This window comes from Drosophila arizonae, chromosome 3 (assembly GCF_054131065.1).
Source record: "Drosophila arizonae isolate 15081-1271.41 chromosome 3, UAZ_ARI_1.0, whole genome shotgun sequence".
NCBI lineage: Eukaryota > Metazoa > Arthropoda > Insecta > Diptera > Drosophilidae > Drosophila > Drosophila arizonae.
The window spans coordinates 13,357,048-13,500,671 of NC_142923.1; the positions used below are offsets into that span (position 1 = coordinate 13,357,048).

Genomic DNA, 143,624 nt, shown 5'->3' on the forward strand with positions numbered 1-143,624 from the left:
CTGTTATGAAAGCAGCTTTACATAAAATCTGGGCCGTTACCAGCTTTAACTTGTTGCGAATTGAATGGCAAAATTTAAAAGGAATTTTATTCTTGAGATTTCTATTATTGATAGACTTGTAGAGAGTAGAGAAAAATAATTGAAATTTCAATGAGATTAATAATTGAAAATATGAAATATTAATTCATGTAATATGAAATGAAATGTGTATCGATAAGTTTCTGTAGAAATCTTGATTGATAATGAATTTGTTTTCATTTATTCTATATTCATTATTAATCAAGATTTCTACAGTAGCGTATCGATAAATATTTATAGAAAAATCGATCTTTATCGATAAATTGAGGTTGCATATCAACTGCTCTTGCATAGTAGATTTATTTTAATTTTCATAATAAATATTCAGCTTAGAAATTTGCTGAAGATGAATAACTGCAACTTGTTCGCTGTATGCTGCTATTTGAGTTACTTTCCCGATTATCGATCTTTTTTCTTAATAGCATAAATTGAAATATTGAGATCTTTTCTTACTCACCTCTCACTGAATGAATTTTCATATTCAAACAATTGTTGTAAAATATATGATTTTGCTTTTAATTAAAAACTTTTCTTACAATCGATAACATTCACAATTAGTTAGTTTTATAAGAATATCTATCTAAATGTTTCCCTTATACCTTCCTGATTGGTGATGTAGTGAAGTTTTATTGATCGAATACTTTGAGCCGCTGCTACGTGTTCGCATCGATGTTGACATTCATTTTGGCCAGATTAGCGCGACTTGTGGCATGCCCCGGCTGCAGTTGCAACGCCCGCCGATAACAATCGACCGCCTGTTGCCGCTGGCCGCGCATTTGCAGAATGGCGCCCAGATTGGCGTGGGCGTGCGCCGCCTGCGGCTGCAGTGCAACGGCTCGGCGATACCACAGCTCCGCCTCGGCGAAGCGATTGAGCAGACGAAGTGCATCGGCCACGGCCGACTGCAGGGCATAGTTATGGGGCGCCAGAGCAGCAGCGCGCAGCCGATAACCCAGCGCCTCCTGCTTGCGCTGCTGCTGCTCCAGGAAGTCAGCTGTATGGACAGGCTGTTAGTTAGCAGAGATCAAATATAGGCACGACTTCTTCGTCCACTTACCGTAATGATGATGTGTGCTCGGCTCTAGGGGTGACAGCTCCACGGCACGTTTAAACCACAGCTCGGCTTCTGCATAGCGACTGCACTGTAGGTAGACGGATAGAGACAGAGAGAGAGAGAGAGAGAGGGAGAGTTGTTAAAACTCGTTGCATGTCAACAAGAGTTCGCACTTACATTTCTGGCCAATGCTTGGCCGTAAGACACATATGCAACGCCCTCGCCTGGCTGTAGTTGCAGCACCAGTTGCTGCTGCCTCTCCGCCTCCTGCCACTGCTCCAGTTCCACGTGCAACGCCGCCAGCCGTTGATGCAGCGTGGCGCGCTGCTGTCGTCGCTCCAAGGGCAACATGGCCAGTGCCTCGTTGAGCACCTCCACGGCCAGTTGGCTGTGGCCCTGCGAGCGATGCAGCGCACTTAATTGGAGGTACGCACTGTGCCGTGCCGCCTCATGGGCGCTGCGATCGCGCACGCCATGCCCCGGCAATCGAGCGCCCGCCAGCAACACAGCTGCTGCCTCTTCCTGCCGCCCTTGGTTCCAGGCCAGCAACGTGGTGGCCAGATTCACGTAAGCCGGCGCCAACTGTGGACGCAGCTGTATGGCCCGGCGATAGCAGGGCAAAGCGGCGCTATAGTTCTGCTGCTGCTGATGCACAATGCCCCTGAAAGTATGCAACAAAATTGCTTTAGCGGTCTCTCATGCTAAGTGGAGTATGTAGTTGGTCTTGGGCTTATTTACATCTTTATTATGTTATTTCAAATTTTTATTTGAATATTAGACACATTTTATTTAAATAATTTAATTTTATTTCGAATTTAAAGTATTATAATTTGCACAGATTTAAAACGTATATTTTGAATTAAGTAGCGTATTTTCTTATATACATATATGACATTTCAAACGAATATAGATACAAACGAATATATTTTATATTCATACATATATATGATTTCAGCTGTGCAGTGCTGGGCAATGCTTAAATATATATAAAATATATTTATAATAAAGAACAAACAAGTGAAAATACGCATGAGAACAGCCCAGAGTTATTTTTTCAGCTTCTGCTTCTTGCTGAAGTTGTGTTATTTTCTTTGTCTTTTTCATTCGTTTTTCTTTCTTGTTTTACATAAGGAAACCATAACGCAAAACTTGTTAGAAATGCTAAAGTGAAAAAAAGCCGGGAAAAATAATGAAGACGGGGCTAGTAGTTATTCAAGAGCCGAGATTGGATGCTAGCCGAGGTCTAATAGTGTGCCGGGCTAAATTAACTTTCGCTGTGTTTTGCTGCGGTTTCTCTGGTGCTTCGCCGGCTCTAATTGCAGCGCTCCGTCAAATACTTCAGAATGTTGACCTTCAAGTATTTTTCACTGGGCGTATACTTAGTTTTCTGGCTAACCATGCAGACGTTGGCTTCATTTAATTAACAGAGCTGAGCTTCCGCAGAATGCGAGAGTCAGTCTCTCGTGCGCATTGGGTACACAAATATGTATGAAATCGTGGGTGTGGTTATGCATAGACAACTCGTCTGGGTTTTTAATATAAACAAAGAGTACGTATATGCATGAATAAGTGCTTTTAAATAAAGGATGCATTTTATTTGCAGCCCGAACGTAACAAAACCGTACAAAATAAACTCATGCACAGATTGCACAATAGCATCACCCGAAAATAACAGCAGCAACGACACTGCAACAACAACATGAATAGCAACAAACAACAACAACAACAACAACAGTAAGTTATTCAAACAAACGACGAGTTCTAAAATTTGTGTTGAGTTGCGACAAGAAGTTCATAAAATCAACAAGCGGGCAAATGTAGAAATATTAAATATTTTATTAATTTATTCATGTTTTTTTTTTTATTTATTTATTTTTTTTTTTTGAAATGAAAATTTAATAAATTATTTAAAAGAAAAAATTAAAACAATTTTTCAATACTATTTCAAACAATAAACATTTTTTAAATATTAAAATTTTTTTTTTAATATTTAATAGCAAAAATGTATATTTTTTTCAGTTTCAATCGTTTTAATGAACCGTTAATTTCTAATTACCTATATTTTGTAAATATGATATTTTTGTAACTTCATAGTTAGCATAAGCTTTTTCTATCTAATTCGCTTTCATAATCTTTTAGTTAAACTTTTCGATCTGCCCTCGCCCTACACTAGCTACAATTGCATTTTTTTCCATTTGCTTAAATTTTGTTTATCGTAGAGCAACAACCCATTGAGATTCCATGTAAAGTCTCCCGTTGCCCACAAATTTCAGATGCGCGTCCCGCACGCCCCACCGCCCCTCCGCTCAACTGCAGTCCGGAATGCCAATGGGCAGACAAGTGGGAAGCAATGCGAAACGAGCCAAGTGAATGCATGCGAATTGCAGGCGAACAACGGATGGATTTGCTCAACTGAATATTGAGTGCGAGTATTCTATTCTATACTATTCCACAATATAGAAAACCCAAAATGTTGTTTTATACCATTTGCACGCTCTCTTTCTCCTTCTCGCTCGCTTGCCTGATTGCTCTCCCTCTCCTGCACTCTGGCAGGTAAGCAAACAACAGCTACTGGTAGAGGTAAGGATTGTGGGCGGGGAGGGGATGGGTAAAAAAAAACGAGTGAAAAACAGAAATCGAATTATACAGCTCAGTGATTTTTCGGTTTTGGTGTTTGGTTGCCTGTTACTTGTAGTGTGCCTCCCCCTGCCCATCTCAGCGCCCTGTTTGAGTCTCTGGGCCGCCGTCTAGCTTTGATGTGGCATGCTACAGCTAAAAATCACAGCAGCATCCAGCACAATAAATCCATGACAGTTGACTGGCATTCGGGCGGGCAGAAGGGGTGATGCCCGGGGCTGAAGACCCGCAGACGCGACGTGCGCCTCATGGACACGTGGCAAAAGGCAACAGCAGCAGTTGCGGCGGCAGCAACAGCAGCAGCAGCAGCAGCAGCAGCAACAGCAGCAACAGCAATGGCAACAGAAATTTTCGCAGCAGCCGCAGGTTGCACGTTGAAGGGGAGGTTTGTGCTACTATTGATGTCTTTACGAGTAAATAATGTACAAACAGCTGCTTATCCGCGTTGCAGGTGGGGATTAGTGGAGGCCAGAGGAGCGGCGGCAGCTGGCTGAAGGTTTGCTATTGACATTGATTTTCGATTAGATGCCGGAAATTTGACATTCCGAGGCGCTTGCTTTTTATTACTTGGCAGCTTTAAGCAGCGACGTTCAAATAAAGTGTTTATGGAAATGTGACCCAACTTGACTTTGAGATTAGCGGCAGCAGCAGCAGCAACACCCACCCAACAGCCCACAGCCGCCTGCATAATGCAAGTGGGCGCCGGGTTTTAAAAATTCAATCAGCCAACTTTTCGATAAGCTGCAAAAGCCAACGGCCAACATTGAGCAAAAGGCGCAGACGAGCAAAATGCCAGAGAAAAGCGTCTTAAACTTTCACCATCGCTAAAATGAATTCAGCGCCTTGGTTATAGTTGGACTGCTGGCGACTGTTGGCTAGTGGTGCTGTGACAGCCGGGCAAACTGGAGAAATAGCAATGGATCGGGTATCGCTTTGAGCCAAGTTAATAACTTGAAGCCTTAGCAGTTATGAAGTTCGCGTTTTGCCTTCATGTCGTTGACTTTACATTTACATTCTTGTTATTTTTTTTTTTTTTTTGCTTTTGTCGTCTGTCAGCTGATTGAAAAGTATATTTTCCATTGTGGTTGCTTTAATGTGTGCATTAATATTATTTTGTATATTATTTATTTGTGGAATGTAGAGAATTTTATTTGATACTTCTCAGGTTGTAGCTTCATGTTTTAGTGCTCGTAGTCTACTGATGCTATTTCAAGACAAATTTATTTATAGGCTAGGTCAAATTAAAATCCTTTAAGTTTTTTCTAAATTTTGTCCTTTGCAGTTTCTTTGCTAAAAAGGGAAGTGAAAGGGTTTGGCTTATGGGTTAAGAATTCCGGGTCACCTTATTCTATAATGTTGTTGCTTTTATCTTTGAGTGGAACATAGGAGTGGATAAGATAATCGACAATCCTTAACATAGAATATGATAGAGGTATGACATATGTATGTGTGCTCAAAGTACATATGAACCAAGCCAATAGGAAGAAGTAATTTTTAAATCAATTTTTAAATTTTGCAAACAAACGATCAACTGTTATTTGTTAGACACTCGTGGCTGTGTTACCCTTCAATTCTTAAAGACAGTTTTTCGCTCAGTGTAATTACGCATTGTCGACGAATCAGAGTTAAGTTTTCAGTTTCTTATTTGACTCGACGCTGCCTCTGTCTCTGTCTTTGTCTCTGTCTCTGTTTCTGCGCTCTGCCTTGCAGCTTTTACGCTCGTGTCCTAAATGATGGCAATTTAGCAACAGGCGGGCAGTGGGGCATTATGTACTAGACTCGCATGATTACAGACCGGCGCGCATAGTAGAAGGCAAGGTAGTTAGCTGGTCCCAGCAGTTGGGAGCAGCTGCTGCGGTTCCGAGACCGGGGCTCCCAACCGGGAGTCGTGTGCAATTATTTGTATTGGGCGCACAGCTGTCGCCAGCTCAGTTTGCATTTGTGCGCGGGAGCCTTTGGGATAGGGGATGGATGGGGGGAAGGGGCAAAGTTGGATAAAAGTTGGCAAGCGAGCGAAAAGGGATTTTCCTACAATTTGCCAAAGAAGCAAAGCGAAAGGTTTTCTGGCCTTCCTGCGCTGCTTCTTTTAGTCTCCTTTCATTTTAGTTTTTTCTTTCCTCTGCTTTTTTTGGAGCGTAAAGCCTATTATGTCAAACACAATAATCAACAATAAGAGGGGCAACAACAACAACAACAACAACAATAGCAACGACAACAAGAATCATGACAATGACAACGGGGCGTATGAGCATTGGTTGCCTGGCTCTGGCCGGGGTGAAAAACGGAAAATGACGTGGCTGCATATTCAAAAGGACACTCGCACTCATATGCCAAAGGGAAGTGGGGGGGGGGGGGCTTGGTTAATGTGCTGGCATGTTGGCGCATGTTTGCCCTGCCACCGTTCCCAATGGGAGCTGAAAGGCAGCTCAGCTTGGCGGGCGGTCGCTGCAGCCAGAGTCGAGAGTACATTTCACACTGCTGACTGCTGCCATGTGCCCGTACTGAAGTCCAGGGGGGTCCCGGTCCGGGTCAGCGGAGCGGTTGGGTAAGTGCAAGTGTCATTGGCCTCAAAAGCCAAAGCAACACTAGCTGCAGCAGCAGCAGCAACCGCTGAGTGTCCAGCGACTGGCGACGCAATGCATCAGCAGTTTAACTTGCAGCTTCTCTCTGCAGTTTCTGGCTGCATTATTGCATCTCAACTGCAACACACTACAGAGTAAATGCCAATCGAGCTGTCATGTGTCCAGTTATTTGCCAGTATTGCGCTAAGCCGCATTCCAACTGCCATCTACTTCGCCGACAAGTGGCATGTGGCGCAAACAGTTTCAAGTTTATTGAAAATAAACTATTTTTACGTGATCGAAATGACTGCATTTTTGGACTGCTCTCACATATCCACGAATATAATTCTATAAATATTTTTTAAAATAAGAAAACATAAAGCAGTGCTATATTATTCAGAGTATATATTCTTAATATACAATATAACTTATTATCAATTTTTATTTTTTAAGGTCTTTAATGATATAAGTTTTATGTTATTTCTTAATCCTTTGATTGTATTTTGAATTTTGAATTAAAATAAAATAAATAATTAAAAAAAAATAAAATTAAATAATATACAAAAAAAATAATAATAATCAAAAATAAAAAATAAATAGCAGTCTTATCTAAAAAATAAATATGATTATTTTTAAATTTAATTTTGAATTTATTTTTATTTTTTGATTGATTTTCTTTGCTTTATAAAATTATTTTTTAATATAAAAAAAAAGTATTTTAATATTTTGTTCAATATAAAATGAGATTTGTGAGCAAATTCCTTGGTTTGTAAGAAAATCTTTAGACTTTTAATCTTGGCTTTGACTTGTAGTATATGAATATTTAATATCCTGTTTGGTTTATAACGTAAATTTCAATATTTACAGTGCTGGCAAATAGTTGCAGTTTTAACTTAACAACTTTTATAAATCTACACAATTTGCAAATTCGTCAGCATACCAGGTATTTCTCATCACTCTCATCTTCCATCATTCCTGCATTGGTCACATTATCTATGTTATCAGCCCCGACTTCTGCCACATTTTCAAAGCCGTGACATCTATTTTTGTCTTTTTTTTTTTCTTTAAATAGCTATTCCCCGAGCTTTAATGTTTTAGCAGTTGTTAGGCAACTGAGATTAGATATCATAGGATGCACATTCCCCGCGGCTGCAGTGCATTCAGTATGACCTAATTAATGGCACACACTCGTTTCTGCAGGGGATTACAGCGCAATACTCGTTCAAAGCCTGTACTGCCAACACTTAGGGGTCGGCCATGTGGAGTGTGGAGTGTGAATGTGAGTGGATGGTTAAGCAAAAGGGAAGCTGCGCAAAAAAAAAGAGAAATCAAAACATAGAGGTACAAGTGCCCAGCAGGCAGCTGTTTGCTGTTGATGGTTGTCGAGTGCATGCAAATTGCCATCCAGAAGATGCTGAACATGTGCCCGTGTCCGTCCAGCAACCATGGCGTTTTCTGTGCTCCTCCTCCCCTTCAGCGCTCTTCACTCTCCACTCCTCACTACCTACTCTATCTCTCCCTCACCTATCCTTCGGCTCCAGTTGATTTGTATGCGCGCAGCGGTCGGGGCCAGCGTTCAGTTTTTTTTTTTTTTTTTTTTTTTTTGTTGGTCCCAACTTCTCAGATGTTGTCCAAACGTTTTTGGCAAGTGGCAAACAGGACAGAAGCAGCTGCCATTTGGCATTAAAGGCGTGCCACCGACCACAGCGCTGCCGAGCCATTTGCTTTTTACCCCACAGCAGCCTCCCATTGCCCCTTAACTGCGCCAAGGTCGCGCCAGCCATTCACTTTGAGCTTTTGAATTCTCAAAAAGGCTGCGAGCAACAACTGACATCCATTTTGAGCATTCAGGCTGCATGTTTCGGCAGCCGCAGAAAAACGCTCAACTGGCAAAATTGCAATGCAGGCGCGAATTTTGCTTCAATTTGCATCGGGCTGATGACTTGGACGTGCTAAGCTTCGTTTACTTACAGATTAAAGTGCGCATCGGCCATAGTTGGTCGGTGTGCCAGGGCCGATTGCAGCGCCAGCTTGGCCTCCTCATAGCGTCCCTGGCTGCTCAAGACGCTGCCCAGATTTCCCAGAGCTGCAAAGAATGTCGAAAGTAGTTCAAGTCAATGCAAACTAGAGAGTCGAAAGTGGAATACATTTCATAGGGAAATTATGTATAAAATATAGGTCAATGAATATGAGAGGTTTAAATTTGAGTAGCTTTAAGAAACTTTATAAATTGTAAAAGCTTAGTTAAGTAACTTGAAAGGTGCCGTATCTTCGTTTAGCTAATTAAGTAAATATAAAAATAATTTTTAATATAACGTTAAATATATAGTTTTATGTGGCCTTTGGTTTGACTTTTAAATCAGATTCTAAGCTCTTCATTTAATTAATATAAAAAAGCCTTTTTCAGCTTAACTTAACTTACTTAAGTTAAGATTTAGTTAGTTTAGTTGCTTGAATCAAACGACTGATTTTAGATCAATTTCACGGACCAAATAAAGCTATATATCATATAATTTCAATATAATAAATTCTTTCTAGCTCTTCTCGCTTCTTTTACACCTACCTTTCGGTGGATTGATGGCAATAGCGCTACGGAACAGCTGCTCCTCGTTCTGCCAGTCGAGATTGCGTTGAATCGTGCGCAGACTAAAGGTGCCCAGCAGCAGGCCAAGACAGCAGAGCAGCAGCAGCCTGTGGACAGAGCTGTGCAAACGCTGCCAGAGGCGGCCAAAGCCTAGGCCCAGCATGAGACAATAGCCAACACTGGGCAGATAGAGTAGACGCTCGGCCAGCACGAAGCCCACGTGGAAGAACAAATTGCAGGCGGGCAGAAAGGGCAGCACCATGAAGGCTATACAGGTAACAAAGACAGACGCTGATGCGGATGTCGCTGCAGCTGAGGTGGCGGAGGAGGCGGAGCAGGCAGACCGGTCAACTGAAGCCTTGTGCTGCAGCGACGATCGTTGTTGCTGTTGCGGTTCGAGCTGATGATGGCAGGCGCAGACGAGTCCGTGCCACGCCTGGCAGCTGCTGCCGCCCAGACGCTGCAGCAGCGGCAGCGAAATGCTCGTGGCCACAGCTGCATAGTCCACGGAGCTGCTGGCAGTGGAGCGCCAGCGAATGCCCTGGCAGGTCACGGCCAGCAAGATGCCGTAGAATGACAGGCTCAGCACATTACGGGCATCCCATAGCGTTCTGATTCGTGGTATGGCCTCCATGCCCCAATCGAAGCTCAGGTGCTGCGGCCAGAGTAGCAGCTGAAAGTTTGCCACAGGCAGGTACAGGTAGCTGAGTGTGCGTGTCCACCAGCTGGGCTCATGGGCCGTCGGATTATCGGCGGCGGCGAATGCAGTCGAGGGGCGTGGCACAATGCTGAGGCGACAGTAGAGAGCGCAGAGCAGAGCGGCGCTCAGAATGGTGAGCGAGCGCAGGCGATGCTGGAATCGCAAGAGATGGGGGAATATGTTACACATGTGTAAGGGATGAAGATTAGCATATATAATTTATATGTGTGTAAAGATATTACTCAAGTGCGTCAGTTCACACAGATGTTTAGTATTAAGGAGCTGCTGTGACACTCACCTTGTCGTCTCCGGCATGCTTGACGCTTTGGCCGAGGCCCAGGAGGTCGCACAGTCCGCATAGCAGCAGCAGCGTAATGGCCGTCTCCTTGCAGAGCAGCGCCGCTACAGCCAGCAGCAGTGTGAGCGCCAGCGAGCGCCAATCCCTGTGCAGCATGTGCCGGCGATAGACCAGGTAGGCGAGCAGCCAGCAAACTGTGGCACTTAAGTCGGCACGGCCCACCACACCGGCCACAGCCTCCGTGTGCACGGGATGGGCGGCGAAGAGGCAGCCGGCGGCATAGACGGCCGCACGTGTGGGCAGCAGGCTGCGTGCCACGTGCACCACCAAGACGGTGGCCAGGCCGTGCAGCAGCAGGTTGACCAGGTGGAAGGGCCAGGCAGCGCCGCCGCCCAGCACGAAATTGAGACGAAAGCCCAGCACGCACAGCGGACGCCAGGAGCCATGGGAGCCGCTGTCCGTCAGCGGTGTGCCCCAGTAATCATTCTGCAGCAGCTGAGCCAGCGGCCCGTTTCCAGTTACATCCGCATTGCCCAAGATGGCGCGCCTGCAAGCAAAGATAGAGGTGGTGAGATGGTGCGATAGAGTGGCAGTGGGAGTGGGAGTGAGATAGCAGAGTGTAGCATGCTCGCATTACCTGAACCGACAACAACCTGTGGCACACCTGTCCTATTAATTAAAATGATTAATTGCCCAGTCAGCCCCAAAGCACAAAGCCCTGCGGCAAAACTTAACTCGCTCTCCCTCTCTCTCTCTCTCTCTCTGTCTGCTTCTATCTCTCTCTGTCCCTATACTCCCACTCGACGCGACTCGAATCGAGCCGGTGTGGACTAGAGTTAGCTCGGATCGGATCGGGTTTCCTGCCACATGCAACTTGAGCTAGCCAGGCTAGCGAACGCTGTGCCTCTGCTTATTTTTATTGTCCTTTTGTTTTTGTGCCCGGCATAAATATTGTTAAAGTGCCGAGCGACAGGACAACACTCGCTGCCTTCTCCTGCCTCCTTTTCGTGCCTTGATTAATTGCCGATTTGTTGGCGCACTTGGTGTCGTGCTCAGTGTTATTGTTGTTGTTGTTATTCTACTCTATATATACACACACACACACACAGAGACACACACACACTCTCGTCGGCACACTCTATTGTCACTGGGCAAAGTCAACGGCTCTTTGGTAATTGCCTCACCGTTGTAGCTTTGCTTGTTGTTCTAATCGATTTCCAGTCTGTCCCCCCCCCCTGGCCCAGTGCCACTACCGTCGCGTCGCTCCAGCCAAGGCCTAGGACCTCTGCTGTCGTTGTTGTTGTTCTCGATGTTGTTTTGTTGTTATTGTTGCACAGTTTGAAATTTATAGTAGGTTTGCAATAATACCTTAGCTATTTTATGCATAATTAGTTTTCAACGTTATCCAGCAAACGCTATTAATTAACCTTCCCTTACAGAGGCAACGCTTCACTGCGCTCAAATGACACAGGCCAAACAAATATATTCGATAATGGTGAATAAGTGTAACAGGTATTTGAGAAAAGTTGAATAACATGAAAATTTCTATTGGACTTTTCCATGTGATTACCGATGAAGTGAAATAAGGCTTTCATAAAATACATAGCTTTATTTATAGGCATGATGAAGCCCTGTTTAAAGCCTATTACTGAATGTTATATAGAGTAATTATTCTCATAATATAATATATAATACATAATATATAAAAAAAATTCTATAGCAGACTGTGTCAAGGAACTTTCACATTAACATAAAAGCGTTTTAAAATGATTAAGGTAACAAAACTTGTCAGAACATTAAGAGACTGAGTAAAATAATTAAAGCATACAATAAATATATGTTTCATATCCATAAAATATCAAGGAATTATGCTAAAACTATGGGAGGTAAATTTTACAAAGTATTTAATTAAATTTAAATCCAAAATTTGAAGGCAATAAGTAATTTACATATATGGGATATATTGTATAAAAATCATATATAGGTTATAGATCATACAACTATATAGCTATAATATATAGCATATAGTAAGTTCTTATACCGAGCTCAAACCAATTGATTGTCTTAAAAAGTAATTGAAATCCTTCTCGAATATGCCTTTCATTATTATTTGAAAATTTAGACTTTCTGCTAAGGCTTATAGATACGTTTGTTCATTTCCCACAAATTCAATAAACTTTTATTTAGGCAACTAACATAAGCTTTAAAGTATAGAAATAGTTTATAATTATGGAAATTCCCTTTTTCGCCTCATGCGCCCCAAAGTTTAGTTTTAAAGCTTTAAACTCGGCTATTCATTCATAGATAACTGACATGCACAGACATCCACGCTCGCCCGAAAGTAATTTGTGTTTACTTTGGTCTTAACTGGCCCGCGGGCCGTAGTTTTAGGTTTCTGGCATTCAAACTCAAAAGTTAACACAAGCATTTTATTCCCTTTTTTGGTTTTTCGGCTTTCGTTTTTTGTTGTTTTGCTTAGCTGGCGGCTATAGAAGGGATGCGTTTGTTTTCAAGCCATATAAGAAACATCAATAAATAATGGATAGGTAAAAATAATAAAAGCACTTCATATGCAAAAACCCAAATATTTTTGTAATTTCTAAAGCAATTCAAGAGGGAAGCCAAAAAAAATATGAAATTGCATTTTTCAATTTTAATACGAATATTTTATTTAGCAGCTGCCCGGAAATACTATATAAAAATATTGTGAATGGTTCTCAATGCTTTATTGTCCATGTGTGTGTGTTTGTGGGTGTGTGTGTGTTGCATGCAACACTTCATATGCATGAATGGTGGCATAAAAGCGCACGCTCAAGTGTGGAGCGGGTGTATGGCATATGCCACAAATTGGGTGCGCAAATTCGGTGGTGAGACGTGGATAAATTACTGGTGGGGCAGCAGCAGCACCACCGCTACCAGCAACAGCAGTAGTCATTGCTTTGGTACTTCCATCTATACTTCAATTTCAATTGGCATTTTCTTCTGCGCAAAGCAGCCACAAAAATGTTGAGAGGGGGAAAAAGAGAGCGAGAGAGAGAGAGAGATAGAGAGAGGGAGAGAGATACAGCAAACAAATTCTTATCGGAAACACACAGAGCTCAAGAAAAACTGAGCTAGGGTATGAAGCCCCTCTCTCTCTCTCTCACACACTTTTCCTGTGTGCTTCGGCTGCAGTTTCAATTTTTGCATTTCTGTTGCTTTGCACTATGGCAACGCACAACAAAAATTTAGCTACGCCTCATTTGCAAGGATCTCAAGCAGCAGGAGCCAAACGATGGCAAATATTGAAAAGCATTTCGGGCTGCATACCTTTGAACAGCAACAAGGGCATTGTATGCCAAGCTCCTCTGTGTTGCCTTTCGGCTTAATTTTTGCCCAGTCAAAGTGTGGGTGGCGCGGGAGGAGGGTGGAGTGAGCTGCTGGTGACTGTGTTACTGTGCCTCGGCGACGCCGAAACTTGTCGCCCAACGTCAGCGTCAACATTATCGTCTCATCAGCAGAATATCCGCAGTGCCTTTTTTGTGCTTTATCATCGTAACTAGTGAATGAATAGCAATACTCTCGCTGAGCAGGTGGCAGCAGAGGCAGTAGAGGGGCACAACAACGAAAACATCAACACCAACAGCCGTGCAGGCAGCATTGGTGGTGGGGCACTTTGTCAGCAACAGCAGCCGCAGCAGCAGAGGCAAAGGCAGAGGCAGCAGCAAAAATGCCAAGATTCAAGCAGCTTACAAGTGTGGCATGTAGTAGCTGCCGTTATCGTTCGCTCTTCACTCGCACTCGAGGGCCAGGCAGGCGACGAGCACTGTAGCCAGGAGACAGGAGCTGCTTTGCCATGGCACGAGCCATGGCCAGAGGCACTAGGCATTAAGCCTGATACAGTGGAAGCGAGTGGAGAGGGCAAATGAGAATGTGATGAGTGCATGGAATAGATAAGCTCGTTATTAATATAATTTTCAGATATACATATAAACAGAGCTTGGAATTCAAATTAATTATGTAAGGAAAATATTTTTAGTCTGTTCTTTATTTTGTTTTCTTTTTGTTCATTCACTTTCCTCATAATACAATATATTAATAAATTGTTTGAATTGCTCATATATATTTATAAAATTTAAAACTAAATATTTTTAAATAAAAAATAAAAATGTATGTATTTAAAATTTAAAAAATAATTTAGATAAACTCAAAAAAATATATATCCTTGAGTATATTTTTGCATTATATAAAATTTGAATGTTTATGTTTACATGTCTTAACTTTGTTTAAAATCTATTAATTTTAATTATTAAACATTTATTTGTATTTAAAAATTGTATTTAAAAATTGTATTTAAAAATAATTAAATGTATTATTTAACAACCGGAGCGCTCTAATTAAAGAAAAATAATATTTATAATTTATACTTGCATAGCTAATATAATATCTTCTTACATAGAATTACAAGAATCGCTCCACTGTTCTCTGGCAAAAGATTCACCTACACATACTCACACTCACACTCGCACTCACACACGCATGCACGCACAGGACTGTGGTTGGCTTTTGTCGAAGACAATATATCATAGCATCAGCAGCGAGCACACCCAATGTGGAGCGTAACACACTGAGGCACAGCCTCTCCGTCCGCATGCCAGCCAAGCAACTCCTCTCTGCCTCTCTCTCTCTCTCTCTCTCTCTCTCTCTCGCTCTGGGCCCGCGCTCTATCTCTACCTTTGTTGTCGCCCCTCACCTGATACACTGGCGTTATGGCTACCCGCAAACACTTGTATGTTTTGTGGAGCTGCTGCTGCTGCTTATGCAAAGTGAAAATTTTCGATTTTCTATAAAAAATAGAAGAAAGAAAGCATGGAAAACGAGCACAAAATGCCGTTGCTTCCAGCCGTGCCCACTCTATCGCTGTCGAAGTGCGCTTGGAGCCTAACGGGCGTATGGCCATCAAAAAATTACGTATACGTTTCATACTCTTTTGTGGTTGTTGCTGTTCTTGTTGCTGTTGTTGTTGTCTGTTGTCACTGTCCTTTTAATACGGCACATAAATTATTGTAAGACTGCAGATTGGCTCTTTGGCAACATTTTGTAGCTGCGTCGTTGTTGTTGTTGTAGGTATTTTTCAGTCTTTTTTCAGTGTTCAGAGGCAAATATATCAAGTTGTGAGGTGTGAAACGTTTGACCATAGGCAAAGCCTTACAAAAACTGCCACAGCAAGCTCTTTAAAATCGAGTGACAAAGTCTGTGGCCAAATGATAAATGATAAACCTGTTGGACCACCTAATATTATAAGCATAAGAGCATAACTCGCAATGGGAACAGCATTAAGCCGGCTTGGGATGTTTTTCGTTTTGGTAAAAGAAATATAGATAATTGAAATGAAAATAATAATTAGGTTGCGTGCACAATAAATGCATAAGTACTTCAAGATTTTATCGGGTATATGTGAAATTAACTATTGATTTATATAAAGGGCCATTTTTAATTTATTTGTTAATTATTTATGAATTTTAGTCACGTTATTCCAACGATAAATTTTAGAGCTTCCTAATATTATAGAACATTTTCATTAAATTTATTATTTTAGGCTTAAAGTACTTAAATAAATAAACAAAACTAAAGCAGAATTTTCGATGACTATAAAGGAACAAAATATTCTTTAAAATACTTATGATTGTCATAGTAATACAAATTACAAACTATTTGCTTGCCTTGCCCTCATATATATGTTTACATATATCTACACCTGCACCTAACTTATCTCATTAGTATTACATAAAGATCGTTACCTCAATTGCAGCACAAAAAACACTTAATTTATGCATTTATTATCAGGCAATGTGTGTGTGTGTGTGTATGTTTGTGTTGGTCTTAACTTCGAACATAATTCGTTTTATTTTGTGATTTGTATCCGAAATATATCATGCGAAACTTTTTAAAAACTCATATCTCTGCAACTATTGTACAACAGGAATACATATTACACTCACACCCACACCCCACCCACACCTATGTATGTCTCGATGGCCTCTGTGTGTGTGTGTATGGCAAAACGATGAACGAAACAAAACATGAAACAATTCACAGCACACGTGAAAAATGTTTATGGATCGCTATGCCACACCCTCGAAACGCCCACCAAGCAGCCACCCCCACACACTCTATGGCAGTGTGTAAGCATTGGCCATTGCTCTTTTTCCAGTTGATAGGAAACAAATTGAAGGGAATGCTGCCATTTAATAAATCATGTTTTGTTTGGCTTGGCTTGACAATAATAACTTGTGCTCATGTGGCAACTGTGGCCATGTTGTGTGTGTGTGTGTGTGTGTGTGTGTGTGTATTTGTGTGTGACCACAACAGCAACAACAACAATAGCTGAAGCTGCATAGGTAGGCTACGCCAGTGCTGGAGCTGGTGTTGGCAGCTGCGTGAAGCTGACCACAGTAGCATCCGCTGCTCCGACCAAAAAAACATCAGCTCGCCAAGAACTTTTCGTCCCCAAAAGGGAAGCCTTGTTCAACTAGGCTAGCAGACGGTGGCAGGACGTGGCGGACTAAGGTGGCACTGAGTTACATAAGTTGCGTTTATTATTTGAGTGTGTCTGTAAGTTTTGTGCTTGTTTTCAGCAAAAAAAAAAAAAAAAAAAAAAAAAAAAAAAAAAAAAAAAAAAAAAACAATAGAGGAGGACGGTAAGTTGGATATAAACTAGAAGATATTGTGTAATGAAATTTTTTATATACAGATTTATAATAATTTAAAATTTTTATATATTTTATAAGAATATATAAATAATTTTAAATATTAATTTATTTTAAATATTTTAAAATTTATATTTTTTATAATGCTAAGTAAAATTCTCGATAATCGATCTGTGAATATAAATACATATATTATATTCATTGCCTTTGCAAACACTCACAATTAAGAAAATAAAACTTTCTTTATCAAAGATGTACCCATAGCTGTTATGTAAGCCATCTATAGCTAAGCTCACCTCACTTGGCTGCCCGCTTATAGGGTATATGAGCAGGAGCAACTGCACAAAATAACGAGCTACAGCTGAAGCTTTTGGCTGAGCACTTTGTGCATAACTTCCCATTTATGTTGCTTTGCTGCTGAGCCACGCCTCCCACCAGAGCGCAGAGCCTACCCCAAACCCAAAAACTGAATGTACACCAAGTCCAATTGTTTGCTCGTTTTTGTAGTGGTGGCGTCACTTGGCGTCCAGAAACGCAGCGGTTGACTTCGTCTATGGAAATGGGAGGGGGAAGGGAAATGGGAATGGAGCTCGGAATGGGAATAGCAATGGCAATGGCAATGGGATACGGAATGGGCATGGGGCAAGGTATAGGTAGTGGAGAGAGCTCTTCCTGTCCGGCTGTCCGAGCTGTGGCTGCCGCCTGACTGTTGCTGCTGTTGCTCCAAGTGCTGCTCCTCGGGGGAAATTCCTGTCCATTGTACATGACTTTTGATATTTATGGGTAATTTCGTTTGCGTTCAGGTTCAGTTTTGGGGTAGTGGGGGGCAGCAGCAACAAGAGCAACAACAACAGCAGCAGCAGCATTTCAATGCTAGGTGAGCTACGAATGAGCCTAAGAAGAAAAAGTTCAGACCAATTTTGTACAGTGGCTGCCCGGCAAAAGGACAACATAAATCAACAGTTTTTGTTTTTTAATTTGCTAGCCAGCAGCCAGCAGCCAGTCTGATTTTGACAATAAACCAAATAATATATACTCTATATACATATTTATGTATATGTATATGCATATATACAGCGATAAGCTGGCAGCTCGTTGCCAGTTTTACAATTAGGCAACCCGTAAAATTTATTATAGTGATTTTTATCAAAACGCAATGCGCGGCACTTGGCGGCCCAATTAATCATAAAAAGTTCTCGACACCATCGAACCACCTCAACCACCCATCCGCCACCCAGTCACCCACCCACTTAGCCACACAGTCATTCAGGCGGGTAGCCGTCGACAAAGTGTCGCCCCGAGCTCCGTCGAGCAGGAGGAGACCCAGAGACACGGCTTCTCGCAGCTCTTGAGTCCCATTTACCTTCGTCAACTTGCTGACATATGGAATTTTTAATTCGGTTAAATTTCTCTCACCTGTCATCGTAGACAAATCCGGCGTTTAATGTGTTTAAGTATAGAACAAAAGCGAGCGTCGCACAGCCAACGATTCCGGCATAGTCCAGGGCCAGCATTCTGCAAGGAGAACAAAACAAAGCAGAGCTGAACAGACAGTCAGACAAATGAAGAAAATGTCCACAAATATTAAAGTTGAGTGTCATAAAATATATGCTCAAATTAATTCTCAAAGGCTCCACAACAAAGCATATAATCCCCACAAAAGGCAAAGGCAATGGAAACGGCAAAGCTTTTTACGCTCATCTGTATTTTTATACCCTGAACCCATTTTCAATGGGAAATCAGGGTATAATGGTTTTGTTGAAATGTATGTAACAGGCAGAAGGAGGCGTGGCAGACCCCACAAAGTATATATATTCTTGATCAGGGTGACGAGCTGAGTTGATTTGGCCCTGTCCGTCTGTCTGTCCGTCTGTCCGTCTGTCCGTCTGTCCGTCCGTCCGTCTGTCCGTCTGTCCGTCTGTCCGTCTGTCCGTATGTATGAACGCGTCGATTTCAGAAGATATAAGAGCTAGAGACTTCAAATTTTTTTTTAAATGTCCGTAATTACAGCGCGCATATCAAGTTTATCATTAAAAATCGATAACTCATCCCGATCTTTTTTTATCGATAAAAAACCTTATCGAAAACCAGTTATAAAATTATATCTTCTACACCTTTATTGCTAGAGTCTCCAAATTTTTAATGTATGCTTACATGCAATTTATACAATTTCGGTTTTTGTTAAAATTTACCCCCCACCCTTAAATTCACCCCCTCACCATCACTTTTGTAAAAACCGTATTTCAAATACTAGAGACTTGTGCTTTGGCAATTACATGCATATTCATGTTATAATCATAATCTGAAAGTTTCATGAAGATCGTACGTCCATAAAAAAAGTTATTAAACAATTAAGTTCTCATAGTAAGCGCACACTGCAGCCCATGCGTGTTTATGCGTGGGTGCTTGTGTGTGTATGTGTTTGTGTATGTGTGTGTATGTGTTTGTGTATGTGTGTGTGTATGTGTGTGTGTGTATGCGTTTGTGTGTGTATGCGTGTGTGTGTGTGTGTGTGTGTCTGTATGCGTGTGTGTGTATGTGTGCCTGTGAAATATCTATTGCTCCAAGGGTTCAGGGGATCTCGTAGTCGAGCAGTCTCGACTAGAGCTTTCTTACTTGTTGTTTTTATTTTTTTACTTTAAGATCTTTTCATTTTGGTTTCAGGTTTCAGGTTTCGTTTTTCTGGTTTATTTTCTAAAATATTTGTTAAAGGCACAAAACGTGTAACGATGCTGACGATTGAATATAGTCATAACAGAAACTATCTCTGAAGTTTAAATATTAAACAGATCTATAAATACATATATTAAATGTGAAAAGAGTCATTTAGTATTTATTATTTATTATTATTCAATTTTGTATAGTTGAATTGATTCTTAAGTATTTTCTGAAATTTATTTTATTTTAGTATTTTTGTTTGAATAGTATTTTTGCTTTTGTAGACAATTTTTGTTTGTATAGTAATATTTTAATTTTTTATTTTTATATTTATCTCTCAAAGTCTCCACTTGGTAACATCAAGAAATATTTCATTTCCTGCATTTAGCAGCTTAATCGTAAGGAAATATCATCCTCTCCTGTGTTCAAAGGACTATAAAAAAGTCAAATCTACGAAAATTTGATGCAGATTCTATGTTCGACTTTTGGAATATGCAACAATGGAAAATGACTCAAAACATGTCCAAGAAAAACATTTATCAAAAATGAGCTCAACACTGAACAGATTCGGCATAAGTGAGGCAGTAGACCACTATCACATAGTCAAATCGAAAGTCCAGCATATTTATCAATATATACGACATATTTGCTGGGTACTGTACCACAGGCCTGATCTATAGACCTTAAAAAAGCTGCATTCAGTAATTGTAGCAAAAAAAAAAAAAAAAAAAAAAAGATTTATACATTCTTAAAAAAAAAAAAAATAATAATAATTTAAAATAATTGAAGGTACTCAAAAAATTGTTAAAAATAAATCCTATACATACACTGCCCCTTCGAATCAACCGTTTGAATACAGTTTGTTTTTTGAATTCAATATTTCCAACAGATTTAATTCAGAAGCTTCAGCAGTCAACCGTATTCCCGTTTGCTTTCTATTAACCTTAATCACATTTGGCCATTCATCCGTATATCATGGTTAGCAGCAATATTTTGCTCTTCACTCGTTCGACGTGTCGCCATTGTGGCTACAAATCGGCAAACAAAACTCGGTGAATGCAAACAAATCCGTGATGCACGTTGATAACGATTATGGCTTGAATGTAATGTAATTGATGCGAATGCGAATATGCGGATAGGGCTGGCACCCCGACGGCCACACTCGGACAGAGCTTACAGGAACTGCTGAGTTGGTGAACTACTGAACTGTTGTCCTCGTCCTCGTCATCGTCATCGTCATCGTCATGCTCATTGCACATAATGCGATGTTCTCTCTCGTACCTCATGGCATTCTTAGTTTAATATTAGCCGCAGACATGTTGTATGTAGCGGCCTCTCCCTCTCGCGTTCTCTCTCACTTTGCAGCCCTTTCTCGGTCTCTCTTTGGGACGGAAATTAAACGTTACGAGTACATTTGGCATTGTCTGGCCCGGGCTTTTGGATTTTGTATACAACTGTGTGTGTGCAGCATCGAGAAATGCCACTTGAAATGCAATCCGCTGCCCGGTTCCGCATCAGTTGCTGAACACCATTGTTGCTGTTGTTGCTGCTGGTGTTGTTGTTGTTGTTGTTGTTGTAGCTGTCATCATCACCATCAAGCGCCATTACAAGTAATGAGTGCGGTAGGCACTCTCTCTCTCCGTGTGTGTGTGTGTGTGTGTGTGTCTGTTGTAGTTAGCTGGTCAGGGCGCAGCGTTCGCCTCGGTCATTGCATGAAAATTGTTATCTCGCACAATGCAGACGATTTCCGGCAGGCATTTTCTCTTGTACATTTTCTCATGTGCCCCAAACGACACGAGCCAGCAGAAATTAAGTCGCACCGTTTGCAAATGACAATGCGCGCTGTCCGAATGCGAATTTTACTTTCATTCTGATTGTCCTTCTGGGTGATTCTGGAGGTAATAACCTCAGCACATCTGAATTTTCAGAGAATTCATCTTTTTATTAATTATTCCAGTCCAGTCAGAATTCCCTTTTATAGCCTATAATCTTAAATAATAATCATATATGTACGTAATACTCCCTGTGATTTGTTTCCACTATTCAACCAACATAATAACGGATTTCAGGGCAAATTAGCTCACATTCAATACTCATGCCATAGCTCGTCCACTCTCTGTCTTTCGGTCTGTGCTGTTGCCATATTATGTTAGCACTTCAGGCGCTACACACACGCACACACTTACACACCCTTAGACTCGCACACATTCATACCATGCCAACAGTCAAGCCCCGCCTATTCAAATAGATTGTATATCGTTTCGCTTTCACTCACTGCCCCTCGTCGAATATCTCTGGCTGAAATGATGCTGCTAATGAGTTCTAATAATGATAATATTGCGCTACCATATACTAAGTATAAATATAGGCTATGTGCATATAAATATGTGTATGCGTGTGTGTCTGTGTGTGCATGTGTCTCGGGAGACATAAATAGAAGTTATTTCGGGTGCAGCCTGATTTGCAATATCAGTTAATAGTTTCTGCTGTGCGTGCGCCTTGAATGCTAAGAGACTTGGCATTATATTGAGTATATTAAAGTAGCAAGTGCTTCTAGGTGTTCTTTTTAATAGAAATCAGTATTAAAATCATCTTTGTCTGAGATTATCATCAAATAATATAGTACAGTTAAAAGACATTGTAATTAGGTTTAATATGTCAGATGCATATGTGGAAATGTAGGACGATATTTCTATACAACTTTAAAATTATATTCTGAAATTAGGTTTAATAGAATTTTCAATGAATTGGCAAAGTTCTTTTGATAATTATCAATAAGACTAACCATATATATTTGAACCATATATATATTAAAAGTGGTATGAATTTTGCTGAGTACTCTCTTATAATATTAGAAATTAATACAATATATAAAATATTCTAACCGAACTTTCTTCATAACTTTTTTATACTTTTATTCTAAAAGCATTATTTAAAAAAAATAAAACACTCAAAAATATCCAATCTAATGAACTTTTAATTTTCACGAAAATTTATATATATGTAGTTAAACAAAAATTGTAAATTAGTTTAAATAAAAACAATATACATAATAATAACAGAAACAGTCAGTTTATTTGTATATTCATATTTTTTATATTTTTATTTTTCCAATACAAAATAATATGTTGATTATATTAAATTATTTTATTATTTATTTATATTATATTATATTTTAAAAGTATCCACAGTTTAGCATAAATTGTAAATTTAAGAAATTTCCTTAAAGAATTCAAGTTTCATTTTCGAAAGCCATTAGGTATAAAATATTAATCCACTAAGTTTTAACAGCTCATGCATATATAAATTTCTCCGAATTTTAATCGCAAACATAAGTCGGAAAGTATTGAAAATGGTAGAAACCCCTTCCATAAATAATCGAATTGGACTCCATTTATGCAAATCGCATAAATTGTGTTTAGCCCTTCAGCGGGCTGAAATATGCGCATTTCAAGTGGATTCAGCTCGGTGGAATTGCCGACTTTAAAGGCACACTTTAAGCTCAAGTTGAGCATTTCTTATCGATTTTTATTTATTACCAGGGAGTGCGACAGATGGCAGCGCAAATTACCTGCTGCTGCTGCTTGGCTGGAAGTCTTACAGAATTCGAGCAATTAAATTGCACGAGACGAGATAATAATAAAGCAGATATATATATATATATATAATGTTCAGCGAATGGCGTCGCAGAAGCAGCTTGATTGACGCGTCTGAGACCTTGAGACTTGACAGAGCGCTGTGAATTACTTGGCTAATTTTGTCAGAGCCAGACATAAAAGGATACTGACACAGATAGACGCTGACATGAGCAGGCTGTGTGTATGTATGTGGCTGTGTGTGTGTACTGCTTATAGACTGTCGATACTCGTGGGGGTTTGCATACGGTTCAAAAGTCAAAGTGCAATTAGCGCAAAGCTTCGTGTTTGGCTTCGCAAATATATTTATTTTGATTTCATTTCATTTTTTGTATCACTGCAAATATTTACTTTCAATTTCGTATGCAAATGTCGCCTCGGCCTCGGCGCCATTAATCACAGCCACCCAGCAGTGGAGCGGGAGCTTTGTCTTACCCTTAGCGAAACGAAGGCGGATGACAGAAAAAATAATTACGTTGTCATGTTTACGGCGTACTGAAATTAGCTGAAAATATCTGAATGTGCCCATCTTTGATGTTGATAGCGCAGCACTCGAGCCATTACAGTTTACACCGTAAAAAATATAAATATATATGTAGTATATATATGAGATGCTTGAAAATGGGCTGAGAGGCTCTCGACTTCCATCTGGCATTGGGTGACTGGCGTGTGACTTTTGTTTTATGAAATCAGCTAAAGAGCATGTTGACCTTATTTCGTGGGGCCCAGCGGAAATTGTCGCATACAGCCGGCTGGCAGTGCGCTCGCACAGCACACCTTAAACCGGAAGCGGAAACATTATTCCCAAAATGTCAAAAAACATAACAAAAACCCATTAGACACAATTCTGTTTTCTGGGTCAGCACAAAAAGCAGCAGCAGCAGCAGCAGTCAGCAGGCAGCAGGCAGCTTCAACTCCCAAAAGTGAAAACACATACAAAAACACGCCAAACAGAAGCGAAACGAACAGAGGAACGGAACAGCGGCAGCGGAAGAGCGGAGCGGCATAAAGAGCGAGGCGAACGTAAAGCTAAAACAAAACGACGTGGGTGGCCCTTGTTGGGGACACCAAAACAGCGAATAGACTCCAAACTCGACTGAACTAAGCTGAACCTGGGCCTCCACAACCAGCAGCACAGCAAACTGCACTGCTGACCAGTCACGGTTGCCGTAATGCGAGCAGTCGGACTAGGGGAGGAGAAGGCGTGGAAGGGCGTGTGAGGGTAGTTGGAACGATTGCGGAAATCAAGTTGTGTCAACAGCTTAAAAGCCAAAATGTAATAAGCCAGGGAAATGTAATGTAATAAAATATCAAATATAAAATGGAGCTGGCTGGGAGAGCATTTGTTGCCATTAAAGTTTTTGTTGCTTTGAAATTGGAAGCAGAGGGCAGACAACGGCACAAACAACTAAGCGGAAAAATGGTAAGGGTTGAGCAAAGGATACCCTCTAGATAAGTTTGAATATGAATCCCTAATGAGGACCCATTGGTGTTGAGCTTGAAAGTGGAATGTAATCGATTTTTATGGTAGTGATCGATATATGTTAATATCGATTATGGATGAATCCATTGAATTCTTGAATTAATAACCTTAGACTTTGATATTAGTTGAAATTGAAATTGAAATGAATAAGTATATCTAGGAGTATATAAATAAAGATATACTGTTTGTTTCTAAATGAAGTATAAAAACGATAATAATCAGAAATCAGTTCTATGCAGCGGGATTTTTATTTGGCTTAAGAAAAACATTTAACTCCAAGATTGTGCAGCAACTATCAAGAGTTGGGTGCCTTTAAATTAAAATTGGCAATTTTTACAGTAAAGCTGATTTAATTGTTTTAAGAAAAATCGTATCCATATGTCTCATTCAACTGCTTTTAAGCTTTTCAAATTGGCATACTTAGCAGCTCAAGTCAAGATTAGCTGTATTTTACCAAATCTTTTGTTGTCTTATATATATATATATTGTATTTTTGCAGCAGAAAATGCAGCAGATTAGCTTGCGGCTGGTGAAACAACAGAATCGAGCTCGGGGGCTTGGCCATAAAAAGCGTTGCTATAATACTGTGCAGCCGCAAAATATGCGATATTTTATTATTGTTGCGCCAAACAGTATGCAACACTTTATTTCAGCGCTATGTGCTTCCGCCGCTTCCTGTGCCTCGCAGCTCCCAAAAAGCATTTCACGTTTTATATTGCTATTTTTTGTGCTGCCCCTGCTGCTGTTGCTGCTGCTCCTATTACTGCTGCTGTTGTTGTTGGAGCTCGTCCAAGTGCTGACTCCTCGGGCTGTGCCAAAAACTATGCTACATACTTTTTACATGCGATTTGAATGAGCACAAACGGATATCATGTCCTGCCCAGGGTGTTTGCGGCTGTCTGCGTGTGTGTGTGTGTGTGTGAGATGTTGCCCAAAGTAAGTAGCATATAAGTGCAATGGGAATCATTTTGAAACACTCGAAAGCAATTCAGATTTGCTTTTTTTCTTCTTCTCCTCATGTACCGAGCAGATTATTAGAACAGACGTTTCTCTTGGCGCCAGCGTCTGGCATTTTGTCAGCAGCTATCATAAGGCAACCAGAAATTATTATGAGCTGACTGCTTAAATATGGCTAATTGTCGACACGAGCTTAGATCTATGGCAACTGTGGAAAGATTTGGATATGAGTGAAATATTAATATTGCAGTTGCAACCGAAATAAATGGCCAGCAAATAATATTAACAGCTTTTCAAATGAAATATACTACAAATATATACATATATGCCATGCTTGACTAATGTCCAAACATCATACTTTATCACTGTGCTTTACACAAACAACATTTCAAAGTACTCTATGTAATTGCTAAACTATGCAATTAATATTCTGTGTAATTTACGTAAAGTACTTAAATTAGCTTTCATATTAATTTTATATTCTATGAAAAGCATAACTAATATAAGACCACTTTATAGACTTTATCGAAGTATTTTAATCATTATTGAATATTGAACTATACAAAATTCTGCCTGCGATTTCATTTGGGAATTCTGCTAATATTTTTTGAAGGTGAAACGAATAATTTTTTTTAAATATCCCTTCTGATTATTGCAGCCTAAAATCAATCGCATTTTTAAATCGATTTCTGCGCCGATTTTACATACATTTTTTACCCTTTGTTAATTGTTTTCAATTACTATAGTCGAATGCCTAGAACTTTTTAACGAGCCATTCTAGGCACATTGAACCATGCAGCAAACAAACAAATAAATACCTGAAAAAAATAAAATAAAAATGGTTTCAAATCAAATATTCGTGAACTTTTCTCACGAAGCTTTTGTTATGTCATGTCCGAGCTGAGTTCAGAGCCAAAACCCTTTGAAAGTTCAATAACAAAATGCAAATAAAAAAGCGAAAAAGAGAAATGTATTTTAACTCTGAATAAAGTTGGGAATAATTGTGAAGGGCCTTGTGGCGCGAAGGGTCGAGGAGGCGACGAGACGAGACGCGCACAGTCGAGACTTTTTAATGGGCCGGCTACAAACTGCATTCGTTATAGGTTCGAGACTTGGGCATTGCTAGGGTTTTTGACCGATGTTCCGCCAAAATTTATCGACGAACAGGGCACAGGGTATGGCGGGGAACGAGGGGTGCATGACACATTCGTGTTGAACGTTAATTTGATGTCCTTTGCTGCACTGTGTTGCACGCAATGTAAATGCTAATTAAGAGCGTTACATGCCGCTGTATGGGCGTGCCAGCACTAAGTGTGTGTGTTTGTGTGTGCTTGTGTGTGTGGAGGGGCGTTTTGAATTGTGTTTGCTTCTTAATTGCGTAAACCAAGCATTTGATTAGTATTTGCACAGCAATTGACATTAAACAGTTCAATCAATAAAAAATTCAAACGGAAACGGACTCAAGTGTGAGACAGCCGCAAATATTGAATGTCTTAAGGGCTGTCAGGGATGGCGCCGCACTCTTCTTCTTCACCGCTTATAACTACAATATTCCTATTAGCACAATCAAAGCTGGGTTGGTCGGCGGTCGGTGGGTTCGTTGGCCACAGCCAGTCAGAAACCTCAATTAGGCTGTCAATCAGCGCGTCGAATCGCGTCACTCGCTTCCCCAATAATAGAGCTATTGATTTTCTGCATGGTAATATCCACATATACATACATCCATCTACACATACACACATAGGTACTTCGTTGCCTACACCGCCCTAATGAGCTTCAGGGCGTGCAATGACATGGGCACGGCCCTGGAACGTCTAATTAGCTGACGGTTTAACATTGTTCGACGATTTGAATACAAATTTAATGCAAGCATCAAAAATATATAGAAATCTAAAAGAAATAAACAATTGTAATGGAAGATTGATATTCTATTGTTCATTTTAACATGTATACTTTTGCCTTCTAAAAATTCCTGACGTTGTGCTCAAAAGGCACTGTTAATGTATGCTTAGATTACGGCTGCTCAGCTTAGACAATTGTAAAATGATTCATGGCAGTTCTCAACTTGAGAATCTCAAGTTGACCAACAGCTTATGTAATAAAGTTCCCATAATCGAAAACTACTGAATATACAGAAATAAATCTATATCTAATCTGACAGTTTCTTCTATTTGTAGACAAAAATATCTAGATAGCAAGTCATCAATTGTTTTGGGTAATCAACTAATTGCTTTGAGCCCTATGGAAAACATTAATTCAGTCATTTACTTCTATCCAAAGTTAAGTTTCTAAATATAGGGCATTATTAATTCGACTTGACCTAATCTCCTGCAATTCTCCACGGATCCAGATCTCCACAACTGACTGTAGGTAATGCGTTTCTGAGTGGCTCTCATTTGAAGTGCTCAGCTTGTGCTCGTAAGGCTGGGGCAACGGCAAATAAGCTTGCAGTTTCTTAAATAAATAAACAAGAGAGAAAAAACAAAAACTGAAAAAAATAAAATAAAACAACATAAACATATCAGGCATATGTGCTCAGAAATCACTTGTGTTTGAGGAAATAAGCGTGGTGAGCGAGTACAGAAATTGATTTATACGTATTTATAGTAAGGTACATATTATTGAAATTTAATATAATATATTTGTAATTTTTGAAATATTATTAATACACCGAGCACATGGAAAATTCTGATTCAGGGCATGTTATGAATAATATATGTATAATAGAATAATAATAATAGAGGGCGTGGCGGATCCCAGGAAGTATTTATATTCTTGATCTGGACGATGCGCTGACTCTATAGAACTATGCACGTCCGTTCACTCGTCTGACTCTCAGTGAAAACAGAAGAAACTCTCAGGCCCAACATTTATATGAATTTTTATTTTTAAGCGTAATATAAGAAATGGTGGAAACTTCAATTTTGTTAGCTTTCCCCTTACAAAAAAAGAAGTATTTTAAATAGTAAAGATTTTTTCTTTTGATTTTACATGACTATGTTAAATATTAGTTTGATTCAGAAAGTTCAACTAAAACAAAAGTAAATTCATTGAAAATAAATAGTAAATAAAAGCATTAAATCTATTCTTAAAGTAAATATATTCTTAAAGAGTAAGTGTAAATAAATAGAATATATAAAAAATATGCATTGTCCAAAGTCAATAATTCATAATAAATTGTCATAAAGTTGAAAAACAAAGGCTCATGAAATGCAAGACTCTTAAGGCATATCAGACTGTTGCAGACGCACGCACACATGCACATTTAATTGTCACTCTTACAAGCTCACACACACACACACACTTACACAAAGAGTGAGAGAGTAAGCTTTGCTTTGGCAGCTGTAAGAAAAGCCCAATAATGGGAATGAAGTTGTACGTGTAGCAAGCAACATTTGCAGCATCCTTACATGTGTGTGTGTGTGTGTGTGTGTGAGTGGGTGTTCTGGCAGCAGTCGCCCTTTATCGATTAGCGCATGTAACTGTTTCTACCTACGAGTGTGTGCACTTGGCCCTTTAAGTTATATAAGCTAATGGATTGTTGGACATTCAAAGAGAGTGGGAAAGGGGGATCGGGATATATAGAGCGGAAAGGAGAGAGCGGGGCTCCTTTTTGACGGCTGCTGTAAATGAAAACAGGAAACGTTCTCGCATTCACTCATTCATTTAACACACAAAAGCCATTAAAGCGCTTTGTGTGAGCTTCGTTTTGTTTGTCAACAGCAACATTAGAGATGAAAGGGGTGCGGGCGGCGGGCGGCGGGCTGCCCAACTGGCCGCAGCTTAAAGTCAATTCGATCAATTTTTTTAAAGCCCCAAATATTTGCCTAGCATAATTTATGCGATTGCATCGAACTAACTGTGAACTTTCACTCAATATTTCTCGCTTGTTGCTGTGCTACCTCAATATTTTTATTATTGAAAGACTTTTGCCTCAGCTTTTACAACCCTTTTCTTGTCTCGCCCTCCCGGGAAGTCCTTGCGCCACTCTCCTTGCGACTGTCTCGACGTCCAGCGCTTGGCAAAAAAGCGAGTCTTGCGGAAAAATCAACATTGCACAAAAGTTTTCCAGCACGCCTGCTGCCAGGCAGCCACACACTCAGCCACCCATCAACCACCTACAAACCGCCCACTCCGACCGCCCAGCTCTCTTCTATATCTTCTTTTATTTTTTGTTTTGGCTTAGCGTTGATGATGTATGCACTTTCAAAAGAGTTGAGCAAAGTGGTTTTTCGGGTTTGATGAGCTAACGTCAGCCATCTGCACCACCCACTCGAAATATGAGTGCTGCCTCTCTCTATCACTCTCTCTCTCGCTCTGTTTGCATTTCGTTGGCTGTATAATAAAGTTATTAATGGACTTCAATGGCGTTTCAATTATGCAATTTCTGCGATTTGAATTTAAATGATATTTTGATTGTTTACTTTGCCGGCATGGGTTATGGGTTTTCCAAAAACTTTTTTTCTGCTGACTGGCCGATTTGTTTGCCGATATTATAGAATATCTAAGTTTCACTTCCATTGCCACTCAAATAAAAGTTTAGATAGATTGCATGACAAATGAGAACGAACTGCAAGCAAAAGATGAGAGGATATTCATATGTATGTATGTATGTATGTATATAAATACATAAGTAGACAGCTTAGGTTTTAATAGGTATTAAATACATACAACATGAATATTCTTTGTGGGAGTAGCTATTTAAATTTCTGATTTATTTATTGTAATATTAAATATTACTTTAAAAAATATACCGATGATTCTTTCTATAGATCTATGTATGTATGTAGTATATAAAAGTGGCAGAAGAAATTGCAAGCTCAGTCAAGATGGAAACTTTTTTATATTTGTTTGTAGGCTGAGCTAATTGGAAGACAATTTGATCGATTGAATCGACAACTTTAGAGCTGAGCGATTTGAAGCAGAAAAATATATCGATGTGGCTAAAGGTGTTGATGAATATATAGACCTTTTTTAACTAAATATATATACATATAAAAGGTCTGCAATTCAAGCAAAATATATAAATTATATATTAATAAATTTTTAAATTATTTTTATTGCAGAATATAAAATGTATCCATTGGCTAAGCGATATATATCGTTAGCATAGCTTTTTGATAACTTATAAATATACCAAGTTTCAGTATGGCAAGCACTAACTCCACAAAGCTGGTCACACTGTAGTCAGGAGGAAAGCGGATTCTTCTAGAACGTTTAGCTGCGAATTGATAAAATTGTCAACCTAATATGCGTGGACGCTTTATAGCCAAGTTAAGATTGCCAGTGAAAATATCTAACATGAAACACCAAGATCATAAAATAGTAAAAAAAGCTAAATGCGAAGAAGAAGATGGAGATGGTTCACAAGAAGAAAATAAAGCTGATGAATCAAATGAGAGTGAGAGTGAGAATAAGAATGAGAATGAGAATGAAAATGAGAATAAGAATGAAAATGAGAATGAAAATGAGAATAATAATCAGAATGAGAATGGGAATAAAATGAAGGAATCAGAGCTAAATGAGATCACTAACCGTAGTATTAGTGATGAGATGGAGTGTAAAAAAGTCGATATGAAACCGCCGGTTTCGGATTTCGATATAATCAGCATCTATGCGGAGATATCAAAGTTGAGCACCATAGAGCGTTATCTGAATATGCTATATCGGTAAGTCCGCTGTGATAAATACATATTTTAAGACATCTATACAATATATCCCTTGCAGTCCCTCCACTTGCTTTGTGGCCACGAACTGCCACTTTAAGCTCTCTGATCTGGACTACTTTCTGTCGGAGACACGCTATGAGCCGGAAAAGCACTCGGCTCTGTTCATACGGCTCTCGAATCCGACGTGCAGCTTACGGCTTTACGATAATGGCAACATCTGCTCCAAGGCCTATTCCTACAAAAGCGCCGCTCTAGGCATACGTCGTCTCATTGGCACCATAGAGCATTTAGGGTATTCGCTCGTGTTTCAAAATCCCTGCTTCAATGTGGTCAATGCGACGTTCTGTTTGCCATTCTGGATCGATTTGGCACTGCTAAGCTTGGAGTACTGTGAGGAGTGCGACTACAAGCCCCAAACAGAGCCATATCTAATCTTCAAGATTCGCAACTCAACCACTAAGCTGGCCATCTTTAACAACGGCTTTATCTTTGTGATGCTCTCGTCGATGCCGCGCCACACCCAGCAGGCAATCACCTTTATAATGCCCATTCTCTTCCGGCATAGAGATGCTGAAAGATCTGTGGATACAGAGCTGAGCATCGGCGACATTAATTTCAAATTGCTCTGGGAAAATGAGTTCCAGCTGCTATACCAAAGCTCCATCAACTATTCCAAATGAGCAACAATGTTGATGTTAGCTCTTTTCCTACTTCTTATTGTTTCTCTTCTTGTTGGTCAACTTTTATTTTTGATACATGAAAGTAAAACTTTCTATATCCAGTTTATGCTCATAAATGTCGAAATGCACCGCCCGGAGTAGAGGAAACTTTTTTGGCTTAGTTATTTCAATGAGAAGAGCCGTTGCGCCAACACACTCGCGCAACCACATACACGAACACACACACACACACAAATTATTTAAATATGTACATGGCTAATTCCAAGAGAAAACAAAGAAAAATATTAAAAGCTTAAATTCAAACTAAATAAAAAATATGTTTGTGTGTATGAACATTATGCATATACATATATTCTTATTTTGTTTTGCGCGTATATTTATTAAAAATGGAAAAGCATATATGTATGTACATATATTTTAGATTAATACAAATGTATAAGACAAGACACTGACAGAGTGACTACCCATATGAGAGATATTCGTAGATTTTGATATAAAAAGGTCGATGCCATACCCATATGCAGATGTGTATATAGCAGCATATTCGATAAAGAGAAGAGAGGTCGTGGTCCATGAGTACCGAAAGTATTGTCAACTGAACAAATAGTCTAAGGCATTGCCTGGTTTCGGACTACCCACTAAAGCACATCAGAGTTTTTTACTTTTATCTGCAATGTCAGTTGTTTTTCACAAGTCATTAGCTCCATTTGCATACACACACACATACCTATGTATTTATAGAAAGGCCACAGACACTAAAAATCACTCACAAATTTACAAATTTACAATGTAAATGCGAGCTGCAGCTCATCGAAGTCCGTGTTTGCATTTGCCAGACATAAAAATGAATGTGACGGGAGCAAGTTGGGATTGGGGTTAGCGAAAAGCCATCAGAAGGTCGAATCGCAACGTAAATGTGCGAAATGAAATTTGAAACTGTCGTTCGTTTCAGCTGCTGTCCATTTCAAACCTATTGCATTTGAATAGTTTTTTGTCTGCGTGCAAAAACAATTCAGTGTCATATTTGCGTGTTTGCCGCTCTTTCTCTCTCTTCGAAACACACACATACATACTCATACATCGCGTACTCTCATGGCGATATTTCTGCAGCGGTTGCCATATAAGCGGATAATTTTCAACATTTTTGTTTGCAGTTGTTGGTCGCATCCAACGGGACTTTTCCTGCTTTTGTTTGTGTGAAAACATTTTTGGGCCGTTGACGGGTTTTCGCGTGTTTTTCGCTCTGTTAGAGTAGCTTGTGGGCTGTTGGGATTACTCATTAGAGCCGTTTGACTGTGCATATGGAAAGTACGAATTATTGAATTGGAAGAGCATGACTAAGAATTACCCTAAATTCAAAATATTTTTTTTTTTTTTTATTTAAAGATTTACAAAGAAAGAAAGAAATTCCCTTTCAGCCAATTGCCAAGGGTAAAGGGCTTTTTTTGTATCGATAGTAACATATCGATCGGGCAATCGTGCTGGGAAGTGTGATCCCCATTACAAATATCTAGCATCGCATTAGCTGACATAGAATTTTCTTTAATTTTAGCTTTATATTTACTTCACAAGCACTTGAAGTAGCTAAGAAAAATTCTTGTTTTTAATGAATTCGTTACATTTTTTTTTATGGAAATATTTGCGCTCAAAGCAAATTAACTATGAAATCTGCTCATTTAAATTGCAAGCACTGGAATGTAGAGCTTCAAATGCAAAATATAATTAATATTACTTTGGAGTGTGGGTGCGCTGAAGTGACCATGCCTTATTCTTCTTTTTGTTGCATTTGTTGTTGTTGTTGTTGTTGCTGTTGGTTGGCTGAGGATTCCTGCAGCTGCTTTCTTGGTATTGGAAAGGGGCACACATTTGCGTGTGTGTGTGTGTGCATTTTCATAATTTCTGCACAACAAAAAGCGAAGCCCACGACAATAGCGCAAAAGGGACGAAACGAACGCAGCAAATTCCAAAGCTCTGGAATTTATGCAGCAAATATTAACTTACCACACAGACGCATACACACACACACACACATAAATTGTGCTCAAAATTTCTCATGCAATTCATGTAAAAGGCAGCACAGAGAACGAGAGCGAGATAGAAAGAGAGAGAGAGGCACAAGAAGTGCGGAACAGAGTGGCCACGGTGAGAGAGGAGGGGAGGGGGAAGGTCGCAACAGCCGCTGCCCAATTTGTGCCTGGGCCAGCAAGAACTGACAACAAAACTCATTAGCAGAAGCGGCGACCGTGACCGAGACGGCAAGTATGCCGTTAGAATTGTGGGCATGGGCGTGCAGCTGTCTGCTGGGAATTGAAGGGGGTGGGTGGGCGACAGGGCGGTAGAGTGCTGCTGCTGGTCAACCGAAGCCAAAACGCAGCATGCACTTCCGTTTCAGAAAGTTTTCGCTATTTTATTCATATTTTTACTGGGCCGCTGCTGCACTTCATCTCTCCGCGGCGGTCTTAGTTGGCGAAATTGTGTGCAACCACGAAAATCTAATAAGCGCGCAAATTTGTTGACATTGCGCAAATGTTTTTTACGAGCAGCGCTCGCCGGTCCAGCAGCCTAAGACGAAAAAACTTAGTAGCCCGCTCTCGCTCCCCCTCCTGCTGCCAATGTACCCCCCTCGTTTCATGATGTTCCTCTCGGTCACTGGCTACCGCAAATGTCCATTAAAGAAGTCGAAAGTCGCACTTAAAGCTCAACGGATGAAGCGAAGTGCAATGACAAAGAGCAAACGAGGCCGAGGATGGCGACAAAGTGCAAATGTGCGCGAGAGCAGGACAGAGCTAGTGAGCGAACTTGACGTTTTTGACTCTGCTAAGTCGCGCGCGATGTTGCGTTAACTTTTTTCTTTTCTTTTGCACTCTGCAGACACAAAGAAGGCGAAAGAAGTGAACGAAAGCTCCCATCACAGTCTGTCAGGTAGCACAACAAAGACGGCGTCGGAGCGGTGCTGCCAGACCGTCAGCTGATATGTCAGCGGGTAGCCACTGTCGAGACAAGACAATTTCATTAACCGCGGCGGCCAGCAAGCACGTTAAGTCGAACGAGCAGACTTGGCTTTGAGTCTTTATCAGCCGAATGCCTGCATGCATGCATACGCATATACATACAAACATACACATACACACATGCATGCATACATATGTATAAATGCATATTGGATGCTGCATAATGGACGCGTAAAGTTTTTTAATTATTTTTGTGGTCTTAAATTGCATTCCTCATGAATCTGTGCAGCGAAAGGACGAAGGACACGATGTCCGTGTGAGAAGTACGACCACAAAAGCGCCGACTTTATCAGCGCCAGGCAATTGTCATCTGAGCTGGGTGGCTCGACAGAGAGAGACAGAGAGAGAGAGAGAGAGAGAAAGAAAGAGAGAGAGAGAGCAGAGCAATGCAGCGCATTCATATAAGCAAAAGTGCAATAACATGTTATTTTATTTAAAGTTTTCTCTTATTTTTACCTACTCCACTTTTCGCTTTTGCCCTTTCATGTTACCCGTTAACAGCAATCGGCTTTAAAGCATTCCAGCCTTATTACGCAATTACAAGTGGATTGACACACAGAGCAATTCGCTTTGCCATTGCATTCTCTCTTCCTGATTTGATTGAGGCAAATATACGAATAATTGAAATTACATACGACCACTCGTTCCACTAGGCAAAAAATCATGGGTAATTGGTATGTATACCATTTGGAAAATATAAATGTACTTCGATTGCAATTGAGGCTTACGCATATGAATATTGATAAATGTCAAGGGGAAATCCATTAAAGTTCGTTTTTAACTTTAACTCTTAAGTATAATATATATACATATATAAGTATATAAGTAACTTTAACTCTTAAGTATAAAGATAAATTTTGGTGGGAGTGGGAGACTGCGAGATACTCTGAGAAATTTATGGAATTCGCAGATTTTGTGGTGAGTTGGCAGAGCTTTAGCTGTGGTGAAATATACATATATGATTGATTCGACATTCATTTCCGTTTGGCTATCTACCTCGTATGTATGTATATATGCATATAGAATATATATACATTACTTGCTGCACGAGCTGATGAAGTACTTAACTTATTGCCAACTTTTTCCACTGAATCAAAAACCAATTGCAACTCTTTTAATTAAATATTTATTATGTAATTAGCCTCGCACAGAGTATAAAGTTTTGCAGGCGTTCCACTTGCAAATCAATTAGCTGATATGTTTGCCTACAGCAGAAAAAATAAGAGTGGAAAATGTATAAAGAAAAGCTAGTGGAAAATTTTTGCCGCCGCCTGTCAAAAGTCGTTGCAAGCCCCAAAAAACTTTGCCCGTTCATGCATTTTATTTAACACTCGACCAAAGGCAAACGGCAAACGCCCTCCAAACATGGCAAGTGAAGTTGTTACGAAAGCTCACATCAATTTCAGCCAAAAAAGTGGGTTAGGGATGCCAAGCATGCACATATGTATACAAATATATATATGTATATATATATCTATGTATTATATATATATATATAAACTACCAACACGATTTCAATTTGCCTCGTTGATAAACGGCTAAGGAATTAATTCAGCCGGCTCATACAAAATGCCTCACATATTTTTTTATTATACTCATTCACGAAAGTGAATCAGTATATTGGTTTTGTGCAATGTCCGTCTTGCTGTCCGTCCGTCTGTCCGTCTGTCCGTCTGTCCGTCCGTCCGTCTGTCCGTCTGTCCGTCTGTCCGTATGAACGCAATCTATTTCGGCGCTATTGAAGCTAGAGACTTGAAATTTGGAACACATACTCGTGTATATCTCCGATTTATAAAGTGTTAAAATTTTCCCGATCCGCCCACTAGGGGCGTGGCAAATCGGAAAATGCATTTTCCGATATACCAGAAATCATGTTTGTTGAAGAGCTAGAAAGCTGAAACTTGGTATGTAGGTCCGCGTTGACCACCCAAGATCACGAGCTATGGCGGATATATCTACGCCCATTGGGGGCGTGGCAAATCGGATAAAACTGTATCTCCTAAAGTTGTAAACCTAGAATGCTGAAATTTTGCACGTCAGCTAATGGTATGATTCTATAAAGTCTGAAGATAAATTATAAGTCTACGCCCGTTGGGGGCGTGGCAAATCGGACCTGAAGATATAGTGATTTTTTAAATTCTCCTATATTTTGGACACTATTGATGGCAGAGACCTCAAATTTTGTATATATACTCGGACTGATCACCCAAGACCAAAAAGTTTTGTCAGATATATGTCCGCCCACAGGGGGCGTGGCAAACCGCAAAAGTTTATATCTCCTAAAGTATAATAGCTAGAAGCTTCAAATTTGGATAGTTGAGTTACTGGTAGCCTCCTCTATCGATTCCCCAAAAATAATTTTTACGCCTCTTTAGGGGCGTGGCATATCGAAAAATACCCTTTAATTTTCACATTTTTTTAGGGTAAGCATTCAAACTTTGCAGTTAGGGTAACGTTATCTCTTTCTAAAAACTGACCAAAAATGAGGTCTCTACGCCCAGTTGGGGCGTGGCAAATCGGAAAAACCTGTATATTCTACAGTATTAGAACGAAACTTAACTACTAAATTGTTGATGGGATGTGAATGAGTATTCCGCAGTCGGTAACGCCCGACTGCAACGTTCTTACTTGTTTTTATCTGTATTTGAGGTAAAAATATTTTCACTTTTTAGCTCTGATTTCACACACACACTCATATGCTCACATACATGCCCACATACGTGTATATTTATGTATGCAAAAACAAAGTTGACTTTCTTTTGACTGTGCCTGGCACCGTCGTCTTCGTCCTCGTCTTCGTCGTCTGCGCTGGCCACGCCCCCGCCTCAGTCATGTGACTTAACTGCACTAAATAGTTTCTCACGTGACTCTTGCACATAAAAAATGGCTTTATTGCTGCACACGTATTCATTAATGGCAGCAATGAACTCACATGTGAATCGAGTGGGTCGAGCTGGGCCAGCTTCAAGAATGCCAGCGCGGGTTGCAGCGTGAGCTAAAGGGTTCTCCTAGGCACCCACAAATACACACACACACACACACATACATACACATAAACTGTATTGTTTGTTGCAACTATATTGTTGCTTGGCTGCACACAGAAAATGGTTGCAAGTCGTCTGCACAGGAAGTGCATATTAATTGTGAAAATTTGTACAGCTATTTCTTCGAAATTTGTTGTTGTTGTTGTTGTTGTGTCAGGTAGCGACTGGCTTACCTGGTGTAAATCCATGGCTCGACTTGGCTGCAGTGCCAAAAAGTGGAGCATGATTGCAGCACTTGAGCAGCTAGTCAGAGTTTAATTTTTGGACTTAGCCAGGATATACATGTATACCAAGAAGTTTCCTTCCAGCAGCAGCAACAGCAAGTTTAAGGGGTATTAAATAATCGCAGTACCATTAAGTCAGACAGTTAAACACAAGTTTTGCTTTTGATATTATGCTTGTATGTTTGATCGGTGCAGAACGTGCCGCAGATTGAAAACAGTTACAAGTTTTTAGATTGATGTAATGGAATATAAGCAGGGAGATGAATAGATGCACTACGAATATTTTAAAATTGGGAAATGTTTATCTAATATTTTGGGCTTATAAACTTTTCATTGCTGCCAGAAACTTGCAATTGTTTATAACTTGGCAGCTATTCCTGTTAGGGCTGGGGCTATTCCTATTAGGCTAACTAAGCCTGCTTTATAAGTGAACAACAGTTTGTGTTTACTATGAATATTCGATGTAGTTAGCACGTTAAATTTGAAAATATATCATAGCTGTCGATTGGCAGAGTCGAGGTCCATCGAATGTTTCATTCAATTTGCGATATGGTAAAAATGTTGCCTTGGCCTTCCTTCCGCTTCCTGCTGGGGATTGAAACTGCAATAGTTCAACGGTTTAATGGCCTTTCGTTTAGACCACATTTCAAATGCGGTTATGCTTTTCTTGAATTGCCAAGCCGCAGAGCAGAGCTCGGACTAAGCCATATGGACAACTGCCATGCACACTAGAGCAATGTGGAGCAGAAGTTCAAGAGCAGCATTCGGCAGCATCCAGCATCGATTTTTGTTGTTGAATAAAAATGTAAGCATTTTGTTGTTTGGCTATAAAATTAAAAACCAACACTCGCATAGAGATTGTGAGTATATACATGTATGTATGTAGGTATGTATAGTGTATATGCTTACACATCTCGGGCAATTGAGAGTGGCAATGGCTGAGGGCCTGTGTGGATTTTGGATCTGCAGCGGCATCATCCATCGTCGTGGCTGCTGCAATTTGTTTGAACAACAATTTTTACAAATGAATGCATTCGTGTTGTGTTCGTTTTAATTTTAATTTTCATTTTCATTTTCTATTTCCATTTTGATTTTCATTTTCCATTTAACGGCCAACAACAAAAGCCAACACAATTGTTAGTTAATTAATGGCAAGTGTTTGGGCAGCAGGGCGCAACGCAACAACGTCTACATCAGATTCAATGTTGATTTTCAAGTCGGTTGCAACCAAGCAACAATGACAACAACAACAACAACGCCGGCCAACAGCATGCAACAACAATGCGCTCAATTGGCTCAAAATGAGTTTTTATGGGATTTGCATACTCTGAATAGGGAAATAAGTGCAAACAATAGCAAAAGCAACTCAAGCCAACTCGTCTGCAGTTTGTTTTTTCTCCAGCTTCGTCTGCTACTGCTTCGTTTTCTTCTTCGTTCTCTTCTTCTTCTGCTTCTACTACTCATGCCCAGGCATTTTCATGAAATTCTCTCATATTGTTTTGCCATTTTGTTGCCTTACAATTTGCATTTGCATAATTCTCATTTTTATGATACGTGGCTCATTTTTTCTGTTTTTCTTAATTGTTTCTTGTTTGGCAAATTATGAAAAAAACGCAAGCCTAAAGAGCTCATAACAAATTGCAGGCCCGTGAAACACTCAGAAAAAAAGAGACTTTATCCAGTGAGTAATACTCTGTAACGGACGCATTGGCTTGAAAGAAGTTCATTAAGTTTAGAGAAATTTTAATATTATTTTAAAAAATTTGTATTATTTTGTTATTATTATTATTATTATTATTATTATTATTATTATTATTATTATTATTATTATTACTATTATTATTATTATTATTATTATTATTATTATTATTATTAAATAACTAAACTGTATAGATGAAATTTGAATATTTATTTATTATATTATTAAATTTGTTCTTAATTTTCCTATACTTGCTTATTTAAAAAAAAAATGTTTTTATTTGATAAAAATTTGTTCTTATTATATTTTTGTAATTTATTATTATTATTTTTATTATATATTCAACTATACATTTTTTGAAATATTTATTTGTTTATTTTTATTTTTTAAATTTTATTTTTTTATTTATTTATTTATTTTTTTTTTTTTATTATTATTTAGAAGCATTATTTGTCAATTTTTTTTTTCTAAATAAAACACATTTTTCGTAACAAATTATACGTTTTATTCCATAGTTCGTTGCTATTGCTTAAGCCTGTGATTAATTCTAAAAAAGTAATGGGCATTCCGCAGCTTTTATCGCGTCATATCAAGCATAAAGAGTGGCTTTAGTGTTGTACTCAATGATATGCTCATATAGTTCTTAATGCTCTTACCAGGCATTATAGCTATAGATATTATAAAACAGCGCACAGCTAAACGGAGCACCACAAAACATTTAATGCGCACAATTACTTTGCATATTACGGCGTATGTGAGTGTCCGGCGCAGATTTGTGTGTGTTTTGCTGTGGAGTGTGTAGCAGGAGTTGAGACAGGAGTTGTAGAGGCAGTTGTAGCTGGAGTTGGCTGCAGCTGAAATTGCCTGGCTTTTATGGCTGCCGCGCTGGCCAGGCCGACTTCTTTTACATAATAAAAGCGTAAACACGTTTTCACTATTGGCCAACCAAACAGCGCCGCCCATTATTTTTTGGAGCCGACATCGGTTCTGGCCTTAAAGTGCGCCTCTAAGTGGCCAAAGGGTAGGGGAGTGGTTCCATATACATAGTCCAACGCGTGGCTCTTGCGAATAAAATAGGCTTTTTGGGTAGTTTTATGAATTGTTTCAATGCTCATTTACCGGTTGGCCTAATGGGTGCATTGCCTTCGCATTCTGGCCAATAGATTTACTCTAGGCAGTGGACACGAATGTTATTAAAGGCCCCACAAAGTGCATAGGGTCTTGCTGCTTTTATGGCATTACAATTGTTATGGCACCATTCTATGAAAACATATGCTCAGCCTAATGCTTTTGGGGTTTGGTAGTGGGAAGAAGGCTTATGAGAAATAGACATCTGGAGCAACGAAATTATTTTATATACAAAGCTCAATTTAGTAAGCTGTAGTTTATTATGAAACGTTAATTAATTTTCGCTTAAAGATTTTTTCATTTATGATTGACTTTATATGTTATTATGTTTTATTATACTTAATTTAGTACACGTCTTTTCATAAATTATTTACAATTTTCTTATCCTCATAATCTGAATTCTAAAAGCAATTTCGTTTTGTAGCTTGCATTTAACTTTTACGACTTATCCATGATCTCTGAGTTGATTTTGCATTTCAATTGAAACTTTCTTGCTCGATTTCCATTTACCTACATTTTTTTCATAAATTGTAAAGTTCAGTTGCTTAGTTTGGCAAGTGCACATATCTTAGTGTTAGCCCGTTTCCGGAAACTAACTGAAAATGCACATTTAGCGCGTAGGTCGGTGCAGGAATGAAACGCTTCTACTTGCCTTTGAATACACTTGTTAGGGTTGTCACTTTTCAAAAAAAATATCATATTACATGTTGTATTTTCGTTAAATAAAAGTATACATTATTCACTTCCCTATTCATATTTATATATTATATTTAATATTATTATTATCTATACATCTATAATATCTATAAATTAATTTTTTATATATAATATATTTTATTTATAAATTTTTTTTTCCAATACTAAAATACTAAAATTTTTCAGCAAGAGTATTTATTGGGATCTGTGATAGCAGATATTCGCTTTATATCTTATTCTTTATCCTCAACCACTTCACAGTGCAATATACACGCATTTTTCTGCATTGCCACTTAGCTGTGTGTGTTAGAGTATACATAGTTATACGCGCATACACACACACTCGCAGACACACTCACATAAGCTTCACCCACTTCAACACCCACGCACTATACCAGACGAAGCAGATTACTAAAGTCGCAGCTAACATATTTTTGCACACTGAGCGCTAGAAAAAAACGAACAGGAAACGCAAGTGAAGAAATTGCAAAAAAAAAGCAAAATATAAGAAAGCGAAAAGCAATGTGGCAAACGGAAGATGAGATACTCTAGAATACGAATTATGTGGATTGTATATATGGAAGTAAATGAAATAGATAGATGATAGACTTTATATAACTAAAGACAGGGTTGAAGAAACCGTGTAAAAATCGATTGATTTTGGTTCGAGGTGGACATTTCTTTGAAAAATAGAAATGACTAGAATAAAAATTTCAGCATCGAAACCAGAGTATATGATAATTTTTCAGTCAGCTTATTTTATTTACTCATGTAATGAGCTTGAATGATAGCTTTAAAAAATTCTTTACTTCCGCCATAACTCAAAGAGTTCCCTTTGCCTATCAATTCAATCGAGTATAAAACTCATATACCCCATATCTGAGAGTATCATATATATGTATATGTATATACAAATATATATATAACTGTTGCAAGTGCGCTAAAGTTTCATGCTTCATTGGATGCCGACGCCAGCCAGGCCCGCTGTGTGGTTGGTGCTGCAGCTACGTTTGCTTCGCAGTCGCGTCTGCTTCAAGAACAATCAAATTTGCAGCCAGCTGAATTCCTGCTGTTGCCCCTGGGCATAATATTCTCCGATGTGAAGTTCTCCTTTCCCACCTCGCAGTTGTTGTTGTTGTTGCACATGCAATGGGCTGGGGCAGCACTTTCATAATCGAAACGCCAGCTAACCAGACCCGATAGTCGAACTGAGCTACTGCCTGGCTGGCGGGGGATCCTGTTTTCCTCCTCTTCCCTTCATGTTAAAGCCATAACGGCACACTTGAAATTTAAAAGGCTCCAGGACCCCATTCATTGTCTGGCAGGCACTCAGCCACACATATGCTTAGCGCTTACGGCTGGGAATATGTCCCCCACTCTCTCCGCCTCTCTCTCTCTCTCTCTTTCTCTCTCTCCCCGTGCTGTCGTTGTCTCTGTGCTCGTCTCTATCTGCGGGCTTAGTTTTGACTTAAACGTTGCCTTCTTTGTTAGCGTCGTGTGGGGTTTCCTTGGCTTTTTTCCTTTGCTTCTTTCACTTTTTTATTTGCATATTTTAATGCAAATTGTGCAGAATTAATTTAGTGCTGTTTAGTCTGCTGTCTCTGTGGCCCGTTGCCGCTTCCCCCCTCCCTCCATCCATCCATCCATACAATCTCCCAGGCAGCAAACCAAAATGTTTAGCCACAATTTTTGGCTGTTCGTGTCGAGTGGGCGGTTTCGTTTCATATGTAAATGTTTCGAGTTTCAACTTTTATTTCCTTCAAGTTCGTCGCTTTTCCTTATTGTTTATGCTTAAATTGTGCTTCAAGGCGCATTGAAGTGTGGCCTAGTTTTATGCCAGGGGCTGGCCGAGGGACCAAGGGGCAAAGGGGGCCAAGAGGTCGAGGGTAAAATATATTTTATGAGCTATATTATGTAAACTGAATTTAGTTTCTGGCATTTGCTCTATGTCTCCATTCAGCCAGTTTGTTGCTGAATTATTCGACAAGGCGCATTCAACTGGCACCACAATTTGCTAAGGGTTTTTCTTTTTTGATATGTGAGCTGGAACGGGTTAACAACAAAGGGATATGTAGAGTGTGTGGAGCCACATATTAGGTTTATTTTGTATGGTTTAAGGGTTTTCTATTAATTTTATAAGCTTTACGCAATCCAATGAAAGCTTAAACACAGCTAATTTTAAATCTTATTTCCAGATTCATATGGAATATAACCCACATATATAAGGTGCCTCTTTGGTTCAAATTTGGACTTTCTCTACAATGTTAACAACTATTTAGTTTTAATACGATATGTATTTTTACAGCTTACAATGTTTCACTTGCAATTATTTGTTTAAATCGCTTAGACTTTGTTTTCTTGGCTCAGTGCATCGAGTGCTGGCTACTTGGCTATTTGGCTTGGCTCAAACTGAAAGAAATATTGGACAGAATTGCATGGAAAAATTTCACTCACGTACAAAGGAAATTAAATGAAATGAATTTCTGAGCCGTCCCTCAGTTGCTGCTCCTAGTTATCTACATAGCTCGCGCGTTTGTCTTTTCTCTTTTTTTTTCGCTTACACGCAGTCGTCGCCGCGGCAGCTGCAACTCGGCAGCGTGCGCGAAATTTATGCTGATCATTCATAATGTCAGATGCGAGTGAACAGCGCAGCGGGCAGAGGTGGCGCGGAGAAAGGTAAGGCCGAGCAGGCTCAGGAGCTCTAGCGACCGGAAACAGCCAAAATGAATGTGCATAAAGTGGGTCAGATCAAGCAACACATGAGAGCTTTCAGTTTAAGTTAAAGCTAGAATGGAATGCGCTGTGCGGGAGCAATAAAAATATATCTTTCAAAATTATTGAGAAAATTTAGATTCACTTTTTAAATAAAAAACTATTTTTATCAAGCGAAATCGATAGATATTATATTTATTCTTTTTTGTTGAATACAACATTTCAAATGATTGTTTAAATTACAAAAAAAAAAAAAAAAAAAAAAATTCTAAAATGTCCCTAAAAAAATAAAAATCAAAAATTACAATGTTAACAAATTTTGAACTTTTGATGTGATTACTTGAATGCAAATTAGTTAAAATTATTTAATACAAAAATATAAAAAAATGTTTAATTTTATTATGTTTAATCTTTGTTTTAATTTTCAATAGAACTATTTATAAAGATGCTGGAACTTATTTCGCGCTCATATTGTAAGGCAATTGTTTATTCATATATGCAACAAAAAAATCTCTATAAATATCTACTCCAATTTATGTGTATGTAAAACCAGTTGGTAGATGAAATAAATAAATGGAGGGTTTGCTGGAAAGGTAAATGAAGCAATGGAAGAAAGAAATCAACAACGCAACACAAAAGTCGTGCACAATAAGAAAAGGAAAATCAATTTCCGCTTTCAAAATAATTCCAAAGCCATACAAAGCTGTATGAACCGAGCGCCAAGACGGGGCTGAACTGAGCTCAGCTCTGCTCAGCTTGAACAATGGGCGCGAGCGGCGACGGAGAGCAGACTCAAAATCGAGGTGGAGATTGAAGATAATGGCAGGGGATGGCAGTTGGTTGGTGGGAGAGGGCTGAAGAGGGGTCTGAGAAAAAGTTGCCATTATCCTGTGCGCCAGCGAGAGATAAGATATTTGCACAAGAATGGCATTCAGTTGATAAAATCCGATTTGAAAATGAGCGAATGCCTGGCAATGAGCAAGGCACGCGGCAGCGTCGCCCCTATCGAACGGCGGATGGCGGCAAAAGCTGTAGCAAAACAAAGTAAGACACAGATACAGAAAGAAAGAGAGAGAGAGAGGGAGAGAGAGAGGATGGCTGTGTGGGAGTATTAAAGGAGTCTGGCCCCGTCGCTGGCAAGGATAACAATTTTATAAATAAATATTTGTGCGCCCTGCAAAGTTGCCTTCGCTCCTTTGCGTTTCGCTTTTGAACTCAACTATCTGGCGATAAATCATTTGAAGTTGTCGTTCCCTGCAATTGGCCCGGTGACAATCTTTGTACTAAAAAAAAAAAAAAAAGGAAAAAACTGAAGAAGGAAAGACCTGGCAAGGGAAAAAGAAAAGCCAAAAGAATAAAAAAAGTGAAAAACAAAAACTCAAGGACACAATCACAATCACCAGCAACTACAGCTGCTGCTGCTGCTGCTTTTTACGCACTTTCGCCCGTAAATCTACGCCGGGCAGTAGTCGAGCGAAAACCGGAAGCGTGTCTCCGTCTGATAGTCCAACGACTTCCGCTGCTGCCGTTTAATGCTTTTTAATGAGTTGCTTCTCCTGCCGCCTCGACTGCCTAGCAGAGGGCAGAGGGCAGCGGGCAGCGGGCAGCGGGCAGCGGGCAGCGGGCAGCGACGACATGCGAACTTAATCGATTTCATTGATGACAGCTTTTCGCATGTGTAAGCCCAAAAATTCCAATCGGCAATCGGAAAATCATTCAGTTATGTTTGAAGCACTTTAAAGGATCCTAGGAAGTCAGTTTATTAGTTTCATTTAAAAGTATTTCTTGAAATTTATTATAATATAATTGAATTTCTATTTAGCTGTTGCTACTTATTTGAAGCTTCCATATATGCCAATCTGCTGAGCCCCATCGAGCTTGTTTAAAAACATCGATAGCTATTATTATTATTTATTATTATTAATGATTAATAATGGTATAAAAACTCAATTTTAATTTAATTTTATATCTCATTCATCTCTGAAGCAATAGTTTATTTTTTTTTTATTTTTTTTTATTTTTTTTTTTAAATACAAATTTTTGCTTTAGTTGTAATTTAGTTTCTCATCTATACTGTTGTTAACTATTATTATGTATTAAATAATGTATTATATCTTAATATCGTATATTTTATTAATTGTGATTTTATTATTATATTAGTTTTATATCTATTTTTTGCTGATTTTAAAGAGTTAGTTTCTAAGCTAAAGCCCAGTTGAAATTGACTTTTGGAACAGTCACAAATGTATTCTATTTTTTTTTTTTTTTTTTTTTTTTTTTTTTTTTTTTTTTAATGCGTCTGAGCCGATTGATGATTTTTGTAATCGCCTTTGCCTTTGCTTCGATTTTTCTCTTCTATTTTTGTTTTTTTGTTTGATGTGTCTTGGAGCATTGTGTCCAAATCGGTTTTGGACGACAGTTTAGAATTCGATTGGTTGGCCTGATTACTTATGCCGGTCAGGTAAATCTTGTAGAAATTGCTCCAACTCTCTAAATTTGCTGCTCTCACTATCTCACTCCCTCGCTTATTCTGTTTGTATCTCTCACTCTCTCTCTCTCTCTTTATCTCTCTCTCTCTCTCTCTTTCTCCCTCTCTTTCTGTGCTCTCAGCTGCATTTCGTTTTTGTCAATGTTGATTGAGTCGATTTGTTGCTGGCGTCGCTTTAAAGTACTTGAATGGAACTTTAATTTGTTTTTTCCTTTGGTCAGATTTGTCTGTCTTTTGGTCAGAGCGAGAGAGTGAGAGAGAGAGATTGAGAGTACCAATGCGGGCGGAGTTCTTGAGCCCGCGGCGCTTGGCTTTCTGCGTGCTGTGCATTGATAAATGAGCGCGCTGCAAAGGTCGCTGCCAGGGTCGCGGCTTCTTATTCTTTCTCGTTTTTGGGCTCCCCTCTACATTTTATTATTTGTTTATGCGCTGACTGTCCGCTGCTTTGGTCTATTGAAAACTCCCCCCTCTTTCTGTCTCTCTCTCTCTCTCTCTCTCTCTGCTGGCCATACCCGGAAGATAAACAAGTAGCCGCAAATGGCGGGTCCAAAGTCGATGGCTGCTAACAAATTGTGGGCAATATTTTTGTTTCATCATCAGTGTCCTTGTCGTGCGGCTGCTGCTGCTGCTTGGGGCCGTTAGCAACTTTATTGCATTATTGAAAAACTTGTCCAAATATTTTGAATGTGTAGAAAAGCTTTTTGCTCTTATTAAATTTACAGCCGGCTCTCACGTCGCACTTTATTTAATTGTATCAAAATATATACATATATACATATACAGAGCTCTCAAAATGTTCGAGAATTGTAAGATGTGGCTTACCTTAGTTGTTGGCTGCTGTAACTGCAGTTGGGGCAGCTCTGCTCACTTTTCGGCTTCGTCCAATTTGTTGTTGGCATTTTTACACATGATTTTATTAATACATTTTCCCTCAGCTTTCACATGGTAATGAAAACTTTATGATTTTACAGGCAAGCAAAATAAATATACAATTTTATTTGATATAATTCTGTTTTTGTTTCTGCACTTTACAAAGTAGCAAATCAATTTTAATCAAGCGAATTCTTTTGAGGTTTAATTAAATTTCACTTTATATAATTCTCGATAGTTTCGTATTTTAATTTCCCTCATCTCCCTTTGTGTGTGTGTGTGTGTGTGTGTGAAGGCTCCTTTTAATCAAATATTTATGCGCTGAAAAGAAAAATTAAATATTTGCAATTAATATTACTTTCTCAGGCCTTTTATTATTGAGGTACAAAGAAGCAACTTTTATTTATTCATTTACATTTCAGCAGTGAAATTCGATTCGAGTGCCTTACGTATTATGTTTTTGTGACACAATATTAATAATCTTTTCAAACATATATTTTTGTAAAATTTATGTATCAAAGCTCGTTTGGGAAGACTGGCAGAGCTCAGAAAATTGATTTAAATTAAGCAGAATATTTAAATGTTTCAGATTATATTTTGAGACGAAAAATGTGAATACAGAGAAGAATAAAATATATGATATAAATATAATAGAATATAATAAAAATACTGCATTTTTCTATTTGTTTAAACTAAAGTTTGGCTTCCAGACTTTTTCAGATGCAGAAAAAATTCAGTTAAGTCTTTGAAATAAGAATTGTATTAAATATATAAATATACATAATATTTTAAAAAATTTTTTTATTTACTTTATATATTATTTTTTTTTAATTTAATTTTTATTTTTTTATAGTATTTTCAGTTTTGATATATTTTGTATTTACATATCGATATATTCATTTCAGGAATTTTTATTTTATTTTATTTGATTTTTTATTTATTATCAAAATTTGTTAATATATAGGTATACAAATTGTCTTAACATATTCGTGTATTTCCGATGAATTGGGAATTAAATTTGATTTTGATTGAAATTAAAATTGATTTGGAATCAGATTTACAATCCGCTTCGATCACTTCATAGCCAAACTCAGGCGCTATCTATCTGCATAACTGGCGCATCCATATTCAGTGAACTGCCTTGTTCAAATTACATTTATTTAGCCTTAAGCTCACACTTTCTGATAACTCTGGAGCACGCCACACAATTTGCCTCACAGTTGCTCCGCTCTGGGCGTCCCATGCGGCGTATGCGCAATTTGTATGCCATACAAATGTATTATTTATGTGTACATATATACCATAGCATATGAACGAACTGTATTATTTTTATGCAGCATGCAAATATAAAAACGGAAACGTGGCTAATTTTCAACGTCTCCAAATGAAATCAATGGCAGCTGTCAACGCATTGCCCCCCGCGCCCCTCCACCCAGAAGTTCAAATGATAAATAATAGAAAAATGCGCATAGAAATTTGCTGTGGGTTAGGCTGTTAGGCGGGGTGATAAATGTGCGTGACAAGCGCCTAACTCTTGGGCTTTTAGCCTACTAATGTGGGTGTGTGTGTGTGTCTGCGTGTGTGTGTGTATGTGCAGTGCGTGAATACAAGTCGATTTTAAAATGTGTGCGCTTGTGTCTGTTGTATTATTGAATATGACATTTATATGCCACCACAGGCCACATGCGCATTTTCACATAATAGATACAGCGCACACGCGCACACACGCACACATACATACGGCTATAGATACAAATACAAATGCGCTGCCATTTGGCCTAGCGACCGTCAGGCGCACGCATTTTGGCGGTTGACATTGTGACAAAAGCCGAATAAAAACATTGCAGCGCACAATCGACAGCCAATAGATGCAGATAGACACATACATACAGATGCAGATAGACACACACATACATATGTATATGTATAGCACACTCGCTTTGTTGGTCAAATTAGCCGAAAACTTTTCACTAATTATCTGCAATTTCAATTAAGCGCATAGAAGACCAAACAAACACGTTCTAGGGAAAAGGACAAACAAAAATTTCAATTGATCTGAAATAAAACCTAAATTTTTAAAAATTCTCCATCAGCTTTAAAGAGGTTTAACTATTATCAATGGCATTACCAAACAAATCAAACAAAAATATGTATAAATCCATATTAACAACAAAATGGTAAACAAAAATGCAATATATTTGTGTTACATTGAACAAATACGAGTTGCATTAAATTGTGAGTTGCAACTGCAAGATACCCTGTATATTACAAAAAGTTGTGCACAAAATAAATTAATGTAATACATATTAATGAATGTGAGCCGAAAGCAGCGCCTGAAAAGGTTCTAAAGCGAGATGATTGAGTTGTTGAATGATGCAGCGGGAGATAAGGCAGAAGAGATTGGAAAAACAAAGTCCAGAATGTCGAATGGGGACTATTTTGATATTCAGTTATTCCTGTATGATAACATACTTTTTGAGTACATCTCGCATATACTACTATACACCACTCGGCAATACTTTGCGGATTTTGATGGCGAGGAATTTATGCAACACATTACTTAGTGGAAATCGAATAGCTGCTGCCCACAAAATTATTACCTCACATAATTTACTACAAAAGCGTATTAGATATGGTATACACACACCCATACACACACACACATTCATGGAACAGCTAGTTGAAGTGGTGGGTGCGCAAATAGCAGCAAAAACGGTAAAGTGGAACGAAAAATAAATTAGAATTTTTGTTTAATTGGAAATTTGAGGCGAAATAACAAAAATGTTTTCACTTGTTCATTGTTGTTGCTGTTGTTGTATTTGAATATTGCTGTTGTTGCTGCTGTTGTTGTTTTTGTTGCTTTTTCGCTTGCTCGCTGGTTCGCTTTTCTACAGCGCTGACATTGCGCAAATTGAGCTTTTCTCATCATATTAAATTTCATCAATATGTACCTATTATTTTCATTTTTAGCATCATTATTTCTGAAAATGAAATATTGCATAGAATACTGGAATATCAACACAGCACTCAGCTAGACAATTACAATTGCAATTTACGCGGAATTCTATGGAGGATATGGCACACGGTTTTTACTTTTGTGTTGCGTTGAGCGAAAAGCGTAAGTGAGACCGAGCTGCCAATTAGAAAAATATTAAATGATATTGTAATAGCTGGTAGAGGAGAGAGCTTTTAATATTAAAGAAATATTCACATGGTTCATGATGGAGCGATTAAATCGTGTAAAAGTATAATTGCCTAAAATTGTGAGTGATGGTGCATTATTATTTTTAAAAATTATTACATTTATGATTGATTGTAAAGAAAGCAAAAAAAGGTACCGAACGGTTTAGATGTTAGTGGACGGGTTTAAAAAAAATATTATGAGTGAAATGCATAGATTCAAATAAAGAGATTCTATCAAACACTTCTTAAGTAATAGAAAGAAAAAAAAAAAATAAAATAAATAAATAAATAATTATAATATATATATTTTTAATACATATATTACATATCATTTATTTTATAATATTACTTTTTAAAATAAAAACTGCTTCTTAGCTGTTCGGGTTTCTACAATGAATTTTTGTCTTCTTAAATTTTTTGACTTTGAATATCTATAACCTTCAATATACATCGAACGAAACTTTTTTAAACGTATATTTTCTGCTTAGAAAACTTGCAATTATATGTAAATGTCATAATCGCACACTGAAAAATTACTGTGCATCTGGAAAAAGTGTATCAAGCGCACGTAAAGAGCGCAGTAAGCAGAGCTCTTGCTTATCTGTGGGTGGCTGTGTATGTAATACACAAAAAAGAACCATCGAATGGAGAAGAGCTCTGCAGCAGCTCTCCTAATCGGGCACCCGAGCTGAGGTCTCTTAATTGTGGTATCAGCTTCCAGTCGATGCTTCGCAGTTAAATTCTTAATGCTTTTCAATAAATTTTTTTATGTGCTGTTTCTTCTATGATTTGTATGCACATGTATTTCTGTTGAGCATGGATTTATTTTTACTTATTTTTAAAATATATCTTTTAATAAATGTGGAAAAACGGAAATATATATAAATATATTGAATCTGGATGGACAAATTTAAATATATTTTCGTATTTTCTCTTGCCGCAAAAGCAACAACAACATGCGTATTTTTCATTATGCTGCAAGCTAAGAAGCAAACGTATTTTTAAATGAGATTCTTCTTGGCAATATAAATCAAAAATTCAGGCGAAGCCTGGAGGCTTTGAGTGCAAAATGTTGTTGGCTAGCCCAGATAACAACAAAAATGTATTTCATATAAGCATTGAAAAAATATCGTTGCTATGTATTTGTGGGCTTATTTAAATAAATTGTGGCTTAAACGAAAAATATGAACGATGCCTGTGTAGCTTTGGAAAGCAACTCGAATTGCTTAGATGTTTTTTAATTGGAAATTTACCAAAATTTCAAATGCTGCAATAACGTTTGACCGACACCAAAATATTATCGCTTTAGCAAAAAATAAGAGATATACTTAAAATTTTCGGCACACCATTAACGTGGCCATAAAGTTTGTTAGTTGATATAAGCCAGAATCAAATAAATTCAACGCATTTCCTCTAGCGCCATTTTGGTTCATTGTGAATGGCGAAAAAGTTAAAACGCATTTCCGACCGCGCCCCCTCGCCACCTCGCCACCCACCACCCGCCTCGCCTGATGTGTGGCGCATTATTAACGCACATAAAACTCGCATATAAAGTGATTTAAATTTATTAAATATAAAAACGCCCGCTGCAGCAAAGATGCGCGCATAACAATTGCAATAAAATTTAACGTGCATCGATAAAAATATAAAATCCAATAAAAGCAACAACAAAGCAACATCGATCTCACGCATACGAACAGACAGGCCGAGCAGAGCGGAGAGCGAGAGAACTTCATTACTTATTTGAATGGAAAAAAAAAATACCAAAAAAGACAAAAAAAAAAAAAAAAAAAACAAAACATGTACAAAATAATGAAAAAACTCACAATAGAGCCCGTGAATGGACACTGTGTTCCAGTGGCGGCGGACCGAAGGGGGTTGGCTTTATTTATGCCACACAAATGAAGCGTATGAGTCGAGTCGAGTCGAGTCGAGTCGAGTTGAGGCATCAACAAAGGCTCGCGTTAAATGTTTTACGTTTATTTAAGAGCTCGTCTCTATATAATGCACTCGCCGCACTCATAAATAATAATTATCATTTTTCAATTTCGAGCAACATTTTCTCGCTTTGAATATCAGAAATCAACTTTACTGACAAATTGCTCTTTTAATTGAAGCTCAACTCTTTGCGCAATTGCACGTTCGAGTTGAGTCTTTTATTCTATTAAGTGGAAATGTTGTTAATTTTAAGAAATATTGTTTGTAGACTTTCGTGAGGCGTGTAATTGCATTTTAGAGGCAATAACCTGTGGAGCTTAACAACTGATGCAATTAACCAATTTGAGTGAAATATATATTCAGATTAAGACAGCCAAGAAAAGCTGCTTTGCTGCTCTTTTGGGTTTCGTGAAAGCCCTTAAGCTTTATTGAATTTGGTATTTGATATACATATATTTTTAGCTAGAATTTGCGTATACGAATTTAAGAAGTAAATCAGCATATATTTATTTGAATTGATAATCAGTTTATTTTTTTTTTTTTTCGATCTATACAGAAATGCAAATTATCAAGAATTATCGAGAATGCATTTTTTTCAAGGGGATATGATTTTTTTTCTATTTATCGCGATTTTCAATTTAGTGGGGTACAAATTATAGAGACTCGATTGTAAATTTAAAGTGCAATTCCAAATCTTTATTTTGTCCTATGACAGTTGAAACTCTATCTCAGCTCGATTATCATAATATAAAAAAAAAAGTCCAAAACTCCATTCGTTTAAGCTAAAATCATAATAAAAAGCTCATTAAACTGCAATTGAATAGCACAATCCGCATCCAATGACACTTGATTAGACTTGTCATAGCTTTGGCAGCTGGCTCTCAGTGCTCGAGCGGAGCGCATTCATTAGATAGAATTAATAATTGGCTTGGCAAACAATTTTTGTGACTGCCTCGAATGGAAGTTGGGAATTTAATCCGCTATCATGTTTCGCTGGGATTGTTTGTGGATAAGTTTTGAAAAAATATCTGAGAATGGCGTAGAGACCAATTGCATAACTTTCTTACGGTCTGTGCTGTGACCGCACTTGGTTGCTGGCTGCTGCAATGTGGGCGTGGTGTGGGGGCTAGTGGTATGAGCTTTATGCTGCGCCAACGACATCAACAAAAGTTCTGCAGTTTTTGTGCGCTTGGATGTCAACACATCGACACATAACGGCACATTCGACCAATTTACACACACACAGCGACAAGTTCGTCCTGTGGCAGGCAAGAGCCACTCCAAGGACTCAGCTGCAGACAAGCAGCCTCCGCCTCCGCCTCCGCCTTCGCCCTGGAGTTGAGCAAACTTGAACTTTTGCGGTCCGGCCAGCTGCTGACTGCCTGCCCGACTGTTGCACAGTCTCCCACAGCAGTATGCACACCACCCATACATATAAATATATATACATTTATATATATGTGTGTGCACTTCAAAGCGCTGCGCCCACAACATTTTTGGCAAGTGCGCGCTCTAATTACATGTTGGCCTAGAGGAAAACTCGAAACTTGGCGACTGTGGAAAAGTCGGCTTGAGCATGCGTTGCGGTTTTTCATTTGCATTCGCCTGGACGAACTTAGTTGCCCAACGACTTTTAACTGAATGAATTGTGTTGAAGCATCTTCCACACTCGCTCTGCTATTTTCCTTTCCGTTTTATATTTTATTTTCTCCTCTCTCTTTTTTTTCTCGCTTGCAACGAGTATAATTACATTTGGGGCAGCTGCACTGGGCTGGGCTGGCTGTATCTATATTTTATTTATGATTTTCACAGTCTTGTTTTTTTTTTTTTTTGGTCGTCTGTCGCAGGCGTTGAGTGTGCTGCTGATAATTTCAGTCGGCTAGGCAAATTTACACTGAGCTACAGAGTTCACGGTTTAGTGAACAACAACAATTTTCTAGCCATGAATGCATCCGGGTAGACGAGCCCCAGCCTGGTATGCAGCGACTGTTTCGCTTTTCTTGTGCCCCAAACTTTCTGTGGGGTGAAGGAAAATCATTTATCAATGTCAGAGAATGTGCTGCATGCACGAGAAGTTGTGTCTTGATGGTGCAGGAGACGGCGAACGTAGCGGCGGGGCGACTGGCGCTCGCTTCCTTCAACAGCCTAAACTCTGATGTGTGTGAGTGTGTGTGGGTGTGTGTGTGTGCCGAAAAACTTGCGACTTTGTTTCACAAGTGATTTTGAAAATTATGCACACGCATAAATGCGCTCGTTCGTTTCAAGCCTGAAAACTTTGAAAGCATTTTATCAATACATAATTCACCAAAACACACGAAAACAATAAAAACAACAACAACAACAGCGCGTAGAAACATAACAACAGTACGCACAGCTTTAGCACAGCAGATTCTAGATTTGTTTAGTAAGTTATAATAATGGCATACGAAAAGCTGAAGAGAGAGTATATGGGGTTTGTTAAACGAGAGAGAACTCTGAGCATAGAGAGTTGGGTATTTAGTTCTCATATATGACGATGTTATAAATTATTAGTTACGAAGTTTTCAGGCTAAAATCCCTGACTAAATTAGTCATTATACCAGCCGATAATGATGTCGAGCTTCTAGTTTTAAAATCATAGTTGCATATTGTGATGTAAAGTGTAGTATATTATGCGTAGAGGATAGTCAAAGCAATGATCAGAGCGTATTTATGTTGACCACTCTAAGCTTCAACAGACACTGTACTATTAGATATTTATTGATGTATATTTGGAAGGGATTTATTAAACCTTAGTGTGGCTATAAGCATTTTATTATTCATTTCATTATTCATAATAAAAACCATTATCAAAGTGTGTATATTAGATGATTATAACTACCTGGATTTACAATAAATCCATTCTAAATATATTTAAAAATTTGTTTAGGAAATATTTAGCAAATACTGCAGATCTAACAGCTCTGCTGATAATCTGGTGAACTTCTGTTTAGTATTTCAATTTAATTCTGAATTACGAATGAATTTGATTTATTTTGAGGAAGGATTATCTCCTTCAATCCTTTCAATAAAAACTCTCATTATTATTGAGCGAGTATTGGGCATTTGATTGCAGCCTGCTGTCGCTGGCTTACTGGCCGTATCTCTATTTTTTCTGCTCAACATTCAGTTCAATGTGGGCGTTTGGCTTTGTCTTGGTTTATGGCGGAAAAGTTTAGCACTTAGCTGCAGAGCTGCAGAGCTGCAGTCGGCAGTTGCCAGCTGCCAGCTGCCAGTTGGCTGAGAAGCAGCTCAACAGCTGAGCAGCTTTCAAGTGGCGTCTCATAGCGGCTTTCGTTCTTTTTAAGCGGCCGAGCGACGGTTCTAATTCTCTGGCCGGCACTTGTTTGCTGGCGAAACAAGTTTGCACTCGAAACTCGTAAATAATGAATGGGGCAAAAGCGCAACCGCACCATTCATAATGGAAAAAGTTGCCTGGGTCCACTCGAAACTATTGCACTTGATGCAAGGCTTGGGTCCCATGCTGTATGCCGCATACCGAATGCTGCATGCCGCTTGCTGCATTGCTGCAGCAGCTCTGCTGGCAGCCGGCGGCGTTATTGTCATGTGTACAGTAAAAATAACAAATAACAAACACTGGGCGTACCACTACATGCCATAAAAGACTGGGCCACTGTTTGTACATTGACGGCTGTGGCCTTGATGTGGTTGCATGCCATATGCGCCACACCACATGCCCCACACCACATGCCGCATGCCGCATCCAGCCATCCAGATGCCGTTGGTCAGCGCTCGGCTGCTGCCAAGGTTAAAGTTTCCATTTTAATATTGTATCTGGCGTTGTTTATCTTATAAGCTGCACAGGGCTTAGCTTTTCATTTCAATGGCCATTTGTATAGATGTTTTGAAAAGGAAATTGAAATTTTTGTTAGTTTATGGCAGCGATAAATAATCGAGTTTAGTTTCCATTTCAGAACGAAAACATGATGCTGAGTTGGCATTGAATATAAATCCTTAATTGCGGAAGATGTCATGTAATCTACGCGCCGATAAGTAGGCTACGATTTAATGTCCTCAATTAATTAATTTTTTTTTTTTATTTGTTTTTTATTTATTTATTTTTTTTTATTATATTATTTAAACAGGCTATTTACTGCCTAATTGGCAGTTTAACAAGTTGAACATAAGGAATTAATTTATTAAATATTCACAAAGGATTTACTTTGTTTTGTCAAGCTAAGTGACAAATTAGAAATATTGATTTTCAATTAATTATTAATTATTAATTATTATTTACAATTATTAAATTGTAAATAATAATAAAATAAAATTGTTATGCAGATATATTAACTTCAAATTCATTTTTACAAATAAATGATAGGTAAAACTAATTTATATATCATTCGAATATTATAGAAAAAAACATTATAATATACAAAAATATATTCTCTGATAGAATTAAAAAAATATTAACATTGCATTTTATTTTTTATTAATTTTTTATTTTTTGTATAAAATTAAAAAAATTTTTTTTTTAAATCTAAACAAAAGTTCATATTTTTATGGCGCACTTCTTCGAAGCTATATTTATTATTTATTCATTTATTCATAATAACTGCAAACAACTCAATTTCACTTACCTTATTCAACTTTTCAAAAATAACCGCAAATTGTTTGGGATTTTCGCAAAAGAAACAACTTTATTACGAATGCAAGCCCCAAAAACAGAGCAAAACAAAACAGAGGAACAGAGGGAGAGAAAAAAAGAAACCGGATAAAGCTTGCTTAAAATCTGCGTTTCGAGCGGAAATTGGAATTCACACACACGTCGTCCAACAGATGTCGCCGCAGCACATTTCCCCTGTAATAGCGCACTGTACGTGTGTGTGCATGTGTGTGTGTGTGCTGCGAATGTTATGCCGTAATTATTGTTGTATTTTGACTTTAGTTTGAATCTTTTGCGGATTTAAATGCATTTAATTTATGTGGCTGCATGTGCGCACATATTTACATTGGACGCTTTCAACACGACGTCGACTTGGACATTGCAGCGCCAAATGGCAAATGGAATGTGGCGTTTGTGAGAGGGCGGGCGGGTGTTTGTGTTTGTGTGCGTGTGTTTGCGTTTGTGTTTGTGTTGTATTCGGCACACACGTGCATTAAACTCGTATTTTTGAAAATCTCAGCTTGCCGGGCCGGACACGAGACACGAAGCCGACCGAGTCCACCATGCGATTCAAATGTAACAAGCAGACTGAGTGCGGCTCAGCAGCGGCAGCGCCAACAGCAGCAGTACCAGCATTAGTTGAACGGGGGGCAGCGGCGGCCGACGAGAGCATAAATAGCGGCCGCGACAGCTGTAACGAGTAGCCGAAGTGCGTCGGCCTCAGCGCTGTCCACAACAACCGCCAATAAGCAGAGAGCGCGAGAGAGAGAGAGAGTCTGTGGCGCCTCTCACCCACTCGCTGTAACAGCGGCTCGGCTGCTGATGCGCAAGCGTCTGCTCTCTCTCTGTCTCTCTCGCTGTTATCGAGGTGAATATACATACGGCACTGTTAAGAGGAGCAACAGTTTGGTATTGTTTTTGGCTATATAATGTGTTGCAGGGGTAAACATGGGGAAATGTTTAAATAAATTTAGAAATTTGAAATAAATAATATAAATAATAAAAAAATTTAGATTTTGTTGAACATTTAATGAGTCAATGAACCATCTATTGTTTATTAAGTGCAAGTAGTTTTTTGGGTATGTAAACAAGATCTAATTGCTGTGCAAGCTGCGCTGTTAAATATTATCCGCTGTTATGTTAAGGGTCTAATTTGCTGTTAAAGCTCACCCCTCTTGCTATAATTCTGTTAGTTTACAGTCATCGTCCGCTGTTGTTACTAACAGAGCGAACGTAGCTGCTATTTAACAGGAATGAAGCTGTAGGTAGCCGAAGCAGAAGCCGAGCGGATTAAGATTAACTAATTAGATTACCTGAATATATTATAAAAATTCTTTTAATTTAAATATGTGAAAATAATATATTTCTTAATTTAAATAAGTTATGTATCTTCCGTTAGTCAGTATGCTTTAAAATACTTCTATATATGTATATGGAGAGAAGTAAGCAGTCTAATAGCTTTTAAAACCGCATATGATTTGATTTGTGCGGATTCATAATTATAGATATCATAGTGCTAGTCTGATCTTTTTTAAAATTCCGTTCAAATAGTTTATATATTGTTTCTTCTCGCGGAAGGACCGCAACTCTTTCAATTATGGAAGCATTGTCCGAGATAATAGCGCAGCTAAATTGAACTCAATTGGATTAATTGAGTTTTGCTTGGGTCTTGTTGAAAGCGTAAAGAGTTGTGTGAGAAATCAAAACAAGTCGCAGTTCATAATTCACTCGAAGCGGCCATCCATTAACTTGATGCACTGCATCAGTGTAATTTGCTCTGTTCAGCTGTTCACCTGTTCCGGTTGATTACTGTTATCTCTCAGATGAGCGAACTTTGGCGCAGTCATAATGCAACAGATTGCTGAGTGGGAAAGCTGCTTATCCCCTCCAATACTTTTGCTTCTTATGAAGTTCAGCAAATTATTGTGAATGGGATTTTATATCCCTTACTCTTCTCTCTCGCCCTCTCTCTTTCCCACTGATTTGCTTTGTTTTTTATTTTATTTTTTATTCGGGGTTGATTTGTATGCAGCGCTAAAAGCTTGAAAAATGTTTTACCCGCACGTGTTTCCTGCGCTTTGATACACACACACACACGCACACCCACACAGATATTCGAGACACATTATATAAAATAGAATGTGTAGGAAAAATAAAAAGCACAACAATGAGATGGCAGTTGGGTTTGCGCTGCGACAGTCACATTACAATTTTCAGGGGTTGAGGGTTGCCCCACCCTTAGGCAAGTGGAAGAGCATGAAAAGTGTTGCAGTTCGTTTTTGTTTTTGCCTTTCTTCTTCTTATTTATGTGGCAGATTTCGTTGGGCACATTAGGGCTTCTAATGAATGAGTGGGAAGGCCGGAACGGCACCTCTCTGTGGGGAGTATTTGCACTCGCACTCTCGCTCGCACTTGCACTCTCCCTCTTCGCATTGCAAATTCTTCGGGCTGCATTTTCCAAATTGAATCCTGCGAGAATGCGCGCAGACAAACATCTAAATTGTCAACGTAATGTGACAAAATATCGAAGTCAGCAGGTAGAGCCCGAGACGGGAACAGGCAGCAGCCATCAGGACAGTAGCCAACACCCGCGAGGACATCGCCTGACGCCTCTGTCGACTCTGTTGCCTCTGTTGCCTTTGTTGCCTTTGTCGCCTCGGCGACTCAATTCAGCTGTGTGAAGCTTGCCAGGCACGAATTCAATTTCGCGTCCACAGATGCCGTTCACCTTCGGCACGTACCACTATCAACGTCAACAAGTTACACACGGCGGGCGGTCGGGGCTGCCGGCTGCCGGCTGCCTGGTGGGCGTGGCAAACTAAAGTGGAAAACAGCAGTCAGACAATACAATTGCTTCCTTGAATGCATCTGCCGGCTCCACGGCGTCCTTGTCGCTGTCATCCTACATCCGTTGAAATCGTGAGACGCTCCCGCGCTTAGTCTCCTCCGCCCGGGCCCCAGCTACCGCTTCCGCTCCCACTCCTGCTCCAGCTCCAGCTCTAGCTCCCGCTCCCAGTTTCATTCCCTGTCCGCGCTCCTTGTTAGTCACCATGGCGAATGCTCCTGATGCTTCTGACATTTTATACTGAATTATTTATTTAGTTTTGCTTTCTCTATGTGCTCATTACTTCCTTTTTCTTTGCATACCCTGTAGACGGGAAGGTGCCTCGAATGGGGTAGATTCACTTGGGAAATAATATTGAGAGAGAAATGACGGAAGTAAGGGAGAGTAGAAAGCAAGAGAGAGAGAGGGAGAGTGAGATAAAGTGGGTGGAATAAAGTGACAGAGAGAGAGAGAGAGAGAGAGAGAGAGAGAGAGAAAGAGAACAAAATGAAAAGATAAGATGAACAGGAAATGAGAAAGAGATAAATAATATAGATAAAGAGAGAGAGAGAGAGAGAGAGAGAGAGAGAGCAAAATAAAAAGATAAGATGAACAGGAAATGACAAAGAGATAAATAAGATAGAGAGACAGGCAGAGTAATAAATAATGGGTAATACCAGCTGGAGGGATTGCTAGACAGAGAGAGAGAGGAGATTATAAAGATTATGCTGTGGATTATTTAAAATTTAAAATTATCTATGATCTTCAATTGATATATATAATAAAAGTAGAGAAATACTCTACAGAGACTTTTCTTGAAAATATCATACTGGGTATTTGCTAGTTGGGCATACCCCTCTGTGTCGGTATTGATAGTCTTTTCTGCTCCCTCGCAAAGTTGTGTACGTACTTTGACATTTTTATTGTGCTGCGTTAAATTTGCAGACGACAAAGTCAAGAAGGTTGAAATATTATCCAAGTCCACGACCAGAGCAAGGCGATCGCTTACGAATCTAATTAAATGTGTGTATGTACTACATGCTCTAGATATGTATGTATCTCTCTAGATATCTATATAAGTATCTCTTTGAATATAGATGCATTCTATATACACTTTGCGAACTTGGCACCAAATGAAATTGAACAAAATGCGGCTCTCAAACTGTTTGATTACCTCGGAGATTTGCGCTCTACTAAAATTAAATATGACTGAGAAATATTTTCAATTTGTGGGCACGCAAACTTTTCTCTCCCTCACACTCTCTTCTGCTCTCTCTCTCTCTCTCTCTGTCTCTTTATATACATGCTATGTATACTCCGTACATTTTGTTACTTGCTTTTGGTTACCCATGGGAAATTTTCTAACAGAAAATAAAAGTTTCTGGTCAAGTGAGTGCAAAACTTTTAAGTGACGCACTTTTTTTTTCGCCTGTTCTTCCTTCACTTCTCCTTATTACTCCTCTGCCTTCTACACTGTAGGTGGTTAAGTGGAACTGGATTATGGATGGCTGTACAATTTATAAGGCTTGACTTTGCTTTGCACGATTTTTGTTAGTGTGTGTGTGAGCACTTTGATTACAGCTGTTGATTACATTTGCCATTTGTGACCAAGTATATAGAGCATCCAATAACTGGGGACAAGCGTCGACTGATTTCCTTGCGGAGCGTCTAGATTGATGAGCTTCCTAACTGTTATGCATTCTTATCAGCTTCTTCAGCTTCTTGATTGTTTTTGTGTAGGGCAAAAGCAATGCTATAAATGTTTCACTGAAACAGTGCTGGAAATGATTCTACTTGATTCCATACAGTGTTGATTAACATTAGAAATGATGATTACATTACATATAACAACGGTTTATTTATTTATATTTAAACTCTAAAATTGATTGTTAGCTTCCGTTCATATTACATATTATTGATACTGTACAAATAAAATCTTTTCATTTACTTTAAATTTAAGAATTTGTTTGTTTATTGCTAACTCTAGTGACAATTTAATCTTGTTTAGCACTGACATCCTCGAGTCAGCTGCCATCAGAGTCAATATTTTGGATTATCAATTTTTGAATTATCCCATAAATCTGCTCATGCAGTTACCGTAAAATCAGTCGTCCTGGTTTTGCAGCTCTGGTAATTTGGGCCAATTGTTGAGATTCCTTGTTTAAGCTCGGCATGTGGGAAATTCAGATTTGGATGCCATAAACAAATTCGTAATTGCCTTGTAATGCCTTGTGTTGACAGACGTACGACAAACAGATATGGGCGGGCGCTAGGCCCATTCACTCAGAGCGAACTGGAATGCTAGAAACAGCAGAGAGCACCGTATATGTATGTGTGTGTGTGTACGGTTGCAAAAAATTAGCATAAAACTTCGATTTCGCCTGCGCACATTGCGGCCGGCCGTAAATGGCAAACGGACGGAAAACGAGGCGCAAAACGTATTTGCCAGCCTACAAATGGCAATAGATTGTCGACCATAAACCGAATCGGGCCTTAATGCTGCATACGTACGAGCACGTGAATGAGAAGCTGTAGCAATGTAGAAGAGAGCGCGCGACTATCGGATACCCTGTGGATAGTGGCTGAGTGATTGATAGAGAGCTATATCAGTCAGTGGGTAGCTTACATACGAGCAGAGCTCGGGAGGGTGCTGATCTAAAGAGAGAAGGAATAGAGCAGAGAGAGAGAGAGAGAGAGAGAGAGAGAGAGAGAGAGAGAGAGAGAGGGAAAGAGACAGAGAGAGAAAGAGACCGAGAATTGGAGAATATCCTGTGGTGAATAAAATGGAGGTAAAGCACATACGACTATGCAATACCCTCTGATGAGCAACAAGCTGATGGTTATAATGCGACTATGGAATACCCTATGCTCTAAATAGACTGATCTTAATCAGTCGAAAAGAGACTTTTTTATATTCATATACATGCATACATACACAAGAGCACGACAAGATGAGGATGCAAAGATGCCATGAAAAACATGGACAAAGGAAATAGACAAGAAGTGGACACCCTGATACTCTATAATTACCATTTTAGCGGGAAGTAATTCAAGAATAATTTATCAATATTAACAAAATATTAAATAATAATAACTTTGCTTTTTAATTTTCTTTATAAATATATATAAATGAAAAATAGTCGAATTTCAGATAGTGTCTGGCTTGATAGATACACGTTCTAATAAAACATATATTAATTAGATCTATTCCCTATACAACTAATATTTACCACACTTTCAACGCCCCACTTGGTACAGGGTATTTTAATTGGCAAAGTGCATAGCTTCACACATCTAAGCTAATTGGTTATTTTCGCATTAATTGCAAATCTATTTCAATACGAAATCCTCCCTATCTCCGCCCCCTCTGCAAAGGCTGCAGAGTAAATCTATAAGCTGCTGAGCTAAACTCTATTGTCTGCATGCGCTGATGACTGTGGGCTGGGGACTGAAGGGAGAAGAGAGTGAACTGAACGTCCCGTTCATTTGACTAATTAAATTTTGGAAACTTGTCTGCTGGAATTTTATGAATATTTTAAAAGTTTTGCCAAATGATTTGCCTCATCGTCAGAGTTTGGGGGCTGCAAGACAAAGGCCAAAGCCTCCTCAAATTGAAAATTCATCAAAAAAGTTGAATGGTTTGTGTAAAATGAATCAAATATTCATACATGCACGCAACTTTTTATTAGTTGTTCCGAAAAAGTTGGATTGGCTAATAATTCGCTAGCTCTCTCTCTCTCTCTCTCTCTCGCTTGCACGCTCCAATTTTATCTCTCTATGTCTAAAAAGCAGTTAGCCTTAACTGCTGGAACCACAGAAACTTGAAAGGCTTTTGGCCAGCTCTGGCGAGTGTTGGAAAAACTGTGGGTTTACCAGTATTGGGTAGTGCATCAGATTAATTTGCATGCATGATACAATTGTGTTCGAAACATTCGAAAGTGTTTTGGAGTGTTGGGCAATGCATTTGTGCTCGAATTTTCTGTGGGGTCTGTAGCTTCTCTGAGTTAAATTTTTGACTGCTTTAAAATGAAGCCACTTAATTACAAATTGACCGAGGAGAACCTCAATTTAAAAAGCGATTTGTGCTTCATAGACAATGTGCTGCGTACCCATGACACCCAGGCCGATTCGGAAGTGCGCCGTTATCTGTTGGACTTGTCCTACAGTAAGCGATTATTTTATAAGCGCATTTGCCCACAAGTAGCAAATATTTTGCTATAATATTTTCCTTCCATTTTGTCCGACAGCTTTGGCCCGCAATCAGCTCGTTGAGGCGCGTCGCTTTGCCAATCTGAGCAACAAGACCTTTATAGATGTGAAGGACTTGCGCGTTGCCAAGATCGACAAAACGGAGGACTACCAGATGGGCTCGCTGCTGCACAACAAGGGGATAGTGCAGCCGCTGCCCACGCCGGCGACGACGACGAGCCTGCTGCTGCCGCCCTGGCGCAACTGCCAGGTGGGCGCCAACGCTGAGCTGAAGCAGGTCGTGGCCGAGGCGGAGGCCCTGAAGTCAGCAGAAATCGGGCCGCCGCCCTGCAAAGTACCTCGCATGCGTGCGCCCAATCAGCCAACAGCGACTTAAGAACTCGCATTGAATTTAATTGCAACAAATACAACTTCATTATGAACGTTTTTATTTTATTATTAATTAGATTTGCTTTTAGCACACGGCTGCTCCATTTCGTTGTTCTTCGGATCGAGGGCGCCGTTAGCTCACTTCTGCATCATAAGATATTTCCTTAGGCGGCGATCGTAGGCGTCTTTGTCGTCCTCCTCCTGCTCCAAATCATATCGCTTCAGATTGTAGCCGTAGGTGCGACAGACTTGGACCGGCATCAGGCACATCCTGCAGATCGTCCTCGTGTAGATCATCTCCATACTGTTGCTGGCCTCGACCGCGTTCGAGGCGTGCAGCCTCCTGTAGACCATGGCCATGCGCTTGTCGCTCCTCGAGGTCATCGCGAAGCGCACACGATGGGGCTCCATCGACGCAAAGATCTGCTCATCTTGCTCCGACTGCTCTGTCTGCTCAAATCGATTGATAAAGATTAAAAGGTCTTCGACCTTCATAGCGACTTACTGTGCTGCAATTATTCCACATCTCCTCGAAACTTTGATTATTCATATTGAATTGCATTATGTAGCTCTGCTTTGTATTGAGTGCTCTGATTTGATTGAAGTCAAACATCAAAGTGACTATGACAGTCAGCAGAAAATCATTGCAATGCGTATTTCAAATATCATTTCAGAGCTTGCTTTCTAATTTCGATGGGCCAAAATTTGGGAAAAGTCTATAATCTGAAATGCCTGAGTATATAGTATATAGCCTTGACTGCAGCTGAAATTTACTCATTTTTATACCCTGAACCCATTTTCAATGGGAAATCAGGGTATAATGGTTTTGTTGAAATGTATGTAACAGGGAGAAGGAGGCGTGGCAGACCCCACAAACTATATATATTCTTGATCAGGGCGACGAGCTGAGTTGATTTGGCCCTGTCTGTCTGTCTGTCCGTCTGACCGTCTGTCTGTCTGTCCGTCTGTCCGTATGTATGAACGCGTCGATTTCAGAAGATATAAGAGCTAGAGACTTCAAATTTTTAAATTTTTTAAAATGTCCGTAATTACAGCGCGCATATCAAGTTTATCATTAAAAATCGACAACTCATCCCGATCTTTTTTTATCAATAAAAAACCTTATCGAAAACCATTTATAAAATTATATCTTCTACACCTTTTTTGTTAAAATTTACCCCCCACCCTTAAATTCACCCCCTCACTCTCACTTTTGTAAAAAGCGTATTTCAAATACTAGAGACTTGTGCTTTGGCAATTACATGCTTATACATGTTATAATCATAATCTGAAAGTTTCATGAAGATCGCACGTCCACAAAAAAAAAAATTATTAAGCAATTAAGTTCTCATAGTAAGCGCTCACTGCCGCCCATGTGTGTTTATGCTTGTGTGTGTATATGTATGTAAATGATTGTGTATGTGTGTGTATGTGTTTGTGTATGTGTGTGTGTATGTGTGTGTGTGTATGCGTTTTTGTGTGTGTGCGTGTGTGTGTGTGTATGTGTGTCTGTATGCGTGTGTGTGTATGTATGCCTGTGTGTGCGTGTGTGTGTGCGTGTTTCTTGTGTAAGCTGAAAGACGCGAAAAATTATTGAAATATCTATTGCTCCAAGGGTTCAGGGGATCTCGTAGTCGAGCAGTCTCGACTAGAGCTTTCTTACTTGTTAGCTATATTTTAGTGCTTTGATCACGATCAGCATATAAAAATAGTTTAGTGCACTAATCCCTGGAGCTTATAAATATTTATAAATGGAGTGTTTCAGTTGTTCTATGTTAATTAAGATGAGAAGTGGCGGCACAGTTACATTTCGAGCATCTGGCCATGTGGTAAATAATATTTACATGTCTCGGCATTTGCATAGCTAACGACAAAAACTATTTCCCAGCTCAGCTTCTCTTACTCTCTCTTTTTCTCTCTCTCTCTCGCGCGCTCTCCCTCTCTCTTTCTCTGTGATATAACCAGCATGGCGTAGGTCCCTCGAGCAGTTTACAAATTAATGCGAACCCGCACGTGTTAATTCAAGGATGTGTGCCCCTAGCCCTGCTGCCCCGTATGCTCCTGCTGGTGCTGCTGCTGCTGCTGCTGGCGCTACTTTATCCTTTCCATAGCCCTGCACAAGGATTCGGTATGAATTTGCATATTAGAAAAAGTTTTTTTGTGCCTGTGAAATGCCAGTTTAATATGCGTGAAGTAGTTTTGTCTGCTTAAGAATAACTAAAACTTGATGTAGTCTAACTTCCATGTGGGCACCCAAGACGGCATCGACCCAGCCCCGCCCACTGCCTGCTTGCTTGCCTGCCTCAGAGTGACACTCCGTGTGGGCGGCATAAATAATTACGGCACATGTGCTAAACTGCAGCAGCTCTATCTAACAGCTTTGAGCAACAGTGTCTACTGTAAGTTTGCGGAAGGTGTAAAGTGGTTGAGCGTCTTAAATAATTCTTAGCATAGAGTTAGGATATAATTTGATCTGAAAAGTCTGAAAGTTTTTTGACATTGCTGCTGGTTTCTCGCTTCTCAAGCTGAAAAATATACCAAATATATTCCGAAATACTATTTAAAACTAACTGCTAGTTTTTTATGTACACATAAAATATTTATTTTTTATTTTATAATATTTATTTTTTCTGTATATTATTATTGTCAAGTACAAGCGCTTGCAATTAAAGTACATATCTAATAATTTAAAACACAAAAAAAAAAAAAAAAAAATCATTTTGTTGACTAAAATTTTTATGTTTTTATTTATTTGTTTAATTATTTTTAAAGTATTAAAGCACAAGGAAATATAGTATAATAATAAAAAATAATTATTTTGTGTATTCAAACTTAATTCTTATTATTTATTTATTTATATGTTAATTTATCGAATATTTTATTTTTGTATACAAGATGCTAGCATTAATAAAGAAGGAAAGTATTAAGGAGTAAAGTATTAATAAAATAAATTTATTTAGCTAGTTTATATTTCTTTAGTTGATCAGAAGTTAATGAGAATGTTTGGGAATCGCTGAGGACGTTAAAATAATTTGCAACTCAAATGAATTCGGAGAGATAAAAAGCGAATGCAGCTAAAATGATTTGCCATAAGTTCATCGATTTCAGATTACGTGGAAACTTTTAGTCGATCATTTAGCAGCTTTACTTGGGCCTAGCCGCAGCTTGTGCACTCTTCTCGGCGAACATAAACTGAATGAGTATGACCAGATAGGTAACCACGGCGCCAAACATCTGTAGAGCGAGAAAATAAATTGATTTAACATTTTAATTCATTAAAAATAAATGAAATCCAGAAATTACGCTGCTCAACAGATGCAGATTGAGACTGAAGAAGTCCTTGGCCGTCACCACAAAGCGTTGATGCAGCGTCTGCAGCAGGAATTCGCTGACCAAATCGTTGTAGCGCTTGCTGCCCATTGGCTTCACCAGCTTGGGAATCAAGCAGCCAATTTGCCGACTCTGAAACGAAAATAGAAATTTCAGATAAACATATGAAGCACGATTGGTATTTAAACATCGGCTCAGCCCTCACGTGATTAAAGCTTTGTTGGCAGTGCCAACAGGTGATTGAGAGCAAGAGGCCCACGTTGATCATGAAGCCCAGGGAAGGGAACAGATGGACTCCGCCCTGCGACCGGATCAGTGTGGTCTTGGCTAGCCAATAGGCGCTGAACACAAAGTCAAAGAAGAGGACTATGAACACGACGAGCATACTCAGGCCATAGGCTGCGTTGAGCTGCACAAAGAGCAGATGCAGTTGTCTGTATTCCTCTTTGAGACGCACCAGCTGCTCCACGTTGGGGAGCTGCTTGGAGCGAGTGCTTTGTGCCGCCAGGTGCTTCAGGCTGCGTCGCATGCCTAGCACCCGTTCATTGGCCGACAGAACCTCCGAGAGAAACGCAATCGTCTTCAGCTGCACCACCCAGGCACTCGGTGCGCTTATCCAGAAGATGGGGGTGTACCACTCCCACTTGGTATTGAGCCGAAACCAAACGATTGGGCTGTGCAGCGCCACCAGTAGGAAGACGCAGAAGACACAAAGCAGCTCACTTTGAATTTTTCGATCCGTCAGCGGATTCACGGCCAACTGCAGTTCCAGCTGCCGGTGCGTGCGACGCTTCAGAAGGGTGTCCAGCAGGACGAAGCCATGCGCTAAGCTCAGCATTACGAACATGGTCATTATTATCAGACAGTCGAGACTGCAGTAGGGAATCGTCGAGATGTAGCGCGGTACTCCAGCCCAGACCGCAATCAGCCAGCAGAGCCCCAAGCCGAAAGGCAAGAGCTGCAAGCGATGCAGCCGCGAATTGCAGCGCACGCCCATGCAGCACAGCACCAGGTGAAAAGCGTCTCGTCCCAACATAACCGAGGCAGTCGAGGGCTGCAGCTGGACTAGAGAGTGGCTGGGCTGACGATTCCGAGAGAGCTGAGTCAAGCCTTGACGCTCTACCAATTCATCACTGTCATAAATATTGAACCTGATTGAGCTCTGATTGAATTCAGCCTTATCATGGCAATTAGCAAGTGAAATTAGGTTTAAGTGACACAGGTAAGAGTACTTAGGCCAGAATGCTCGACTCGGAAACGAAGAGCGAAGAGCTCATACTTTAAGCAATTGTATCACTTATAACACATACACAGACACACTCACTCATGAGCATGAGCAGTTGACTGCGCTTTAGTACCTTTATAATGGCGCTGCTCTTGAGCTCTGCTTCATCTATGTTAGAGCTCTGCTTTATATGGGATAGGGCAACTCTAAGGTTGCTTAGGCTCTGTTTAGGCTTTGCTAAGGCTCTGTTTAGGCTCTGCTAAGGCTCTGTTTAGGCTCTGCTTAGGCTCTGCTCACGCTCTGTTAGGCTCAGGTTCTGCTCAGGCTCTGCTCAGGCTATCTCTTGAGCTCTGTTTGGAATGTGCTTGAGCTGCAGTATGCGCCATACTATGAATAACTTTTAGCTCAGACGGAATCTGTTAAGCTTTCAGAGCGTAATAATGATATTCATATGTATTTAGTTGCAGAAGCAGAAGTCTCTAGTATATGGAATACGTCTATTGAAAATGTTTGAGGAAGAAGGAAAGGGGTGGTATATAAAATACATTTTTACAAAAACATAATACCCTGATTCAGTTCAGTTCAGAATACCTAAGAGGTCTCATAATGTATTCGATATACCACTGTATTCCTATAGTAGCCATAATCTCTTTATATCTCTCTCATCTATCATTAAATCTGTCTCTCATCGAACCATTGCTCTCAACTTCATCTACTCACATTATTGGCACTTGCGTCGCCGTACCAGAAGAGAGCTGTGACGAGGGTGCCGATGGTGAAGCAGGTGTTGCCATTGTAGATGAACATGTAGAGGCGCTGGGAGTCGTAGGCCTCTGTGATGAACCAGTAGGCATTGGCCACGAACTCAAAGCTGCACAACAGCTGCAGGCAGAGCATGCTCCAGCCGTAGCAGTCGTTGAAGAGCTCGTGGCACTCGTAAATGCGCTCGTAGCTGAGGCGCAGCGTCTGCAGGTGCTTAAAGTCGGAGAGGCTGTAGGGCAGCCAGAGGTCGTTGCCGGCGGCCAGGCGCAGTAGCGAGTGGCGCAGCTGGATGGCGCGCTGATTCAGCTCCATGATCAGCCGCATCAGTTGGATGAAGTGGAAGCGCAGCTGCCATTTCTGCATCAGAGAGACGGTGTGCACCGGGGATATGCTGTATTTGGAATTGGCCCAGGACTTGATAATGTCGCTGGCCAAATGTGTACCCAGTAGGAATAGCAAACTCCCGGACTTGTGACCGTAGTGCGAGCTGCTAAGCCTGCTCATCTGCAGCTCCAGCTGAATGCGATAATCCTCCAGGCGCACATACGATCGCTGCTTAAATAATGTCTGGGCCTGGACGAGCAGACCCAGCAATGAGTAGCCTATGAATAGAACAGATCCGGTCAGATAGCTGACGCTCATGCTCCTGTCCACCAACATATAACAGATGCCGTTCCACAGCATCCACATGAAGTAGGACACCCAACTGAGGCGTATAACCAAGGCGAGCAGCAGCCACAACAGTTGAGACACAGGCGGCAACGGCAGCAGGCCCATCCACCAATAGATGCCCAGCAAACAACGAGCAAAGAGAGCGTCTAGCGAATTCATGCTGCAGCTGAGGAGCTTCGAGTCAGAACTAAATGGAAATATGCATAGAGCTCAAATTGAATGAGCTATTAGTAGGGCAATAAATCAAGCAGCAATTATATTGGCTGACTGGCTAAATACATTAGACACCTGAACTGTTAAGAGTGGGGAATACATAGCTAAGGGAGGAGGAGAGAGAGAGAGAGAGAGAGTGAGAGAGAGAGAGTATGAAAAAGAGAGAGAGAGTCAAGTATATGGATACTTATACTACTATAAGCTAATTGTAGAGAGTAGAAATTTCTGAAGAGATTGATTCAACACGATAGTTGGTAAAGCTTAGGCCTTAATTTATAGAATAATAAAGATCACAATTTTAAATCAATTTGACGATAAAAAGAAGTTAAAATAAAATAAAATGAAATTAATAAATAAAAATAACAAAAAATTAAAATTAAACATAAAATAAAATACATAAATATGAAAACGTTTTGAATAATGCTTCGTTCAGACATTTATTATAAAATATTAAAGTCACCCAATCTTAATGTTTTCATAACACAATACACAAAATTATTTTGTTGTTTTATTATTTTATTTAAAGTAAAATTATAATTTATTTGCAACTTAATTTTATGCAATCCCTACTCTACAAAATATTTGGATGCCACAGAATATTTACAATTTTTAGACTATCATGAGCCAACAATAATAAATTACCTTTCATTTAGATATTTTTGAAAAAAAAAAAAAACAAAATGAGAAAGGAAAATGTTTTATGAAAAAAAAAAAAAATAAATAAATAAAAAAATATAAATCAATAAAATTAAAAAAATAATAATAATAGTAATAAATCTCCATTATTAATATGGTTTTTACCAAAATTTCCACATCGCAAATCAACTTTTCACTTGTACAATTTTCTGGATAGAAGCTCTCACACCATCCTTATATACTTTTTTAGTTGAATCAAGTGTGCTCCCAGCAAAATTTTAGTTTTGTAATGTAATGCATGATGAATTTTATGGAGAAACTGCCTTAAATAGTGCCAAATTTATCCATTCGAGATTTTGGGTCTTTTTTGGGCGAAACTTTGTGGCCTGCAGCAGTTCGAGACGAAAATATCTTAGCAAACCACTAAGAAAGTGCCGATGCTCGATGTGATGGCAATCGAGCTGCCGAATCCGATTAAAAAGTTCCACCATCAAAGTTTCCTCTCATTCACTCGCTCTCTGTCTCTTTCTCTCTCGGTCCCTACTTTTCACTCTATGTATCTCTCTTTATCTAGCTTTGTGGCGCAGCATTGCGGACGCAGTTCAAATGGCTCCTGGTTTATGAATTATGTATTCTAGCCAAAGGGGAACTTTGCGTTCAAAGCTAAAAATTATCCACATTTTTTTTGCTCCCCACTTGGTTGGCAACTGGAAAAAAGGGTTGTGGCTGCTTTGAAGATTAGATTGAACAGGAGGCCAGCGCCAGGCTGCTCTTGTGGTCCACCCCAAAGACACCCACAGCAGCGCTCAAAATGCATAATTCTCAAATACTTATATAGCTGTTGGGAGTTGCGCATAAGTATTTATTCATAATTTATACCAAAAGGGGATGTGTGTGGGATGGTGGCTAGCAGATACCCTTTAAATGCGAGAAAGAACTGGCTGAGAGTATGACTAGCAGTTACTTTTTGCTATGGCCTGATTGAAGATATTTGAGAGAGTAAATGGGAGTCTGTGTTACTGGTGAATTTACGGAATAACGACTGGCAGATACCCTTGAATACAAAAAATAAGTTGGTTAGGAGATGTGTTATATGTGACTGGAAGAGAAGAAGTTCGGGAATATGACGCGGAAATGCCTCTTACCTCTTACATCAGCTATCAGATTATATTTTATACTTTATAGATTATACAATATTTCAAGTAAATATATATTTCTGGTGTGGTTTAACACATCGTAAATAAAGGAGTGAGTGTGTTCTTCGATCATTTATCTAAAATAACAAAGAGCCTATGTAAAACTGAAATAATACTAAATTACATTATATCATATATCAATTTCTGTCCTGATACATTTACAATTGGAGTATAGACTTTACAATCTTCTCTATTATAAGTTTAATTCTTATGATAGTGTAACACCTTCTAGTCTATCACATCCTCTCTCAAAAATCTGTAATGATCGAGCAGTGCATAAAAGTTTTGAAGTTTTTAATTTTTCGATTAACTTGCAATTAGATGCGTTGGGAAATATACCATGTGATATTTGCTGACATTTGCTGTGAGAAGCTTTTAACATTTCATAAAGATTTGCACTTTGCATTCATAAATGCTTAATCAAGCTGTGGCCACAAATATTGCAGCACTTCTCTGGCTCTGGCTCTGACTTGGACTCCTGCTCGGACTCGGACTCCAAGTGAGATAAAAACTGTTGTCAGGTGCAATGTAGTTTGCGAGAAGTTGTTGGTCAACCACAAAGATTATGCGACGCACTTCTCGACCAGGTGCCCAGCCGAGTGTACTGCAATTTAATAATGACTCGAGCACGAACTGGCAACTGTCAGAGAGATTGGTACGGGCTCGTGGTGCAGGTTCAGGTTCAGGCCCAACTGAACCACAAAGCGAGAATTTTGCATATTTAACAAGCGGAATTTAAATGAAAATTAATGCCAGCTGCTTCGGTCGGCAGAGGAAATGCTGCAGGAAACGGAGCTGACGTCAAAAATGATGTTGAAAGCGTCGATGAGAGAGTGGAAGCTGACTATCAAATACCCTGCCGGATCGGATGTAGAGCGTGTGGTAAAGGCTGAAAAATATTTTAGATTTGAATTTGAGGTTTGAGCTACTTAATTTGACGATTATTGTCTTTATTTTTGAGATATCTGTGTAGAATAAACAGACGAGCGAAACTGTAAGGCGAATATTAGATTTATATACATACAATAAATTAAAGCTTCAGCTGGGCCTGGTGCATAGAATAATCATCACCTATTGACTAAACAAATCAAGATCAAATTTATCCAAGCAAGTATATTATAGTTAATTGAGAATAGTTTCTTAACTTGCATTTTATTAATTAGTTTATTTTCTTCAATTTGAGATAAACTTCAGCTACGACTCTCAATTGCAAAAGTCTTATTTGAGAGAAGTCAATTAATTGTACTTATCAAATATTTTAAATATCGTTGCCTTTGAAAAAATCAACAAAAATAGAGTTCAATCATGATTAGAATAGCATAATATGTTTTTCTGAGAGCTTTTAAATCTTATTCCTCAAAATAACTGGAGGTATCTATATTTTAATATACTCCATTGTATCTTAATACAAACTCTTTATTAATATTAGTCACCAACAATTGTTTAATATTCTTTGCTTCTCAGCTTTCCTTCATAAGGGCTCTCTCATACACAGATAATAGAAGCAAAGATAGAAGGAGAAGAAGAGAAAGTTTGTGAGTAGAAAAACTTGGAAAGCAATTTGTTTGTATCTGAATTGCTGCAGCATAACAGAACCGCAATTGGACTTAATTGTAGTGCATACGGATAATCGTAGTCGTTTACCTGGGCAGCCAGAAAATTGGACTGCAGCAGTTTGAAAGTGTCACGTAAATTGAAATTAACAGCAATTTTCCACTGCTGCTGGCTGCTGCGTGTTAATATTAGTATGAAAACTCTGGTTTGCCAAGCCCCCCGTCCCGCAGCCTTAGGGAAATCGCTTTGGGCTCGTAGACGAGCCATCGATGGAATGTCCTGTGTGTGGAGGGGCAACGAAAATACATAAATCTCAAAATTCCATGTATTTGAGCACCAATAAATTTTCATTTTGATAAACCCTTAAGCCTTTTCATGGCCGAAACAAACTTTTGTGATTTATGAAGTTTTCAGCTACTTCACAGCCCTCGTGGCAATAAAACACAGCCCACATTCGACATTTCAGATACACAAGTTTGTGTTTATGTATTTACATTTTAAAGACTCGAACAGAAGAAAAAAAAAAAAAAAAAACAATAATCTTTATGAGACTTAACAGTAAAGCATGGAAAGATAATACCTTTCTCTCTCTATCTCCCCTCTCTATGCTCTCTTCGTTGAATATGTATCAAGAAAATCCCATAAAAATATTTTTTTTTTGCATAAACTAAATCATGTTGAAAATTTGAAATAAAATTCAAAAAATTAAAATAAAATATTTATCGTATCTTAAATCTTCTTTCTTTGGAAATTCCATTTATTGAAATAACAAAATGTTGCGAATTTGAAATTTGAGTCGTTTGTAATTTGCGCACAGCTTGCGTTGATGTATGTATAGTATATATGTATATATATTCATGAAGAAAGTGAGACATGCTGGCATCTAATATGGCTGTTTTCCATATGGCAGCGCGAGGACAAGTACATGACATGGGGATGACACCAACAGCGTCAGCTGGCGATCAAAGTCAAATTAAATTGAAACAACTTTTTGGCGTTGCTCGGCCCCTCACAATACATATACATATATTATATATGTATATGTACATTGCTGGCAGCAGTTAGTATGTCCAACATGTTTCTTTCATATGGCGTATTACGCACTTGTTTCCAAGCATCCATCGCTCAGTCATCCAGAACGTGACACCGCATGCCAAACGTTCATATTGCTAGTTCATATGAGCACAGCTCAAACAATAAATTGAACTAATTCATTCAATCTACAAAGTGGACTTTTCGTGCCTCTTTTATGGACTTTTCGCATAAAGCCATTTGTGCACTGACATATGACATCAATTCCTAATTGTACAGCAAGAGTGAGAGAGAGAGAGGGAGAGAGAGAGAGAGAGAGAGAGAGAGAGACAGCGAGATCCGATGATCAGGACTGACCAGCCATGGAAGCCGTTAGTTTCAGCAATGGATAAGTCCCATTTACGACAGATATTTTAAATGAATTAACATAATTAAAAATTGGATTAATTCTTTTTCCCCACTTTCAAGGACTGTAAATTAATCATCCAGGTGGTGCTCCAGCTGAGCATCGTCACCCACTTTCCCATGTCACATTTGATCCGCCTTTTGGCTTTTGGATGAGGTGTCAAGCACTTTTCACGCCTTTTTGCTCTTGCACATTTGCTCAACAATCGCTTCTACCTTAAGTCAATCGATTCAGATCGGGCCTTTTTTTTTGCAGCTAAATAACTCCAAGCCTTATATATGACAATAGCAGCTTTAGGAATCTCATTAATATTCTCCCCATAAGCCCACTCTACAATCAACACGAATCACTGTAATAATCCTCGATTCTCAAACTGCCAGTAAACGGAAACATTTATACTCGTTAAACAATGGCATCGATATGGCATTACAGAATGCAATTATTTGAAGTCCAGCATGTCACATACTCGTATATTTTGCTTCTTGTTTTAATTTGTCCCCTTTCGGCGTCATAAAGGCCATTTAAAACAGAAACAACACATGTGGCATGCTCCGTGCACTGTTTTGGCCTCTGTTTAAAATTGCTCTCAGGGAATTATATTTACTTTTTTTTTTTTATTTTCCTCATTCCAGTCGCTGGCATAATATCGTACGTGTTCAACAATGCTCAACCGATATGCTAGAATAATTTTATTTTTATTGTTTTTTTTTTTTTATTTTTGTATTTTTTTGTGTTGTTGCTTGTCGCCAAATGATGCGACTAAAATGGGCGTGGATGCTGGCCGCTCGGGCGATTCGCTGGCAGCTTGGCAGCTAGCCAACATTTAATGACCAAAAACTAATACCAAAACGGACCGCATTACATGCAATTGTTGAACATTTTCAAATTGAAACTTATCTGCACATTTATTTATGTTTGTTCGTTGCAGTAAAGAACATTGCAGTATGCGTGTGTGAGTGTGAGTGTGTGTATGTGCTTGCTTATATAAAACGCTAAAATATACACATTTGCTAATCAGCGGTCTGATTTCGATGTTGTACACATAATTACTTACCAATTAATGCTGATTGTCTAATTTAAGATTGGCTAAATAGAATGAATTATTAATTATTATTTGTATCAAAATTAATATCAAAATAAATTTATTGAAATATATACATGTTACGTAAGTTGAACTTGTATATGACACTTGCCATATTATATAAAAGGTCTGTCGGGCCTTAACAAGTCTGTCCAAGATTTTACCGAAGGATTTATAATTGTGAGGGCATTTCATATATTAAAATTAATGCATTCTTTCCTTCATTCTCTTTCTGCCTTTCTCTATATTATTTCAAGCATCTCTACTCGGAGACGATTGCGGCTTTCTGCTGTCTTCTCTCTGATGAGGCCCGTTTCGAGTTTCATATTCAATGTAATTGGACAAGGAGAACATGACGAGAGTATGCTAGAAATTTTAGCCTCAACAAGCTGTTAGATCGTATTGACGAAGCCGACGTTCGTGGCTCGCGAAACGAAGTCAGGTGAATGGATAGCAGATGCTATCTCTTCTTGCATACATACGTGAAAACAAATACATACACATATACACATACGTACTTACATACTTTGACTCGAAGTGAAAAATAGTAGTATCAAAATTAGAATTAAAGGTGTATTGACTATAGAGTAGCTATTAAAGTAGACGGACCAAGAACTGAGGCATAGAGACACTAGTTTTTCTCTCAATTTTACATTTCTACTACTTTTTAACTTTCAATCTAATATTTAATGATTTACATATATGAATGAGAGCCGATGTCTTTAGAAATGGTATTAATGTTCTACCATCCCAGACACTAACCAAAAATAATGTAAGCCAATAACTAAACCCGTTCATATTTAAAGTAAGCTTAAAGTATGATGCTCATGTTAATATGTAAATATTAAACTACAGTAGAATTCGGATATAAGGACGCTCTAAGGACAGCCGTTATACCTGAAAGGCGTTATACACATATGAGTTTACTCATCAAAGCTTTGTCTGGGGATCAGAATTTTCGTCGCAATAACCGACTTCTACTGTACAATATAATATATGTTTATTATATATCCAAATCCCGCAGTTTATATACCTTTACCAGCCCACACTTCGACTGTCTGACCATGTGGCTTAGGTGCTCTTAGCACGTCTGAAACGTATTTGATGCAAGTTTTGTGCCCGCATAATGTGACATCTTCTCAACTAGTTGTGTTCCTGCGGAATGTTGCGTTATTTATGTATGCGCCTGTTGCAGCTACAGTTGTTGCAACTTCTGTTGCAATTTGTGTGCTGTTTTGTTTCTCCATTTGCGGAGGTGTGAGACGGACTCACTCGCTCTATGTGTTGTTGCTGTTGCTGCTGGCTGTGTTTGGCAACTTTGCCTTGGTTTTCCCAGCTGTACATAGCCCTATATTCAGTTACACAGACCAACAGCAACAGCAGCAGCAGCAGCATCTGGATGGTAAATAAATCACGTATTTAAACAAGTTGCCGAGTGGGCCCCAAACTTCAGAGAGTAAACACTGCACGTACTACACAAGTTTGGTTTATGACAAATGTTCACAGCATTTTCAAATAAAGAACAACACGAAAAGAGGCAAAACAAGACAATCCGGCGAATGTGAGTCAGGAATAGAGCAAGACACCCTCCTTATCCTCCTCCAGCTTGCGCTCCCACAGCAGCTTAAACGAGACATCGCCACACAGTGAGCCGTACTTCTCCGAGTGGGTGAGATAGCCGTTCCGGAACTGTGCCAAGATCGGCAGGAAGCCGGCGATAGCCGCTCGGGTCTCGCTGTGCTGCTTCGAGTGCAGCACGAGCACGTAGCCGTTGGGGAATACGGCAAATCGGATCGAGGTGCCATCGATCTTGTAGGTGATGAAGGGTCGCGTCTCACGGTTGCCGGATATGTGCTCGCTGTGCATTTCGCTCAGCATCTCCAGGTCGATTTTGAAGGGCAGACAGAAGGAGGCGTGCACAATATTCCTGCTGAAGTTTGTGATGTCCGCCTTGTAGTCCAGCTCCTCGACCATCTGGATCACCTTCAGCAGCGCCGTGCGCGCCGAGTTAGCTGTCAAGGCCGTCGACTGAATCTTGCCACCAGAATATATCTTGATTTCGGCACTGGGCTTATGCAACCGGACAAACAATGCCGGGTGATGAGCGGGCTCATAGCGCGAATCGTCTAAGAGAATCGCCAACTCGAACAGGCTGAATTGGCAATTGACGTCCACGAGGCATGTGAAGGGCCGATAGAGCAGCTCCAGTTGCTTTTCCATTTCGCTGGCCTTCGCAACATTCTCATAGACGTTGTCATAGTCAATTTCAAAATCTGGTATTATGGGTGTGTCACCGTCCACTTCTTTGGGCTCGTCACACTCACAGAATTTGCCCTCGAGAGGAGCCTCCTCCAAGTTGCTTAGCGTTTCTTTCAGGGAGAGTATCTCGGATGTGTCGAAAAGTTTCTCCGATTTCAACAGATCCATGTCGGTATTATAGATACTACATGCACTCGAATCTTCTGGCTTGGGAAAATCAATTTTGACAAAATCTCCAATGATATCATCGTCGCTTTTGGCATTGCCAAAACTAAAGTCCCAGTCCAAGCCGAAATAGTTCGATTCCTCTTGCTTGGAATTGTCGACCTTGCCGAGTGACTCCTCCTCCACGTACCAGGGCATGTCGTCTTTGACGTCATTTTTTATTACATTTGTATCGTCGTCTGTTTCCTTATCAGCGAAAAAATTAACATCTTGAAGAAAATCGTCGTCACACAATCCGATTTTAAAAAAGTCTTCAATGGGATCCAATTCAGCCTCATCCTGGAAAATTACTGGCGCGTCACTCAATTGAATGGAGGCGCTCAATGTTTCTATGGGTATGTTGCTTTCGAGAGTAGCTTCAAGATTTTCAATATCGTTGTCTGAGCACTTTCTGCGAAAGTCTGATTGATGATTCATAAAGTTCTCTCAGTGTACGACTTACCTATCTTCTTTACAATCCATACTTATGCAGGTGACAAATTCAAGTGAGTTATATTTGAAAAGCAGAAAAGTGCCCCAAAAATGTAAAAATTTTTGTAATTTATGGCATTTTGAGAGTAAAAGCAATGATACATTGCAATGCCCTGAAGTAAATATGGGCATCTCAATTTGATTACATAAACTACAAAGCCTTGAGCACAATCTAAGACTGTTTACTGTTTACCCTGACTCAATAAAATCCTTCATCTACCGAGTCTAATTTATAGCAAGTCGCTTCCAGATACGCTTCAACTCGGGACTTGACAAACGATAACAAATTGCATTTGCGAAGCAAGTAAAAAAAAGTAAAAATAAAGAAGCGAATGATTTCTCTTTATTTCACTCATGTCCTTTTATGTCCCTGTCATGCTCAAATTTACACACTGTTGACCATATTTTATGTCCATTCTGGTTATGAAATTTACAGAGCTGTCAAAAAGAGTTCAGCGACATTTTAGTAAATATTGAAATTTAATCAAGCAAAGTGCAAAGCACACAAACAGTGAGAGAGAGAGAGGGCGTGAGAGACAGAGAGAGGGACAGAGAGGGAGATGTAGAGTGAATAAAGGCCGGCAAAGGACAACAATATTGAACACATTCGCCCCTCAGACACCTGTCACCGTTGCTGGCGTTTGCTTCCTGCAGGATGCCATCCATTGCTTTATAAGGCACACACAATGCCACATGTGTGTGTGTGTGAGCGTGTGCGTCTGTGTGTGTGTGTGTTTGGCGAAGTCAACAATCAATTGAATCGATTTCATTTTACAAATTGCGTTGAATTTTGCGGTGCAGTCAGCTGCAATTGACGGCGAAGCCAGTGGCAACAATAACGAGCTAACCTCAGTCTATCCACGCTGATGATATAGTAGGTAAAAGCAGACGACAACAGGCGACGCCTCGTGCGCTGCGCAAATCGAATATGTCTCTTACACCGGACTGAGCTTGATGGTCAACGGCAACACGCAACAGCTTCTAATTGGAAGTTCACTTTGAAAAGCAAATCGACCGCAATGCAATGCACAAGACTCAAACATCATCGGCCAGAGCCACAGAATATCGATTGATTTTGCCATGAAAAGCTGAATTATTCCTACACCAGCAAGGTGTAAAACGAGAAGCTGAGATAAGAAATGATTAAAAATGTGACAAAGATGTAGATGTGTATATATAATTAAGTAAATGAGAGTTGCATAAAGGCAAGATTTGAGCATTTGTGTGATTTGACGATGATTTAGTTTCTTTTGTTTCATTGTTTTCTGCTCTACTCATGCAAGACGCAGCTGTAAAGTCTAAGAAGTTGTCTCATTTGTCCCATTTGTCATGGCCGAGAATGCAATTTGTTGGGGGCCATCATAACGGCGCTGCTTAAATCGATTATAAGCCATTACAAGCGACGCGATGGCCCGCACCGTTGGCCATTAATAGATTTTTTCGTGGCTGAGCAGTGCGCGGTAATTTTGTGTAGGCGGTAATTAAAAACTGTGGCGCCAGCTGTGACCCACCGCGGTCATGGCTCTGGTTCTGGCTCTGGCTCTGTGGTGGTGCTGCCCACTCATTTTAATTCAAATTGAAGTGGCGTTTTTGTGTTGTGCGAGTAATTAGGACGTAAAGTCGAATCGAAGCTCGCTGGCCAACTCAAATGACATTTTTGGCCAGCCCCGCAGTTTCAACACAGTAATCCCAGTCAGAGTTCCCTCCCCTTGCCCTGGTGGGCGTGATGAACAATTGGAGATAAGTGCAGGCAGGCATGAAATATGGCAAATAAAGCGTCGCCCGAGCCACTCACATACAAAAATGTCGCCGGCACGCAATGTTTTCATTTACCTAATCGCCATTAGGCGGGGAGACGAGCAGTTCGAGGAATTACTCCGCTCCCGGTTGCGGCTCTGACTCTGCGGCTCTGTGGCTCTGTGGCTGATTTCCACTGGGGGCACCAGTCAGAGTTGTGTAATCGCTTTGTGCTGCGACTTTTGCTTTTATAATTTGTTCGAATATTTGATGAACACTCGCCGGGCATTACAGCTGCGGCGAGCTCCGCTCCAAGCTGAGAGTGCTACACAAAACATTTGAATATTACATGCCATTAAATTGAAGAGAAACTTTAATGCCTGATGATTACAGGTCGTAGAGCTTCTGGAAATTCGTTTGCTTTCAAATAAAGCAATTTACATTGTATATGGTATACGTGAATGTTTATATTATATCATTTTACATATTAAATTTTTCATCATTTTAATTTTAATTTATTTTATTGTATATTTTATTCCTAAAATCTAGTAATTTAATTTATTTATTTATTTATTTATTTATTTATTTATTTATTTTTTTTTTTTTTGAGAAAAACTTTGTTGACTTAAAAATATTTTATTTTATTTATCTATATATTTGATTTATTAAATTTGTAAACTTTGTTTTTATATATGGGTCAAAAATTGGTGAATATCAATTATTATTATTTTATTTATTTATTTTTAATTATTATTTATTTTTTTTTTAGTTGGATGAAAGGGTCACATTTAAATCTTTAATCAATTTTACAATTTTATAGAATTCAATGTTCTTATATTATAAATTTGATTCCCTCATATGACGTCTGGTCTGGCATGGACGTTCTCCATCCGATTGACACATTAATAAATGTTGCGAAATGGCATTGACAGTTTTTGGCTGGAAAATAGAGTGTTAAGTGCATTAGAAAGTTTCGCTCCATCTTTCAAGTTTTCTCTTAGTTTCTGCTTTTTTTTTTTTTCATTTTTTCTGTTGCGTGTTTGTTTTGTTTTCTTTTAAATTGTGCATTTCCACGCATGGTCAGCACGAAGGAGCTGTAGCTGCATCTGCAGCCCGGCAATCCCATTCGCCCACAACTTAAATTGAGTGCTCGTCCTTTGCCCTCGGCCCCCGACCCCCGGCCTCCGGCTCCCGCCTCCCGCCTCCCGCCCTCGGCCAAATCGAAGAAGTTGGCAACTTGCTGTCTTCGAATCGCCCGCATTCACATCCGTTCGCATCCATCGCAGCAGGACTCGTAATAGCAATTGCTGTCGTCATCGGCGCTGTTGCTGAAGGTGTTCATGCGTGCCATGGAATCAATAGAAAAAGTTTGAAATTACAAAATTGGAAAGAAAACAAATAGTGGGGCGAACGTAAAATAAACAAACAAACAAAAACAAAACTACGACCGTAGCAGCGGACCAGCCAGCAAAATTGTTGGCTTGGCTTTGGCTTTGGCCAGCCCCCAAAGGCAAACAAATCCTCTGACTCTCTGACAAATGCTGAAAAGTTCAACTGCAACTTTTATTCTGTATTTCTTTTTTTTTTCTATTTTATTTCAACTCACACACATATTAACACACATGCACGCATACTCACACACAGGCACATGACACGCAAGGCAAAACTTGGAGTATATAAAATATTTCATGTACATATATAGACATACAGATATGTTATGTACTATATAGATTTACTGCTGCCAATGGGAGAGCTGCCAACTTGCTGCGAAGATTGCAACATGCAATTGAAACAGTAGAAGGAAGTTTCTCTTACTTGGAAGTAAATGTGTGTATGTATATAATGTGTATATAACAGTACAATATCTTTCTATTAATGGCATATTTAAGTTTAACATTTAAAAAAGACCATTTTTGCAGGACATCATTGGCATATCGGTTTCTAGGCAATGGTATATATTTAGCATGAAACGAGAAATGATTTAATTTGATCTTAAATACAATATAATATATATTATTGACTATGAGATTATTTAATTTCTTATTTATTATTAAATATTCAAATAGTAAATTCTTTTAATATCCCTTATAGTTTTTATTTTATTTTATTTTTTTTATATCCTATCTTAATAGGTTAACAAATTTCTGAAAATAACAAATGTTTTTAAAGTACCAGATTCGCATTATCAATATGCATTTACTTTTGATTAAATCGAGGTAAATAAAAATTTGTTGAATAATATATATTATTTATTTTATTTAATATTATTGAAATAATAAAACATTTGCATCTTGAACGCTTTAAACAGTTTTTTTTTTTTGTTTTTTTTTTTTTTTTTTTTAAATTCACTAAATATGCTTTTTCAGATATCTAATACAAAATATTTTTTTAATTTATTTAAAAATTTAATTCAGTCCATCTATTTACTTTAATATGCACTTACTTTTAAGGCTTTTACTATTTACATAGCTACAACTAATTGTACGATGCGATGCATTATGACTGTTTCTGTTATTCCGACAGGTCCTTTCAAAATTCGACACTTGTTTCGCGCCCCAGAGCTCTCTCTATCTCTGTCTCTCTCCCTCTCTGATTCTCTCTCTCTCTCTCTCTCTCTCTCTCTCTGTTCATTGTTGATGTCACAACTGTCTCCGGTCACTCGCTCAATGCGACCCTCTCGAATCTGTGTAGTATCATAAATTATGCCGCTGGTATTTAAAGCTGGCATTGTTGCGAGTTGGCTGATTGGGTTGCAGCACGCGCCCCACACGCCGCCCCACGCGCCACACACACATGCAACTTGATTTATGCGCAGCAAAATGCAACGAAATAAAATTTGTAACAATGGGAAAATATCGATGAGATCAAAGTGAGTGATTTATAGGCTGTTTATCGGCTCTGGCCCGCTCGAAACATGATGTCATTTTCAACTTTACATTTACATGACAGCTTTAAGTGCGCTTCAAGGTTTGATTGCAAATAAATGCATTTGCCAATCAATGGAATTAATTCAAGGAAAACTGTAATTAAAATGTAAATTTAATATATATAATATTATATTTTGTAAATGGATGTGTTATACTTAAGAAATTGCAGTGGAATTTTGAAAATATAAATTAAAATAAATTATTTAAATATAATCAAATACTCGAATATTGTTTTCTGCTTATTTGAAATAATTTCTACATATATTTAAATTTCTGAAAGCCAATTGAGCATCCTTCGTTGCCTCTTTCAGCAGTTGTATTCATGTCAAGATCCATTCCGATCTGTCAGGCTGTTAATGAACGTCCTTCAATCCTGTTTAGGCTGTCGTACTTCATTCCTACTTCACTCACGCCCTGCTACTCCCGTACTCTTTGTGCTCAATCTTCACTTTACGACGCACACCTTAAAAATGTGCAAATGTTGCTGATTGCGCAACGTTCCCCCAAGTCCTGCCACAATGAAAGACATTTAAGCGAGCGTTGACGTTGCCGTTAAAACGTACCGTTAATTTCCCAAAGGCATCCGCATTGCATATCTAAAACATGCGCCAGCTGCCAGCAGGGACCACGACACGGCGCAGTTGAGGTAAATTGCGTAGGTGTTGAGCGAACAAAAAAAAAGTGAAAGATTGGAAAAAAGGTTTCAATTCATTTTAAGGCTTGCTTCCGAGTGCTTCTTGTCCAGGGAATGGGACGAACAAGTCTTGGCTGAAGCACTTCCCGAGTTAATACAAAGTTTGATGAAGGAAAATCAATGCAGCAGAAAATGTCAACTTGAAGCTCTTAGGCATTATTATAGATACATATACATACACATACACATATACATATATGGCTTCAATTGAATGCAATATACTGTAGCTTACTGATATCCCATCACTTGGTATTATATCTGTTAATAGCAAATACGCTATTCATATCAAGCCCAACGAATGCTAATTGTAAGTGCCACTGACAACTGCCGCTGACATCATCAATGCATGTCAAGGATTTTCCCTCTACAGCTGGCATCAGCTGGCTGTGGCACTCGTGCCAGACACAGACGAGAGGGCACACTCGAGTCGAGGGCTGTTCAGAGCTGATCAAAGCAATTCATAAATTGCGCATACGCCATGTGGGACGGCGTCGAGGAGTTGTTAATGCAATAGATTCACAGTTGATATAGCTAAGTGGCAAAACTAGCTGCCAAAATGCTTCTTCTTGGCCCACTCAGCAACTGTAGCCAGATAAAAATGCATAATTAAAAAGCCAAAGGCAGAGCCAGAGCGAGAGCGAGAGCAGGACACTCGAAGAGCAAGAGAGAGAGAGAGAGAGAGAGAGAGAGGTTGGGCATTTTATGGCTGTTGAAGGGGCTATGAGTCGCATAAATTCGCATTCACCGCATCATAATGTCCGCAAATCCTGGCTCTGGTCCCTTGCAATATTAATAAGCACTCGAAAATGAAAAGGAGTCGAGTCAAGGCGAGTGCTGCTGGCCCGGTCTTTAAGGAATTTTAATGGGCTTTGGTCAGATTCAAAGCGAAGGCGGATCGAGGTGGGCCGAGCCGGGCGGAGCTGCCGCAGTTTACCTTTTGCATATTTAATGAATGAATTTTAATGAAAATTAAATCGAAATGTGCGACACCTGAGCTACACAACGCACTTGCGATTTATATATACATACATACTTTAATCCATTCTGGGCTAGCAGATGTACAGAAGAAGTCTTGGAGCTACCCGTTGACCAGTTGGGCGAGGCGAGCGGGGCGTAGCAAATGGCGAATGGCAAATGGCCACGAGCGGCAAATAAAACATGGCCCGCTGATTGATGACTTTGACTTTTGGCCATAATTTATCATAGATATCAGGCGAGTCGCACTTATTGTCCTTGTTGCTGCCGTTGCCGCTGTTTGGCTTTTGTCAATGGCAGCGAGAAAAACAGCCGCCCAGCGGCAACAGATGACGCTCATTCTGTTGAAAAATGTGCACAAAAGTGTCATAAAAGCCGAGCTGGAGCCGCATCGCGCCGAGTCAGACAAAAGGGGCCCTGTCGTGGCCGTAAACTAATTGCAACAAATAATAAAAACTAATAGGCTGTCGAAAAACGAGGCCGGCGGGCAAACACAGCTATCAGTCGAAGAATACAGAATTCCACACACACCCACACACACACACACACACGACATTTGCCAGTGAAAAATGACAATGGCAATGGCCGCAGCACAACAACAACAAAAAATTGCAAGCCATGGCAAAGGCAAAGATCATCATCATGAATCATCATCAGAGCAGTCATATGACACACACACATATACGCACATACACAGAGACAGCTCTCCACTTGAACTTATCCATGTGCAAGTTAATGTCCTGTCAAGAAGTCGCTGCCTCCAAGCTGCGTCTCTTAAATGTCACAAATTGCTGCCATGTCTTGGCCGCGAATGCGGCGCTTAAACGAACTGAGAGAGAGAGAGAAGGAGAGAGAGGGAGAGGGAGAAAGAGAGAAACAGATGGAGCGTGAGACAGACATAGTGGGTTGGCAGGTCTTACAAGCGCATTATCTAAACGCTCACTTGAGTAAGAAACGAAAAGTTTTCAAGTATTTTTCATAAGGTGCGAGAAACGCATTAATTTAACTAAAGTACCCAGAAGCAGTCTGACTCAAATTTGTTTACACTGTAAGTGTATGTCTGATTCTTAGGGCATGAATCAACGGGGCTTAACTGGTAGAGGCAGCCGTATGAGATTAGCAGCGCTTTCAATTGGTCTCTGAATAAGTTTTTATGCTGATTGAGTTAAAAATTTATCGATAAAATATTTGAATATCATACCCATCAATTATGGGTAAGTGGAAAGGAAGGTGGCTTTAGCACCTCTTTGTTTGAGCTCTCTAATTTATATGGAAAATCAGAGTACAGCCCAGAAAACAGATGGACAGATAGAGGGACTGAGAGATGGATGGAAAGGCGGTCGAACAGGCGAATGAACAGATGGAAAAATAGAAAGACGGACAGGCGAACTAGTGAACTAGACAGAGAGATGAGCGGGTAAACGGACTTACAGACAGGGCCAAACCGGCTCAGCTGTTACTTCGGCCCACTTATCTCACAGCCACACCCATTTAATCTTATTTTCAAAGAGCTTAAGAATCATAAACCCTCTCTTTGCAATTCTCATATGCTCACAATGAAACCTTAGCCTTTGTGGGTTGTGATTGTAATACCAAATAAGTTTTGTTTACATACAATCTCTAGTCTGCACTCAATATATCTTTGAACAGTCTTATCTATCTTTTGATCTCCCATTTATACATATATTCAATTCATTTGCTTTTATGCAGTCTCCATTTGCCCCGCACATTTTATTTGCTCGCTCCATGTCTGCATCATCTGTATGCTTAAATCATTTGGGAATTTCGTATTTTCCATTCGATTAGTTGCACTGTTTTCACATTTTTCCAGCTGATATGTTTGTTATGTCTCTAGCCAGCGCTGGCTTTATTTGCAGATCATTTTTTTGCTAGATTTCCATGGTTCATTTTTCCAGTTCTATGCAGGCGAGTCGGTGCTCGCCGAGTGACACTTTGGCATGTGCGGCCAATTAGTGATGGCAACGACGGCTGCAAACAAATAAAAATCGCTGACGGCCAATTCCCGGCAGCCCGACCACTTCAGCAGCAACAATGCCACACGATGCAGGCGATGTTGCTGTCACTGCATTTTGTTGCAAGCTGCGCACATTTTTATGAGTTTTTGCCGTCTGTCCAACGGGACGACTGACTGACTGCTCTGCTCAAATGGGGAAATAGAGACATGTTGGCTTTTCTGCTTCCGATTTGCAATAGTTGACGTTGCCATGTGCCACAACAAGCACACGCACATGCACACGCACACATACAGACATGTATCTGTACACATATATAAGTGTATATATATAGATGTTGCTCTATGTGCAACTTTAGCCATTGTTGCACAAACAAATCCTCACACTGCCAGGCAGGCAGCCATGCAGCCAGGCCACATATGCTAATACATGAACGCAGCCAACCATAGAATGTTCCCTTGTCATACCACTACGCCCACTCAATCCCAACTAATCCCTTCAAGTTTAGAGCTGAATAAAAAAACCCCCAAAAAGTTTTAATCGATAAAAGTTAAGCAGCATTAAATCTGAACGACATTCAGCCGCACATCAGTTCATGCAGCTGATAGAGAATGGCATATGTAAATAGATGTAGATGAGGCCGACTGCCTGACCGATTGGAGATCAGGCCGAAACGTGCAAAGCTTAAACCTGTCAGCTTAAAATCTCTGCAAAGGTGCTAGTTTATGTGAAGCTTTTTTATGCCGATTGTTCTAAATGTCATTCTACTATATCCAATAGTTAATCTGAAACTTGAAGTTGTTTATTCCACTTGGTTTTAATATCATATTTCAACTTTTTTTTTTTTTTTTTTTTTTATTTTTTTTATTTCAACTACTTCCAATAGATGACATTAAACCCAATCAAATTATATAAGTCTGAGTCTGCTAAGTTTTATTTTAATCCCATTTCTCTATTCTATCTCTAGCTGAGCACATATTCTTATTTACATCTACTCAGCCTATCTAAGAGTTCAATTTTGTACAGCACTCATGCATAATTTGTTCAAGCCCCTTAAAACCTTCAACACAATGACATACCTCCGCAATGATCTCCCCAATTTTCTACTTCTTTCTACTTTAACGATTTTGTATTATAGTTTTGAATACTAGTAGACAGCGATAAACATAGCATATCGGCATCGAATGAAGCCGGATTGATCGATTCGAGCTGACTCGTTCCGTTCCTGTTCACGACGAACACGTCGAAGTTACGCAGATTGATGACCAAACGCTTTTGAATCTCGGCCACGCACATCCTCAATATGTTGTAGGCCTGCTTCTGCTTCAGCTCGTGTGTCCAATACCGCTGAAAGATGCTGCCGCAGAAGAGGCTGCCCAGGCCATGGCCAGCATGATTGATGGGCATGGCCGCGCCATAGGAGTCGATAAAATGTAGATCGGGTCCCTCAACGCTGTCGTAGCCAGCCAACAGCATCGAAACCTGATACCTGGTATTGGTTCTTATATAATCGGCCAGATTCTTGCGCGTAAAGTGCGCTGCACCACGCGGACTCAGATGATAGCCATTCGATATATTATATAGTTTCAGATGCTTCGCAATATAATCAGTGAATTGCAAAGTGTCGCCGCCATCGCCTATTGCGGCCAATATTGCGAAATCAGAGAGGCGATGAATTTTCGACTGGTCTAGAAAGCAAATTCAAAGATTAGAAATTTCGTTTTGTTTTTGTATAAATAAATGAAGATATGTGTATTTCAGCGAGTCTCCTCTGTACCATCTCTCATAAAGATCACAGATTTCGCCTGCATCGTATCACAGGCAAGCATCACACAATCCTCGCCCTTGATGCCCAAGATCGTTTCCATTGCCATCTTTAAATTCAATTTTGATATTTTCCAAAAGCTAAACTATAAATTTCATCTGTGACTTTGAGAGAAATTCACCAGACAAGTTGATTGGTTGATAAATTTGTTGATAAGCTTATCTACCTTAAGTGTTTCAATATTCAAATGTGGAGAATAAAATCAGGATAAGAGTATATAAATATGATTAAAGATAAATGCGATTCCAAATGGTAAATTTTTAATAGTATTTGAAACGAGCTTTCAATAAAGTTTTATTTATTCTTAGACATTATTTTTGATTAAGTTTGATATATGAACACTCTAAGTGCATCAATATAAAGATTAATCAAAGTAAATATTTCGTGATTGCTAGTTCAGAGCAAAATACATTTGATATTATTTGTGGTATTTAAATATAAGAAAAATTAAGAAAAAAAACTACTTTTAAACTTTGATATTACTTTGCAATTTAACAAATAGTGCTTAAATGTGCTTTCAATTAAAATATATATGAGCTTTACTACTTGAAAGCTTTTAGAAAAGATTTCCTTCTTTCTATGTGTTACTTAAATAAATTTCATCATCCACTCTACATCCGCTTCTCATATTACTTTGATCCACTATCTGCGAGCAGCGTACAGAAGGAGTAGGCCGCCTTGCAATTGGCCAGAAAAGTGGTTAGGGCAATTGGCACAAAGTTGCCGGCCATTTGTTTAGGCAAGCGTCGAGTGCGCTCCACGAAGATGAGCACGCTCTTGCGGTAGGACATGCTCTGATCGACCCAATTGCTGCTATAGACGGCATAGTGCAAACGTCCAAACGAATACCCCACCATGGTCCCAAAGTAGCAAATGGGAAATATTTGCATGCCCAAGGCGAAAATAAATGAGCTGAAGTAGACTTTGTCGTTCATATTCTCAGCGTAGAAGATTAGAGCGCACAGGGCGGTGCCGACGTCAATAGAGATCACAACGAACTGCACCAGCAAGGGCCACGAAATGACCTCCATGGTGAGCTCGTGTAGCCTGGGTATTAATAATATTAATAGAGATTTTTAGAGCAATAGCAACTGAGAAAACTAACTCAAAAATCTTCTGATGATCACGAATGCATTCGATGAGCTTCCATTCATTAGCGCGCTGGTCACTTTGGTCATAGCCGATGCTCGAGAGTCGCTGGATGAGCAGCTCGCATTGGCCAACAATGATCACGAAGATCATTGGCGGAAACAGATCATCCACAAAGTTCTGCAGCACTTGTACGACTATTGAGAGGATCTGGTGACTCACCGCAATCAAGTAACTGGTCAGCGAAGTTGTCCAGTCCGTTGGAAACCAGGCCGGGAATGGCAAAGAGCGCTCCTTGCAAAACAGAAAGGAGACGCTCGACGTCACAACGCAGCAGCCATAGATATATTTATACACTGTCGACATGATGACCAACTTCCTGGCCATTTTGGCTTTATAGGAACGTTGTTCATCCGTGTCCGCACGCCTGTCCAACTGAGCCACTCGCTGCTCGATCTCCACAATCTTCTTTAGCCGAATGACAAAAATTACGAATTTCACAGAGGCAGATGCCGAGGTGAGCGATATATTGAAGTTGACTAGATTGTCCAGCGGCAGCTCGAAGCTGAACATGGCCAAGAAAAGCATCAGCGGAAACCCCAAAGTCACGAGAACATTAAGCAGCACAGCAGCCCAGTAGCGAATGGTTCCATGATTCCCGTCATACAAGTCGACGCCACCCAAGACGTAATATGATGACCAAATAATGCCGAAGTAGACGCTTTTTTCGTTGAAAATTGTAGACATAACTGTTACTGTGACTATCCAGGTCCGGCCAAGTGTTAAGCTGCTGAGCTCGAAGTTCGTGGCTTTTATAGCGCGACAGTGACAAGGATATACTTTCAAGGTAATTTTGTGCAATTATCGACATCAAAGCGAAGTCTAATTGCAGCCTGTAAATTGATTTGAGAAAGGCACGAAGGGCCCTGAACATTCCCTGTACAGACTGAAGTTCGCATTCGGTGCAGAGCAGCAGAGCTCTAGAACTAGATAACTGCCTCAAGCTCTGATATATTATGTATTATATCTCTATGATGCAAATGTAATATTTTAACGATATAGTTTTGATTGACCATAAATATCATTAGGGTGTCTTCAAGTCGGTCACTCCCGACCAGGACTTTCTTAATTATTTAATTGCGAACTTTATGCCATATGGCAAAATTTAGCAATCCAATCGGTAGGTGCACTAATTTATTTGACAGAATGATATACATATATAATTTATATTATTCATTAAGTGAACTTTATATTGATTTCGATTATATATGCTCCCCTTCTATTTCTTTGCTCCAGTGTCTGCGAGGAGAGTGCAGAAGGAATAGGCCGCCTTGCAGTTAGCGAGGAAAGTGGTTAAAGCAATTGGTATAAAATTGCCGGCAATCTGCTTAGGTAATCGCTGGGTACGCTCCGCAAAGATGAGCACGCTCTTGCGATAGGAAATGCTCTGATCGACCCAATTGCTGCTATAGACAGCGAAGTGCAAATGCCCGAACGAATACTCCACCATGGTCCCTAAATAGCAAATGGGAAATATTTGCATTGTCATGGCGAAAATGAAAGAGATAAAGTAGATTTTGTCGTTCATATTCTCGGCGTAAAATAGTAGAGCACACAGGGCGGTGCCCACATCGATGGAGATCACAACGAACTGCACCAACAAGGGGTACGAGATGATCTCCATGGTGAGCTCGTGTAGCCTAACGTAGAGAGGGAGAGAGAGAGAGAGAGAGAGAGAGATTACGGGCAGTGAAGAAATAAATATTTGATGTGGATTACCGAATAATCCTCTGATGATCACGAATGCATCCGATGAGCTTCCGTTCATTAGCACGCTGATCGCAGTGGTCGTAGCCGATGCTCGAGAGCCGCTGTATGAGCAGCTCGCATTGGCCAACAATGATCACGAAGATCATTGGCGGAAACAGATCATCCACAAAGTTCTGCAGCACTTGTACGACTATTGAGAGGATCTGGTGACTCACCGCAATTATGTAACTGGTCAGCGATGAAGTCCAGTCCGTTGGAAACCAGGCCGGGAATGGTAGCGAGCGTTCCTTTTGAAACAAAGGAGGAGCACATGTAGTTAAAATAGCACAGCAGTAAATATATTTGTACACAGTAGACATGATGACTAATTTCCTGGCCATTTCGGCCTTATAGGAACGTTGTTCATCCGTGTCCGCACGCCTGTCCAGCTGAGCCACTCGCTGCTCGATCTCCACAATCTTCTTCAGTTGAGTGACATATACTACGAATTTTACAGAGGCGCACGCCGAGGTGAGAGTTATATTGAAGTTGATCAGATTGTCCAGCGGCAGATCGAAGCTGAACATGCTCATGAAAAGCATCAGCGGCAAGCACAAAGTCACGAGAACATTAAGCAGCACAGCAGCCCAGTAGCGAATGGTTCCATAATTCCCGTCATACAAGTCGACGCCGCCCAAGGCGTAATATGCCGACCAAAGAACGCCGAAGTAGACGCTTTTTTTGTTGAAAATTGTCGACATGACTATTACGTTCTTGACCTAGCTGATTGTTGAACCGCTGAGCCCAAAGTTCGAAGCTTTTATACCACACAATGGCAAGGACAGAAGCTCAAGGTCATTTTCGCAATTATCGCCAGCAAAACCACGACTAATTGCAGCCTGTAAAATGCCGCTGTAAATGTGTGTGCTGCAGGCAGAAGGAGGCTTAACCGACCCCACATAGTATACACATACATCGGTAATCAGGTAGAGCTCAATAGATCAGTGGGCGGTGTTAACAATATTTCCATTCGATTATCAAGTGATATTTCGAGACATTGTACCATATATGGATAGGGTATGTCCCAGTCAAGCACTCCCACCTAAAGTTTTCTGACTTGTTTAACTGCAAGTTTTATGCCATATGGCGAATTTCAGTAGGTGCAACGCAATCAGCAGGTGGTACACTCCTTTATTTGACAGAATAATAAATATCATATCATAAAATCGATTTTCGATGCACTTAATATATTATCTAACTTTCCAGTAAAATCTGTACAGCAAACGAATCTCATTTTAATGCATCGGGGATTAGTCGTTGGGGAAATATCTGATCTGGTACTGGTTGGGGGCAGAACGATTCCAGCTTGCGAACGCCACTCTTGTCCAGCAGAAAGATTTCGAATTGGCGTAAATTGACTATCAAACGGCTCTGAATCTCTGTGACACACCTACGTACTATGGCCAATCCATCTTCGATGCTGAGGTCGGGCTTCCACATGGTGTGGAAAATGCTCATGGATACTGAGTGTCCGATGCCTTGTCCAGAATAGTTGAGGTACTGCAATGCGCCCTTAGAATCGATATAACACAAATTGGCTCCCCGTTTCATATCGAAGCAGGCAACCAGCATCGAGACCACAAATTTGATCCGGCTGGCCAAGCTCGACAGCAAATGCTGGCGCGCAAAGTGTATGACTATCGGCGTGTCCATGGAATAGCCGTTCGCGATTTCGTAGAGCGAAACACGCGTCGCAATGAAGTCCGCAAACTTCGTGGAGTCGCCTTCATTGCCAATCACGCCCACCATGCTATTGCTCGAAAGGACGCGTATCTTTGAGCAATCTACGAATGGAGAAGCCGCAGAAGAAAAGAAGGCACCGTCTCTGCATCAAGCATGCTGACTTATTGATACTTACTATCCCTCAAAAAGTATATGTTCTTGGCCAGCATTGTATCGGCCGCCAGCATGACATAATCTTTGCCCTTCAAGCCGATGACAGTTTCCATTGAAATTTAAAAATAAAAAAAAAAATAAAAATAAAAATAAATAAATAAAAAAACATGTATAAATAGTATAAAAATAGACTACAAAACTGAGATTTAAGTGACACATAGAACAAAACATACTATAAGTAACTAAACACCTCTAGCTATCTAGCTCTGATTTTACTATTCAATAATAAATTTATAATTGTTTATTTGTGAAACAAATCAAAAAAGAAAACAATAAATTAAGAAAAATAAAAATAAATCATTTAAGTACTATGAAGAATACATATGTATGTACATATTAGCTAATTGAAAATGTTAGAAAATAAATATTAATCTTATATAAGTTTGACTTAAATCTCATTCGAAATCACAGCTTGAATTTCAAATAACGTTTCGCTCATACATACTTGTGCCATATAATCAATAAGCAAGGTAAATGATTTTCAAAATAGTAGTATCCCAATAAATGAATATCTAATCTGTACAGACTATACATTAATAAAATGAAGGCTTACAACTTTAGCTATGTGATTAAATAATAATAAACTGGTTCATCTTCGACATTGCACGTTACACTGGACATTGCCTCTGGCTTTGGGTTCGCCATTGGCATTGGCATTGGCATTGCCTACTCTCACATAAATTGCATTGCAGTTGGCTATGGGGGAGCTCTACGAGTGGCTCACTCCGAAACTCGTGGGAGCGGGTGGTACTTAAAAAGCACTTTTGCCTCACAATAATTTCCAGCGTTTCCGCACTTGAACACGCTTCAGGCATTTGCCATTCGCAATTGGGATTGGGATTGGGATTGGGATTGGGTTTTTCCCATTATCCGGGCGCTGCATTTTACTGTCTCTATTGTTTGAAATTTTAATGTGATGGAAATGCGAGCGTATTCCGCATAATTATCGCATCTATTTTATTCTCATATTTTTAAATGGAAATATATTTCCGCAATTAAGAGCATATTTTCTAGCACTCTTAAAATAATGATGACGTCCGACGTCCGCCTTTGTTGTTGCCATTTCAATCATTATAAAATAATTACCGCTGCAATTAAAAGCAAGAATAATGCCACAGAACGAAAAGCCCCAAACAAAACTTTAGTGTCTTGATATTTGTTTATCAAATATGTATATATGTATTTATTTACAATGTATTTATTTTATAAACTCTTTATGCGTTTCGTACTGGCAGTATCCCCGCATTTGTTGGCAATTATTTTACGTATGCGTCGTTCGTCCACTTTGCAGTTTCGTTTAACCAGCTGCACAATGTCGCTGATCTTCTGCGGATCGAGCATATTGGTCGCAGACCATTTGCGACCCTTCGAGTCGATTTTAATGCCAGATAGGTTCTTCGTGCCGAGCGTCTCCTTGTCAAACACAGCGTCCAAAAGGGCGCGCGTCGCCAGCGAATAGGAATCCCAGGTGATGCTCTTATAAACACTTCGGGCGACCCTCGTTCGATAGTGGCCAATCGGGACTGTCGATCTGTCTCCCTTAATTTGAGTGCTTTCGCTCTTAGCAGTTGTAGTTGGCGAACGTTGAACTTCTTGACACTCTGCCCAGGCAGCATCGTGTTCGGGCAAGATGCTCTTCAGGTTCTCCAAACGCAGTTGGACTGCCGCCAAACGATCCGATGGCTCAGTTTGTGTTGCTCTCGATATAACCGACATATTAAAGGGCTCCAAATAGTTTGAAAACTTCCAGAAATATCCAATATAATCAATCAGATGCTCGAAGTGCAGGTTTGCCATTCACCTCAACCTCTGCAGCGACGGAATGAAATTAATCGGCCAATCGATAAGTGTTGCTAAGCTTACAGAGCTTGCCGATAATCGAAAAACTATTCTGTTAAATTGTGAGTCAATCTGAGAGTTGGTTTTCTGGCTAACGGATTCATGAGGTTGGGCACTGCTATTTAACATGGAAAGGTGGAGCGGCCTGCGCTACATACACTCGAATGAAGAGCGGGACGAAGACTATTTGCAGAGAATATCTGTGTGTCTTAGTATTGATATATCGGAGATGATAGACAACCGCATCAACACTTTTGGCAAAATCTTTGCAGCTCATCAAGAGCGTGTGTAAATATTCTCACCTCGTCTTACAGTTTATTAATTCTCTATATTTCTTTCAGATCGGAGTCCTGGCGGAGGTCTATTTGGATCTATAGAGGACAAATACACTAGGGGAAGTAGGTTGTCTTTTACGGTTCCAAATAAATTTTTTGCCAGGAAACGCTCTGGATTAGAGAGACATCGCAAAAAGCACCAAGTTCCATATGGGTGGAATCCAGATTCAAATAGTCGCAATGATATCTATAAGCCCGAACGCTATACGAAATGTAGTGATAGATGTATGAGTGCAGTGCCGCCCAGGCCTAACCTCATGGAGTCTTACGAATGCCCGAACCAACTGAGCTTCGACCCTTATGAGCAACACTACAAACATCCTAGATATAAGCCAAATTATGCCAAACCGCCTGCTGAATGGGATTATCCTCCGGAATGGGACTCTCGAAATAAGAAGCGCTATGGAAGTCTGGAAAACACAAAATTATCTAACTCGTTCTATAAATGTGAATTTCCCAACAAACTCCACGATAGATCCTACAGCTCACACCCATCTGAATATCAAGATTACGCCGTAACCAAGCCAAACAGTATAGATAGGACAAGATTTAGACAACCCTCCGGCTATGCGAATTCAGAGCATTTGGAGGTCCCTTATCATAATCATAATCAGCGTGACTGCTATACAGACTATAATCCAAATGTAAAATATTCGCCAGACTACGACTCAGAGTGGAAGTACAATCCGATACCAAACGTAAGATATAACTATCCAGAGCCCGCATTAAGCTATGACTGCGATTACGAGTACAATCCCGAGCTGTATCGAAGGTCGCCCTATCAGAAGAAATCTGTGGATTTTCTTGGCGTCGATTGTGAAATACCCTACAACATACTAAAAACGAAACGAAATATGCTACGTACTCAGAGACAAAATTACGAATATCCAGAAAGCTTATCATGCTTTGAGCTACTCTCTGTTGATATTCCCTTTAAGGAAACGATGCCAAATCATATACCGAACTTTAACTGTGAGTATGATTGTGGTCGCCCAGAGTCCGGCTATGATTACTATGCTGCAGCTAAGCCGATGCCGCGAAATGTAGATTATGATTCGGATTTTATGCGTTCCAATTCGATTTGCCGGGGCTCCACAAATTACTATAGGCCACAGCGCAAACACCATAAGTCGCTAAAAGAAAAAATATCTGGCTTCTTTAAAAGGTCCAAATCCAAGGCTAGAATCCAAAGCAAACCTAAGCACCGACCCGATGGCAAGGAGCAGCGATCTATTTCAAATTTCAATAACCTTATAAGTCATAAGACCGCTGTGTCCAAGTCCGGGAGTAATGCATCCCGTATAACTTCGAGCTTTAAGAGTCCGAGATGCTTTCAAAGAAAACCTAGTTACGGCTTTACTTCGATTAGAAAGAAAACCAGATGCAACGTCTATCCAACGGTCTACAGAGTGACGCGAGGAAAGGTAAATAACACAGATGTTGATACTGCGAACGATGACAATATTAAAGGCTGCTGTGACTATTATAGGAAACCGGAGAGTATTGTACCTGCCGAGCGGATTACGGCTATTTCTAAAGAGGCGGGCTTTTCGTGCACAGCCAAAGCAAAGGCTTGTCACAGCTGCCACGGCTGTCACAATCGGGATGACCACATGGTTGCCTGCAGGAATCCAAATGAGAATCGGAATGTGAATTCAAAATTCGTTGAGGACAATCAAAGTCTTGCTAGCTCTACAATGGTTTGCTGTCACAAGAGTTCTGGGGGCCACAAGAAATGTAACGAGCCAGAACTCTCGTTTGCCGCAGTTAAACCTCAGGCCTCCTGTTGCAGCTTGGGTTTGTCTCCTCCAAAATTGTCGTGCAGCAGACAAAACCTAATATCGGCAGAGCCAAAATGTTTTCCCACCGAGCACAAAGTCTCCTTTGCTCAGTTGCATTCGGAGCAGCTACAGAAATGCGCTCCTTCTGATCGCAAAGTTTCCTGTATTCATTTGCATTCGGACAACCAGAGTATGAAATGCAGTCGAACAATTCCAGAGCCTTCGCTTTGCATGGAAGAGCTGCCGTCCTGTCCATATCAAATAACAGCGAAAAGAAATCATCTAGAAAACGACTACTTCAGCGTTCGCAACAACCAGTGCACAATTTCACCAGATCCAGGTCCCAATTCATCTTTAATCTGCATTCCAGAGCCCCCATTACCAGCGTGTAAGTGCAGTGAGCAAAATACAACTCCGTTTAACACCATATGTATAAAGAATTCCGCTCAAGAGCTGGCACCGCCAGCAGCCAACGCTGAGCCGTGTTCGATGCCAATTAAACTGGAGCCAGTTCGAGTCTGTTCAAAATCCCAATTGCCTAGACAAGCAGGAATCGGTAATTGCGCTCAGTCTAAGAACGATGCTCCATCATATGTGGAGGAATTGAAACGGGAGCTCTTAGCTGAGTTGGAAAAGGAACAGCGAATGAATGCACAGTTGCCATATCAGAATCCGACGCCACACATTATGGTATTCCCCACTCCACCGCCAGCCAACCCACTCTGTCCCATCTGCCCGGAGCCAGCTGCGCGCGACTGCCCCTACATGAAGTGCTGGCGGCCGCTCTAGAGCCCAACTCAATAAACAAACAATATATAAATCTTCTGCCATTAACATGTAGGTCAATATTGTATAATAAACGAACAAATCTATATACATATGCATATGCTATGTGTATATGTGTATAGGTGTATATGTGTGTATATAGTTGTACTCATCTGCTTGCATTCTAGTCAGCTTGGATCCCGATTGGAGCCTGTATGGTCAGAATGCCACTGATGCCCAGCTTGGCGCTCAGGACGGTGTTGGCGTGCTCGGGCAACTCGAACTGGCGAGAGACCACTTCGTATTGATCCCCGAGATCGCGATAGGCGCGCAATTTGACGCGTCGATCCCTCAGCTCAACCCTTATGTTTTGCAACGGGAACTCGTGCATGTCGAATTCCCAGCACAAATGCGTCTCCGTCTGCACGTAGCTGACGGGCTTCTGTTCGTCCAGGTCCATGACAACGGTATCCTCCTTCAGCTGTTGCAGCATCTGCGAGCATTCCAGCACCTGCTGCTCCAGCTTCCCTATGCGCTTCTCATACTGAAGGCGCATCACATCAAAGTGCACCATTTTGAAACTCGACTAATCGAAGTCAACTTGCCGACAGACGCAAAGATCCCAAATGCAAAAAAAAATTATCGATAATTTTGACAAGCTGCAAATGTCAAACGACAAGAACAACGAAAAACGATAGAAAAGTCAACTGCAACTACTTCCGAAAAAAAGCGTAAATTAAAGCGAAACGAAACCACAAATAAGTTGAAGAAATTTGTGAAAATTGATTTTCGCTCAGCCATGCTTCGTCAGCCCCAGAGAACGATAACCGTACCCGCGTGCATACGCCAGTATCGCGTTCTCCTGAAGATAGGCAACGGCACCTTCGGCGACATCCTACTGGCCGAGCACGTGAGGAGTGGGAAACGCGTGGCCCTCAAGCTGGAAGAAAATACTATGATTCGGCCGCAACTGATGTTCGAGTACAATCTTTACAAGGTGCTGATGCCGGCCGCTGGGGTGCCGCGCGTCCACAACTTCTTTCAGGAGAGCAAGTATAATGTGATGGTCATGGAGCTGCTGGGGCCGTCGCTGGAGGATTTGTTCAACTTCTGCTCGCGTCGCTTCACAGTGAAGACGGTGCTGATGCTGGCGCTGCAGATGATCGAGCGCATCGAGCATGTGCATATGAAGAGCTTTCTGCATCGCGACATTAAGCCCGATAACTTTACCATCGGCACCGACAGCAATGTCGTGCATCTCATTGACTTTGGCCTGGCGAAGCGATTCTACGATGCTGAGCTGCACGAGCACATACCCTTCAAGTGGGGCAACCGAATGACGGGCACGGCTCGCTATGCCTCCATCAATGCGCTCCTGGGCTTCGAGCTCGGCCGTCGCGACGACTTGGAGTCCCTGGGTTATGTGCTGATGTACTTTCTGCGCGGCAGCCTGCCCTGGCAGGGATTGACGGGGCCGCGCCATCAGAGGTACGAGATGCTGGCCGAGCGGAAGCAGTCCACTAAGCCAGAGGATCTGTGCAAGGGCTATCCCGATGAGTTCGCGGCGTATCTGATCTATTGCCGCAATGTTCGATTCGAGAAGCAGCCCAACTATCTGGGCTTGCGCCGCAGCTTTAGTGATCTCTTCGCTCGCCTCAGATATGTTCATGATGACGGCTATGACTGGTGCAGTCTGAAGGGTTACGCCCATATTAAGATTCCTGCCATCGAGAGCGCCGACATTAGCAACAAAAAGAAGAAGAAGAAGCAGAATAAGAAGAAGTAAAGCATAGAGTGCAGCCCAATTGTCTGAAATAAAATCCTTTCAATATATTGCAGCCATTTCTATGCACACCCAGGAGACTTGTAATAAATAAGGAATTTTCCTGTGTCCAGCAATCTCTGATTGCGAATCCATTTTGCAGCGTGTCAACTTTCCGAGCTGCCAATTCGAAATACACAATTGCAACTTTTCTAAAATGAGTCCAATTAACACAGCTCAGATTTGTGCAACGTTTGCATTTTACTCTCTCTCTCTCTCTCTCTCTCTCTCTCTATGGCTGCAGAGCACTCGAAGCATCTGCCAGAAATGTCTGTCAGTGCCAACATTGCAGCTGGAGCCGTGCTGCAATCGTAGCAAATGAAAACGTTGTAAACGCCGGCATCCAATTTACGTTTGCAATTAAACTGACACCGAACAGACACTTTTGATTTAGCCTGCAGTTTTCTGACCGCCCACGTACGCCCCATCTCCCATGGCGACCATATAACATGACATAATAACAGATCTGCTTAAGCCCAAACCCAAACTCGAACATAAAACGTCAATTGTTCTAGCTGTCACTCCATGAAGATAGATTTATTAATATGCATGCGAAACACACAGCCAGTCACCTCAATACCGGCCGACTATGATAGGACTTCTCCAGTTGGGCACGGCTGCCACTGGCTCTGCAGGCTGGCATGGTTGTCTCCATTACAACGACCATTCGACGGCATCTGAATATGTTCGTATAATCAGCCATTACGGAATTAACTAACAGACCTCTCCCGTTTCTGCTGGGAACAATTTTATATCAATTTTAGCAGCTAGTAGGCTTACTGACTCCGAAATTCTATATACAGGGCGACAAGCCCATGGCCAACCAACTCAGAAATCGTGTCAAGAGTTCAAAAATTCAGCGCCAACTTCTACTCTCTACAGTTGCTCTCTGGCAGCGTTGGAGTTGCCACTACAAATGCGCTCAGAAAATTGGGTGTAAAGCGCTGGCAAAAAACACAATTGAATGCAGCGCAAGAGCAAAGCTGTGTACCCTGTAATTCTGTGCAAGAATAGGGAAGGTTGCATGGTGGATGGGTACAAATAATATGAGATGATATAAGAATATGAATATTTTAATTATATTATTTGATTTAGATTTTAACGTTTGAGGAGGATTTTAATATATAACGGAGGTAGTTGGATAATGATAAAATTACATCAATTATCCATAGATATGATACAAGTATTTTTTTATGTTTTAAAAATTAATTTCGCATTAAATATACTAAAATTACAGATGGATATATTTGAAAATTTGGAAATAAGTTTAACTATATTATTTAGTTGTTAGTCAGTTGTGGCCTCAGTTTAGTCTTAGTCTGAAACTTAAATATTTTTTATCTATATTATTTATATTTTATATACTATATACATATATTTTAAAAGATTACATTCAGTATTTTATAGATTCTGTATAACCTAATCAGCATTTTTATGCAGGGTATTTTCGAGCCATTTACTCTTTCTCAGACTTTTGCCAGTTTTTGCTGCTGCACATAATTACATGAAAAAGAAAATTAGTGTCGAGATTTGCGCTTTTGAGCGTCTCACCAGGTGAAAACTTTTAATGAGCAATTTTCTTACAAATTTCCAAGTGTTGCCGCATTTAATTTTTTAATTAAAATTTTTCGTCTGACGCGCGACAAAGTTGACGTGCAGCCACACAGTCCCTTGACAACCCAACGACATCCCTTGTACAAGGAACAACAACAACAGCAAGAACAGCACAGAAAAAGACCCCTTCAGCTAAAAGACTTTTCAAGCTGACCAACGGGTCAGATCGTAGTCAAGAACTTAGGCCAGGTGCTGCTCAATCAGCCAACACCTTTAGCATCAATCAGGAGGCGGCTTGGCCTGGCTCGGAGCGCTGTGCCAGGCGCTGCTTTTTCCTCCTAGTGGTTATATTTATCGGGCTGAGCTCCATGTTAATGGCCAATTGACACGCCACTTGGCTTTGACGGGTGCCCCTCCGCCACCGTTGCCTCCCTCTCAGCTGCAGCTGCAAAAGAAATGCTACGATTAACGTATGTGTGTGTATGTGTGTATGTGAGTGTGTGTGTGTGTATGGGTTGGTCAGCAATAAGCTTGACTGCCCGCACCCTTCTCGCTTGCCTTTCGAGCTCGTAATGAGGTGCTAACTGAGCGTGCTGATTGCTGCCATTTTTGATAAGGTGTCCGCATTAATAATTCTCTTGCGTTTATTTACACCGTTTGCAGAACTCAGAATCGTTTAACATTTGCCTAAAGGTGTGCCTCATAGATACGGCAAAGAGTTCATCACTACGAATATATTAGAGAGCTAGAAGGGCTTCGATAAAGTTGTATATAAATTCTAATATAATTAAAAATTCTAATATAATTAAGACAATTAAGACCTTTTAATTTTCCCTTTAAATGGACTCCATTCGGTATTCAGAGTGCCCATCTCCGTTTATAAATTTCACCTTTTTATATTGACTCAGATTATCCATGCAATATGCAATATTTTCAAGCATTCTGTGGGCGTGGCAAAAATCAAGCAATACCCACGAACAGCCGTTGCCATTTGAATTTCTTATTTTATTTGATTTTCAGCTATGCTTTGCATTTGATTTCAATTTTTATTTGTGCTTTGGCATCAAAATATATTACAGACTTTGCAAATTGAATTGCCTGTCGTCAATAAAACATTGCATTTCCCTGCAGTCAGAAGACCACACCCCGTTTCAAATGTAAGTATGTGTGAGCGCGTGTTTGTTCGTGTGCATGTGTGTGTGTGTGTGTCGAAGCTTAAAAGGCATTGGGAGCGGCGAGAGTTTTGCAAAAGGAATGCGCACAAATTGCACTTATAAATAAATCAAATAGAAATATCTTGTTATTATGGGTAGAAGGACACACACATTTGCTGTCTCCTGCTCCTGCCCCTGCGGCTGCTGCTCTGTTGTCCTGCATCTCCTTGTTGGGGCAGTGGTTTCCAGCGCGCTCCAAATTGAGTTACATTTAAATATTTTGCCATTTGCAACTCGAGTGCCAGAGACTCTTGCAGCCCTCCCCACCAAATATCGAAGCCATTCTCCGGTTCCAGTTCAGTTTATGCTCGGCCATGCAAGTGTGCTCAGAATTTATGTAAACTGTTTTCGTTGCCAATTTTCAACTCCGGCTTGAATCCATAAGGAATGTGCATCATTTTGCAAGAATAAAATAAGTATATCAATTAGTTAACATTTTCAATAAGAACAATTCTACTTCCATAAAACAGATATAGAAATATAAATCACATTTTCCTTTAACATTTGTTTTCGAAGCTCCAGCACGCATTACAATAAAAATCGCAGTATCTACAATTATAGCTAATTTAATATTAATAAAAATCTAATAAGTTAATCTAAGTAAAATAATATTTTAGTAGGCTAATAAGAGATTACATTTGTTTAGAGCGGATGGCACTATGGATAACTATCGATAGAATTATTACTATGTATCGATAGTTAGCCATAGATTGCTAACCATCGATAAAAAATGAGAATGGCACTAGCTGAAGAGGAAGAGAAAGAGCGCAGTTTTAAGTAGAAACACTGACCAGTGCACTATGGGGAAAAATCCAAATTATCGGGTATTAATTAATAACTTGAAAACTAAGCCAGATTTTTTGATCCGGTTTTTGTATTATTAATATGTATACCATCAAAATATTTAAAAAAAATCGTCCTACAATAAATATATGAAAATCAAATTCTAAAAGAAGAATACCTATTATAAGCAGTCAGCCTATACAAGGAGGCAACTCTAAACTCATTATAAATACAATTTATATTAACTTTATAAACATACTAAATCGATTTCAATAATAAGATTTAGTACCTACATACATTAAATTAATTCATATCTAATAAAAATCGCAGATATAAATACGATTTATAGAAATGTATGTACTAAAATCTATTTCCTCCATTCAAATCTAGCCTTTCAGATATAGCTCTCTGTATATTCACAGGCAAACAGCGAATGTTTAATCGTTTTCATTTAATTCGTATAATTTCGATTTCCTTTCGTGCATCGAATGGCCAACAGGGCGTATAATTGATTTCATTTCCGCGCCTGCCATGAAAGCTTAAGCAATAAATTCAAAACTACACAATGCAATACCCATTCCCTCTCCACCTTCCTCTCCCTCTCTTCTCTCACTCTACCTCTCTCATTCCCCTTTTTCATCATCCATGCCATGGCTGAGAACTTGAAAATTGTGCGATAAGATCAGAAATAAATTTGCATAAAACTGCATTTAGATTGCCCGCAAAACAAGCCACAAGACCAACCCACCAGCACCACCACTCGCAGCCGCTACTCCCGTCACTCCTCTACCTCCTCTTCCCTCACCGGGGCGCTGCCCAATTCAAGCTTCAAGTGGAACACAAATCCGAAACGCAAACGCAAAAGCGAGTCAAACTTTTCAGGGGATAGGAAAATGCAAAAAGCGGTTGCAAATAACTCGCAGAAAATTGTTAGCAGTGCCCAGTGATTAATTATCTACATGAAAGCGCGCTATTTACAGCTTTACCTGATGCCCCACCTGTACCCACCTACTCCAATTCAGTGTGTATGTATGTGTCTGTGTGTGTGGGTGTTTATGGAGTGTTTAGTTTTGTGCTACTGATTTGAGCTTGGATAAACCAAGTGGAGTTACGCGAAATGCCATTGCCGTTGATTTCCATAGCGCACTTTATCTAAATTAAAATCTGAACTTTTGCAGCTCCGAAAACCGAACACCAGTTGGAACTGATTTGGTAAGCATTCGTGATACCCTGCAATAAATATCTTTTGAAAGAAGATCTGGTAGATCGAATAGATTGAATAGTCGAAATAAGCTGTACATGAATTTTCTTATTCATGCCTTATGTTAGCTAAGATATAGTAATAAAATAATTGATAATATACTTGTACCATAGAAAAACCAATAAAAAAAAAAAAATTTAATAATAATAAATATAGTTTTTATTTTATTTAATATCGCTTTTATTTATTTATTTTAATATATAATAAATACTTTTTTAATTTTATTTAATTATCTTTTACAATTTATTTTGTATTTATTTATGTTTAGTTATTTTTGTATTTACTTTAAGGTTTTATTCAATTACTATGGTTCACAACATTTGTAGATTTTCCTTTTCAATTTATTTACTTGCACAGCGAGCTGCTATAGCTATGATTTGGAATACCCTGTAACTTATTTGTGTAATTAAATTTTGTTATTTGTAAACCCTGTGTAAACACACAATTCAGATAGAACTGTCCAGAGTTTTTGTGTAAATTGTTTATTTATTTTTATTATTTTTATTTTTTATTATTACTTGCTTTGGAGTTTTTTTTTTTTTTTTTTATTACTAAACATGATTTGTAAATGAAATCTGCAAATATTTCGCTTCAGCTACCTATTTCACAGTTTCTAACATATAGATGACTGTTTTCCAGCACCTCTGAAAATTGGTTTTCTTAACCATTTAACAACCATTATCAGGTCAAGCACGCCCGCCTTTTGCCTTTTGCCCTTTGCCTTTTGCTTGAGGTTTACTTGACTAGATCATTGAAGGCTCTAATGTACAACGTGTTCTGGCCGTAAGCCGAAGTTGCTGCATAGCTTATGAAATGTTGACCCGAAATGACTTTTGTCTGCTCTAGCCAGATGATGTCACTGTCACAGTTGCCACCGCACACTCGCCGTCCGCTGTGGCAAGGACAGCGACGCGACGCGACGCGCCAAACCGCGCTGCGCAGCGCCGTCACGACGTCTGCAGGTAAATTGTGTGTATTTCAATTTAGCCAGCGAATAAATTGCCAGCAATAAAGTAGGAAAAAAGTGTAATTTGTTTGGCTCGTTTGTTCTGTGTGTCATATCTGTTAGAATGTATCTGGCGAGGCAGTGAGGCCCCCACCCTCGGTCCCCCCTGTCAGTGTCTCTGTTGCTGTTGCTGTGTCTGCGCCTGAGCGATGAGATTCTTATTTTAATTTTGATTATGTGCCTGAGCTGATGCCGCTACTCTACTGCTCCTGCTGCTGCTGCTGCTGCTGCTCCTACCAGTGCCGCCTGTCGGAAATGAACGCATTCTCAGTGGATTTCTATCTGCCAGTTACATTTACAAATTGCCCAACACATTACTCCAGACCATGCCCCTTTAGCTGCCAGCTGCCAAGCCCACATACACACATACACAAATTGAGTTATACACATACTCCGACACACACACACACACTCCCACACACACATACACATTAAAGCGCATTTCTTTTGCCGCTGGGCGGCACACAAATAAATGGCCACTTAGCTCAATACAAATGCAACGTGATGCCGTTAAGTCGAAGCTTTTAGCATTTGATTGACACGTGAATACCCCAAACAGGCACAAAAACAACAACGAGCGCAAATACTTGAAATCGCTTTGCACTTAGCAACGCATAAATACCAGAAATCTATTTGCGACTGAGACGGCACAGGCAAAAATGCGAAAATGTTTTCGTTATATTTGACAGATTGTATTGGATTCAATTAGTGCATAAATTACATACGATTTGTTTTGATTTGGCATTAAAATAATCAGGGGAAATAGGCCAGTATGCGAAGCTTATAAATCGAACTTGAATGTTCCAATCTTTAAATATTTATTTATTTATTTCAAAAGACTTTTAGTAAGATAATTTGGATTTCATTTCAATAAAAAGAAACTTTAAACTTTAATCATGAAAATATTATAAAATGTCATTCAATGGAACATTAAATCATGAACGCACTGTAGAGAGAGTTTCAGTCTATTAGTTTGTGATGAATGATTAATGAATAGTGTTCAAGTTAAATAGTGATTTATTTATTAACGTATATATATAATTGGTTATTAAATCGATATTGTCATACTGAATTAAATTATACTTATACTAGGAGTTATACTGAATGATTGATGGACTCTTAAATGCCGTCCAATTTCATTCAGATTTTGAGTTGAGTCTAACATGCTGTTAAAGTCTTTGTCAATGGAGTGTTCTTAGAATACTTCATATATGAATATATTTCTATATGTCCTTAGCAAATATTCACTCTAAGTACTCGAGATTCAAAAAGCTATTCATAGTCTCAGTAGCTGCTCTCAAGAGCGCACCCAAAAAATTGATAACTCACTAAACATGCATTTACTCAGTCATTTCCAGTTCATGAATGCTGTGAAATATCATGAGGGGACAACATATTGCTATATATACAATATAAGCACATACTCGAAAAACATTAAATACACACGCATACACATACATAGATGCTCTACCCAAGATATAAGCACTTAAAGCAGCATGTGGGAGTATGGACGGGTCGTTTGAACGGTCATTTCCTGGATAAAAAGGTTTGGGGTTAACATCTGATGGGCCAAAATGGGAAGCAGTTAGCATAATGTCGGCAACGCTGCCAACTTTACAATGGCCAACTTGTGGGCCATTAACCGAAAAGTGAAAACAAGCGCAAGACATGCGAAACGCTTATTAAAACGATACTTCAGACGAGGAGGACGGCCCCTTTGGCAGCAGTTCAGGGCGGGGCGGGGCAACAGGATATGCGACACATCCTGGATGTAAGGCAGAAGCTTAGGTAATTTAGATTGTGACTCTCGAGCCCGAGGACCTGGAGTTGACATACAGGTTAAATAGATTAAGGATATCGCTTACCGCTAAGTGCCGGGGCACCTGACGCAGCCAACTAAGCGAAACTGAAAGTAATTGCCAAATATTGAGACAACAACAACTCAACACTCCACGCTGCGGCTTGGGCCCACCTCCCATTGCCAACAGCAGCAGCAGCAACAACAAATTGAATTATTAATGGTGTCGTCATTGGCATTGGACTCAGCCCCACTGAAAGTTGGCCGCGACTTTAACCTGCTCGTTAAGCGCCCACCTCTCCAAATGGAAACTTGTTTGTCCAGCAATACAATTAAGTTGTCAGTCATCGCCTGCTGCCCGCCCAAACACACACACACACACACAGAGAAAAGGAGGCTGACTTTCGACTTTGCCCATGAGCATTTATAATGTTGGCTTTTTTGTGTGGGCGTGGCGGCGGCTGTTGAGGTTGCTTTTTGCGCTGATGATGAGCCACGAAAGTGATTTCTAGCGAGTAAATAGAAATGTGAAGCCAACCAAATACACGCCAAGGTGAAATTATAAGCTTGATTCGCTCTTGGCTGGAGGCAGATAAAATACAAAAGTCGATTACACACAGCAACTCAAAGAGAAACACAAAAAAGGCGTTTGGATACGCCAGCTTGCTAAGTCAGATAAGGCCTTGGTATTAAATCATAGGATTTCATTCAATATTATAATCATTTAATCTTGATCTATTGTATTGTCTACGACAATAGATAAGAGAGTTTGCTCTCTCATTTCCTTAAGCTCGATCTGGAATATAGTTTGATCAAACTAAGAGTTGAGCCAAAACTTTTGAACTAGCTCAGCTAAGAGCTTCTTATAAAATAAAGCAATTTGATTTCATATGCAAATATAATTTATATATGTGTCGTATGAGTCATTGAATTTATTCAATATGACGAAGGAAATAATAGAGGGTGCTCTACAGCATGCTTTATTCTATTTTCTGAAAAAAAAAGAAACAAAAAACTCAGCAATCGATCTTATCGTTTCTCTTACGACTTCGATCGTGATCGGTCGCTCTGCTTGAGTTATAGTTTGTATATGTATTAGTATCAATGTGACATATATGTATATCTGTATGTGAATTTGAAGACCATTCTCATCGTCGTTTCAAGGCGTCTAATACAAAGGAAACCCACAAGAAACGAAGACTCTTGCTGAGAACGAGCGCGAGTGTGAATGCATCTTTCGTTCGATATCGTAAACGAGCGAACCGAATTAAACGATCAATTCTTATTTCAAAACGATGATTATTTTATATCTCCTTATAAGCAGCCTTAATTATTCTAGATCGAGTAATATTTAACATCAGCACTTCTCAAACTAAGGAAATTGTATATCCTCCTTAATGTTGTTCGTAGCAATTCTATTATTGTCAGCTTACAAGTTCAAGCTTAATCTGCCTAGTGCATTATTACATCTATACGTAAACCTGAACCTGAACCTGAACAAACTTGTGTTCTTCTTCTGGCTCAATTTCTACTCCTTTCCCTCCTTGAGCTTAAAGCCTTAATTTGTGTTTGTTAATTTCCAGCTGTCGTTGGCGTCATTTCATTAATTAATAAATTCAATATTTATGTTCATCAAATGTGATCAGCAAATTGCCAGCGATGCGATACGACAGCCCGGCTGCTAACCATTTGAATGCCACGCCCAGTGGCCGGGCTGGCGGGCCATGTGTTTGTGTCAGTGTCAGTGTCTGTGTTATGGGCCAATGGCCATCGATTGGCATTTTTATGTGGCCCAACACTTAACTTTATTAATTTTTGCTGCACTGCGTCTAAGTTTTAATCACTTTTCTCTCTCACCCTCTATCTCGTTCTCTGTCTGTCTCCCTGTGGCTTTGCCTCTAGCAAATGACGTGACATAAAAATTTTTATTTAACGGCAACATCGCGATGGCTGGCTTCAGCTTCTGTTTTCGGCCAGGTTTATGGACGGACGCACATTTGTCGCTGGGCCACATAAAATAGAAATTTAATTACGCAACAAGGGAAACCAATTAACGTATAGTTCCAGGCGTCTATTTAAAGTCAAGTCGAAGCTGCATGCATAAATTGAACGACTTCATATAGCCATTGGGGTTATTTGTGTTGTCGTTTCATTAAAAATGCAAATTTTAAGCACAACTTGAAGCGCCCTACACAGGCGCGATTACGCAGTTCAAGAGGCCAGCCATTTTTGTCGCTGTCGTTGTTGTTGTTGTTGTTGTTGTTGGTGTTGCCTAGACTGGGGCGAACTCAATGCTCTGGCGCTCTGCCTAAGGGGCCCACAAATGCTGGGGCGACAGAAGTTATCTTCAAGTGGCTGCATGTTGCCAAACAGGCGCACAAAGGCGAACGTGCCAAGTGTGTGCGGGTGTGTGAGCCAGCTGGAGAGGAGGAGAGAACTCATCCTGACACCCCAAACACTTGACAAAATGCACCTTGGGCAAACAATGGACAAATGTGCGGCAGGTGAGATATTCTACAACACTCACCCACACACACACACACACACATATATATATATATATATGCGAGCCTCCATTCACAGCCACATCCTTAAGGGGCAAACACATTTAGATGATGTCTAACGCTGCAATGCGTCTGTTGACTATGCATGTGTGTGTGTGTGTTGGTGCATGTGTGTGTGTGTAACTCGCACTGTTGTTGTATTACGTTGATTATGTGCTTGCTTCCAATTGCTATTAACCTAATGTCAACGCCACAGTTGCGATTATGTTTGCACTGTTTTTCATCTTCCAGGTGGCGCTGTTAATCTGGCAAAGCCTGCTATACATGCGAAATACCCATATTCATAGCTATCCAATCCTTAAGCTCTACATGGGCCTTAAATAGCTTTAGTCAAGGGGCTTACGTAGGAGAGTGTTTGGAATTTGAGCCCATTAAACGATTGACTGCATCGCAAAGCTGTTGAAAGCCGCTCTAATGAAAATTAATTAATTTCTAAGATTAGCAGAAAGGAGATATATATCTGTTTTTGGTCAATCCAAGAGTTACGCTATGCAATAAACTTAAACTTAAACTTAACTTAGCTTAAAAAAAAAAAACAATAATATAAGTTAAATAATATATTAATTAAATCAAATACTTTAAAATGAAATGAAATAAAACAAAAATAGTTAAAATAAAAATTCAGTTAAGTAAATTATAAAATAAAATAAAATAATTAAATTATTTATTAAAAAAAAAAAAACAATAAATAAAAGTAAATAAATGAAAATAAAACAAAAATAAAAGTGTAAGTTAAATAATAAAATAAAATAAAATAAAATAATTAAATTAGTTATTTAAAAAAATATCTATAAATAAAAGTAAATAAAAATAAAATAAAAATAGAAATTTAAAGAATTCTAATAAAATAAAAGAATATAACAAATTGCTTTTGTAGACCTACTACTTGGACATTTAGCAGCTCTTAGCTATGACTTGACTATACATTTACTCTGCTATTAACTTGTAATAAATCGAACTACTCCATTACTCTCTAATAATCTTGAAGTACTTTTCTGTTGTCTCTGATCCCTCTCTGAGCCGAGCCAATATTTCGCATCTGTCAATTCGCTAGGCTTGTGACGGCATGGCACATGTCGAGCTGTAAATTATGAATTTGAGAAATAGGCGAAAGCATCGCAATATTAAAATTGAACACGTACCGAACGTGAGCTCAACTGACAGCAGTCGAGAGGCGGAACAAGATTGGGGAATAGTTTTTGTGCCATCCGAGTCTTTTCAGCAAATGCCTTTCGTTGTCCTAGATGAGAGCTTACGGTACTTTGTATATAGCCAAAAGTGAATACAAAACTTGAATTGGTAAAGCTAACTATATGAATGTTTTTTAGATACAGACATTTTATATAACTTTCGCTCATTATCACTTATTCATAAGGCACAGCACTGCAAAGAGCATCAGTTAGTCAACTAGTTGCTGGCTTCTTCTCCGTTTTTTTTTTTTTGTCCGTTCGGTGACCGAATTTTATTAATAAACATACTTATTTGTGCCAGCAATTCGTGTGCAGTTGAGGTCAGAAGCAGGCCAAATGAAATATTAAAAGGCCACGAGGCAAATGCGGATTATGTGAGGCTCTGATGGTGCACTCAGTGCTCGGTTCGGTTCGTTTAGTCTAGTTTAGTTTTAGTTTTAGTTTTTTGGCTGGCATGCACAATAAATTGTATTTAAAATGAAAGAAGCGGCAACAGCAGCTATAGCTACATGTACTCCATATTCCAGGCACGTGCGAATTCATTCTGATCTCCTGACATGGCAGCAGGCAGTCAGCCAAGAGGCAGTCAGCCAGCAGGCAGCAGGACACGATGTTTGCCTTTTGACGTTTACAAATTACCCACAGCTGGCACAGCAAATGCCAAAGCGTTGAGTGTGTGCGTGTGTGTGTGTGTGTGTGTGTGTGTGTGTGTCCTGGGTGCTATATTAAACGTACATATGTTTAAAGCTATCTAAGACAGCCAAAACACCTTCCCTCCTGCCCCCCTTCACATGCTGCTCTCCAAACCTACTTTGCCTTATGTCAAAACAAGTACAAACATGTGGCACTTACATTTGTCAGTGTATTTCTCTTTCTCTGCCTATCTCTCTTTCTCTCGGTCTGGGCTTGCCTCCCTGTGGATGGATGACTGCATGGCCTCCAATTCGTCCCGCAGTTAGTTTGGGTGCTTTTTTTGTTTTGGTATGCATAATTCATCGGGCTGTGGATCTCATCAAATTGAGCGACCTCGTTAGACACGTAAAACGATGTCAAAACTGTCTACAGGCAAAACATTTGTTATTTCAATTATTTAAATGTAATTTCCCAAATTGTGCCTTTCCGCTCAAAATTCTAAACAATCACAGATATTCGCATGCAAATGCTCGCATGCGTGGTATGTCGCAAAAGTTATTATTTTGAGCTGTGGTTTATTTTTGGCAACTAGATTTGGTTTATATGCAGGGTGAACTTATTCCAGTAACAGGTTTAATTCATTATTTCAATATTCAATATTTTTAATATATCTGAAACATATTCTTATATAGTTTTTAGATAAGTTCAACCTTTAATTTTATTTAGCCCTGATTAAATGAATTTTCATTACTCCACAACTGACCCTCGCAGAGCTCTATTTCTTCTTTTAAAACTTTCCACTGGCATCACAATTGATTCTGTAATTGCCTGGAGAGAATGCATTCGCACTGCTTTGGTCTGAAGTGTTTAATGGCCTCAACTTGCAAATGCGCCCAATTAGCCGCAGTTTAAAAAACGTGGCAAATAAAATAATAAATAAATGAAATGCTTTTGTTGCTGCGTTCTGGGTGTGAAAGTACTTTTGCTGCTCTCCGGCTGGGCGTCTTTAATGTTTCAAATATTTTAATTGCAAGTCAACTCTTTTGATTTCAGCAGAAAGAAACATTCCTCAAGGACTTGTGCCAAGTGCCAATTATGTCCTCCAGCCAGTCGTTGAGTGTGCACTCCAATTGGCAAAGGAGCGCAACTCGCTTGCTGTTGTTGTTGTCGCCTGTCGGCTGTCGGTTGTCGGTTGCTGGTTGCCGGTTGTCGGTTGTCGGTTGTTGCCAGTTGGTGTTGCATGTTGACAAGGCCCAAATGCATTTAATTTTCTTAAAGAGGCGCGTAATTAGTTTGCCCGACGAGCACTCAGCACACACACACACACATACAGAGAGAGAGAGACGGCACACATACATGCCCCACACTCTCACACACTTACACAGGCTCACGCCTTGGCACTCGAATGCATACTTATATATATTATATAGCATAATTCGAGGCGCCGGTGCAGGTTTCGGTGGGGGGTAGCGATGCGACGCGTCGTCCTTTGCACGCTGCCACGCTGCAACAGCGGCCACTAATGTGCCTCTTTGAGGTTTCGTAATTAATGTTTAATTGCTGCGAAACTTTGCTTCGGGTTAGCCTTGTGGCTCACAACACAAATATGCAGTTTTACGCCAGCCCAGCCCAGCGCAGCATGATTAAAAAATGCTCTCTGAATCTGCACTAATTAAGGCCAACAATGGATTTTAGACGATTATACTGCGCATCTATGGCTCCGTGAGAGGCAATTTAACGCAACCACAGACGAATTTCTGTCTTAAATCTAGTATTCAATTGATAGCTGAATTTGATTTCGTATAAAAAATTCAAATCTGATTTAATAGTTGACAGCAAACTGCAATCAAATATGCGTCACACTTTAGTTCTGATTGATGTATTGAATGAAGATATGATGTTTGGTATGATTTGATATATACATATTTGTACACATATGTATATTTAAATATATATATATATTATTATATATATATTAAATATATATATATGTATGTATACTCGACTTGGATTACATTTTAATCAAATAAAAACCAAAAGTTTTTATAGAATACGCACTACACTCGTCGTATGAGTGATTTTTTCTACCTAGCAAATTTGTGGATATATGTATATTATTTTTTTTATATATATTATATATATTTTCGTACATAATTTTATTTATATTTTTTGATATTTATAGATTTTCGATAATTAAGTTAAGTTTAAGTTTTATATCAGATTTCAAGTTTTACTAGCTATCAAATATTATCGTCATACTCTTCCTATGCGTAACGTTTAGCATCAAGCAAATTCGGTGTTAATTCAATTCCCAATAATTTGGAAATTTTTCTAATCAAACTGCAAAAACAAGTTAAGTAATTTAAAGCATTTAAATTGCAATAAAAAGTTAAATGAGTTCGTCGTGTGTGTTCGAGTCACAGACAAAACGTTGGATAATTTATTTATGGGGGCACGCCTGGGGCGCGGTCTAGCGTTTATGCAAAAAGTTTAATCAACAAATTTAAATCGCTTAGAACGTAACTAATTTACGCTGCGCTACATGGCACAAAGTTTTGCCCATTTGCGCGTCATAATGATAAAAGTTCACGCGCCCGCGGCGTAACGAGAGGTGTTGCCAGGTGCGATGCTGACATGAAATACTCCCAGTAAAGGTTGAAAAATATGTAAAATAGTTATGAAACGCAATTGATGTTGTATTGCTGCTGTAGAATTGATTTGGCAAAGTGAGGATTCATTTCAAAGCTGCAACTGGAAAGAAGAATTTCAATGCATTTTTTTTTTTTTGCTTTTGCTTTGCCAATTGTGAAGAGAGAGAGCTGCACACTTGACTGGCAACAGTGAATAGACAGCATACGAGTCAGAGTTCACATAATTAAATAGAAAGCCCAAACAGCAGCCGCACCACAGTGCGTATGCGTGATGCAATGCACTCGAAACTCGGCTCAAGTTGAGTTGAGCCGAGAGCCGACAGCCGACAAGGACAAAAGAAGAAATACGAGAACGAATGCGCCACAGCCTTTCATATCAATTTGTTTGGCCTGCGTATTGAATTGCGGTTTATGGATAAGCACAAGAAGAGTTGAAGAGCATCGGCAGAGCCATCGACAGGGGCATCGGCAGAGGCATCGGCAGAGGAATAAGCATCAGCATCGGACAGATACATAGACAGGCTGTAGAAATGTGGAAGTGGGGCAAATGGCAGCTGCAGTGCGTTTGAGATTGTGGAGAGCTTCGAGTGCTACTCAAAATTTGCAGAATTCATTTATGCAAATGAAGTGGCTTCTATGACGCCGCCTCTCAGCTTGCCACGCCCGCACAACTGAGGGTTCCTTTCGCTGTGCCAGCGCAAACAAGCGAACAAAATAGGAAAAAAAAGTGAAAACCAAGCCAATGCCAAAGCAAGTAATGAATGAAATTTGAGCAGATTATTCAGTTCCTTTTACGCAACAATTAAACAATTTACGTACATTTTCGAGTGCTCTAACATTTTGCTAACTAATTAAGCCAGGGTTGAGAGAGCTGCAGGGCGTGCGCCAAGAAGGCGCACCCAACGGATAGTCTTTAGCCTTTGAGCGGGTCGAGTTAATTTGCACTGATGAACCTGAACACAATGCCCGCAGGGGGCGGGGGGCTCAGACCTGAGCACAAGAAATGAATACAAAATGCTTTTAATTGCGGCGCCGCTGCTGCTCACTGCAACTGAACTAAATTAGGTGTGATCTTTGAGAAAACTGATTTCCATGCCTTGCAGGGGTGCAAATTTGTATCCGAAAATATATGCAGTGGCAAGAGATTCCTTTTATAGTTCCTGAGAAAAATCAGTTTCACTCAACGATTATCGTTGAGCCAAGCAACCAGCGCTACGTCTAACAATGCAAAGAGAATTCAGTCATTGCCTTTCCTTTCTCTACACTCTTGTTTGCTATCAGGGCAAATCATAATACTAATAATAATTCAGATCCTTCAGATCCTTGGACAGATCCTTAGCAGTTCGTCATAGTTGAGACCTAATCAAAATTCGGCTTCGATAATATATATATTTTTGTTTAGTTTGACAGCGTTTGTATAAAAATTGTATATAACATATTAAACATATTAAACACTTTAAAGATGTATCATACATATTCAATTAAATTATAAACAAATAATGTAGTTAAGACAATTCGTAATTTAAATATATGTATCTATGTATGCATATCCAAATTTCTTAAAATCCCCACACAGCTTATTAATTACTTTAGCTATTGAACTGTGCAAATCGTGGGAGATATGCACTTTGCTTAAGTGTGCTTAAGAGCTCCTGGATTGCCGCTTGTCAACGGCGAATCGGAACAAATGCTAATATAAGCTCCCAGTTCCCAAATCACTTTCAAACCTGTGCTGCACACAGATTGCGAGTGGCTGCCCAACGTGGATACCACACAAATATATATTCACATATATATGTATTTATATACGATATATATGTATGTATGTGTAATGCAACAAATCTACGTATAATATGCATGTGAATCTGCGGAGCTTTTACGATTCGGCCAGCGGGGATTATGTGCTCAACGGTTGTGCAACTGTCACCAGTATTGAAAAGCCTGGGTGGTGGCCATAGCGAGGGGGGGGGGGGGTCCTGACGGGCGCACTGCGGGGCCGTCACACGAGCGGACAGCGACAGCAGCGATGTCAGTTGTTGATTAAATAAAAGAGAAACCGGCCAAAAAAAAAAAAAAAAAAGAGAGAGAAAGAAATGGCAAAAAAACGAAGCTGAACAAAGGCAAATTCAAAATGAAAACTAAACTAGAAAAAGTTTACTTTTAACATCGATTCCCTGGGCATTTTTTAGTGCACTGCAACAAATAGTAAAAGACTAAAGAGCGAACACCGAACAGAGACAGAGACCGAGGGAGGGTAACAGAGAGGGGTAGAGTGGAGGGAGAGAGAGCAAGAGTTGAAGCCAGCCAGAGTGCAGCAAATAAATAATTCAGGCCGAAATGTCAAACAGCGTCGTCTAAGGATGATTTTTGCGGAAGTTGTTGGCAGCCTCGACTCCTCACAGCATCTACAACTTTGCAGCATGAATAAGTAAGCCATTGTCTGGGCCATGCCCCATACCCACGTCTGCGCTCCTCTATGCCACTCGGCTCCATTGTTAAAAAGTTGTTGACGTTGATGCTCGCTACGTGTAAAAAGGTGAACAACATTTGTAGACTCGCAATTGAAGTGACATTTCACACGGCAGTCGCCGTTGCCCTCCTCTCCTTCACGATCCTGTCAGTTATTTACCACTTCTCTCTGTCTCCCTCTCTCTCTCTCTCTCTCTCTCTTTGTCTCTCTCTCTCTCTCGCTCTCTCTCACTCTCTCTCTCTCTCACTGTGTGTTCCCTTAACCCAACGTATCACGTCATCTGTCTGCCAAACTGACTTCTGGTGACTTGTGCCGCTCACGTCGTAATTATTTGCAGCAAGTTGAAATTTATACCCGCAAAACTTTTGCACGAATACACACACACATACACACACACACACACTTGTAGACTGAATGAATACATCAAACGCCGATAACCATCCCTTGGACCACAACAAAGCCAAAACAAATAATTTCCATCAGGCGCAATTGCTCGGGCGTTGCCACACGGTGGCGGGGTGGTGGGTGTTTGGCATTTTCTTACCCTCTTACGGAGGGTTGTTCTTGCCACTGTTCTGTTACATTACTAGATGGAAGTTTATTAAAAAATTTGTGCCCGAAATTTAATAAAAACATCAGCCGACGACTACGCAAGAAATCACAGCACTTGACGCACCAAGAATTTCACGAACCCCAGAGTAACCACCCGCTGGCCAGACGATAGCCATCCCCTACAAGGGAAGGTCAAACTCTGTGCAACGACTGTTATATATAAACATTCATATATGTATGTATATATTCCTGAGTATATATAGAGCTGCTGACATCCCTCAATGTGTCGTTGAGCAGGGGTTTGACTCTGTTTTGCCATCCCCATAGTATCCCCAACCCCTTTGGCTCTATCGCTTATTGCCTTTTCTTTGGTTTTTCCTCTTATTTTTCTTTGCTTTTGTTTTTGTTGGTGTGCAACTGTTGCTTCTGTTGCTGGCCCTTGTTTTTGCTGTTGCAGCGTGTCGCATCATTAATTTTCTACAGCTATTTGCTTGCAGCCCCATCGCAGATATGCCCATGCCCATACCACCCACCATCTCGCCATGCCGCCATCCCCTTTTCTTCGTGAAACTCATATCACGCCTCTGTATCTGCGCGTCTGTCTCCATAAATTTTGATAATGTGTCAATTTATGAATAGCCCTATTGGCGTCTGCTTGTCTATTTGACCGAGGGGATTGTCTGCTGTCAGCATATTGATTGTTTTTATTGATAGCCCGAAACTCGAAGTTTATGGATTGACAAGTGTCTAGACATTGAGAACAACTTGATTCTTAGTTGTTTATCGAAACGATTAACACCTCCGAATGGACAACCATACGGCAAGTGCCTAAGAGCTCTTTATATAGGCTGAGAGTATAAAGCTTACCCTTCATTTATATTAGAGGCCTGCATGAGTGCCAAAAAAAAAAAAAAAAGTATTCGAATTAACCATGCTCATATTGGGATGTGTGGCACTGAGGCCAAAACGAAAATTGTATGTATATGGCTTAGGGCACAATATTGTATAGGCCACAAAGAATAAATAAGTTTTCAAGGTCCCTGATCCCTCAAGGTCCCTCATCCCTCAAGGTCCCTCATCAAGGTCACTGACCGACCCCTCAAGGTCACTGACCGACCCCTCAAGGTCACTGACCCCTCAAGGTCAGTGACCCCTCAAGGTCACTGACCCCTCAAGGTCACTGACCCCTCAAGGTCACTGACCCCTCAAGGTCACTGACCCCTCAAGGTCACTGATCCCTCAAGGTCACTGACCCCTCAAGGTCACTGAACCCTCAAGGTCACTGACCCCTCAAGGTCACTGACCCCTCAAGGTCACTGACCCCTCAAGGTCACTGACCCCTCAAGGTCACTGACCCCTCAAGGTCACTGACCCCTCAAGGTCACTGACCCCTCAAGGTCACTGACCCCTCAAGGTCACTGACCCCTCAAGGTCACTGACCCCTCAAGGTCACTGACCCCTCAAGGTCACTGACCCCTCAAGGTCACAGACCCCTCAAGGTCACTGACCCCTCAAGGTCACTGACCCCTCAAGGCCACTGACCCCTCAAGGTCACTGACCCCTCAAGGTCACTGACCCCTCAAGGTCACTGACCCCTCAAGGTCACTGACCCCTCAAGGTCACTGACACCTCAAGGTCACTGACACCTCAAGGTCACTGACCCCTCAAGGTCACTGACACCTCAAGGACACTGACCCCTCAAGGTCACTGACACCTCAAGGACACTGACCCCTCAAGGTCACTGACCCCTCAAAGTCATTGAATCCTCAAGGTCATTGGGTCCTCAAGGTCATTCAACCCTCAAGGTCACTGACCCCTCAAGGTCATTGGGTCCTCAAGGTCATTCAACCCTCAAGGTCACTGACCCCTCAAGGTCGTTGGGCCCTCAAGGTCATTGGGCCCTTAAGGTCGTTGGGCCCTCAAGGTCGTTGGGCCCACAAGGTCGTTGGGCCCGCAAGGTCATTGGGTCCTCAAGGTCGTTGGGACCTCAAGTTTGTTGGGCCCTCAAGGTCGTTGGGCCCTCAAGGTCGTTGGGCCCTCAAGGTCGTTGGGCCCTCAAGGTCGTTGGGCCCTCAAGGTCGTTGGGCCCTCAAGGTCGTTGGGCCCTCAAGGTCGTTGGGCCCTCAAGGTCGTTGGGCCCTCAAGGTCATTGGGCCCTCAAGGTCATTGGGCCCTCAAGGTCATTGGGCCCTCAAGGTCATTGGGCCCTGAAGGTCATTGGGCCCTCAAGGTCATTGGGCCCTCAAGGTCATTGGGCCCTCAAGGTCACTGACCCCCAAGGTCACTGGGTTCAGGATATCTCCCAGCCGATCAGTCTCGAGCCTTCTTGTTTATATAATCCAATTATTGGGTTAACTTGTACTTTTCTTATACATTAATTCATTCATCTTCTAGTTTATAGAGCTTTTATACATTTTTATAATTTATAATATATAAATATATAAATATATAAATATAATTTATACCACTCTTCTTTAACCATTTAGAATATTAAACAATTAGCTTGTTCGCTAATTAACATTTCAATTAGTCTATATATAGGCTTGATATTCTAAGACATACCGTCAAAAGCATATATTAAAGTAATTTTTCAGATACTATTCAGGATATGCAGGATAATGAAGGCTTGTCTGCCCTTTTCCGGGCTAAATTCTTGGAGTGTCGCATTAATTTGAACACTCAGGCTCATTTAATTATTCATAGTCAATGTTTGTTCAATTAGACCGAAAGCCGATGCCAGTGTCTAATTAATGTATATATATATAATCATCATCAGCCTCATCATCATCATCATTAACTGTATGCATGGCACACATGGCATTCCTGAGTATATGCTTCAATCAGTCTAATTAGGAAGTAATTTTCATTGGATTCGGCGAAACTTACTTGAGCGTGAGACTGTTTTTAGCAATTCATTAAAGTGGGTTGGCTTAGTATATGGAGTCTTGCTATCTACACTTTGCCATATCTACGAATAATTTATGCATATTTTCTTATTATTAAATAAATGTGACGCCCCATTTAAATACATTTCGATGTGGGAGTGCAAATGCTTCCCATGAATTCATTTGTTTGTAATTAGGGATTAAGTTAGATTACAGCCATCAATATCAATTATTCCTAGGCTCTAACACATGCCAATGTATTTGTTGCCCTACATGTGTTTATTACAATTTACGCACAAAGAAAACCAAACAAAATAAAACAAATAACAAAAAGAAAAAGAAAACTCAACCTGAGTATACCCTATAAAAAAAAGGAAAACAAATGTGCAATTAATATAATATTGTCATTAAAATACCTAACATATGCATGGCCAATATATAGAGTAGAATAATAAATATAATATACTTAAGTTCATTTAATCTTTATATGTACAAATTTATTCATTGATATTTTATATATATATATTTTTTTTTATTTTAAAGTGGAAAACAATTTTTTTCTTCACAGACTTAAACCTACAACAAATAAGAGAGCCCATAATATTAAATCAGTGATTCTAAAAGAAAATATTATCTTTTCTAGCTACAGAAAATTATAAGTAGTTTAGATAATTTCATTACTCAGCTATTGATTCTGTAAAACTCGCTCTTTATTACCTACAGGGCATATGTACGGCGCAAAACAAAGTTCCATCTACATTTCATTTACTAAGAAGCAAAAAAAAGTGAAGCAAAAAGAGAAATGCTCCAACAATGGTTAGGGCACAATACATTATATAAATTAATGCTGATCTAATGGAATGCATATTGATTGGGCTCCACTAAAGTACATTTTATGCGTGTTTAGTTAATTGCAATTAATCTCGACCAAATTGTGGGGTATATGCGCGCTCTGGCTCCTCTTTGCCAGCGGCTATTTATGGCTGGAAGAGGGAAAATGTTGTGCGCAGCCATTTGAAAAAACCGCTTATGCTCTGACCGCATGTGTATTAGAAATTGTAAGCAGATGGAGTAGTTCGGTAGAGGGAGCTGACAGCTGTCAGCTGATTTTTGTAATCAAATAGCAAATAAATATACAAATGACAGTTAATGGTAATCGTTGGCTTAGTATTACCCAAACCTGGTGGGCAGAGTAGAAGTTATGTTGAGGCTGCCTCGAGTGAAAGAGGGGAGAGTCTGAAATTTAAATTCGTTTCCCTTAGAAAAAGCAAAGCAAAATTTATGTATGGATTCTATTCACTTTGAGAATATTTACATGAAATAAACAGGATATTTATATTACATATAGGAAATATGCCAAGAATGAAATGTTTTTATTTTCTTAAAAGATTCCGTCTAAGTATAACTGATTTCTTTCTCAAATCAGCTTAAGGTTACTTGCCCAAGTAATAAAGGTTTTCTTCAATGCTCTGACCTTTGCTTATTGTTGTTTATTCATGGCATTTGTATAGAATATTTGAAAGGTTCCTTCGTACCTCAGCTGCCCTTCATTTTACGCTGCGCTAAAGAGAATCACAAATTACATGTGCCTCTCCATAATTATATATGCCGCAAGTTGCTCGAGTCTGTTCGGAATATATATTCTGGTTGCATTGCATAAAGTCATTCACGATTCTCTTTCATTTTCTTCTCTAATTTAACAAAATTAGCAAATAAAAAAGTTTCTTTTCCGCAAAATTACACAAATGTAATTCAAATGCCATCGGGACGGCCGACATGAAGGACGACGCAGCAGGAGAAGGACCCATTCGCAGCCCTCCAAAGAGGGCAAAAGTCAAGCAGCAGGCGGTCGTCGTGGAGGGCGGCCTGAGCTCATTTTCAGAGTGAAACTTTTTGAAAATTATATGATAATTTAAATATACAAACAAATTGTGTGGCACTTTCAATAAAACTTTTGCCATTTCTTGCGCTTTCAGCTGTTGTCCGAGCCAGTTGAGTTATTAGCGTATTAAGTGTGGAAATTTACGGACACAATTTCATATCGTTGCCTGTGCGCTGGGGCATGCCAACTCATCTATGCCTCGCTCAAGTGTCTGTCATGCGGTCATGATTGATGGAACTGACAATTGCGGCAACATCCGCACAACAATGAACCAGGGAAAGCGCAACGCAGCGCAGCGCAGCGCAGCGCACCAAACCAAATCAATCTCCGAACAACCGAAAAACCCATTGCCAAATCTGCACTCCCTCCCTTACCTAGTCTCACGCCCCCTCTCTCTTTCTATCTACCGCTCTCTCTCTCTCTCTCTCTCTCTCTCTCTTGCCACTGAAAGCATTTCCATGCCGATGTATGCAGCAATTTTGACGCTGTCAACTTCAAAAACAGAAATGGCACATTTGCATGACAGCTCAATTCGTGAAATATTCGACAATGAACCGTACGTCCTATGCATGTGTGTGGAGGGCTGTGAATGGATGTGAGTGTACATTTAACTTTCATATAGACTTCTAGGCTCAGCGCCGCGATTTGCAACTGTTTAGCATTCGCATATCAGAGGTATATCATTCGATTTAAACTCGATAATGTGTGCATGAACTCCGCAACTAGCTAATTGTCTATCGTGGAATCTGAAATTATCTACATATCTGTATTTATATATAAAAACTATATACGGTAACTGATATGCAAGTTTGATGCGCATTTCATTTAATCAACAAAACAAATAAAATAATAATAAATAATAAATAATTATGTCAGCAATAGTAACATGATTACACTAGTAATTACTAGTGTAAATATAAATTTAAGTAGAAATAAAATGAAATATATTTGAAACTTAACTACAAATATAAATATAAATATTATTAGGCACATGTGATATACCTTACTTCAATATAACCTATATCTATATAACCTATATCTAGTCTTCAAAATGAATTTCGTCAGTAGAATTCATAGGGAGCAACCAAATTGAAATAAATTAAAAATATTTAATCGTATTGTATATATCAAATATTTAATATTAAATGTAATAGAACTGAACTGCAAATATTAAAGAAAAGTTGACATTTATATATTAAATTATACTAATAATTATTAAAAATATATATAAAAAAAATTAAATAAAATAGTAAATAAAATAAAAATTAAAAATAAAATAAAAAAGTAGTTGACTCCAGTCGATTTGGCTATATATTTCAGCGCTGACAATGAGTAATGTTCGAGCAGAACAGCATGGGAGCACGTTGATATATAATTTAAATGCCCATAACTATTTAATGGTGTGCTGGGCAGGTGTGCACTGCTGAAAGCTGTTGCTGCTGTCTATGAGTCGGTCAGGCTGCGGGCATTCGTAATAAGTATTTGACGTGAGGGTAATTCTTTTTTTTATGGTTTAACTACAGCGGAATGACACCAAGCCGCACTTAAAATGCCAATTTTCGACAGACGAAACCACAATTAATACGCCGTAGTCCGCTGTCCATTGGTAGCATGTACGCCTCAGTCGCAGTTGCAGTTGGAATCGACTCTGCCGGTGGCAGTGGCAGCTGCCAGTTGGCAGTTGGCAGCGCAATTTCAGTGCGAGCCAATGCAATCAAAAAGGATTCACATCCGCAATATCGGCGATGACCTCAAAATCAACATTGGAGCTGAACAGCCCGGCACAGACTGTCCACTGTCCGCAGTCCGCTGTCCACTCTCCATTCTCCACAGCTCATCGTCCGCTGCCCAGGCCGGTCAACCAATTTATTTGTTGACCCGTGGGCAATGCAGTCAATTTTTCGACTGCCTGACCAACAGACTGACGCTACACTTCCCTTAGCTCTCTCAATCAGTTCACAGTGGCAATCTGTGCCAGCTGAATGTCTGACCCTCTGTCTGACCATCTGTCTCTCTATCTGTCCGTCTGTCTGTCTGTTGTGTTGGGCTGTTTGTTCGGTTTTGCTGGAAATAAACCTTTGAGTCGCAATTTTTACGTTCGACTGCGGAAGACCACAAAATAATGACAGGAAATTATCTGAGAGTAAGAATATGGTAGGTCGACTGCCCGTTAGCCAGTCAGCCAGCCAGTTAGCCAGCCAGCCAACCAGCTAGTCAGTTGGCTGACATCCAAAACAATTTCACTCTGTTGTGATTACGAATTTTGTCCGGCAGTTCGCTGACAACTGCATCCATGCTTGGCCTGGCCATCTTTATTGGCTTTCCGTAAGCCGTTTGTAGGCTGCCTTCGTGCTCTGCTCTCGCAGTTCATTGTCACAAATTTGCTGCAATTTGACAACTTACAGCGATTATTGGGGCTGATCTGCTGGCCCACATCTTTCCTGTTGCCAACAATTTTTAATTGAAAAATTGAACGCAACACTTGGGAGTGGCCATGGCTGGGCGGGCTGGCAAAAAACTTTATGCAACAACTTTTTACACCTGTAAGGTGTAAATGTCGGGGCTGGGGTTGGGAGTCGGGGGTTGGTTGGCACACGAAAAATTGCCCAAGTTTTATAATTTTGTTAACAGTGCACAAAAACCGAGAAAAAAGACACAAAAAGAAAACACTTTGCGAAAAGTGCACAAAGTTTCGTATCGTGTTTTGGTTTCTCGTTAAAAGGCATTTGTGTTCCTCTTGCCTTTTTGTTAATAACCAATTTGCAAAGTGCGCTTAACTTTACAACAAAAGGGCGACAGAGTGAGTGCAATAACTTTAATTATGCAGAAATGGTAAAATGTTTTTTTTTTTTTTTTTTAATTTTGTTTATAATGCAAAATGCACATCGAAGGCTGCTTAAAAGTGGAAGGCAAAGTTATAATTTCAGGATATGATGTAATGATATCATATGTGTGTCATTTAACTCTCAGCAGGCGCATTCAGAACATTTCTTTTATTAGCTGAAACGTTCGAAGATAAATTGAGTTCCATTCTCTATTATTCACGGCAGCTAAAAATAGCTTCTTCAGCGGTCTTCAGTCTAGCAGGTGACAACCGAAAAAACCTAGTTAAATACATTTAAATCCGGGCAACACACTCACGTGTGAGTGCGAGATGGTTTTAGTAGCTGTTGCTTCGGCGGACGTGCGACTTTTATCCTGCTGAAAGGTGTTAATTGAGTGGCTTCATTTGTTCAACGGAAATGCCCATCAATTAAGGTAATCACGCAACAAAGTCACACCGCATGCCACGCCCCCGAGAAGCCTTTGTCCCCGGGGCAGAGCCAGCCGACCACAGAGCTAAAGCCAGCCAGCCAGATTCAGAGTCCTGTCTGTGCTGTGGTCGTTGGCTTTAACGACGGCCGTCTAAAAAGCTGCGTGACTGACACGCCACGTTCACAAGTCCATGTCCAAGACCAAGTAGCACTAGCCCAAAGGGATTGTGTGTGTGTGTGTGTGTGTGTGTGTGGAGTGGGTGTTGACTTTGTGCTTGGCTTTGTTAGACGAATACAAAGGCAAAAAGCGCTCCTAATTGGCCGGCTAACTGAAAGTGGCTGCGGCCTTCTCTATTCACATGTCAATCAAACCAAGATACACACACACACACACACACATACTTGTACAACCCATTTGGTCATATCAAATTCAAAGAAAATTTGCCTCCCGCTGTGACAATCAATTCATTACAAATGCCAGTTGACAAATTTTCCAAATGCCAAACGCAGAGAGAGCTGACTGAGTTTAGGCCCAGCACAATGAAACTGGAAAATGGCGAATATTTACATCTCACTCTCTTATTTCCGAGCACACACACATACACGCACACAAGCACACACAATGCAAATATATGAGAGAGCATAAAATGAGCGGTGAAACGTGCTGCAACATCAAATGATGAGATTATCGTAAACTCGCCGAGACCATAAAGCAGCAGCAGCAGCAACAGCAACAGCAACAACAGCATCGGCATTCGTCTCTGAGCAACGGCTAGAACGGCCTGGCCCGAGCTGGCCGTAAAAAACGCTTAATAGTCCATTAAAGGGATTAAACACAGGCGAGCCAGGCCAAATAGCTGAACAAATTCCTCGACATGGCCCATGTCAATCGTTAGTCTCGCTTTTGCTCCGGCCGAGATAGACTCGCCTGCTAAAAATCATACAGCCAGACGATTCCCACACGGCCACCGCTGCGTATGAGCGATATTGAAAAGTGTGCACAATCGAATCGAGAGAATTCTTTATTGCCAGGCGAGTCTGAGCTGGCTGCCTGACTGCCTGGATGGATGGCTGGTGGGTTGGTTGGTTGGTTGATGGCTTAATATAGGCAAATTAAACTAAGCTTGGCAAATTGCGTTTCAGTCACGTTCCAAGCAATACACAAAACAGCTCCATTTTCATTTCGTTTCGGAGCAAAAGCAAACCAAAGCCCGAATACGAATCTAAGCATATGCATTTCCTAGAAATAGCACAAAGATCTGTCGCGCCGAAAGTTGAAGAGTGAATGCTCTCATTTTGTGATCTACAAATAAGCTAAGGTAAATTCAGGCGAGGAAAGTAACAAAATTAGAAAAGTAGTAGTAGTTATTTTATATTTTAATAAGTGTATTAATAATTTTAATAATTGTATTAATAATTTTAATAATTTCAAAACAACATTTTAGAATATTTTTAGTACTTTAGTTGAATAATATAATTATAAAAGCAATTAGAATAAAGCTAGGCAAAATTCAAATAGGTACCCTAACTCACCTGATGAAAAAATAGCCTAAGGCAAATATTTTTTAAGCTCAATAATAATATTCAAAAATATTCAGCCAAAATCCACTCGCTAAAAACAGAATAAAATATGCCCAAAACGTCTTCATTCACAAGGCATTGCGTATACCCTGCTGTAGGGTACTGGAGCTCAGAGCACTCTGAAAATAATGCTATAAAAATAGCATAAAAATAAAAACCTACATACACCAAACACAAAAAAAAAAAAAACACACACACACACATTCGCACAGCATTTGCAATAACATAACAGGCAAATCATAGCAAGAAAAAAAAGGAAACAAGGGAAAGCAGCAAGAAATCATAAATGTAATTGAGAAATTTTATGCGTCAACGGGGGGGCCGGCTGTTGAAATAGAAATGCCTGCCATGCCCACTGTGCCCGCCCTCTCTGCAATGTTGCGCAAATAAAAGTTGAAATTGTCGCAAATTCTAAGAATAAAACAAGAAAATTTTCCACAAAGACGCGCAAACTGGAGAAGCTCGCTTCACCCGCGCACATGTCTATGAATTTCACGTCCCCTCCCCGACCACTTCCATTTCCACTGCCATGTTTGCCCCTTTCCAAAAGTTTGAACGATACGCGTATGACGTTGACGCTTTCGCCATTTAAACTTCCTGCGACAGCTGTGAGCTCAGTTAGACGCACACACACACACACACCCGAATACACACACACACCCTCGCACAATGGGCGCCTGTTCGGTTTATTGCCAGCAATCAATTAAAACGGCAAGTCATTTGTGACAAAAACATTCGCAGACATATGACTTTACGGACGGCATTTGGCATATGTATACGCCGTAGAAAATCGATATGTATATGCACATATGTCTGTGTATGCAGACATATGTTATATACATACAGACACATACGCATTTAATATTTCCATATCATGCAACAAGAGCAAATATCAAGGGGAAAAGTTTCAAGAACTTCGTTTAATACAATTACCACGCCAAGTGTGAGCCGCAGACAAATGAATTATTTAAAAACTTGGCTCAGGGCAAAGTAAAGCAAAGCATTTTAGATAAATTAACAAAAATACAATGGGTTTTGTTGTAGTTTAATATAATATTTTAGACTTCGCTCCAGGGAAAATGTTCTGCAATTGTAATAATAAATGTCAGACAAATTAATCTATAAATTATTGAAGCCACAATATATTGAAGAGTTACTCAAAATTAAAAATAAATAATAATAATATTAAATGAATTTTAATTATATTATTTACATTTTGTTTAATTATGATATATTAAATCTTATTAAACCACATACATATTTCAATAACATAAAATAGTTGTCATAATAAAATTTATTTTAAATCAAAGCTATATCTAATATATAATCTAAAATTACATTTGTTTTCTATTTATTAAAATATTTATATATAGCCTATAAAATAATTATAATCAATTTTAACAGATATATATTACTTAAAAAAACTTTATTCAAATGTTTTAAAATATTCAAATATATATTTTAAAAAAAAAAAATATCACTTTAAAATTTAATAAATATATATTTCTTATATTTTATACACTAAAAAATTATAATAAATAGCATTTATAAAAACGTATTTTTAATTATATATTAATAAGAAATCTAAAGATTTCCATTGTTAACTTTTAAGCAAAGCTAAATAATAAAATTTGTAAGGAAACCATGATTTCAACTTGATTTTGAACTGCCATTAAAGAATGTTCATAATTGAGAATGTCCTCTAAATAATCAATCAAAACAGTCCCATGTCAAAGTGAAACTCATCGAAATATTGCGAAATAAACTGCAGCTGCATCGACTGCACATCCCATTAACAAAAATGTTTGCTCAATAAATTGAACCTACACAGACTTTAGTAATTTCCAAATCCAAAATAAACACATTGCAGCAGCAGGGGAGGGGCGTGACAGCCTGACTGGCTGACTGAATGGCTGGGTGACTGGCAGGGTGACTGGCCAGTCCAGAGCCTGGCATGGCCAATGCCAAAGCCAAAGCCAAAGCCAAAGCCAAATCAAATGTGCAGCTGCTAATATTAAATGTATACAAACGGAAGAGTTAATCCTTATCGACAATTTGACATCAGCAATTTTCGATGCTTTTGCTTTCAAATAACGGAAACCATTAAGTTGTCACATGCACATGCAGCAAAGAAATAAAAAAAAAAAGAAGAAAAATGCCATTCGTGTTTACTGAGCGTTCATCGAATTGCAGATACCCTAGACATTAAAATTAAATTAAGAAATATATATTGAGTATTATGAAAATGGATTCTGATAATATTTTTTGCATACAAATATTAAATATTGAAAGAATTGCCTTCAGCATTGTTCTAGCTATCGCGCTTTTAAATTTTTCAGTTCTAATATTTTAAAAATTGTTTTATTATCCAAAGCTAATCAAATTAGCCAAAAATCAACAAATTTTCAAAATTTATAAGAATTATACTAAATTAATATTTAAAAATTTTAAATTTTTCTTCTTTCTCTTTCAGGATTATATTGAAATCGAAAGTTTTCGTTGAAGAGATAAAATTATTTAAACTTTAAAAAGTGTCAAACCTATTAAGATTATATTCTCGCTGATCTCAATACAAATTGGTATATATATATATATATATATATATATATATATATATATATAAACAAATACAAATATATATATAGAAACTGAAGGCGACTCGCTGAACAGGCGGCAGAGCTCTGTCCAGTCTATATGTATTGTGTGTGTGTGTGTGTGTTTGTGTGGAGCTAGCGAATGCCACAAGTGGTCATTCAGACAAATGGCCAAATGGCGGCGCTCATGAATAATTCAGATTTTAAATTGCATTTATGCAAATGCCATGCGGATGCTTGCAGATTTTCGCCACTGGCTGTCGCGAAACGGAGGCGTCACTAGCACCATGCACCATGCACCATTCACCCGATGCCCGATGCCCGGCCAGCAGCGGCTCCTGGTGACGCATTTGCAACTAAATGCCCCAAAAGCTGCGAGTTTTTCGCTAATGCACAATTTGTATGCGTCAACACTTTCGTCAGAGCCGCCGAACAGACAAAGGGGGGAGGGAGGTAGAGATGCACGGGATGCATTAATTTTTATCAACCCAAATATCAAAACGGCGTTGATAGTGCCAGGAGCCAGGAGCAGCTGCTAGAGCTACGATTTTAAAGCCACCTTAAAACCTCTGCTGCTCCTGCTGCTGCTGCTGCTGCTGCTGCTCGGCTCGAAATGGAGGCCAAGTGAATCAGTGACCCGGCAGGAAATAAAATGGTCGTCAGTTCGAGGGCCACCTGTTTTGTGCTCAACTCTTTTGCAATTTGTGTATGTGTGTGTGTGTCTGTGTGTGTGTGCAGAGTGCCAACTGCAGATGTTTTCCTCAGCCTCTGCACTTGGAGTCTCGGTCCAGAAACTTGCAGATTTATTGCGCAGAAACTTTTATTGCCTTATAGAATATGTACGAGCATAGCCCAAGATAAAGATGAAATCTGGAACTTGTTCCACAGAGGAGACGAAAAAGGAAGGAAAACCATTTGGCCAGCTGTTTCGAATAGTGCGGGCAATAGTAGTACACCGAATGCCATTTGCTTATCCGGACGGAACACGAGTAACTGCTATTTGCTATCTGCTATCTGCAATCTGTAACTGCCAAAGGCTTTTAATTGTTCCAAGTCTTCGTCTAATTAGCAGTTAGTTTGCTATTAGCAGCTCCAAAAGGCTACTCAAGACTCAACACACAGATGTTCAGCAAAGGTTGACGACACTCATTAATGCTCCTTCGTTAAGAGAGATTTGAGTTTGAAGTTCAATTTGAGAGATCTTGGCAAAGACTTATTTATTAAATTTTTTTTTTTAAATTCAGTTCGTTAGTATACTGAAATATATATTGTTAGTTAATTTAATGCAGACTTTACATTTACTACAAACATTTATTTATTTTCATTCATTTGTTTGACTATACAATAAAAAAATATCAATTTCCGCAAACCTGATTTATATTTAATGTAGTTTTTTAGTTTGCATAAATATATTTTTAGTTAATCTCAGCTCTGTATTAAATACCCAAAAAATATTTCTTCTTTTTTTAACTGGCTACAAACTAAATAAAAAATGATTTTTTACGCTAAATATAAATTCAAATATTTATTAAAAAATGAAGAAATATTACTCATATTTCGTGTTAAGCTTTTTGACCTATTCGCCAATATTTCGCGCTAAAAAAAATTATTGTTCAAATACAGTAATTTGTGTTTTGCTCAATTTGACCTATTTGATAACAAACACAAATCAAACTGCTCTACTTATTTCTATCATAAATTTTAAATATTTGCGGATGTAAATAGAAGCAATTAAGAGTATGCATGGCGGGTGTCTCCAATTAAAAAGTTTAAGCAAATATACTCAATCATATGTGAATATATTTGCAGTGTCAGCTATGTTTTTCATTTTTCAGCCTATGGAAATGTTACGTCTCTCTGTAAAAGGCTCAAAATATTGCATTTCCCTGCAGAGGCGGCAAACTATACGATATATTACATTAACAGTCGATACAATACTATTGATAGTATCGAAGCTATCTGTATGAATATAAACTTTCGATAAAAGAGTCGATATAAAACTAACTCGATAAGCTGTATACTAAGCATAAATAGTTTTCCATCTCAACTCATTTTCTACCGCTAAATTCGCTGCAGTTGAAGAAGATGTCAGTGCGCATCAAAATGAATGCAGCTACTCAAACACCACGGCGATTGTACGAGGCAGAAAAGAATATGCTCTTAAAACTATTGATAAAGAAGCTGGAAAAGCTTGAGCAGGCACTGAAAGGCCAAACCTCGTCAAGCAGTGATAAAAATAAGCCAAATGGAAATCAACAAATACTAACAAGAAAACCTACTCGAAATAAGAAAAGCAATCAGATTATTCAAATCGGACCAAATTGCACGGAGTTGAGCGAAAAGATGTACGGAAAGGTGAACTTCAGCTCATATCAAGCGGCCACACGTGACTTGTGCTACACGATCTTCGGCCGGAAGGTGCTGGCCACGCACACGCTGTCTGGCCGCATGGGACCCGGAACCGTTACCCAGAACAAACAGGCCAAGGAGCAGCTGAAGCCCGCATCGGTGGAGGACATCGTACAACATGTGCAGAGTCTTTTCGCCGTAGAGCAGGGTCAGGTCTTGCGGGTTATACGTCAAGTCTGTCGCAATTCGGCCTTGGCGCAGAAGAAGAAGAAGAAGTGAGGTCACTGCCCCATAAGTCTTCAATTATAAATAATATTTAGCTTGAAATAAAACATTGAATACGCCTAAGTTCTGGGAAAGCCATGTTTTTCGGTAAGCGTCTGTCTGTCTCTTTCAGTAAAATCAATCAAATGGATCTAATGGACCCTTCGACAATAACTGTGTGGCCTCAACTTAATGATGCTAATCGGATTTGAGAATACGAAGAAAGATATCGAGAGCGACGAAGTGCGTATCACTTGCCATAACAACGAGTTGGGTTCCTTCACAATGCTTCGCAAAGAAAAGGCAGAGCCGACAAAAGTGGGCGTTGCTATTGTCCGCCCACACACACAATACACACACACACGCACACATACTCTCTGAGTAAGGGTCGAGCGCTCGATTCTTGTTAGTGTAAACAAGCGTCAACCGCATGGAAATGGGCGCCGTTTTGTTGGCCGTCATTTGATGCGAATAAATTCGAATGCGATGCGACTCGATTTGATATTCATTTATGCGCCTCGAAGATAAGCACTAAATAAATAAATCCCCACTACCCAGGACTGCGGGCGCTGGGGAAAATGTAAATAAATGAGTGGAAAAATATGGTAAAAATTGGAGGCAGACGCCGCCGGCTGAATCGTCGATGGCATGAAAATGATTTCCTCTCAATTTATCTGTCTCTGCTGCTCCCCCGTTAAATTAAAAATGTCAATCGAAATGCAAAAGGAAACGGCACCTAAATGCTTTAGTTGTTCTTTGTTTAGCTGCTATTTCTCATCATCATCATCATCAACAACAACAAGAACCTCATCATCGTGATTGCTGCTGTTGTTTGTGTTTATGCACATATGTTGTTGCGAAATCAAAAACATCATGAAATTGTTTTGCCAACATAATTTCCATGTTGCTGCCGCTGTTGCTGTTGCTGCTGTTGCCTGTTGTTTTTTGTCCTGGATATTTCCGTGCGTTTACAGAAAGGATATGAACAACATCCGGCGTTTGGGCCCATAATTTCTAACAACATTTTACTACTCATTGCATTTGACCATGGCCGACCAGCCAGGCAGCCAACCGATTTGGTTATTACAAACTCATATCTTGTGCTGTTCTAACCGAACTGACCGCAGGGCTGGGCAGGGAGCGGGTAGCCATGTGGCAGGAGGCGGATGACGGGAGGCAGGGAATTTGACCAATTTTGGGCGCTGCTAAAAATGCTCAAAATTTGCATTTTATATTAACGGAAACAGTTGTTGCCTTTGAGCGCACACACACATACAAACACACACACGATGGCCTGGCTCGCACTAGCAGCTGCCCCCGCCGGGTGCTCCACTATGGCTTATTGCTACAGCCGGGTGCACATTTCCCAAACAAATTTGACGCGTTTATGCATGTAAATTAAACAAATTTGATTTTAAATATCTTTTGGCAAAAGGCAACCAACCAACAGACCAGCAGACCGAGTCGAACTGAACCGAACCCATCCACTGGCCTAGACCTTGGCCTACCCCCCTCCACACACATACACCCACACACACTAACGTTGCCGGAGCCGGCCATATGCCAAGGGCAGCGTCATAAATATAAATCCAGCAATTTCTGTCCGGCCAAAGGAAATGCGGACCAGCTGAGACGCATTTACTCAGCGGTTTTTCAATTTTGCTCTGCGCCGAGTATATTAATGTGGATATGTAAAGGAAATCACTTAAGAGCTGCCTTATGGCATACGCAATTGAACTGTGTGAAAGAAGAATATGACAGGCAGTGAACAACTTGAACAATTTGAAAAGCTTTATGCAAGATCCAAAGTGAGTAGGATAAAGAAAGACTAGAGAAAGTGAGACATTCCAGAAGAGCCATAGATTTCTACTTCCAGCATATGCTGTATAAATATACCCAATACGCAATAGGAGACAATTATTGCTATAGCAGGGAGTGAAAAACCACATAGCTCGTTTGCTGCATATACAAATAGTGTATAGAATAGGAAAACACCTTGCGTGTAATGGAAATTGAAAGAGATAAAGAAAACCAGAAGGGAAAAACTAAAATGCTAACAGCGTAAGAGGAATATATACATTTAACGATTTGAGAGGAGTAGAGTGAGCTTGATCCTAATCTCCTCTCAGTTCTCTTAGAAGTGAAAGGTGTTATTCGAATGAGAGTTACTTAGTTAGAGATACCCTTACCACCTTTTAGTTTTTCTATATATCACATATAAGAGATGCGAATGTTTATTATATAAAATAATTCAGTAAATCTGAAGCAGAGAGCATTCAATCATGATAATCAGGTTAAAAAAGTCGCTTCTGCTCATAATCGTAGTGGATAACTAGCTCAGTTTTCAATGCAAGTGGGAAAGCTATGTATAGCGTGCAAAGAAAATCAAAACTCAGACATATGCAATCTTGATCCGTATCACCTGACTATTGTTGGTGCTTGAAACTATATTCTCTCAGTTCTCAAAAATTATTAAGCAACACGCGCATCCTGCTGCGACTTGCTTACGCCCGACTCGCATTTATATTTCACGCTTTATCTCAAATACTCTCCACACTTATAACTATTTTTAGTCCATTCAAAGTTTAGCGCAGAGATTTTCTTTAAAAACTCCAATAGTCTGAGTGGAGCGGGGAATCGGGTATGGCTTAAGTTAAGCAGCTCTCGAACTTTTTTGTTTGCTACTAATAAATACTCTTCGCTCACCTTATTTACCTTGCCAAAAATAGAAATAGAAACTGAAATCGAAATCATGTGACGAAAGCCCGCACGTGTTGTCGCACTCACTAAACGGATTATGAGTCCGAGCCCGATGCCATGCCGTTGCCCAGCCTTTGTTAGTCCCCGTCCGGACGCACGAAAATCGAAGAACATTTTAACAATAAAGTCAAACATACGGCGAACATTGCTGGCTGCACTTAAAAGTCCATTAATGGCTAGCACTAAGTGAACATTTTCTGAGTGTGTATGTGTGTGAGTGTGTTTAAAGCACATTCAGCTTCAATGTTTGCTCTGATCTGATACTGGGACAAGACTTGGATTAGCAGGTGAGAGCAAACTAAACGTACGACTCGACTATGAAGTTACCTGTAGACTAGGCACATTAAGTCTGCTTTATTTACGTAAGTGTGTGTGTGTGTGTGTGTGTGTGAGTAACTCCCTAAATCAGTGCGTGCAACTCACTCACGTACGCGATACACGTACGTGAAAGCTTTGCGAGCTTAAAGCTTAACATATGCACAGAGCCAAGCGTGCGTAGCGTACCCCGCACTAGTTGTTGACTTTACAGGGTATAGCTTGAATTGGCTTACGAAATTAATTTCAGCTGGCAATTGACTGCATATTTGGCGCCTTTTCGAGTTGCCCATCGGAGAAGTTGCACCCCAGAAAAAAAATAGAAAAAACTATAATTTTGCTGGAGCTGTTGTTGAGTTTCTCGCTTTTACGCTGGGGACTTTTGCATGGCGCGCAACAAAAAACTGACAATTGCAGCGAATTTCAATGGCCGAAAAGAGCTATCGGGTGGCAGCTGCTGTTGTAGTTGTTGTTGTTATAGTAGCCATGTTACTTGTTCGATTTTGCGCCGCTGGCTTTGAATTTACAGTTTGGCTGGGAATAAAACGCACGAATGCGCCGCCGCGAATACAAAAATGACAATGGCAGGCAACAAATTTTGGAATTCCCAACAGCACTTCAACTTCCGGCTCTGCCACTGTATTTTTTTTTTTCTTTTCTGGCCTGCTCTGTTGACAAAAGTTGCGTCGCATCCATTGAAAATGTGACTCCATTTGAGATTTGCTAGTCCACAAAAAAAAAATATGTGGAAAGAGAGAGAGAGAGAGAGAGAGAGAGAAGAGAGAACGAGGGCAGAACAATGATAAATACCTGCAACATTTTTGCATTGTGTTTGTGTGTGTGTATTTGAGTAATGGGCGGCACTTTTAAAGGGCAACAAACTAAAATTGGTGCCTGCATTTGGCCTGGTTAAATCTCCAGTTGCCATCGAAATGCTAAACTGACAATCTGTCAATCTGATGAGCACGTGCAATGACTCTCAGAGCACTTGTCCTTCGCCTGACAATTCGCCAATGCATTTGCATTTTCGTCTCAGCTCTCAATCAACTCCCTGTCTCTATCTGTGCGTGTGTGTGAGTGCGTGTGTGTGACGTAAAGTGCTCGCCTAAAGTAGTTGGCCAGTGCACAGAATTGGGGAATGGAACACAAACTACTCCTTGGTCATCAATCAAATTCTCGATAAGAACCAAATTCAATTTTGACAAATCACAAATAGGCTTTTGTTAACTCAAATTAATGACTATCCAGTTGCCTTCAATATTGTACTTAATTACGCACACACACAGAAACACTCACTCACTTCATGCATTTGAAATTGAAGTGCTCACACATGTATTTATACATGATCATTTAATTACTTTGACATGTCCTTTGGTCACTTGTTTTTGATGGATTACTTGAGCTGCATTTCATTTGTATCCTTCATGTGCAATAAGGGTAGAAAACAGCATGAAGGCTTGCTCATCATTCATGTTCTCTGAGTAGAAATATACCTAGGCGACAATCCAACTTTACTTTTCAGCGATTTAGTTACACAAATCTGATTAAAGTAGAAATATGTGAGAGTATGTCAAATGTATTGTGTATTCAAAATTTATTTCGATCAAGAAGTAGAATGCATTACATTTCACTTTAATACTTAATAAAGATTTATATATAAATATTTCTATTATAAGATTTTATTTATTTATTTATTTATTGTTATCAAGAATTAATTCTAAATAACAATTTGATTAAGCCAGAGCGACAAAGGCCTTCAGGCATTATTTACATGATATGAATTATTTACTTTATATACATTGTTTACATTCTATATTACATTATATTTACATAATGTATAGGTCGTATTATAAGATATTTCATTTGGTACTTAATATTTCAATTATAATTTAATATATTATTAATTAATAATACGCTTTAGATATAAAAAAAAAAAATATTCTTTAGAATATGAAAAAAATAATATATCTATATATACATATACATATATGTATATACATGTATATGTATATATTTTATAAAAATAAAATTTAATTTTTTCTTTTAAATACCAGAAGCCTTGCTGAAATGTTAGGCAACCTTTGACAGTATTTAAATGTAAACAATGTTCTATAATGGAACACTTGCCCTTCCTTCTTCTCCTCTGCTCTCGCTGGCTTTCACTCCAACTCTGACTTCCTCGCTGTACCACACTTTTCTAACTACATATCTATCGCCCATCCACTATCTACAGCTCAAATTCATCAAGAGAGAGAGTGAGAGAGAGAGAGAGAGAGAGAGAGAGAGAAAAACTGTTCAACCTAATTAGACTTTAACATATTTACTTACAATTTGTAGAGTTAACTTTTTCCGTTTGCCGTCTCGGAGCCAACTAACTTTGTGTGTCTGACTTTTTGTAGGTGTTGAATTTACGTCGCTTTCTTTGTTTTACGATAACAAATTGCACGCGAGCACGCAAATGCCTTTCACAGTGGGTCCTCGTGGTCGGCGGCAAGGATATGATATGATATGTACATAACTATGTTCTTTGAGTGCTGATATTAATTCTTCATAGACACGAAACTCGCTTTTGCCTCGTGCTTAATGAAATAATTAGTGGACTCAGCTCATTTGTTTAACTCTCGCTAAGTCTCGATTCAATATGACAATTCCTATTTGCATAATAATCATTTTTTAATGCTTTCTAGGCTTTGTTTCATTTATTATTATTTTTATAATATTTTCCTCATATTATTCATACATATATTTTTTTTGTTTGCAGTTCAACGCCCACAATTAGTTCCACTTAAATAAATCAAAAGAAATTCTGTAAACATTTGCCCACACAGTGACTGCCACACATACACGTACACACAAACACACACACATACAGTTGTATTTAAAATGAAATCGCTGCTGTTTTTTTTATTTATTTATTTATTATTTTTTTTTTTTTTTGTGCAGAAAACCACAATTGTTTTTGCTTTATTCGAGTGTACGTTTTTAATGAATAATGCATTCATATTTACCGAGATGTACAAATTGCATGCGGCTGAGTATTAAAAATTAAAGTAGCTGCAAGTTTTGCGCAGTGGGAAAACATCAGTTGAACAAGCTCAGCAAATTTTAGATTATAAATAACATTTTATACATACAAACATAGTTTTGTATTACATTATACAATATATTGTATAATATGTATATGAGACATGTTTTTAATTGACAATAAATGTAAGTCTTCATAAGCTCACTTTGGGTCACTGTAAGGCAGCAATATGATAGATAGAAGCAAAGAGAACATTGTATGAGGGTGGATGAGAACGTAGATTTTCCGATATTCGAATTTTTTAGTCTGCTTCTGAAAAGAGAAACGATTGTGCGATTGATGCGTGCTAAGCTCAATTAAATTAAAATAGAAAAATTAATTTAGTATGCCGATTGGGTATCCATCAACCTATAAGTTAGCTATAAACCTTGATGTTGATTTGTAGTGCTTAAATACATAGAAAACTAGATTAATTTCAATTTAAACTAAATACAGATAAATGCATATATGAAATACTTATATTTACCTCAATATAGACTGAACGCTGAAACATTACTTTATCAACAGCTACGCCAGAGTCTTTTGAGCCATTTCAACCGCAAATATGGAATCCTTAAATTAACTGTTAAGCTTAATCACAGTTTCTGCCTATATATTCTAATATTTAGGAAATACAACATTATTATTATTATTATTATTATTATTATTATTATTATTATTATTATTATTATTATTATTATTATTATTATTATTATTATTATTATTATTATTATTATTATTATTATTATTATTATTATTATTATTATTATTATTATAATTATTCACCTATATTTCAAATATGTATACATGTATTTGTGCCGTATTTTCGCTATTCGTTAATCATGGTATTTCTTTCTCTTCTATTGTCTTTGTTTTTGTTCTCATCATATCCTTGGAGATAAAGATGAGAGCGCTCCACACGCGTTGGCGCCATCAGCTTTTGTTTTTATGAGCACCCAAAATCCAATTAACACATGCTGCCATATTTCCGGGCTAATCCTTCCCAGAGGCGGCTGCGCAAATTACAATTTAAAAAATAATTACGAAAATGTCTGCAATGAAAATTCGCTCGCAGGCATCGCAGACGCTGCTCCCATTTCGCTGCAATTTCTGAAAAGGCGCTAAATGTTAATGAACATTATAAAAACAATTGCAAGTAATTATAATTTGAATGATAATAGCGAAACTTCTTAATCCCCGCAACGGTAATTTTTATGCCACGCTTCTCGCTCTCTCTCTCTTTTTCTCTCTCCCTTCTCCCTTTGCTGATTCACCCACATCTTTTGGTCTGCTTCACGCTTACAGCGGAGACAATTCACAAAGGCTTTGGCGACGTTTCACACAAAACGTGAAAATGCATAATAAAGGGGGCGTGCCACTGGAACTGGCACATCAAATGACAAAGGGAGAGTGGGAGAGAGTGAAAGAGAGAGAGAGAGACAGCCTGTAGAGAAATGAGTTCCTTGTAATTAAATTCTTTTTAATGAAACCTCAAAACAAACACAAAAGCTTTCTGCAAAAGAAAATCTGAAAAAAAAAAACAAGTCGTAACAATAACGCGAAAAAAACCAATAGCATAAAATAAATGGAAATGTGTTTGAGGCACAGGGGACAAAAGCCGCAATAATAAACAAAAGAGTTGAAATGCAGATTAACAGAAAAAACCTAACAGTTGGATTTGCGTATATTGAACAAAGAATCAGGAAAGTGTGAATATTCTCCCCATTATTTCTTATTATCATTAATGAAAATGGAGGCCTCAGTTTCGAATGGGCAAACAATACATACATAATTTATTAATTAATATATATAAATATATTTATTAATTAATATATATATTACGAAATATACATATCCATAAATTTAATAATTAGATTATTTAAATATTTTTCAAAAGTATTAATATTAAATACATTAAAATATAGCTTGAAAAAATAAGTTTTTTGGTAAAACTTTTTTTTTTCTAAAAAAAAAATATTTGCTATAAATAAAAAAAAAATGTATCTTAAAAATGTTTTTGATTTACAAAATATTTTATAAATATATTTATAATTATATATTTTATCGGAGCTTGAAAATAAATATATATATTTTTTAATCATTTAAGCTTATATTTTGTTATCAATATATACATTTATTAATTTTTTATGTGGAAATAAGTATGTATGATCCAAAAACTTCTTCAAGTAGTCCATTAATTATTATTTAATCGACATTTTTCCAAGAGCCATCAAAATATTAGATAAAATTTTAACTTTTCCAAAATTGCTTTACAGCTTATCTTAGGTCGTAGTTAAATCGCTTTCAGCCAATCTCATTGACAGCTCTGCCAGGCTCTCATCTGGCATCTGCCTTGACTTTTCGTCTCGCCTCTGATCATGGCGCATTGTCTTGGCCCTCATAAACAGCCAAATATACAGCAGCATCAAGAAAATTAATTCTAATTTGTAGTTAGCCGAAAAGGAAACTGTTGGCAGACCAAAAGAAGGGGAAGGGGCGAGATGGTGAGTGGGGTAGGGTTAGTTAGGGCATTACAGCCATGGCGTGCTGAGTCCTTTGCACACTTTGCAGCTAATTATTCAGATGAAATAGGTCGAAGGGGAACGGAGAGACGAGCAGGCATGTAGCTCAGCGAAAAATCAAACAACGAAATTGCTACTTGCAATTTCTCGTCACGTTCAAAACTTAATTAGTACATCAGGACATCATCAGAGATGCTGCTTCAGTTGCTTCCGCTTTAGCTCCAGCTCGAGCTTCAGCTCCAGTTGCTGACGCCTTTGTGGCCAACGCTGATGCGTCAGCCAGCCCAAGAGCCAAACAGTCAAGACAGCGACTGGGCACGAGTCTCGGTGGCTTGGCCAGTGCAGAGGCGCTTAACAGCCAGACAGCGGGTGGTGCGGGTGTGGCGGGGCAGGCCGAGCCTGTCATAAGGACGTCATCTTTCTTAATTAGTTCTTTGTTATCATAACTTTTTGGCGAAGCGTTGCGTCCACCGCAGCCCAGCAGCAGCTGCGCAGCTTTGGACTTTATCGAATTTGCTCGGGCTTGGCGCTTCATTAGCGTCATGTACTATGACAGCCTAGTCGAATTTTAGATTCCAGCCATGCCCGCATCCGCTGGGAGACGCACACACGCACTGTGGTATCATCGACATCAACGGATTTGTAGAGGCAACTGGTGGAATCTTACAATACGCTCTGACAGAGCTACGAGGTAAATAAATACACAGTGGGCCTGCGAGAGCGAGGGATGGAGAGGGGCAGAGAGAACGAGATTTTGGCATGCCGCACACGTAGAAGATTTCCGCACGAACTCGCAAAGCAACTCTTGATCCCTTTGACTCGTGGACATGTTTTCTCTGGCATTCTCTTTGATGTTTACAAATTACACCAAAAGTTGGCAAACAAATTTTCTTATTCACTTTTACCGACTGCACACACAATAAAATGGCCAAGCCAAAGCCCCCAAGACCCCAATCCCCACGCTTCGAGATGCTTGTAAATGTGCCAAGTGAAATTGCGACCAGGAGACAAAAATGTTGTATGTGTGTAAAATACATTTGGAATGCATTCTTGAGCCACGGCCAAAATAATCGAAAAGTTTCAGTTCGGCTTTTAGATAGATTTAGCAATTGGATTTACCATTGGAAATGGAAAGAACGTATATTAAATACCCTAAGTTTACTTGAATTGATAGAAATATCTGTCTACACTCAGCCCATTATATAAGAAAACTTTGCCTAAGGTGT

The 143,624-nt window shown here is 39.5% G+C and overlaps 13 protein-coding genes across 15 annotated transcripts; 4 read left to right on the forward strand and 9 right to left on the reverse strand.

The window, feature by feature from the left end:
- Positions 1-567: 567 nt before the first annotated feature.
- Tmtc1 (Transmembrane O-mannosyltransferase targeting cadherins 1) lies at positions 568-57,923 on the reverse strand. The gene is made up of 9 exons (XM_089463588.1): positions 57,296-57,923; positions 47,508-47,876; positions 18,018-18,116; positions 9,913-10,459; positions 8,894-9,767; positions 8,302-8,416; positions 1,310-1,793; positions 1,136-1,220; positions 568-1,072 (listed from the first exon to the last, which is right to left on the reverse strand). The coding sequence occupies exons 2-9, from the start codon at positions 47,582-47,584 to the stop codon at positions 732-734; spliced, it is 2,622 nt and encodes an 873-aa protein (XP_089319714.1). The 5' UTR covers positions 47,585-47,876; positions 57,296-57,923; the 3' UTR covers positions 568-731.
- Trf5 (TBP-related factor 5) lies at positions 27,747-32,021 on the forward strand. Of its 2 annotated transcripts, none has more exons than XM_089463589.1 (3): positions 27,747-27,945; positions 30,401-31,003; positions 31,062-32,021. In XM_089463589.1, exons 2-3 carry the CDS (start codon positions 30,585-30,587, stop codon positions 31,681-31,683), a joined length of 1,041 nt encoding a protein of 346 aa, XP_089319715.1. In that variant the 5' UTR covers positions 27,747-27,945; positions 30,401-30,584; the 3' UTR covers positions 31,684-32,021. The 2 variants fall into 2 exon arrangements, with proteins under 2 accessions (XP_089319715.1, XP_017857121.2); XM_018001632.2 differs by having other exon boundaries at positions 27,747-27,903.
- Positions 57,924-64,082: 6,159 nt separating the features above from the next.
- On the forward strand, positions 64,083-64,780 carry LOC108609900 (uncharacterized). Its single transcript, XM_018001676.2, has 2 exons — positions 64,083-64,310; positions 64,393-64,780. The coding sequence occupies exons 1-2, from the start codon at positions 64,172-64,174 to the stop codon at positions 64,728-64,730; spliced, it is 477 nt and encodes a 158-aa protein (XP_017857165.1). The 5' UTR covers positions 64,083-64,171; the 3' UTR covers positions 64,731-64,780.
- LOC108609623 (uncharacterized) lies at positions 64,773-65,335 on the reverse strand. Its single transcript, XM_018001344.2, has 2 exons — positions 65,229-65,335; positions 64,773-65,173 (listed from the first exon to the last, which is right to left on the reverse strand). The coding sequence occupies exons 1-2, from the start codon at positions 65,283-65,285 to the stop codon at positions 64,862-64,864; spliced, it is 369 nt and encodes a 122-aa protein (XP_017856833.1). The 5' UTR covers positions 65,286-65,335; the 3' UTR covers positions 64,773-64,861.
- A 2,338-nt stretch (positions 65,336-67,673) lies between these two features.
- Positions 67,674-70,871, reverse strand: Gr23a (Gustatory receptor 23a). Its single transcript, XM_018001343.2, has 3 exons — positions 69,999-70,871; positions 68,027-68,185; positions 67,674-67,957 (listed from the first exon to the last, which is right to left on the reverse strand). The coding sequence occupies exons 1-3, from the start codon at positions 70,869-70,871 to the stop codon at positions 67,868-67,870; spliced, it is 1,122 nt and encodes a 373-aa protein (XP_017856832.1). The 3' UTR covers positions 67,674-67,867.
- A 7,429-nt stretch (positions 70,872-78,300) lies between these two features.
- On the reverse strand, positions 78,301-79,917 carry Trf4 (TBP-related factor 4). The gene is made up of 2 exons (XM_018001528.2): positions 79,757-79,917; positions 78,301-79,705 (listed from the first exon to the last, which is right to left on the reverse strand). The coding sequence occupies exons 1-2, from the start codon at positions 79,915-79,917 to the stop codon at positions 78,397-78,399; spliced, it is 1,470 nt and encodes a 489-aa protein (XP_017857017.2). The 3' UTR covers positions 78,301-78,396.
- Positions 79,918-88,998: 9,081 nt separating this feature from the next.
- Positions 88,999-90,075, reverse strand: LOC108612052 (putative proteasome subunit beta type-2). The gene is made up of 2 exons (XM_018004942.2): positions 89,869-90,075; positions 88,999-89,779 (listed from the first exon to the last, which is right to left on the reverse strand). The coding sequence occupies exons 1-2, from the start codon at positions 89,963-89,965 to the stop codon at positions 89,205-89,207; spliced, it is 672 nt and encodes a 223-aa protein (XP_017860431.1). The 5' UTR covers positions 89,966-90,075; the 3' UTR covers positions 88,999-89,204.
- A 166-nt stretch (positions 90,076-90,241) lies between these two features.
- On the reverse strand, positions 90,242-93,794 carry Or23a (Odorant receptor 23a). The gene is made up of 4 exons (XM_089466141.1): positions 92,785-93,794; positions 92,287-92,705; positions 91,022-91,814; positions 90,242-90,963 (listed from the first exon to the last, which is right to left on the reverse strand). The coding sequence occupies exons 1-4, from the start codon at positions 93,513-93,515 to the stop codon at positions 90,546-90,548; spliced, it is 2,361 nt and encodes a 786-aa protein (XP_089322267.1). The 5' UTR covers positions 93,516-93,794; the 3' UTR covers positions 90,242-90,545.
- A 131-nt stretch (positions 93,795-93,925) lies between these two features.
- On the reverse strand, positions 93,926-94,888 carry LOC108612053 (Proteasome beta4 subunit-related 1). Its single transcript, XM_018004943.2, has 2 exons — positions 94,673-94,888; positions 93,926-94,598 (listed from the first exon to the last, which is right to left on the reverse strand). The coding sequence occupies exons 1-2, from the start codon at positions 94,761-94,763 to the stop codon at positions 94,045-94,047; spliced, it is 645 nt and encodes a 214-aa protein (XP_017860432.1). The 5' UTR covers positions 94,764-94,888; the 3' UTR covers positions 93,926-94,044.
- Positions 94,889-95,864: 976 nt separating this feature from the next.
- On the reverse strand, positions 95,865-96,562 carry LOC149269701 (protein insensitive-like). Its single transcript, XM_089464205.1, has one exon. It carries the CDS (start codon positions 96,505-96,507, stop codon positions 95,914-95,916), a length of 594 nt encoding a protein of 197 aa, XP_089320331.1. The 5' UTR covers positions 96,508-96,562; the 3' UTR covers positions 95,865-95,913.
- LOC108612050 (uncharacterized) lies at positions 96,549-99,588 on the forward strand. Of its 2 annotated transcripts, XM_018004939.2 has the most exons (3): positions 96,549-96,833; positions 96,891-98,308; positions 98,374-98,566. In XM_018004939.2, exons 1-3 carry the CDS (start codon positions 96,677-96,679, stop codon positions 98,419-98,421), a joined length of 1,623 nt encoding a protein of 540 aa, XP_017860428.1. In that variant the 5' UTR covers positions 96,549-96,676; the 3' UTR covers positions 98,422-98,566. The 2 variants fall into 2 exon arrangements, with proteins under 2 accessions (XP_017860428.1, XP_017860427.1); XM_018004938.2 differs by having other exon boundaries at positions 96,891-99,588.
- Positions 99,589-99,607: 19 nt separating this feature from the next.
- On the reverse strand, positions 99,608-100,004 carry LOC108612054 (uncharacterized). The gene has a single exon (XM_018004945.2). It carries the CDS (start codon positions 100,002-100,004, stop codon positions 99,615-99,617), a length of 390 nt encoding a protein of 129 aa, XP_017860434.1. The 3' UTR covers positions 99,608-99,614.
- A 225-nt stretch (positions 100,005-100,229) lies between these two features.
- Positions 100,230-101,284, forward strand: LOC108612051 (casein kinase I). The gene has a single exon (XM_018004940.2). The coding sequence runs from the start codon at positions 100,230-100,232 to the stop codon at positions 101,214-101,216; it is 987 nt and encodes a 328-aa protein (XP_017860429.1). The 3' UTR covers positions 101,217-101,284.
- Positions 101,285-143,624: the final 42,340 nt, after the last annotated feature.

Bases quoted from the DNA above. Each gene is read 5' to 3' on its own strand.
- LOC108612052 (XM_018004942.2), bottom strand. From the start codon at position 89,965: ATGGCAATGGAAACGATCTTGGGCATCAAGGGCGAGGATTGTGTGATG. The intron at 89,780-89,868 runs GTACAGAGGAGA...TTTGCTTTCTAG, and splicing joins TGTGATCTTTATGAGAGATG to ACCAGTCGAAAATTCATCGC.
- Tmtc1 (XM_089463588.1), bottom strand. From the start codon at position 47,584: ATGCCAACAACAAATTGGACGAAGCCGAAAAGTGAGCAGAGCTGCCCC. The intron at 8,417-8,893 runs GTAGGTGTAAAA...CATTCTTTGCAG, and splicing joins TGCCATCAATCCACCGAAAG to CTCTGGGAAATCTGGGCAGC. The intron at 1,073-1,135 runs GTAAGTGGACGA...CTGTCCATACAG, and splicing joins GAGCACACATCATCATTACG to CTGACTTCCTGGAGCAGCAG.
- LOC108609623 (XM_018001344.2), bottom strand. From the start codon at position 65,285: ATGCAATTCAATATGAATAATCAAAGTTTCGAGGAGATGTGGAATAAT. The intron at 65,174-65,228 runs GTAAGTCGCTAT...CGATTTGAGCAG, and splicing joins TGTGGAATAATTGCAGCACA to ACAGAGCAGTCGGAGCAAGA.
- LOC108612051 (XM_018004940.2), top strand. From the start codon at position 100,230: ATGCTTCGTCAGCCCCAGAGAACGATAACCGTACCCGCGTGCATACGC.
- Trf5 (XM_089463589.1), top strand. From the start codon at position 30,585: ATGCGTGGACGCTTTATAGCCAAGTTAAGATTGCCAGTGAAAATATCT. The intron at 31,004-31,061 runs GTAAGTCCGCTG...TATCCCTTGCAG, and splicing joins TATCTGAATATGCTATATCG to TCCCTCCACTTGCTTTGTGG.
- Gr23a (XM_018001343.2), bottom strand. From the start codon at position 70,871: ATGAATTCGCTAGACGCTCTCTTTGCTCGTTGTTTGCTGGGCATCTAT. The intron at 68,186-69,998 runs GTGAGTAGATGA...TTTTCGTTTCAG, and splicing joins GCGACGCAAGTGCCAATAAT to AGTCGGCAAATTGGCTGCTT. The intron at 67,958-68,026 runs GTAATTTCTGGA...CTCGCTCTACAG, and splicing joins ATCTGCATCTGTTGAGCAGC to ATGTTTGGCGCCGTGGTTAC.
- LOC149269701 (XM_089464205.1), bottom strand. From the start codon at position 96,507: ATGGCAAACCTGCACTTCGAGCATCTGATTGATTATATTGGATATTTC.
- LOC108612050 (XM_018004938.2), top strand. From the start codon at position 96,677: ATGGAAAGGTGGAGCGGCCTGCGCTACATACACTCGAATGAAGAGCGG. The intron at 96,834-96,890 runs GTGTGTAAATAT...TATTTCTTTCAG, and splicing joins CTTTGCAGCTCATCAAGAGC to ATCGGAGTCCTGGCGGAGGT.
- LOC108612053 (XM_018004943.2), bottom strand. From the start codon at position 94,763: ATGGAAACTGTCATCGGCTTGAAGGGCAAAGATTATGTCATGCTGGCG. The intron at 94,599-94,672 runs GTAAGTATCAAT...CTCCATTCGTAG, and splicing joins CATATACTTTTTGAGGGATA to ATTGCTCAAAGATACGCGTC.
- Or23a (XM_089466141.1), bottom strand. From the start codon at position 93,515: ATGTCGACAATTTTCAACAAAAAAAGCGTCTACTTCGGCGTTCTTTGG. The intron at 92,706-92,784 runs GTAATCCACATC...TCTCTACGTTAG, and splicing joins GATCATCAGAGGATTATTCG to GCTACACGAGCTCACCATGG. The intron at 91,815-92,286 runs AGAAGGGGAGCA...GCGCTATAAAAG, and splicing joins AGACACTGGAGCAAAGAAAT to CCACGAACTTCGAGCTCAGC.
- Trf4 (XM_018001528.2), bottom strand. From the start codon at position 79,917: ATGCCCATATTTACTTCAGGGCATTGCAATGTATCATTGCTTTTACTC. The intron at 79,706-79,756 runs GTAAGTCGTACA...AGACTTTCGCAG, and splicing joins ATGGATTGTAAAGAAGATAG to AAAGTGCTCAGACAACGATA.
- LOC108609900 (XM_018001676.2), top strand. From the start codon at position 64,172: ATGAAGCCACTTAATTACAAATTGACCGAGGAGAACCTCAATTTAAAA. The intron at 64,311-64,392 runs GTAAGCGATTAT...TTTGTCCGACAG, and splicing joins TCTGTTGGACTTGTCCTACA to CTTTGGCCCGCAATCAGCTC.
- LOC108612054 (XM_018004945.2), bottom strand. From the start codon at position 100,004: ATGGTGCACTTTGATGTGATGCGCCTTCAGTATGAGAAGCGCATAGGG.